Source organism: Rhinopithecus roxellana, chromosome 21 (genome assembly GCF_007565055.1).
Source record: "Rhinopithecus roxellana isolate Shanxi Qingling chromosome 21, ASM756505v1, whole genome shotgun sequence".
Classification (NCBI taxonomy): domain Eukaryota; kingdom Metazoa; phylum Chordata; class Mammalia; order Primates; family Cercopithecidae; genus Rhinopithecus; species Rhinopithecus roxellana.
In genome coordinates, this window is record NC_044569.1 from 3723350 (window position 1) to 3867528 (window position 144179).

The window sequence follows — 144179 nt, forward strand, 5'->3', positions numbered from 1 at the left end:
TTAGTTATATCCACTTTCCTCCAGCACTGGCACCATCGTCCAGTGTCAGCTTCTTCCTGGAAAACTAGTTTGCCTTAAAAACTTGCTCAGAGACTGTTTTTCACTCTGTCTCTCTCTTTCTAGAACTGACCTCTCTAACTCAGTAGTTAGACTCTCGAGTCCTTGAAATTGAGCACAGGTATGGGCTACCACAGTAACACCGATACAAATGCTAACATTTCCTGAGTGACTACAGTGGGCCAGGCACTGTGTTAACTGCTTTATGTGTATTATTTCATTTAATCCTCACCACAACCCTCTGTAGTTCCTACTATTAATGCCGTTTTATAGATGAGAAAACAGAGGCACAGAAAGACCCAGCCATTTTTCCACGGTTACACAGCTGAAATAAGGCCATAGTAGACTACAACCCATTGTCATTCCATCCCCAGGGCTTTGTGTTGTCTTTCTGAGCAAACTTGGGTGAATTCTTGTGACTATGGGTTCATAGGTATGTGCTGCGTACATATCTGATTTCCTGTCTCTGGTTGCAAAGTTCTGGTCCAGGAATCAAGTGTTCAACTTTCCATGTAGCTCCCATAGTGCAGAGCAGTTCTGAGCAGACAGCAAGTGTTTAGTGAACAGGGTTGACTTTTACTACATGAAACACTAATGTCCAGTTACCTACTTGTGAAGGCAGAGGGAAGTAGCATATTCCAAGTGTTGTGTTGATCCTCAGAGTATATTAAAAGGGAAACCAGACTTTGTCTTAGAGAAACTAAACTAACATTAAATAATGTTATGGGCTCCATTGTGTTTTCCCCCTCCCTCATATAACTATGTTGAAGTTCTAACCCCCTGCCCCCATACCTCAGAATGTGACTGTATTTGGACAGAGGGTCTTTAAGGAGGCAATTGAGGTAAAAGAAGTTCATTAGGCTGAGCCTTAATCCAATATGACGATGTCCTTGTAAGAAGAGATTAAGACACGGACAGCCACAGAGGGAAGACCGTGTAAAGACAGGGAGAAAGTGGCCATCTGCAAGCCAAGGAGGAGAGAGGCCTCATGAGAAACCCGCCTTGCCAACACCCTGGGAAATAAATATCTATTGTTTAAGCTACTTGGTCTCTGGTATTTGGTGATGGCAGCCCTGAAAAACTGATATAGACACCATTTGGGCAAAAAGATAAGAGCCTGCCTCTTTTTACTTGTGGTAAAGGGATTTGATGGGCATAGGGCTGCAGTTTGGGGCATACGCACCATGACTCTGCAGGTACTCGTTCTGCTGAGAATGGCCAGAGAGGAGGATATGAACTGGGTTGGGATCAGTAAAGGATGGAGTTTCTGTGACAGTCTCACACCAATTTTTTAGAGCACAGTTACTTGCTCACCTAATAAATACTCACTGCCCACCTATTATGTGTCCACCACAGTGCTGGACCCTGGTGATAAATTGTCCAAAATAAAATTTCCAAATATTCTTCTCCCCACAGTCTCTGTGGATTTCTTCCTGGCCGGTGCACACTGAGTCTCCTTGTTCACTTCCTCTGCGTGAAGCAGTTGTTATCAATCAGCGTATTACAGCTTTCCATTCTTTTCCTTTATCTTCTTTTTGTTCTTGGTCTTAAGAATGGATAGCAGTCTAGAGTGCTGAGATATTATTTCTGCCTTTGCCTTCAGTGCTAGTAGGAGCTTGATGGAATTATCAGTGTTTCTCATGCTTTCCTCCTAAGAAGGAAGCCAATTTTTCTTCTGAGTTTTGAGCCACTAGCCTTAGGGAGTTGTTAAGGGCTTTTGTACCAGAACCAAAAGGAGAAGCTGTACATGAAAGTGGTGTGACTTGGAGACTGAGTTGATCTCTCTGAGCCTCAAATGTTCCCATCTGGAAAATAGGAATAATTATGATGCTATCTCATAGGTTTGTTAGGAGGAAAAAAAAAGGTAGGGGAAGGTCTATGTATATGTGCATATATATATGTAATAACCATTCCTTGGGTGTTGTTTTTGGGGTCCATACTGACCATAACTTGCTTGGAAGACCAGGCCAACGATTAGGGAGAAATTGCAGGAAGCATTTAGGTGGATGGAGGAATGCTTATTAGAGTGGGGCAGATTTCTGGAGATTAAGAGACTTTTTTGGGGGTGAGGATGGGGGTAGGGGAAGGGAGGGAGTTCCACAAGTTGTGGCGAACTGTGCTCTGCTCAAAGCCATGTCCTTGCTTGGGGCAGGAGGACTACAGCCACCAAGTGATGATGGAGCCTTGAGTGGAGTCACTGGATTTGTGTGGTTCATCCTGTGGTCATACAGGGGATCATGGAAGGACAGCCTTGTGGCTTTAGTGCCAGAGCACAGCACCTCTGCATAAGCATGTCTGGGTACTAAAAGGATGATGGGAAAGATGGGAAACTATGCACTGAAGGTCTGGGTCCTTCCCAGATTTTCTATATCCTTTTTTAATTCCTGACTCCACTGAAGGACAAGAAAGCCCCAGTAATGACCATTGTTGGAGACCTTGCCTGTTCTGAGACACTGGGCTGCAGATTTCACTTGATTTAGAGAAATAAAAAGATGGTACTTTTTGCACCTAAGCATTGCATCCCAGGTTTATATTGATTACAAGTATTTATTGGTTTTCATTGTTGGTTATAAAAAATCTCAAAAAATTCAGTATGTAAAACTTGGAAAGTAGGGAAAAACAAATAAAAATAAAAATAAAAATTGTCTGTAAACTCACCACTTGGAAACAACCACCCTCACTGAATATGTTTTGGAGTTTTACTATGTGTATATGCTACTTGTATCATTACACCAGTGAGATTATACTGTGCACAGTCTATCCTATTTTCATTTAACAGTATTATAAAGACTTTCTCATATAATATAATACAGTTCTTTATGAAGACCATTTAAATGCTGAATGTCATTCAATTTTAAGGAACAAAATAGATGATTAAAAGATTATTTAACTAACTAGATTAATCCTTAGATAATTTAATCCTTTATTATTAGAAAATTGGGTTTCCAGTTTTTTGCTCTGTTAAATAATATTGTTATGATTATCCTGACATAAATTTGTGTTCCAGTCTCATTTACTGAGAAAGTTTACCTAGAAGTTGTTATCTCTCTTATTTATTGTGTGATATTTTATTAGATTTTATTTTTGAGACAGAGTCTCCCTCTGTTAGGCTAGATTGCAGTGGTGCAATCTTGGCTCATTGCAAACTCTGCCTCCTGGGTTCAAGCGATCCTCCCAGCTCAGCCTCCCTTGTAGCAGTGACTACAGGTGCACCCCACGATGCCTGGCTAATTTTTGTATTTTTTGTAGAGACAGGATTTTACCATGTTGCCCAGGCTGGTCTTGAACTCCTGAGCTCAAGCAATCTACCCACCTTAGCCTCCCAAAGTGCTGGGATTACATATGTGAGACACCACTCCTGGCCTCATTTTATTTTTAAAAACCTCTTCCTGTGTTTTCTTAAACCCACGCTAAACCCGAAACAATTTTTTCAAACAGCCTTTAGTTCTTCCTTACATTTTCTCTCCACCAATTATCCCCAAAGACTCTCATTTTGAGATTGTTGAGAATCGTTTGTACCATTGGCAAGAGTAGGACAACTTACATGCAGTCATTTAAATTAAATAATTTCCTTAGCTGCAGCCAAACTGACACTCTCAAAATTCATCCAAAATCAAAGTCATGTTGATTATTTGGTTCTGATGTTGTTTTCATATCTGGCCATTCCCTACTTTTGTTGCTATCAGTGGGTCTACTGTTTTGCTCAGAATTGTCTTCAACAATGTTATAAAGGGCCTTGGCAGAGTAGCAAGATGGGTCTTCACCATCTGTTATTTGGTTGTTGCTTTTCACTTTTTCCTGGAGGGGCAAGGATGTGTGTACAATATGTGTGTCCACGGGTAGTGTGTAATATGCATGTGTTTGTGGGCACTGCTAGAAAGGAGATTCCTGTAGTTGTTTTAGTTATCCAGACTCCCAAATCTGAGGCAGCACCAGACAATATCTCAAAGCATAATGGATCCTCACAACATAACTAGCATATGTGTATGTCCCATCTCAAAATTCTATTCTTGTCTGCCATTTTCTTCTTAGTGATAAATTTATGATTCTCCTGAGAGTCACAAATTCAATTAGCAATAACATAGAAAACACAACTCAATGGCATTATGGCCACAACAAAGCCAAGTCTCCCTTCGCTGGTTTGTGGTAGAAATGCTGTCTTGTCCAGGACAGTCTTTCATAGAAGATGGATTTATCCATCCCTGACAGGCTCAGACCACTTCAGACCAAACCTTGTTTTCCACAGTCAGAGTCAAAAGGGCATTTTCCTCGCTTCTGATGAAAAGTAACAAAGACTTTTGGTTTTAGGGACCAGAATGAGAGTGATTCTCTGTGAAGCTTTCACAAAGCTGCAAAGAATTTCACACCATTTTGAGTGCTGCAGGTGAAGAATTTAACAGCTGGTGGGAGTGCAAATTAGAGCCAATTATAATTTGATTGACCTGCCTTGACAGTAAAACTGTCTTCTCTAATTTAAAATGCCTAGCAGGATCCTCTCTGCCCTGGTAAGGTGGTGATTTCAAACGAAAAGCGCCTCAAACTAGGAAATCCTTTAACAATGCTATGACAGTAATAAAGATTTATTTATATAGTGCTTTTTTTCTCTTGGACTAAAATTGCTATATTCAAACCAAGGAATAGTACGGTGAGTATAGGAATGAAAAAGGACTGGGCTGGGTAGAAATGAGTTGTAGGGATGGTGGCCACAGAAGTAGAAAATGCTTGAAAATTTAGGAAAGTTGTGGAGGAAGGGGAAAGTGTCTCAGTTCCCAAATGTAATGCCAGTTGTCATAATATTTGTAAAGAAACCAAATGCAGAATTAAAAAGTGTATTCTCTGAAATTGTTTTAAAATGGCATAAGAAAGCACATTTTATTCCTGTGTGTGATTTTAGAAGGTAATTTATCCTGTCGCCTTATTTAACTAGGTCAAAGAAGGCATAGAACTCTAATTCAAACTCAACCTACTCATTCCCTACTTATTCACAATAGCTAGGGTTTAATTAACTATTTATACGTTATAAGGAAAAAAGTTGGTGGATCTGCATTTCCTGCATTGCCTTGAGTGAAATCTCCAAGTCTTTTCTATTGACTTCTAATTCTGATGCAGGTGATCTGCACACCCCATGCTCCAGGCTCTTGGAAGGCAGTGCTCCTGAAACCGTCCCCAAGAAAACTTTATAAAATAGATAAAGGGAAAAAATAAAATTCAGCTAGGCTTGCAGGTCAATCAGCGGTAATTATTAAGCCAGCTTTCCCTTTGTCTCACTTCCTTATAGCTGGTTACTGCTTACTACTCCAGGAAGACCTCCAGCATAATGTAGCCCTTGTCACAAGATTCTTTGTTCTATAGATAAAATCTAAGACATTATGAGATGGTAAACTTTCTGTTTGAGTTTCTCCTTTAGGTTCTGTATTCCAACAAAACTACCCATGCCATCTGGTCTGAAGGGTGCAGTAGGAAGCTGACTCATGGGAGAATGTAGTTTCCACATCCTGTTGATTTCATCCCTTTACCATGACCAATCAATGACCCCAATTTTCTAGTCCCTTGCCCTCCGTGAGACCCTTGCCCAGAACCTTTCGATGAAATGGATTTGAGGCTTGAGAATTGCTCCTGTTACCTCCTTTGGCAGCCTTGCAATGATTAAACTCTTTCTCTGCTGCAAACCTTGCTGTCTCAGTGTATTAGTCTGTTGCTGCACAGAAGGCATAACAATCTGGCAGTCCTATAATACTCCAAGGAGCCAACTGTGTCACCATCAAACAGAGATTCAAAAGATCTTCTCTCCAGTCCCACTCTGACCATTTAGGACTTACTTGATCTTGGGCATGTTGTCCTCTTTGAGTCTCAGTTCTTATCATTTGCAAAATGGAAATAATAAAATCTGCTTCATGAGGTATGGTGGTGATTGGTGAGATGCCATATGCAAAATGACTTGGCACAATATCTGGCCCAGAGGAGCTCCCGGGAAATGGTGAAATTCTGTTTCTTCCTCTGACAGGACCCCTTCACCTTCTCTCCATCGCTAAGGTTGCCTGGCCTTCTTTCTTCTCTCTTCTTTCTCTCAAGAACCTTCTGCAATGACCTGCGGGGAGATTGAAGGAGGGAAGACGGGGAGAAGAAGCACAGCTCTTGCCTCCTTGGTATGCTACTTAGAATGAATTTCACTAATTTCACTAAGTGACAATGTTCTTCCTTCTGATGAGATTTTATAATTCTAATATTTGGGTACATTGGAGATGAAACATACTTTTGCAATTGGCTTAGAAATCTAATCTTTTTATTATATGATTTGTATAAAAGTAAGTGAGGAAAGAAAGGAAAATGGCTGATAGGGCATGGTGGCTCACGCCTGGAATCCCAGCACTTTGGGAGGCCAAGGTGGGCGGATCGCGAGGTCAGAGTTCGAGACCAGCCTGGCCAATACAGAGAAATCCCATGTCTACTAAAAATACAAAAATTAGCTGGGCGTGGTGGTACATGCTTGTAGTCCCAGCTACTCACGAGGCTGAGGCAGAAGATTTGCTTTAACCTGGGAGGCGGAGGTTGCAGTGAGCCGAGATTGTGCCACTGCATTCCAGCCTGGGTGACAGAGCGAGACTATCTTAAAAAAAAAAAAAAAAAAAAATAGAAAGGAAAATGGTTGTAACAAAGGCCATGAACTTTACTTCATAGGAAAGGAGACGGACACTTTCATTTTTTGGATACACTATATCAGTATGGATATGACCAGAGTTTTACTGCCTTAAATTTTATGACAAGTAAAGTTGTCAATAGGAACAGAAGCCTGAATTCTAAACAATCAATTTAATGTACAAACTTTTGGATTTTAGCATGGAACTGTGTGTAACTGCATGTAACTGAGCTGCACGTCAATGGCTACAAATCAATGGGAAGCTTCTATGTAAGGAGGTGGAACAAAGTGATAGATTTTGTGGCAGTGCAAGCTCTCTGCTTTTCACATTCATTTTGAATGAGGTTTAGGGTTTCTGTAAGTCCATTCTTTGTATAATGAGATCTTTCCTCTATTACTATAAATGTGGCTCCTAGGATCTCTTTCTACTAAAAAAATTACTACCTATAAAGATGTATGTAGTGATGATTGTATACATCCTTGTTCACATCTGTGAAACTGAAATTTCTTGTGGGTAACACACCTGGCTTTTAAAAAATTACCTATAGGAATATTAAATGGTAAGCAAGGATCTCAGTAACCAGGTTCTGGAGTGCAGCCAACCCCCAAGCAATGAAATGATGATTTCTGCAACCAGGCTTGACTGGGCTGGACCTGGGCAGATGATGGAGGGGAGCAGGAGGTGCAGGCAGCTGCTGTCTAGTGAACCAAAACGGGGCATTCACAAGGTGGGCAGACAGATGCCATAATGACCCACTAAAGAATACCCACATGCAATACAACATAGCTGTGAAACGTGGGGAAACAATGGCAGCAGATGGACAAAAACCTGGCATGCAGCAAGCAGGGAGAAGCAGCTCATTTATAGCAAAAAGTCCTGGGTGGCTCAGGGAGAGACAAGAATCCAGACCCATACCAAGCCTGTAAATAGCAACAGGCCCTGTAAGCAGCCTTCATCCTTTTCAAATATTTATTGACTGCTTGCTACATGTCACATACTTAGCAAGGTGCTATACGAATGCAGGGATGAAGACAGGCTTATTGACTTCAAGGAGTTTAGAATCCAATGGACATGCAGCGGGTTTCTGTTTATATGAGACCATTTGGAAATTATGTTGTGGTTCCTGGCATTATAGGTGTTTAACATTCTTCAAAATGTGGTTCTTCTTTTTCTAGATCTTGGATGGCATAACTTGTTTCCAAATACAAAGGGCAATCTCCTTCTCTGTGTGTGCATATGCATACAAACACACTTCTACAAGTAAACATTCTTCTTTATTATCATACTCATCATCATCACCAGGTTGGCAACTAAAAACGAAACTACAAAACTCTCATGTTAGCAGTTGAGTAACTTTTAATAACCAGATACAAACCATTCTTCACTGTTTACAAGAGGCATTAAAAAGAAAAGGAGGTTGAACTGCAATGTGACATGTAGTTAAATATGTAGACATCTTGGATTCTAGAACAGTTTGTAATGGATTAAAGGGTTAAGCTATGAAATTGTTGCCCTCTGTGATTTTTCCACACTAGAACAGACTGACATGGTTTGAAGTAGCTGGGCTTTAACCTATAGATAGTAGGACAGAGATGATTGCCTATGAAGCAATTATTAAAGTAGCTGCATTTTGGCATGTTCTAGTTGAAAAGTTTTAGTTTCACCTATATCAGCTCATCATCACTAATTTAATCATCCTCAGAAAATGCAAAAATAATGATATACATTTGATAAGTCATATACAAAATTATGTTTCATAGCTTTGTGGTCAGAATTAAGCCATGTTCTAAAATACAAATGAATAGTCTACAACCCACTAATGCTTAACTGTAAGTGTTGAGTCTATGGAAAAATAAGAGACAACCTTGTGATCAGGAATAGCTTCTAATTATGAAAAATTTAAATAAAAATAATAGGATGTGCTTAATTTTTTTATCATATACAAAGTAGACAGAGGTGACCAAAGTGATTCATTATGGGAATCATTTCATGGGAATAAGTTTGACAATATTAAGTGCTGGAGATAGAATATCAGGTAATCTTACATACTGTTCATAGGAATGTACTACCATTTTGGAGAACAGCTGGAATTATCTAAAGAAAGCTGGAGATTTTCCTAACTTATAATTTTAAAAATTGGCACATGCCCTCAAATAACACTTGCATACCCAAGAAGACAGGTGTAAATATTTTCACAGCAGCATTATTTGTAATAGCCCAAACTGGAAATGACCTAAAATCATATGTTCTCACAAAGGAGTACTATACAACAGTGAAAGTAAATAAACTATAGCTAAATGTTATCTATCCTGAAGGCATTTATAAGAATAATGATGCTTTTACAAAGTAAATTGCAGAATGTTGGATACATTATGATACAATTCATGTAAGTTACCAAACCTGCAACACAACACATAAAATCATCCAAGGATAAGTATAAATGCAGTAAAAGTATACATAAATTTAGGATAATGATGCTTGCTGGAAGATTCTTTATACTCTTTTGCACATCTTTAATATTATTTAATAAATGAATAGACAAATAGACAAATCAGTAACACTAAAAGCAAAGCCCAAGGGTGCCAGACTCCATTCAAGAAGTGGAAGAAAACTGCTGGAGGACAGGTGGAGATTGCAAGACATAAATGGGTTTAGAATTTTTTTCCTGTATTTTCCTCTGTGACAGTAGATATTAAGTTGCTATTTTCTTTAGAAAATAAGTTCAAAAAGGGAGATGATCCCCATTCCATTTTTTTTTTCCAAGAGAGAGTCTTGTTCTGTTGCCCAGATTGGAGTGCAGTAGCGTGATCTCGGCTCACTGAAACCTCTGCTTCCTGAGTTGAAGCAATTCTCCTGTCTCAGCCTCCCGAGTAGCTGGGATTACAAGTGCCCGCCACCATACTCGGCTAATTTTTGTGTTTTTAGTAGAGACGGGGTTTCACCATGTTAGCCAGGCTGGTCTTGAACTCCTGACCTTGTGATCCGCTTGCCTCAGCCTCCCAAAGTGCTGGGATGACAGGCGTGAGTCACCTCACCCGGCCCTATTCTATTTTTTATCTGTCACTTTTTTTTTATTCTGAGAGGGCATAAAGATATGGGGTTATGAAAGCAAGTCTTTCAGAAGGCCCTCCTCTTTGAGCGACACGAATAGTTCAGTATGTCTTAACCAGATAATTTCTGAAACAGAGTTATGTTACATTGGAACCAGATATTGATCAAACTGTGGCAGTGCTTAAATGTAAGTGTGAAGAGGTGAGACTGTGTCATAGACGTTAGAGTGCTACTAATGTATGCATGCATGTGGGGAAACAGGATAAGGACAGATAGATTAATAGAAATAGGTACATACCCTTATATACAGCTATACATAAATACATACGCATATATATCTTACATCTATAATTATGTGTCTGTTATCTATCTATCATTATTTATGTCTATAATTATCACAACAACTATATATCCTCTTTAGAATACTCTGACTTATCCAGGATTGGGATGGGGGTGGGAGGCAGAGTGTTGAAGAAAAGTTATAAAAATATTAGCTGATGGGCCGGGCTCGGTGGCTCATGCCTGTAATCCCAGTACTTTGGGAGGCCGAGGCAGGCGGATCACGAGGTCAGGAGATTGAGACCAACCTGGCTAACACGGTGAAACCCCGTCTCTACTAAAAATACAAAAACAAATTAGCCAGGCATGGTGGCAAGCACCTGTAGTCCCAGCTACTTGGGAGGCTGAGGCAGGAGAATGGCGTGAACCCGGGAGGTGGAGCTTGCAGTGAGCCGAGATTGCACCACTGCACTCTAGGAAGTGAGACTCTGCCTCCAAAAAAAAAAAAAAAAAATTAGCTGGTTTCATTTGTTTTATTACAGTATGAGAATGGAAAATGTCACTTTAAAATGAAATGCCTATATTTAAGTGGTATAGCTTCAATAATTAATAGTAACTAATAGATTCTCAAAAGACCTTTAAAGATGAGAATGCCATATACTGGGTAATGAGAATGATTATTATTGATAAAAATAGTATTAACTTGTGAACACACAATTGGGAAGGGAGATATACAAAATACTTTTTCCTATGTAAAAACAGAGATTGATATTTCTAGCTGTGGAAGGTAAACTCAGAAATTAGCTCAGTATTTCACAATTCTTTTAGAGATGTGACATATACTTCTTAAAATATTTTGTAATTTTTTCCATCTTAAAAAAAGGTGTAGAATACCATATTTATTTGAGGAATTATTTTTGTTTTAATATCATAACATAAAGCCGTAACAGGTGTTTAACAAATGATTGAAATAGCACATCTCTTCTAAAAATAGCGTCCTTATATTTGATCACACTTTTTTTTATTCTTTTACCTATTTTTTCATTAACCACTTATATAGCACCTATTATGTTTTGGGTATCATGCCAAACACCCCAAAGAAAAGACATATAGGTAAAGTCTTAGGAGAGTCGCAATCTGTGGGAGAGAACAATGTAAACAGCTGAAATGTGATATGTAGATTAAGGAGCAAGCTCTGAAAGGGCCATTAGATCAGTCTAGAGCAGGGTTTTTCAATCTTCACACTACTGACATTTTGGGCCAGGTAATTCTTCAGTGGGTGGGTGTCCTGTACACTGTGGGTTTAGTGACAGTTCTGGCCCCTACCCACTAGCTGCCAGCAGCACTCCCCCGTATCAAAATGTCTCCACCAAAAATGTCTCCAGGTATTGCTGAGTATTTGGAGTGCTGGGGGTCAAAATGGCCTGTAGTTTAGAAGGACTTCTCTAGACAATCTACTTATATTTCAGAAGTGAGAAAGATTTCTATAGATTTATTTTAAAATTATCACTATTATTTCAGCCATTTTTTTTTCCATTCAACCAATATGCATTTTTTCTTTCTCTCTCTCTTTCTTTTTTTTTTTTTTCTTTTTTGAGATGGAGTCTCACTCTGTTGCCCAGGCTGGAATATAGTGGTGTAATCTTGGCTCACTGCAGCCTCTGCATCCGGGTTCAAGTGATTCTTCTGCCTCAGCCTCCCAAGTAGCTGGGACTACAGACATGCGTCACCAAGCCTGGCTAATTTTTGTATTTTTAGTAGAGACAGGGTTTCACCACGTTGGCCGGGCTGGTCTCGAATTCCTGACCTTAAGTGATCCGCCTGCTTTGGCCTCCCAAAGTGCTCAGGCAACATGCATGTATTGAGGAAGTATGGAAACTAGCATGGATGGAGAAGATAGAGTGAAAACTTTCTCCTTTTATAGGACATAAAGGATATCAGGGATTCTGCGTGAAACTTGGTTACCTGGATAGTTTCAATATTGTTATGATTAAGAAATGGGATGATCTAGAAAGAATGTGGCACAGATTACAAATTCCAAGAGGCAGGGATCAAATCTGTTTTTAAGAACTTTTATTGAGGAATGATTTAAATACCATGAAATGCACCCACACTGTAAGTGGACAGAAATTCTACAAGTGTAGGTAAATTCACACAATTACGCAGTCATTACTATGATCCAGTTTAAAACATTTCATCATCCTGAAAGTTCCTGTGTGGATTTCTGCAGTCAATATCTGTTTCTACCTAGTCTCATGCATCCATCAATCTTTTCTTCTGTTTTGTAGTTTCCCTTTTCTAGACATTTTCTATAAGTGAAATTATATAATACATAGCCATTACTCTCTGGCTTCTTTCAAGTAGCACAAGTGTTTTGAGGTCTAGCCATGTTGTTGCGTGTTATCAGTAGTTTGTTCCTTTTCATTTATTCCATTGTATGAATACCAGATTTGGTTAATCCTTTCACTAATTAATAGCAGTTTGGATGGTTTTCAGTGTCTAACTATTATGAATAATGCTAGTACAAACAATCTTCTTGTGGACATATTTTCATTTCTCTTTAGCAGATAACTCAGAGTGAAATTGCTCAGGGTGAAATTGCTGAGTCATACGGAAACATTTTGCTAAACTGCTAAACTGTTTTCTAAACAGACCATGACATTTTATTCTCACCAACAATGTGTGCAGTTTCCAGTTTCTCTACTTCCTTGTCAGCACTTGGTAGTGTCAGTCTGTTTGATTTTAGCCATTTCAATAATTTTGTAGTGATGTCTTTCATTGTGTTTTAAGTTTGCATTTCCCTAATGACTAATGATTTTGAGCATTTTAAAATGTGCTTTTCTGCCATGTGTATGTCATCTTTGGGGAAGTACCATTCAAATCTTTTGTGATTTTAAAATGTTGTCTTATTATTGAGTTGTAAGAGTGCTTTATATATTCTGAATAGAAGTCTTTTATGAAATGTATGTTTTGCAAATCTTCTCTCCCAGTCTGTGGCCTCTATTAATTTTCTAATGATGTCTTTTGAAGAGCAAAATTTTTATATTTGATGGAGTATAATTTATCAATTTTTTTTTCTAATGATGCTTTTGATTTCATTTCTAAAAAAAATTGCCTAGCCTAAGTGACAAAAATTTTATCCTAGGAGTTTTATAGTTTATCTCACTCTTATAGTTAGTTCAGGCATCCATTTGCATTAATTTTTTTCTGTGATGAGAGTTAAGGATCAAGCTTCTTAGTTTACTTTGTATATGAATGTCCAATTGTACTAGCATACTTTCTGGAAAAGCCTATTCTTTCTCTGTTGAATCGCCTTGGCACTATGTTGAAATCAGTTGACAATATATGTTTTGGTTTATTTCTGAACTCTGTTCCATTTTTTTATCTACATGACTATTCTTACAACCAGTACCACATTGTCTTGCTTACTGTTTAGCTTTACAGTAGGTTTTGAAATCAGTGAGTACAAATCCTAAGAAGTTTTTTATTCATTTGTTTTCAAAATTGTTTCAGCTATTTAAGATCCTGGTATCTCCATATTAATTTTATATCAACTTGTCATCAATTTCTAAAAAAAAAAAAAAAATGCTTCTTTTGAAGCAGGGTCTCTCTCTGTCACCCAGGCAGGAGTGTGGTGGCACAATCACGGCTCATTGCAGCCTTGGTCTCCCGGGCTGAAACTATCCTCCTGCATCATTTTTTAATTTTTTGTAGAGATAAAGTCTCACTATGTTGCCCAGGCTCACATCCTGGGCTCAAGTGATCCTCCCGCATGGACCTCCCAAAGTGCTGGGATTGCAAGTGTGAGCCACTGCACTCACACTTCCTGGGATTTTAATAAGAATTGTCTTGAATGCGAAGATCAATTTGGACAGAATTCCCATCTTAATAATATTGACTGTTTCAACACATGAATGTGGTTTATTTTTCCACTATTTTAGGTCCCCTTTAAGTTTCGTCATTCTTTCAGTAAATTTATTTCTAGGTATTTTATTATTGTTGATGCTTTTGTGAATGATTTCTTAATTGAGGTTTGGAATTGATTGGTGCTAATATATAAAAATGCCACTCATTGAATTTTGTGTATTGGCCTTATAATTGTGACATTACCAAATTTGTTTACTTTAGTAGATTTTTTGGTAGATTCCTTAAGCTTTTCTATATCAAAGATTATGTCTCTGTATAAAGATAGTTTTGCATCTTTCTTTACAATGTGCATGCCTTTTATTTATTTGTCTCATTTTGTACCACAGTGTTAAACAGAAATGGTGAGAGCATGCATTTCTCCCTTGTTCCTGATCTTAGGAGGATAACTTTCAGCCTTTAACCATGAAGAGTGATGTTAGTTGCCAAAGTTTTCTGTAGATGTTCTTTATCCAGTTGAGGAAATTCCCTTCATTCCTAATTTTGTGAGAATTTGTATAATGAATCAATTCATCAAGTAACTTTTTTCTATATCTATTAAGGTGATTAATTTGTTTCTTTTTTCTATTAGTATGGAATTTTATGTTAATTGATTTTAAGATGTTAAAACAACTTTGCAGTTCTGGGATAAACTTCATTTGACCATTGAGTATAATCTTTTTCATATGCTTTTAGATTTTATTTGTTAATATTTCTCAAGGATTTAAAAATCTGTGTCCATGAAGGATATTGGGCTATAGCTTTCTTTTATTTTAATTCCTTTGTCTAGCATTAGTATCAGGCTAATAGTGGTTTCATAGAATATAATGGAAAGTATTCTCTCCTTTTCTATTTTTTGAAACAGGTTTTGTAGAATTAGTATTATTTCTTTCTTAGATGTTTCAAAGAATTAATCAGTGATGCCATCTGTGCCTGAACAATTTCTTTACTTGGCATAAGTATATTCAAAATTTCTATTTACTCTTGAGTCAATTTTGATAATTTGTGTCTTTCTAGGAATTTGTCTATTTTATCTAAGTTAACAAATTCATTGGCATACAGTTGTTCATGATATTCTTTTATAAGCCTGTTAATTTCTATAGTGTCTGTAGTCTCGTTCCCTCTTTCGTTCCCAAATTTGGAAAAATTTTCATCTCTCTTTGTTTCTTGACTGACATCTAGCTAGCCTACTGTTTCAATTTTGTTGATGATATCAAAGAACCAACTTTTGATTTCATTGATTTTCTTCGATTGCTTTTTTCTATTTTCTAGTTCATGGCATCCTGCTCTGATTTTTATTATTTCCTTCCTAGTACTTTGTGCTTAATTTGCTTTCTTTTTCTAACTTCTCAAGATGAAGACTTACATTATTCGTGTAAGGTATTTCCCCCTTTCTAATAGAAGTGTATAAAGCTCAAATTTCTCTCTAAGCAACATTTTAGCTGTGACACATAGATTTTGATATACTGGTTCTCCTTTACATTCAGTTTATGATATTTTTGAATTTCCCTTATGATTTGTTATGTGAATCATGAGATATTCAGAAGTATGTTGTTTCATTTTGAAATATTTGGGGATTTCTAAGATTTCTGCCTGCTGTTGAAAACAATGTATATTCTGTTGTTTTTGGGTTAAATGGTCTGTATTTGTCAGTTTGATCAAGTTATTCAAGACTTGTATATCCTTACAGACTTTCTGTTATGATCTCTCAATTACTGAGAAAGGAGCATTAAAGTCTCTCTATATAATTATTAAATTATCCATTTCTCCTTTCAATCTGTTTTATGCAATTTTTTTGGCCCTGGTGATAAAGTATATGCATATTTATGATTATTGTATCTTCTGGTCATGTCAATACTTTTATCACTATGAAATGTCCCTCTTTGTCTCTAGTAATAGGTCTTTTCTTAAAGTCTGCTTTGTCCGATATTAGCATAGCCACTCTAATTCTCCTACAGTTACTATATTCATGGAATATAGTGAACATGTAAATTTAACATGTGAATATGTGAATTTAATCTGTGTGAATTTGAGGTGTTTCTCTTGTAGACTGCATATAAATTGAATCTTGTTTGTTCTTGTCTGATACTTTCTGCTTTTTGATTGGAGCACCGAGTTGATTAATATTTAATGTAATTGTTGATGTCATTGAATTATGCCTCCCATTTTGCTATTTTTTCCCTATATGGCTCGTGTCCTTTTTCTTGTTCCTCTATTCCTCTTTGGCTATTTTGTATTAAATAAGTATTTTTTAGTGTACCATTTTAAATCCTCTGTTTATTTTGTTGTTGTAGCTTTTGAAAACTTAAAAATGTGGCTGCTTTAGAGATTACAATATTCAATTTTAATTTATGACAATCTCAGGTTAATACTGGTTTAACCCGAGAAAAGTATAGTAACTAACACAACTCAATTTTCTTGTTCCTTCTACTGCTATTATTGCATATGTTAGATCAATGTCAGGTATAAATAAAAAAATATGGTGTTGTAATTAATGCCCTAAACAATCTTATGTCTATAAAAAATTAGTATAAGAAAAGAGAAAAACATATATGATCTTCAATCTTTAATATTTACCAATTTACTTGCCATTTCAAATTCTCTTTATTTCTTTCTGGAGATTCTAGTTACTCTGATATTTCCTTTCATCCTGAAGAACTTAAATTTTAGTATGTATTGTAGCAAAGTTCTGCTATAAAGGAATTTTCTCATTTTGTCCACCTGGATGTTTCTTTAATTTCTTTTTGAACAATGATTTTACTGAATATAGGATTTCAGATTGACTTTTTTTCTTTCAGTGCTTTGAATATGGTATTCCACTGCCCACTGGGTCACACTGATTCTGATGAAAGTTAGCTGCTTATCATGTTATTCTTTTGTCCAGGATTAGTCATTTTCTTTTGCTGCTTTAGAGATTTTCTCTTTGTTTTTATCTTTTGGCAGTTTGACAATGATGTATCTCTATGTGGTTCTCTTTGTGTTTATTTTATCTGATGCTTGTTGAGCTTCTTGGATCTGTAAGTTAATGATTTTCATCAAGTTTTGGGAGATTTCAGCCATTATTTCTTCAGCGAATTTTCTGGACCTTTCTCTTGTCTTCCACTGGAACTCCCGTTACACATATGTTGAAATGCTTGATGTTATCTGGCAAGTCTTTGAGAATCTGTTTATTTTTTTCCCTTTATTTCTCTCTGTTCTTCAGATTTCCATTTATCTATCTTATCTATAAACAGTTTCCATTTATCTATCTTTAAGTTTCCTTTTATTCCTTTTGCCATTTCAAGTTTGCAGTTGTTCCTAGCTAGTAAATATTTTTCTTTCAGTTATACTCTTACACTCTAGAATTTCCATTTGGTTCTTTCATTTAGCTTCTATTTCTCTGTGTGGACTTCTTACTTCTTGACCAGTTGTTAGCATATTTTTCTTTTAACCTTTGAGCATAATTTTCTCTCTTTTTTGTTTATTGTTTTAGTTTAATTATTTGAACATATCTATAACAGCTGTCAAAAGTCTTGTCTGCTAAGCCTAACATCTAGGATCACTCAGAGTCAGTTTCTAAAAATTGTTTCCTCCCAAATCCTCCAAGCATGGGTCACACTTTCCTGATTTTTTACACGTCTATTAATTTACATTGTGGAAAATCTCTCTCACACAATGCGCAACTGCTGATGCCTCGGCCCGTCTGTTTTTTCTATTTCTAATTTTTAACCTGGCTCTCTAGAGGTCACTCCTCTGTCTGTATAGTTTAATGGTCAACTAATGACGGCTCAAGTTTTGTTCAAACACCTTGAACCTATTAGACTTCCATCCTGTGCCAACTGAGTTATGTGAGGAACATATTCAAAGTTGCAGCCAGTTCTCATGTCTCCCTTGGTTTATCACATTTCCTAAGTGTCCTTTGGATCTCTCCTACACACAGGTAGTTTAGTTGTCAGCCAGGGATGTGTGGAGAGCTAATCTCAGCCCTTTCATGATGTTCTAAATTCCAAGATTGCCTTATTAAATTTCTGGTTGGTCACTCACCTTAAACTGAGAAACATGACCTAAGTCTAGAAAAGCTGCAGCTTTTTACAGTCTATTCCAAACCAAAGTTGCCATATTTAGCTGTGAATGTAATAGAAGTTTGTTCCTTCCCCTATACCCCAAGGCAAGTCTGCCTTCTTTGGCAGCAAAGTCCCTTTCTAATTACAGCCTGCCTAAGTTGGCATGGCCATATTCTTGCCAATTGAACTGAGAAAGGGGAGCATAGGAATAGCCCAGGCAAGAGACCACAGACTTCCATCATTCCTGCCCAAAAACTCTATCAGTTTTTGTATATTAGAATAAATTCTGCTTAATTTATTTTTTGGCTTTGGTAGGTTTCTGCATGCCAAAACAAATTTTTTAAAAGACAATTTTGTCCATTTTATGCTTGTTTTCTCTAAAGGAGAATCACCTGACCTCTTCATTATTTCTATTTTTGAGACAAGGTCTTGCTCCGTCACCCAGGCTGGAATGCAATGGCATGATCATAGTTAACTACAACCTCAAACTCCTGGGCTCAAGCGATCTCCCACTTCAGCCTCTTGAGTAGTTGAGACTACAGGCACACCCACACCTGGCTATTTTTTTTAATATATATTTTGTAAAGACAGGGTCTTGCTATGTTGCCCTGACTTGTCTTCAACTCCTGGCTTCAAGCGATTCTCCCTCTTTGACCTTCCAAAATATGGGGATTACAGGCATGAGCCACCATGCCTGGCCATTATTTTTATTTTTAAATTTTATAGGTACATAGTAAGTGTATATATTTATGTGGTATGTGAGATATTTTAATACACACCTGACCTCTTCATGTTGCCAATACCAAAAGGTCAAATCTGCTTCTATAATAAATTTGCTAGAAAGTAGTATTTAATAAATATGTGTTGAACATGATTTGTTGAAAGGTAGACTCTGTACTGAAAAGCTTTCAGAGCACAATAAACTATCCCAAGATGCCAAGTTATTCTAGGAACAAAAATAACTGTTTGTTGAGTGAATACATGATCTAAAGCATCAGCCAACTTTTTCTTTGCTTTTATGAGAAATTGAGGAATAATAACCTAGAAACTCTTTTGAAGCTTTTTCTTTTTGTTGTTGATGTTTTTTGTTTTGTTTTGTTTTTTGTTTTGAGACGGAGTCTTGCTCTGTCACCCAGGCTGGAGTGCAATGGCACAATCTCAGTTCACTGCAACCTCCGCCTCCTGGATTCAAGCAATTGTCCTGCCTCAGCCTCCCCAGTAGCTGGGACTACAGGCACCTGCCACCATGCCCGGCTAATTTTTTGTATTTTTAGTAGAGATGGGGTTTCACCATGTTTCAGTCTCCTGACCTCATGATCCGCCTGCCTTGGCCTCCCAAAGTGCTGGGATTACAGGCGTGAGCCACCATGCCTGGTCTGAAGCTTTGTTTTGATAATAAATGTATTGATTCATTTGAGCCATTATATTAGATTCTGCTAAGATAATAAAAATTCCATACTCTTCTACATCTTAAGAAGACTTTTGCAGAGCTTCAATATCTCTTAATTTTCATTTACATAAAAAAAGCCGAGCAACTATAATGTAGGTAACCTTTCCCTGTAAAGGTTCTTGCCCTCTTCTAGTTCAAACTTCTGCACGAGCTTGTTAGAAGTTTCGGTGATAGTCACCAAATTTGTCAATAGGATGGTGCTGTGTTTAATTAATAAATGTTTCCATTTAGGGATTAAACAAATTCTAGCTGTGAAAGAAGCCGTCTTGATAAAGCCAGGTAGTTCTGAATTAGGTTGGTAGATTGGGTTTATTATCTCACTAAAGCCTTCATTTAATCTGAAACTATACATCAGAGGTTTCAGATTGACAGCCTGGATCCAGCCCACAAACATGTTTTATTTGGCCTGTGCAGTGTTCTAACAAAATCTCTTGTTATCATTCAGAAATCAGAGATTTTGTGCAGCAATATAGATTTTCTAACTTGAAGATCTCACAATACAGCTTTGCTTCCCTGAGGCAACAGTTGGCCATCAGCCCTTTAGAAGGTCCTGGAGTTCTGCTATCCAGCTCGCCTCAGTCCTGACCTAGCCCCACCTGATTCGCTTTTTAATGAGCACCTGGCCCTGTAGACATTTGATTTCATGATTTTTTGGGACTGTGAATTTCTCTAAGGCCAGGTGGCTACTAGGGGGATAAATTGATCATCAGTGGAGGAGTAAGCTGCATGTATTTATCATAAAGGAACTTGGATCAAATAAGAAGTATTTGAGCCAGGTTAGAGAATAATATTTTGCATCCAGAGTATATATCAGTGAAATCATTTAAAACTGAATTTGGAGAGATAGGAGGAATAAGTTCTAGTGTTCTATGCCAGTGTAGATGACTATAGTTAACAATAATATATTAAATAGTTTCCAATAGCTAGAAGAAGGATACTGAATGTTCCCAGCACAAAGAAATGATAAATGTTTGAGATAATGGATATGTTAATTACCCTGATCTGATCAATATACAGTATATGTATTGAAACATCACTATGTACTCCATAAACGTGTACAATCATTACGTCAATTAAAACAATTTAAAAAAATCTAAAAAGCCAAAATGGGGGTAGGGGAAGAATAGCATTGCTGTATCTAAAATAATTAAATTGAAATAATATAAATGCAATGTATTTGTTCATTCATTGTTCATTGATTCACAAAATATTTATGGATTGAGTGTTTCTGGTTCACCATCATCTCTCCCTAGTTCCTCATGTATAATAAGCCTAATATAATAAGTGTTCTATATCTAATAAACTAACCCATATACATTCTGTGGATAAATAAATGAATGAATTGCATCCATATTATTTCATTGCTCTAGAAAATGAGATAACTTACTTCCTCAATTTTCCCCCTCCTAACAGCCCTCAAATTTCTATTTTAATTGATTTAAAATTTGTATCTAGGGTATTAGTAAAATTTTTCACACTTCATTAATGAAAAAAAGAATTAAAAAAAAACCAACCTGAAATATTAGACGTTTTACCTGTAATTAGGTCTGAACGGTCTAGTTCTCATAAAACAGAAAAAAACCCAAACTTGTGGAAGCAAGCAGCTTATGATCATGAAGAAGACTTCAACCTTCCAGTTTCTGAATGAAACTAGGGACAGTAATATTAGAAACCGGAGTGGACCCTTTGCCTGAGAAACATGTTCATCTCTTAGTAATTGGGACTAGAGAGCACGCAAAATATGCATCAATATAAAAATCAACTAACACAAATTCCAGGGTCACAAGCCCAAATAACAGTAAGATCTGTAAATATCAAGGAAAACATAGATTTAAATTTTCAGATCAGATTTATTCCTCCACTCATAGCTTATACATATTGTGGTCAGAAGCTGCAAGGAAGTCTGTGCTCTAATGAACTCTGCTCTGGGAGGCGAGGCTCTCATGAGAGAGAGGAGAGAGAGGGGGATGGGGGGTGGAGAGGATTGGGAGCACTTCAGAGAAAAGATCTGAGGGAAAATCCTGGGACTCTGCCACCCAGCTCCCTGTCCCCTGGGAGGAGCCATGGCAGATATTTGGGATGAGGCAGCATGCTGGTCCCTCAGCAGCATCCTTATCAAGTCAGCTGTGGTAAGTGATATTCTTGGTACTTGATGTTTTGCCAGAAGTTAGAATATTGCTTTTCTCTTCAATCTATACATGCTGCTTAGAAACCACTGGGTTTCTTGGCATGTCTATTTAGTATTACAGATATCCCAGTAAAAATTTTCAAACATCGTGTAACATGTATTATCAGTCCAGGCACGTGTAGGTATTTGGACTCACGGAGAAAGAGGAGTGTCATGAAAAAAGCATTGCATCAGCAATCAGGAGGCCTGGGGCCTAATTGTATCTTTGACACTAATGTGATTTTAGCAAGGGGGCTTAACTGCACGGAGGCACTGTCTTCTCTTCATGGCAGACCACCCCCCATCATTGCTGCTATCTCCATAAATCCTAAAGGAAAATAATACTCAGTCTATTCCAGAGCTGCAAGACTTACAATCTCCCGGTCAGGAATTTTAGGCTCTAATCCATATAAGAGATCCTGGTCTTTTAGCAGAAATAGAAATGTCCTCAAGTGGGGCACTCTGTTAGAGAATTTTTAAAAATAAATTGGAAAGTCATTGGTAATTTGTAGTAAGGAAAAAGACTTGTTTTACAAATCAAAATGCCAGAGTCCAAAACGAGCGAGAATTCCAGTTGCTGACTATGAATATCTGAATACAGCACTACTTTCTAATTGCTTCACTTACTACAGAGAGAAATAAAACCGTGAGACTGTGAAGTGTATAAAGGATTCTACCGCTCTCCCGGGGCTCGGAGACCCACAGATTGGAGAAAGTAAGTGAGTGCCTTTCTGACCATTGAATTCCTCACTCTCATTGCTAGTTAGAAAACTCTAAGGACTTTAATGGAACCGGTCTCTGCACGTCCTAAAAGAGTACTGAAACAGCTGGAGAGACAGCGCCACCTCGTGTCCACCTAAAAAAACTCCCTGGCAATCATCTTTGCGGAAATGGGCCCCAGTAACTTCCATGAAATAGGGCAAAGAAAATAAATCCATCAAAGCTGACTGGATAAGACAGAAATGCCAGCTGAAAGCGTTTTTGACTGTTGATGACTTCAAAAGCCAGGAAACTTAATCCTAGCCTTATGTTTCTTTCTCCGTGCCCAAAAGGCAGCCGAGCTCGTCACTAAACCAGGGGAGGTGAAGCAGGTCACTAAGTTTATAATGTAGTTCGTTACTGGCTTTCATTTTTTCTCTGCATCCTGGCAGCAGGATACAGGCAGCTTGTTATAACTTAGAGGGGCTCCTGGAAAGCCTGCTTGCTGGGTGTATTTCTGTAGGCGTGGGCTCACTGGGAATATTATGACCTCATGGAGTCACGAGTTTAATAGCATTTCTTCCACTTCATTCAGCACAGCACCAAGTTACAGTGACTCTGGCTGCAGCACATTGCAGACGCACATTGTTCCCTGCAGCATCATGTCTTCACGGTCCCATGTGGGTCCCAGCCACGCTGCCTGCTCTTGCACACATGAGCCATTCTCACACCTGCAGGCTCTCTGGCGGGGTCTTCTCCACCTCCTACATCCCTTGCTGGTTTGCACCTCTCTCTACCCGTTTTCTCTCCCCTATTCTCCTACCTCCCTCTTCCCGCGGCCTTTCCTTCTACTCTGTCATAATGACTATCATTTGCGGCACCTGCGATCTCTTTGCACATCATTTGCTACTTGAGATACTTCTGTTTCTGTCTTGCAGCTTAGGAGACTGTGGCCCCTGCAGTCGAACACAGTCAGGGGAGAGGAGTGCTCTGCTCTCCTCATGCCGCTTGCAGTCTCCTGAAGTTCCTGCCACCGAGGGAGCTTCACTAGCAGTTACACTCCTGACCACCTGATGCCCCTCCGGTTCCTCTTAGAAGAGGAGAGGAATGATTTCATCACATGGTAAGTTCCTAGAGATAACAGGGTTTGTGCAGCGCAGTCCCCAATGCCCTGCCCGCTCCAGGAGCGAGGCCACCCGCAGAGAGACTGCATCTGGTGCACCTGTTCCTATTCCTATCTGTACATTTCACAGGGCCACTCCGTCCCTGTGCTGCGGAGGAATGGGTGGGGGAGGCTGTCCAATCTGAAGACTCGGGTAGGGAAGCCCACCCCACAATTAGAAACCATGACCTCCACCATCAACCCGGTCAGTAATGAAGGTATTTTTCATCTCCCACCTCTCTTGCTGCAGACCTCTGGTGTGTTCTCTACTGGGACACCTTGAACTCTTAACACTTAGGAAAGCATTTTTTCTTCTTTTCTTTTTTTTTTTTTTTTTTTTTTTTTGAGACGGAGTCTCGCTCTGTCGCTGGGGCTGGAGTGCAGTGGCCGGATCTCAGCTCACTGCAAGCTCCGCTTCCCGGGTTTCCGCCATTCTCCTGCCTCAGCCTCCGGAGTAGCTGGGACTACAGGCGCCGGCCACCTCGCCCGGCTAGATTTTTTTTGTATTTTTTGGTAGAGACGGGGTTTCACCGTGTTAGCCCGGATGGTCTCGATCTCCTGACCTTGTGATCCGCCCGTCTCGGCCTCCCAAAGTGCTGGGATTACAGGCTTGAGCCACCGCGCCTGGCCCATTTTTTTTTTTTTTTCTAACACAGCAGAAATTCTAACTTCAGATGACTCATCCCCAAATGAGAGTTTTTTTTTCTTTTTTAGTTCAGAACCCATTTGCTGTGGTGTAGAGAATGTTCTGGCTGGCGATCAGAAGGTACGGGCTCTACATAGGGCTTGGAGCTTTCCAGCTTTGCAACTTTGAGCGAGAACCTGCTCTAGGCCTCGGTTTCCCCATCACGGCCTCTGCGATTCCAGGATCAAGAGATGGCCATTTAGAGGTACCAAGAAGAGGTAATGCTCACTTTTTAAGTCCTTCATCCAGTTGAAATGAGCTACTGCTTGTTTAACTTTTCCCTTTTTTTGGCAAAGTTAATGCTTTTTCCAGAGACAGCAAAGACATGGAGCATTTGTCTAGGACTCCCCCTTACCCTTGCCCTGCCCCCAGCCTCTATCACAGTTAAGAGCAAGACTCAGACCTTCTTTATTTGTTGTTACTCACCCTGAGCGTGGAGCTGCCATGATGTTAGATTTTTTTTTTTTTGAGTCCAAAATTGGTGATATTTGGATTAACAAGTTATTTTCCTTTTTGATTTGTAAATTTGTTCTAAAGTTACCCACTTTGAATCACATTAAGGTATGCATTTACTAATTTGGCTTTATTGAAAAGAATGACATAATGTGGATTGTGGCAAACTATGGAGCTTCAAGTCACCTAGGGGAAAGTAGAAGAGGCAGAAGGTCCATGGCCTCTGTTTTGCAGACAGGCAAGAATAGGAAATGAGAAAGGGATGCAGTTTATCCCCTCCCAACTGTAGCCTCACTCTTCACCTCAACCCCACTCTAGTTTTAAGATATTTTAGCACTATTTTAGGTATCATTTCCCTTGAAATAGTTACTTCTTCCTAAGACCTTGATACACTAAACGCTACTGATACCAGATACAATCTACATTCTGAGTGGCCACCACCGTATTTTCACCCCAAGTTCAAGTCCACCTCTTTTGCCACAGAAAAGAATGGGCTCTGTCCTGGACTTACGGGCAAGGGAAGAATTGGAGTGGAATGTGATTAATGGGATGCATGTTGGTTTTGATGCCATTCTAGAAAATTGACAGATATGGTCTCCTTTTTTCCTCCTTCTTTCTTTGGTGAATTCATTTCTCTTCTCTGGTTAATGCCATCTATATGCTGTTAATTCCAAAACTGGTATCTCCATCCTAGACATGTCTTCCAAGTTGCAAATACACACAAACACTATATATATATATATGCACACAATATATTTATAAATATATATACATATAATTATTGCCTCCATCAGGAGGAGGAAACATTTGGATGCCTGACAGGAATCTCAAAGTTAGTAAGCCCCAAACTAAGCTCCAGATATTTTCCTCCCAGGTCTGCTCTTTCCTAGCCTTCTTCATCTTTCATCTCAAAAAGCAGCTTCTTTCTGGCAGCGTGGGCCAAACCTTGGAGCCGTCTTTGACTGCTCTCTCTCATCCCATGTCTGATCTGTCACCAAATTCGGTCATCTCCACCTTCCAATTATACACAGGTTTTGATCATTTTCTTTACTTTCCCTACTGCTACATTGGTCTCAGCTGTCCACATCTCTTGCATGGACATCTACAGTAGCCCCCAGCCAGCCTCCCTTGCTCTCTCCAATCCCTCTCAGCCCAGCAGCTTACATGATCCTGTTAAAACACATCAGATCAAAGCACTCTGCTGAAAACCTTTCTGATGGCTGTCTATGTCATTCAGAGTAACATCTACTACATTGCACTCTTAGCTGCCTCTATTTCCTCTCTGCTCTCATCTTCTCATTCTGTTTCTGCTGCATTAATCTCCACTTTTCTTTATGCTAGGCATGCTCTCGCCCCGCATCTGTGCACTGACTGGGTCCTCTGCATGGAAGCTCTTTCCCTGGAGTCCATGTGGCTCACCCCCCACCTCCTGTAGCTCTTTGCTCCAATGCGTGGCCCTCCTCTAGTTGTTCTTCTAAAATCGCACCCCTCGCCACCAGTTGTGTCCTTGCCACTATCTCTGCTTTATACCCTTTGCATTTATTACTGTTTAATATACTCTGTATGCTACTTACTTATACTGTTTTATCCAGAAGAAGGCAAGCTCTGACAGGATGGGGTTGTTCCCAACTATGTTCCCAGCAAGTAGATCCAGGTGCTCAGTGAACATTTGTTCAGCAATGGCAGGTGGGCTTGTGATGGGGTTGGGGAGGAGGAAGGAGACTCACTGGAGCATCCTCCAATGGGAGTTAACTCAAAACAGGACCATGTTCAGAAATCAGAAATGATATTACTAGAGGTTTATTTTCTGCTTAGAGTTATTATTTAACTTCATTTGATTGAACAGACATTTATTGAGTAACCGCCTTGCTGGAGTGCTGGAGGCTGAGGGTACAATGGGCTCCGTTCTTGTGTAGAGTAAGACTGAGGTAATAAATTCACCTATAAATAGATCCTTCAGTGTAAAGCAGCGTGGGCAGTGCCGAAGCACTCCATCCAGGGTCAACACTTCCTCCTGGTCTCTTCAATCACTTTCTCCTTTGAATGTTTACCAGCTTGTGGAGGAGAGTATATCTGAACTGGCAGGGATGGAAGGGAGAAACCGTATGTATTTACTCAATAAGCACCTCATGGATAAGAACCCTTAGGAAAGGTAATTGAGGACAATCATTGCCATATAATACTTTGATGGCCTGATCCCCTATATTAAGAACTTATTGTTTACTTTGAATAAATTTTAGAAACTTTCAGTGCCTAGTAACTTCTCTCTGCAAAGGGAAATTAATGCATGCTTCCTTCCATGAGAGGAGCAGTTTAGGGTGTGACTGGGTGAGCCCATCTTCACCTTGATTCCCGCGGTAACCTGCAGCTCGCCCCTGCTCTGTCGCAGCATCATTTTGGGGTGTGGTTAGTAATTTGTTGATTCTGTCCTCTCTGGGAGCCTGAATTCCTTCTTTAGTGGTTGGCTGGGCACACTGTGGACAGGGAAACTTCCTGAGCAAAACCAGAAGTATTTCTGTGACTTGGGTGTTTGAAATCAAGACAGTGCTTTGTTGAGAATGAAACGTCCTCTTTGGGATTGAGTCTGCTTTTCTCAAGGGTTACTTGGAGCTCAAATGCTTAACCATCCTTCCTCCAGGTGCCAGAGATAATTTTTCCAGGAAGACTTTCCTGGCATTTCTTCCCCACCCCCCACAGTCTGGATCAAATTCTCTCCTTTGTGTGCCTCTGGCACCCCAAATTTCCTTTATTCTAGCCCATCCAGTGTCAGACCAAACTTTCAGATGGAGCACAGTCCTCAGTACAGATAGAAGTCTGCCCAAGGCTTCTGACACCAGCCATAGTTTGGGGGTCTTTGGGGGCACCCCCACTTTAGACCAGCTGGGTGCAAATTTAGGGGTCTCCATCCCTCAAGGTACCCCCAGGTTTGATGATTCACTGGAGAGACTCACAGAACTCTCTGAAAACACTGTATTTAACCAGGAAGAAGTCTGGGAGGTTTCCAAACTCGAAGCTTCCAGTGTCCTCAGGGATGTGTTACCTTCCCAGCAATCAGTGACAACGCACAGAGAGTATTGCCAAGCAGGGAAGATCTCGCAAGCTCAGCTTCCAGAGTGTTAACTGAGGCTTCATTACATACACTGATTGATTCAATCATCGGCAGGCAGCTGAACTCGGTCTCCAGGCCTCATCCTCTCCCTGAAGGTCAGGCTGATATCTTAAGACTCGGGCACCAACCTTCTAATCATACTGTTGGCCTTTTTGGCATGGCCAGCCCCAGTCTTGAGTCATCTTTTTAGTGTTAGCTGCAGGTGTGGTCTGAGGGGTGCACCATGAATAACAAACATTCCAATCACTCAGGAATCCCAAGGGTTTAGAGGTTAGCCCCCAGTATCTGAGGTCACAGTCCAGCCAGACTCTTTATTCCACACAGTCCCTCTCACACTGTATTAGCTGCATTTTTATCTGTCTCTCTAATTAACCTCTTGAGGGCAGGGAATGTGCTACCTTGTTCATCATAGTCTTTGTATTTAACACAATGTAGATACAAAAAATAGCCATATGAATGTGAAAGAAAAGCAATTATTAGACAGATTTTATTCTGGCATTTATTTTAAACCATTACCATTAGGGAATTGTTCAAATCCTAAGGCAAGTATAGTTAAGGCAACTGTCCTTGTCTGGATTTTCTTTGTGTCTTATTTGGTTCCCTTTAGCCTACTGATTTTCTCCTAGATCTTGAGGTGGTCCACTCCTCACACTGATCCAAGCCACTTCCAGTCAAAATAACTAACTGTTTTCTTATACTGATATCAATATGCAGAAAGACTGTTAGTGTGGAGATTAACAAAACCTCCATCAACTGTATTTACGTAGCTGTAGCTCTTAGCTACTGCACAGATCCTTGCAAAGGCTGGAACAATCAGTTTCCTTTCTTAAATGCTCACTCTACAAGAAACTCTTTGCTTTATTTATTTTAATTCTTTTTGCTGCTATGGTATAGCTAAAGTAGGGTGACATGTGGCAGGGAGGTTTCAACAGCTATAACTTCCACTGAAACGAAAGCTACTTCCAGGCTACATTATAGTCACTTTTCTAAGGCAAAAGCTTTTCCCCATCTTTATGAGTCAAAGTACCTTTGTTCTGTGATTACCTTTTATGCTGCATTGTTAAATGTCTCCCTGGCTACCCAAAACACCCCTTCCCACTGGCTATGGTAGTCTATAATTCTAGCTTTAACCATTTCATGCCAATGACTGTGTAGACTATACACTGAGGATAATGGTAGAAAATGGGGGCAAAGGGGAATTGGGCTATGGATAGAAAACCATCCCTCTGGCCAGGTGCAGTGGCTCACGCCTGTAATCCCAGCACTTTGGGAGGCCGAGGCAGGTGGATCACAAGGTCAGGAGATTGAGACCATCCTGGCTAACACGGTGAAAGCCCATCTCTACTAAAAATACAAAAGATTAGCCGGGCGTGGTGGCATGCACCTGTAATCCCACCTACTCAGGAGGCTGAGACAGGATAATCACTTGAACCCGGGAGGCGGAGGTTGCAGTGAGCCGAGATCGCACCACTGCCCTCCAGCCTGGGTGACAGAGTGAGACTCTGTCTCGAAAATAAAATAAAATAAAATAAAATAATAAAATCTATCCCTCTGAGGGGGCTCTAGCAAGGAAAGAAGAATAGCTGCCAGCCATGAATAGAAGGCGACTTTCCTGCTCCAGCAGGGGCTACTGGCGTGTTCCCTGATAAGAGTTCCATGATGCCAACTGTGAAGTGGCATTTGCTTGCCAGCTGCAGAGCATGCATTCTTCCTGGACTTCAGCTTGCCCCTGAGTCTAGGAGACATTTGAGGAATGGGTGGTGGGGAGAGGCAGGTGCTTTGTTGGGATAAAAGGAAAGCATTTAACTAGTGTTGACCTCATCTCAGGCTCCAATGCAAAGCAGCATCCGCGGGAAGAGTGAACACAGCTTAAGGATAGCTTAAGTATTCCATATCCTTTCCAGAAATTTTAGAAAATAAAGATAAGCAAAAGATGTTCTTATCCTTATATAACACTATAAAATATATGAAAGGGACCTGGGCTCTATCCAAGGTCATCAAATGTTCAAAGTCCAACTCCTGGAGAACCCGTGATGTGAGGGACCACGCTGATCCTTTTCTTCTTTTCACTTCTCTTTCTCTTCCCGTCCCCTTTGATACAGAACAATGCGAATATTGAGACAATGGGTCAGGCTATATGGCTTTTACAGGGCACGCGCTGCTGGCTTGTGGTGTGCCACCTGAAGGGATGACAATTCTGTGACAGGCAGGGCTGAGGGGAGCCCAGGTCCCGGGCCAGATCCAACCCCTGGTGGAAACGCGCACTTGCTATTGTGTGTGTGTGTGGAGTAACAGTGACATCCTGTGGCCAGTCTGGTTGATCTAAGTGGCTCCTTTATAGATAAAGAAGACCGTTTTGTCTGCACTGAAAGGTGTGCATGCACTGGCTCCTCCTTTAGACAATGCACAAAAGAGGCAGTGCAGAATCGCTACCGCGAGCCTTCCAGCAGCTCCTTTTCAGCAGCTGTCTCTGACTTAGGTGGGGGAGATTCTTGGGACTGAGATGATGTCTCTTTCTACGCTTGATCAGTTTAAATGTTACCATTTGAGTGTGAAGTGAGCCATAATAATAACCGGGAGGACAGTGTGAGAAAATAGTGATAGGGAAGAGAAGACATCCCTGTGGATTAATGCAGAATATAATCTGTTACTTTAAAATGCCTAAGTTGCTTGACATTTAGCATTTAATATTTATAATTTTTGGATTAAATAACTTCATTTTGACCTTATTTAAAGCAGAGGAGGGAGGGGTTGGAGAAGAAAACAACTCTGGTCTGAAGTTGTTCTACTTGCTTACATAACCTGCAAACTATGTGCTTGGCTGGGCTTCTCAGGGGCTGGGGAGTTTTGTGATTCCAAATCTCTAATGTGTAACCTCCCATAGTGTTAAATGGAGGTGAGGAGGAACCCCACTGTCGCCTGGCTTGGCCGTGATGAATGAACCCTCTCAGGCCTGTTCTCCGTGGGGACATCCAGCACCACACCCTGAATCTTCTTGTTTCTATCAAAAAGATGCCATTGCTCCCAAAACGTGCCTCAACCTGGCTCATTCCTGGGTGTTCCCAGGGCTGCTGCTTAGGGAATAAACGCAAAGGCAGCTTGGAAGTCAAGGATTCATGCTAGGGAGTTACACACACTTGGGTTCTAATTCCACCTCACTGCTTGCTAGCTCTGTGACATTGGGCAAATGCATTAACTGCTTGGAGTTTCACTTTCGGCAACTGCAGGACGGGGTCCATAATAAGTGCTTTTTTCTTGGGATGTTGTAATGCATTTTAAATACATGCAACAATGTAGGCTACCTTGCCTGGGGCCCAGCTGGAACTCACACAGCTGAGCTTCTGCTACTGCTACTGTTATGGACAGGCTGGTGTCCAGGGCTGAAGACTAAGTGGGAGGAAGCCTCTCTGTCCCCTCTTCATTGACAATCAGCAATAAGATCTCTGTAGTTGCCTGTTGAAGCAGATTTGGGTTGAGGGCATAAGAGAAGGCAGAAGTACATGTGTGTTGTGTTGTGTGTGTGTTTTGTGTGTGTGCTCTGTGTGTTGTATGTGTTTTTTGTGTGTTGTATGTATTTTTTGTGGTTTGTGTGTGTTGTGTGTGTGTGTTGTGTTTTTTGTGCATTGTGTGTGTTTGTGTCGTGTATTTGTGTGTGTGCTGTGTGTTTTGTGTTTTTTATGTTGTGTGTGTAGTATGTGTGTATTTTGTGTTGTTTGTTTTTTTGTGTTGTGGGTATGTGTGTGTTGTATGTGTGTGTGTGTTGTATGTGTGTTTTGTGTGTTGTATGTGTGTGTTTGTGTGTTTTGCGTTGTATGTTTTCTGGTTTTGTGGCTGTGTGTGTTGCATGTGTTTTTTGTGTTGTATGTGTTATTTTTTGTGTGTTGTGTTGTATGTGTGTGTGTTGTATGTGTGTGTGTTGTATGTGTTTGTGTGTGTTGTATGTATGTTTGTTGTGTTTTTGTGTGTTTGTGTGTTGTGTATGTGTGTTTGTGTGTGTTGTATGTGTTTTTTGTGTGTTGTTTGTATTGTGTATTTGTGTGTTGTGTGTGTGTTGTATGTGTGTGTGTTGTATGTGTGTGTGTGTTGTATTTGTGTGTTTTTGTGTTGTGGCTATGTGTGTGTTGCATATGTGTTTTTTGTGTGTTGTGTGTATTGTATGTGTGTGTTGTATGTGTGTTTGTGTGTGGTATGTGTGTGTGTGTTGTTTTGTGTGTGTGTTGTATGCGTGTGTTTTTGTGTGTTTGTGTGTGTGTTGTGTGTTGTATGTGTGTTTTTTGTGTGTTGTGTTTGTGTGTGTTGTCTGTGTGTGTGTGTTGTATGTGTTTTTTGTGTGTTGTGTTTGTGTTGTGTGTGTGTTTGTGTTTTTTTGTGTGTTGTGTTTGTGTGTGTGTTTTGTATGTGTGTGTGTGTGTGTGTGTTGTGTGTGTGCTGTGTGTGTACTTATTGGCCCATTCTTGCTGAAGTTCAGCATGAGCATGTTGCCTCAGGTGGGTCAGATGTAAGGGCTACCCAGAGGTGATCTATAACACTTCGGATAGGAAAGAAGACATAAAAGAGGGAAGGAGTAGGAGTAAGGTAGCCAGGAAAATGCCAATAAAGGAAGGAAATGTAGGGAATTAGTGGAAATAAGGCTTTCAGCATTGAGAATTCTCCCAAGCCATTTTAAAGTTCTCCAAAATCATGATAACTTAATTCTTGTGTCAATAAGGGTTTCACACACTTTTTGTCTAATGGCAGAAAAAAGGACAAGGCAAAAGACTCCTTCCACAGGGCATACATTTTGCGTTTTGAGTTCTTGGGTGACTTAAGTGAGAGTATTAAAGGGATGGCTTGTAGCTGACCCACTCTCCTTCTAGTTGATCAGCCAACTGTGTGGAAGAAATGTGATGATTTTTCAGTCTCCCTTAAGAGCACACAGCCTGTTTCCTAAGCTTCTCCTCCGCTCTTGTCCTCCTCTCCCTCTGTCTTTCTTAGCGGCTCCCAAATTTTGGGATGACTCTTGGCCTACACAGATGGCGTTTACTGACTTTGTCTCAAAACCTTTCTTGCCTTCCAATTCTGTCATAAGTTTCTTTATGCCTTATGGCAGACGCCCTGTTTTACAAGTTTCTACTTGTGCTTGTGGCAGATGGATTTCTCACCATCTTTTCCCTGGCTGGAAAAGATAATGAATATGTTTGAGGATAGGTTCTTTGGGGTGTCAATAATAATAATAACGGGAAAATGTCATTGTACCTATTGGAGACAGACTATGAAATTACTATACTTGGGATCCCCAGGGAAAAGAAAAAACAAGAGTTGAAATCCTCAGAAGGTATTTGAGAGGCATCTTGGCTTGAAGACTTGACTGCTGTGACTTGGGAAAGCAGAGAAATAAAGCAAACCAAGTTTTTCACTTGCTTGGCTGGAGGTTTGTTTATCCTGATCATGTGAAGCCTGAGCCAGCAATTCCAATGATTTTAACTGCCCCTCAATGCTTCTCTGCATTTGGGCAGGGAAAGTATTAGAATGGGCCAGTTAGCTCCTATGACAGGTGCAGGACACAGATTTCTCTTGGGAAACCAAAGCTTGAGGTTCCTGATAATATGAATAACAAAGCTAATTACACTTCAAATTATGTATGAAAACACATCAAACTCAGTTTTATACACTAATAGTTATACCTTTAAGTATACGGCCCAGAAGAGTAGAGCAGTTCCAGCAAGTGCTTTGTGTAATCAGTTAATGCCCATATGGAAAGCTCCAGGGCAGCCCAGGGATGATGCGGGCACATTCCAGTTGGCGTCTTTCCTCTGTATCCTGCTTTCCGCTCTCTTCTTTCCCTGCTCCTTCCCACACTACTTCTTCCCAGTTTAATAAAAAGAGAGGCGGCTGAAGAGGTGCTGATGGGCAGGTGGCTCTGAAGACATTCCATCCCCTCCATCTTGTGTCTTTGTCTCTGCAAAGATGGAGCTGACATTAAAGGTGATCAAAGTATTCCCTTCTCCTGCTGGGCCCAAGTGCGTTGTGTTCTGACTTGTCTCTTGAGTGTAAGCCGGGGTGCTTTTGGTTCCAAGGGACAGAAACCCCCATTCCCACTGGATTAAACAATAAAACACAATTTTTGGCTCCCATATTTGCATAGTCTATAAGTAGGGTGTCTTCAGGGTGTCTCCAATGCTCCAATAGCATAAACCAGGACCCAGCCTCTTTCTTTCTCTCTGTTCCACCTTTTACATTATCAGCTTCATCTTAGGACTAGATCCTTTCATAGTCACAGAATAGCTGCCAATGCCATTGGTGTGGCAATGTAACTCATTTTCCATGAAGAGACAGAGAGAGAAAACGCAAGTGAGCTTTTGTGTGTGTGTGTTGGGGGCGGGGGATTGGGGGCGGGAAGAGATGTCTCAAGACCATGAAAATAAACCCCAGGCATTTTTTTGTTGAATTAACTTAAGTTCTATATCTCAACTAATTGCTAAATTGGATGTCTAGGGAGTGTCGGGTGCTAATTGGCTTATGCCAACAAGACCTACCCCTGGAGCTGGAGGAGAAAGCAGGTGGGTAGAGGAGAGGTGACTCAAATAACATGCTGCTACTCAACATGGAAGAGATGCCCATTACTTGTTCTTATTCTTTCTAAATAAACTCTACTTCATCTTCATGATCCACGGTGATAACCCATTGATCTGTCAAGTACATAATACTAGGATAGGCAGGTATTGGCTTTATGAAATCAGTAATCTGTATTGTTGGTTATTTGAATTGTATCCACAGAGCCTCCACAACTGTCTCCATTCAGGGCAGTTGTGTGCCTGGACATCTTTGGTACTGTTTATGGGTAGGGTCTCAGTAACTTAGCAAAGGATCAAAGATAGTGCTTTTCTTTTTCACCTAACTGTGGTAACGTTTTCCTGGAACAGAACTGACACCCTAAGAGTGAAGCTTATTGGAATCTGGTAGGTTGATAAAGGTATATATGCCAAGTGTTGGAAGTTTGAGTTAGAGAAATTTATTCTGTTCTGGAGTATCTGCTTGAGATATGGACCACTGGCAGAGCAAAGCTGCCTCTTTAGATACTGTGCTTCTCTGGGTTGAGATGGATATTTTATCAATTCCTTTCTCTCTTTCCCCTTCTGGTACTTTATTTTGTACCAGGAAAGAGAAGGAAATCAATCCACTAGCACATCTGTGTTTAAATAGGTTTGGTTGTGAAACTTACAAGTGAACCAGGGACTGTATCTACTTCCTGCTGGAAAGCACAGAGGATGAGAAGAATTCTAGGACCAAAGCAAAAATAATATACAGATTCTCATTATTAAGTGCTTACACCGGTTTACTAATGAAGCAAGTGAGAAGTATCAGGTTAAATTCCCACTATCACGTGGCAGTGGTGGTAGGTTTGTCAAATGCTAATGATGTTAACTGCTTGGTTTTCTGATGGAGAGGTGAATGCCAGCTCCTACCTGCTGCTTTAAGATATTCTAGCATTCCCTAGCAGTGAAAGAGTTTGAAATGGCTATCACTGAATTATGATCATCATTTTTAATTTTCTGCACTAATGAAAATTGAGATGAGAAGCAAGACCTGAGCATGAGTTTTTCCACCTGGAGAGCAAGAAGAGACCTTGGGAGAGTAGTGGTCACCACAGCTGCAGGTTCAAGTCCTCTTCATGCAACTTCTAGGAGCTCCAGGGCTTATGCTCTAGTGCAGAGCAGGTAATTGGGGTTCCTGAGGGCCTGAGGGATGCCAGACTTGTTCACATCTTACAAGTGAAGAATAATTCATTCGCTCCTTCTCCTTAAAGAAGCAGATTAACTTGGGTCTGGGCCTCTTAGTTCTTGATGTACTAATTTGTTCTTCAAATGTTTGGATTACCCGCTCAAGTGACTTAACACTTAGAAAATTTCTCTTGCCAAACAACCTCTCTTTGTTTTACACATGGCTTCTATAGCTATATTAATATATTGACTCACTTGTGCTAACCTGATGCAAGTCTGTTTCCTTAAGGTGAGTTTGCCTATCTCTGCTCTTATATGTGCCTGATCGTTTTCATAGTCAAAATATCAGAAGGCGATCTTCTAAGATCTTTTTAGGGTGCACCTTATTTTTGACTTTCCTATCTGTCCTTAACCACTGTGCTTTTCCTTTCTGGTTTCCATTGTATCACTTCTTCTTGGCTCCCCTTGAAATCTTCTCGATCAGCCTCACCTCCACAACTCAGTTATTGAGTCAATCAACTGAATGCCTCTTCTTCAGGTGTCTGCTCCAAGCCTTCTCCGTGTCAGATAGGGCTGATGTCATTTGGGAAATTCCTCCTATAACAAGACTTCCCTGGAGAACCCTGGCAGATAAGGGAGAAGCTGAGGCCGCCAGTCTCCTGCAGGTGTTTCCTGCTTTCTCCTGCATGGCTTGGAATTCTTTTCACCTGTTCTCTCACCCCCTACAATAGTCCCTCTCCCCGACCTTGGTCATCCTTCGTGTTTACCTCTGTTTTGCAGGTTTGCTTCTCACAGACCAGCATTATGTGTGCCTGTGAGAAAACCACAAAACTTCTCCCTCAGAAGCCTCTCTCTGGGCACCAGCCTGACCATGCTGGTGGGGTTAGGGATGAATGGTACTAGAATATGTCATCTTGAAATGTGCCACTTTGGTATAAGGATTATTTTGAGTTAAAGAAAATTGAGAACCTGCAGACCCAGGAAAAGTTCTTTACCTCCACCTGTCTAAAAATAAAGATTTTCCCCCCACCCGTTTTTTAAAGGAAATTTATATTTATAAAGAAAATTTCCCATGAGTAACAATGTCTCTGTATGGGGAAGAGTGCTACTTCCAAGACCTCTCTCATCACCTGGGAGATTCTTATCTGCATGACAAGATGACTCTTACTTACCATTTCCTCCTCTCCCCTTCCCGAAACTTGTCTCCCTGCCCAGAAGCCCCAAATCCCTTTGTTTGACTTATGATGGTATGTCAGCTTCAAACATCTATAAGCTTCAATCAACTGGCCATCTCCTTTAGTCCTATTTCTTTGTGAAATTCCCACGCTCGCTTGTTCATGTACATAATTAAACTGTTTTTCCTCTTGTGAATGTCTCTTATCGGTTTGATTCTTGGAACCAAGCCATTGAACCTAGGAGACTAGAAGGAAAAAGGTTTTTTCTCCCCTACAGTGGCCATGACAATTCATTCTGAGCTGGCATTCTTGACGATGTCAATCTTATAAGTATATTATAAATATTTTGTCTCTAGTTGTCTTTCAAAAACTTTATTTCATGTGTATGTGACTGGGACTCCCAACCTTGAAACTGACCTAAGTTTGTATTAAGACTTCAAGTGTTACTGTCATCTCAAGTCTCCTTGCATGCTATCTCTACCTCAAAAGGGGGTCATAGTGAGCATCCCATTGGAGGAGCTCAAGCTTCCATAAGATTCCATCCTAGATACCACAGCCCTTAAAGGCCAGTAGCTCCCTCTCAGCCTATCAGTCACTTTCTTCTCCATTGTCAAAAAGGTAGTAACAAGACTAAGTGCATTCGCCAGGCTTTTCTCTTCTGTTTAAGTTGGTCTGTGTCTTTATTCCAGCTCGGTAAAAGGAGTGTTGGAAATGTATTAGGAGGAGATGTGAAATGTAATTCTGCTAAGGCTAGAGAAATCCTGACTGAGCTGTAGCAAGAAAACAGCTTGTTAAACACCAGCTGAGGCAGAAGGTTTCGTCTCATTGGAACTCTACTTATTCAATGCTTGAACAGCTCTTAGAACAGCAGGAACCTGGGAGTGTCTCTGTATACAAAAGGCAAGCATGGTAGATGCTAAACTGGCATTCATTTATTGGGATCCATTTTGGGTACTTTTCCTATTTCTCTCCTGGGAAGACATTGTTGGTGGCATCTTTGAGTTAGATACAGTCATATTGCAGACACTTACATCTCTTACTTGGAAGAAAGGCTGGATTTGAAAATAAAGTTGATATTCCTGTCATAGCACTAACAAAAGATATTCTCACCAAAAAAAGGAGTTTTTTGGTTTTCTTTTTAGTTTTTTAGACTGAGAAAAATGTTACATGTATTTGATCCGCATTTCAAAAGGTGGAGTGCAACCACAGGTTGCATATATCAGTCATTGGAAGACTATCGTAGTCAACAAATTAATACAGACCAAGTCTACCTCCTCTACATTTTGTTCTTCTTGTGCATGTTATTGATTGATGTACCTCAGGGAGAAGATTCTTCTGACTCAGACACTAAGCAAGTACCTAAAGAAAATATCAGCTTTAACAGGGACTCAAGGAAATAGCAGCAGCAGCGAAAAATCGCTAATCTTTCATTTATAAGAGCTACTGAACATCTGGAAAGCATGCGGCTTCTTTAACCCCCAGAGTGCAGGAACAAATGAGCACCAAAGGGCAGCCCATGCTAATGTGGTGCCATTAATTTGAATACAATAGAGGGCCTATAACAAACACCTTCAGAGCCATCTGGGTGTTCCTGTACACCTTGCACCGGTCCTTGGGGGCACTGGAGGCACAGCTTAATGGGAGAAGAAAATCTCTGGAGATTGAAGAACAGTGAAGACATCTTTCAAGAGCAGTAGTAAGTTAAAAAAAATATAATAATCAGAATGAAAAAAATCAAGCTATTCATAGGAAAAATAGGTTTTAAATGATTCATGGGGGTGTTGACTGAAATTAATATTTATGTCTCTCCCTCACCCAGCATTGAAAGCATTTTTAGCCAAATGTCAGTGTGTTTGTGAAAGTGTAGGAGAGACAACGTATCAGGAATAACTACTGTGAAGTTCATACTGGGGGGAGAATATAGGCCTGACATGTAGTTGAAATGGTGCAACTTTTTCTATCACCTTTCCATGGGGCACACCATCTGAAGAATGTTTAACTCAATTTAAAAAATACAAGCGTGGAGATTATAATATTTATTCTCTTTTGCTCCTATCCACGTTCTCATGGGAAAATGTAAACATGCTGTGGAGTTGCTTTGTATAGAAGCCTGGGACAAACGATCAATTCAAGAATTAATGTTGTCATGCAGCAGTTGGAGCAGCCACTCCAAGTTTAGAAATAGGGACATATTTCTAAACATGTCCTTTCCTACCATCCGAAAAGATTTCCCACCACCTCCTTAGAGCAGAGAGTGCACCCTGGCAGCCAGGGACCAGATCTAGCTCATGGACTAGAACTGTTGGCTCACACAAGGTTTTAAACATTTTTTGAAGGAGTTACCAACATGGACAAAAATATCCAGACTTTTGATTTCTTTTAAAAACTGGAAAAATATGGCAATGATGGTACCCACAATTTGACACAGCAAGAGACAGTTGGAGTGGAGACTGGCTGGGACCTGAGGACATGGCATGATCTCTCTTGCTGTGACACTCATTTACATTTGTTTGTAGGCATTTGAGTTTATAGGAAGCCACTGAAGATGTTTTTCTAAAACTTTGAGTAGCACACTGTATTAGTCAGGGTCCTCCAGGGAAACAGAACAAATATATATATATATATATATATATATATTTATGACATTAAACAGAACCAATATATATAACATATATACATATATACACATATAAAATACATATGCATGTATTTTGTATGTATATATATAATAAATCCTTATATATAAAAATAAATATGTATTATAAGGAATTGGTTCATGCAATTATGGAAGCTGAGAAATCTAGATCTGGAAGAGCCCATGGTATAGTTCCAACCCAAGTCTGAAGGCCTGATAGTCACAAGAGCCAATGGTCTAAATTCTGTCCAATCTGAAGGCAGAAGATTGATCTCCTAGCTCTATGACAGTTACTTAGAGAAAAAGAATTCTTTTTTTTTTTTTTGACAGTCTTGCTCTGTCACCCAGGCTGGAGTGCAGTGACATGATATTGGCTTACTGCAGCCTCCGCCTCCTGGGTTCAAGCAATTATCCTGCCTCAGACTCCTGAGTAGCTGGGACTACAGGCATGCACCACCATGTCCCATTAATTTTTTTATTTTTAGTAGAAACGGGGTTTCACCATGTTGGCCAGGATGGTCTCAATCTCTTGACCTCGTGATCTGTCTGCCTTGGCCTCCCAAAGTGCTGGGATTACAGGTGTGAGCCACCGCACCCAGCCAAAGAATTATTTCTTAGCCTTTTGTTCAACTCAAGTCTTGAACGGATTTGATGAACCCACCACATTAGAGAGGACAGTCCGTTTTACTCAGTCCACTAACTCAAACATTAATCTCATCCGGACACTCTCACAGACACACCCCCATTTAGCCAAATGTCTGGGTATCCCATGACCCAGTCTAGTTGACATAAAATTAACCATCACATTCACCTAATAACTGTTTAGCTTAAATGAGTTCAGGGAAGGCGTCCTACATGGCTTTTACCTAAAACCCTGACAAGACCACTTGGTTAGGAATGCCTCTTAAGTCACAGGCATCTGGTATGAAGCAAGAGAGCTGGAGAAAAAGTTTCAAACAATAAGGCGGATCCCAGAAAAAAGAAACAACTATTAATTTCTCTGATGGTTTGAATATGTCCCACAGAATTCATGTGTTTGAAATGTAATCCTTATTGCAACAGTGTTGGGAAGTGGCACCTTTAAGAGGTGATTAGATCATGAGGGTTCTACCCTCACAAACGGATTGATTTCATTTTTGTGGGAGTGGGTCCATTATCTCAAAAGTGGGTTTGTTATTAAAGTGAGTTGGCTCTCTCTTGCTCTCTCTCTCAAGCCCTCTTGCCATGTGCTACCTTTTGCCATGTTATGAGGGAGCAAGAAGGTCCTAACCAGATGCAGCCCCTTGAACTGGGACTTCCCAGGCTCTAGAACTGTGAGTCAAATAAACTTCTACTGTTTGTGTATTACCCAGTCTGTAGCATTCTATTAGAGCAGCACAAAACAGACTAAAACAATTTATTTCTCAAAGTTCTGTTCACTTTTGATGTCATAAATAGCTATGAAATAGGTGTGAAAATCTACCTATAACTGTGAAATTGGGATGTCCACACAGTGAGAATGGTTATTTCAGAAGCTTGTAATTCCATACTCAATGGGATCCTGGGTAATTAATTAACTGGATGTGGGAGACTTGCCCAGGATCTGGGTGCAGATTCTGAAGGTAGCACCACCCAGAAGTTTCCCACGCAAACCCCGGTGAAAGTGCAAGGCTGCCCTTTTGGGACATGTCATTATCCATATTGGCTGATGCCCCTTGGGTGTTGGTAGTTACGAAGGGGCAAAGCATACCAGCTGGTACTTAAAAACAGTGAAAATCACAGTCAGTATATTGTTCCAACATCTTAAAGATGGTGAAAACAATTTTAACTCAAAGGCAAATTTAAGGTCACAGGTAGCAGCCCCAGTCTCCACTCACTGTGAATGAGTTGGGAGCAGATGCACCGGTTAAAGTAATTACTTTTCATGGAAAGTTTTAAAAAGAGGTAGCCACATACAACATGCTGTCTACCTCATGAGACATCAGAATAATAACATATTTTAGTTTAGTTCTTTTGGTGGACTTTCGTTTAGATATAACCATTGACAGTTTCTTTTTCTTCCTTTTATAAGAAATATTTAAAATGAATGACCACTTGGTGGCTGATTTCCATCAGTGTTATTCTGTCATTTGACACATATCTTAAATCTCTGCCCCATTGGCTTTTGCTCAGTGTTCCTGCCTGCTCAGCCCCCACCTGGGCTGTGGGCGTGCCTAGCAGGGCTGAGACAGAACCAGAACAGCCTTTCCACTGTCTCTCAATAAGAACTCCCTCTCTGGGGCCCTTGCCTACCCCCTGCCCTTCAAAAGGGAAAGTGAACCTGTCCAGTGGGCGTGAGTGGTCATGAATTAAGCGGTGCCAAGTGCTCTGCTCTCCACCGGGAGCAAAGTTCTCTGCCTCGTAGCATTCCTGGCCATCTGGGCTGGGAGATGGAGACCACTCTGGCACCAGAATAACCTTGGCCAGTTCTTTTGCAGCTTCTGCTTCAGGAATTGCCATGCCCAATGCTGTGGCATGTGACACAGGGGGCACGGATGTCATGTGACCTGGAGGGGCACTGTCCTATTCTCTCATCTCTAAGGCCCCTCTTTCTCACATACTCAGTTAACATTCTCTCTCACAAGCTGATTGAAGGAGCTCTTTCTTACCACGATGCGAGCTGGGCTGAGCACGCATGTGCATACACAGACACACACACACACACACACACACACACACACACACATACATACACTGAAAATGCTTACCATCCTCACAGGAGCAAAAGGGCTCCCCACAATGGCAAGGTCAGGCTCCAACTCGCTGTGACCTGTGGGAGTAAGGGGCCGTCAGGCTGGGGAGACAGTTTGATGAAGTCTGGAAGAGGAAAGGCTCTGGGGTTTATTCTGCTGAGCCTGGAAGTTTTACTGCATGTGTCTTCAGTTATCAATTTTTGCTTTGTCTTCACAAGCAAGTTTCCTCTTTTACTGTCTTTGCTGTCACCAGTAATCACGTATAACTAGCCGTTAACCCCAAAGACTCCAAGCATCATGTAACATACTGTCTTTATTAGTGACATTGTATTTCATGATCTTTCATGATTTTCCAAGTTGACTAGATCCTTAAGGATTAATGAAACCAAAAGGGTGTGTGTAAGGGAATATATGCTTCATCTTTCCTGCTGCCCGCTAGTCCAAGCTCCTTAATTTATCCCTAGGATGTGCAATAGTCTCCTAACTTGTCTTCCTGGTCTGATTTCATCTGCTTCAATCCATTCTCACCTAGCAGCCAAAGTGATCTTTCAAAAATGCAAGTTGTATCTTTTCTTTCAAGTAATTGAAGACATATTTATTGAGCACCTACTATGTGCCAGGCACCGTTCCAGGTGCTAGGAATATTGTGGTAAATGAGAGAGATGAAGATTTACTCTGTCTCCTTATGAGACTGACATTTTAACGGCCCCCACAGGTCGTAGGATAAAGTCCCAAGCCTTAAAATGATTGAATACAAGGCTACACCTGATCTGGCCTCTGCCCTACTCCCCAGCTTCATCTGGAACCTCTATCCCCAGCTTTTTTACTTCCACCACACTGGGGTATGCCAAGATCTTCTCCCTCAGAACCTCTGCACAGGCTGTTGGCTCTTCCCTACCCTGTCACCTACTTCACTGCCACATGCCTTTCGTATCTCAGTTCACTGCCCCTTCCTCAGTGATGTCTTGTCTGGCCAGTCCACCCCTCCACCCTCAACTAATGAGGGTCCCTTCAGATATTCTTTCTCTTAGCACCCTGCTCTTTTATTTCATGACACTTATCATAAGATATGCTCCACGATCCCTATACTATATGATGATTGGTGTCCCTGCCTTCCCCACCAGCCTGCATGCTCTGGCAGGTAAGAATCTGCTGTGTTTTGTATTTTGTTACATCATTCTTAAGTAGTGTTTGGTAAAAATTGAAGAATGAATGAATTAATGAAGGAATTTCAAAAAGTGAACAGGACAAATGAACTAAAAATAGCTTTGTGGATATATCTTAGAAATATTTAGATTTTTACAGAATTCTTTAATTTTTAATGTTTTTTATTTTTGAGAGAATGCCTTGTCCAAAATCACACTCCATGACTGTCAGGAATTTTAAAAGTTCTGAGATTTTATCTATTTGCAAGCTACAAGTTAGCCTGTCACAGTTTCATGGATGCTGACAGAAGATAGGAGTTTCCCGGGTCAGAGAAAATGGATTCTAATACTCACAGAACAGCAAGCAGCATGAGCATCAGTGTATTTGCATAAGTTTCCCTTCCTCTCAAGTCCCATAGAAACGATGGTGATTGCCCCAGATGGATATGCTGCAGGAGAGCTTTCTGGAGTTTAGGGAACCCAAATCTTTTACAATGGACAATAAGCATGCCTGTCCTTTGCTCCAGAAAAAGATACTGTCTTAATCTTCTAAGACTATAAGCAAATTATCTCCTTTTTTCTGAAGGAAAACACTATCTCTATCTGTTTGCTTTATAAATGTCCTTGAAAAGATAATCCTGGAGAAAGACAATTATTGCATCATTCACAGGATGTGCAGAAACATTAGAGATGTGTCTAGAATTTTCCCCCACCAATATTCATCCCTGATTTTTACACCATCTTGGATTCTGGTGATTTTTCCATGAGTATGCCAAATCTCTGGCCACTCTAATTAATCTGATTGACAGAGACCAGGGCCAAATCTAATCAACTGATTTCATGTAACATTTAATTGTGTCCACTATCAACAGGACAACTCCAAGCAGCAGGATGAGGGCAGCTTGTGGCATTGACCTCAACCATGGCCCCTGTGTCTTGGATCCAATCAGCTGAGCAAATTCCATAAACCTAAGGGACTTAACTTTAAAAGTCAGGTGACTTTCTCCTTTTGTTTCTGTATTGACCTTTTCACTTGGCTGAGGAATTCATTCAGGTACAGCAGGATGCTTTAGTGATTGCTTAGACTTTGCTTTGACAAGAGAGGAGGAAGTCTAGGCCAGTTCTCTCATCATTAACAGCCCTGGCCAATGAACCAAGGCTGATTTCAGTGCCTTCAAGACCCAGAGTGGTGTCATTAATCTCTTCAGCTAAGACAAATTTTGTACCACTCCCTCCCTTTCTTTGTTCCTTTCTTTTCTTTCCTCTTTCCTTTCTTTTCTTTCTTTTCTCCTTTCCTTTCCTTCCTTTCCTTCCTTCCTTTATTCCTTTCTTTTTTTCTTTTTTCTCATTCTTTTTTGAGACAGGGTCTGATTCTGTTGCCCGGGCTGGAGTGCAGTGGCATGATCATGGCTCACTGCAGGCTCCAGTGATCCTCCCACCTCAGCTACTACAGTCATGCCCCATCATGCCTGGTTAATTTTTTTTTTTTTTGGTAGAGACAGAATTTTACCAGGTTGCCCAGGCTGGTCTTGAACTCCTGGGCTCAAGTGATCTGCCCACCTCAGCTTCCCAAAGGGCTGGGATTATGGGTATGAGCCACCACATCTTGCCGCTGTACTATTTCTAATTGGATGACTCCTATTGTAGAAAAAGCTGGCCTTGGAGTGGGCACAAATAACATACCCACCCTCTCTCTGGGAATCTCTCCCAAATATCCAAGGGTAGCCTCATTTTGGAGAGCTCTCCACAGTCATCTGAGAGCTACGTAATTTACTGGTGATATTTGCTTTAACATCTGACTTGAAGTTTCTTACAGCCACCCCTGAGGTGCCAGATTCCACACAATTTGTCTGAAATTTAACAGACTTCTGTGTCTGTTGTTCTCCACCAGACAGCTCTAACAAGTCCAGCAAAACAGCAGGGGATGGCCCCAGTTCCTGTACCTTCCCTGCAAAACACACTCACACCTCGGGAAGTTTTTCTCACCATGATTTCCATAGCTGTCACTATTTCCATACCTGGCTTCCATACAACAAGTGTAGTTGGAGGAGTGTTCATGGTTCCCCTAAGAAGGAATCATTGTTTTCAATAGATGCCCCTCTGCCTCCTCCTTCAGTTGGGACCTACGGGAGTTGGAGGGCCCCAGCTATCCGTGCTGTCAGCTTGGGATTCCACTTGGCTGGTGGACCTTAAGGCTCCCAGTTCAGTTCCCATGTCCTTGTTTTTCACCAGAGGATAGTCAGTCCATCCTGTCCTGTTGGTCCATGCTGCCAGACTGGAGGCGTTCATCTGCTGCATGGGATGACTGAGTGACAGCTGGAAAAGAGTGATGAGGAAAACATCTAGAGGTGCTGAAAGGGTGTTTTGCAGGGGAGGTGCAGGAACTGGGGCTCCTCCCTGCTGTTTTGTTAGAACCATCTGGTGGAGAATGACAGGCACAGAAGTCAGTTAAATTTAACGTGCCTGCGTCAGGTTGAGAGAGTGACACCTTTGGAATCAAGGGTCCAGGGAAGTTTCTGAAAGACAAGTAGCATTAGTCTCCCTCACCGCTCCATCCCTCCTGGGTTCTGAGGTGTTATCTTCTCCAGTGCCAAGGTCGTTATTCTTCTTCGATGGCCACAAAAGTAGTGTGTCCCATTCCAGGAGCTATAATATCACCTTAAAAACATCATCCTATATTCACACCCATGCCTTTCATTCAGAGAGATCAAACGTGAGAAGGACAAGGGCATTTTTATGAAACTGGCAGAGACCCACCATATCGCCTACTTTGGCACATGTGGGCCACTGTAGGGGACTCAGTGAGTCATGTACTCAACCAGGCAGTCATCATCCTTATGCCCTCTTACCATGTCAGTCCAACAAGAACACCCAGGTGGCCAAACTAAAATCAAATTTGAGTCCTGCAGGTCCCCTTCTGCCTGTGCCTCCACCCAGAGGGTGATCCAAGCAGGCTTACCTAGGGTTGTTTTGAGGGGACTGAAAAGAGTATCATGCCCAGGAATGGTCAGGAAAGATCCAGAATTTTCAAAAGTGGCTTATGTAAACCCTCACCCCTTACATCCTAATTATTATCCAGGAAGTGAAAGAGAACATAATCCCTTCCTGGGAACAGCCACATTCAGTGGCTAAATTGTCTTAGGAAGGTATATATACTAGAAGAAGGTGATTGAGGTAAAATCAAAAATATGAAAAAGCCTTTCCCAGCTCAGAATAATACCATATACCTGTGGATGGCAGGGAGTGTTGACTGTCTATTGAATACCTTGACCACTAGCCTGTAATTGGGTAGTTTTTGTGATGAAAAAGTTTACCCTTAGCAGACCACAAATGGTCCAGCAAGCCCAAAACATGATGCATCAACTTTAAGGGTTATGTGTAGCCTTCCTCACTGGGAGATAAAAGGATCAAGACAGGAGTCACAAATTGTTTTGGCAGGAGTCACAAATCTGGCATGCAGTGGGAACTTCTGCACCAGAAACATAAAGACCCTTGCTTTGTCCACAGTCCATGATGGTGGCCATGTTGCCCTGTGGGAAGATGAGAGATCATGGTGGCAATGGTGGCAATCTGGACACTGCAGACCCCATTAAAAGCCTGATTGCAGCCCATCTCATCAGAGCACAGACCCTTACTGTGGGCATCTGCAGGAGCAACCCAGATGGTTTGATTAGCAGCCATGATATGTTTCCACATTTCATGACCCCAAAGTGGGGTGTCTTTAATCTGCCAGTCTGTAGTTGTCTAAATGGCAGACTGAAGAGCTAAGCCATTGGCCACAGTCCAAGAGTTAGGAGAAATATACTATGGTTCATCAAAGGGAGTATTGGCTGGAGCTATGAGTATGGCTTTGAGTTCTGCTCACCGAGCAGAGCAACCACATCCTGGTTCTGCATAGCTGGCAGGGAGTTGAACAGCTGTTGGACACCATCAGGTTTTAGCTTAGCTGAACCATCAGTGAACCAGGCCCAGGCACTTAGTGGAAACTCTGTGAATCAAGGGCTTCACTGAGCCAGTGGCTTTACTTCAGGTGGCAGAATGGGGAATAAAGTTTTTCTCAAGGGATAGCTACTACTTTTTTGTATAAAGCCAAGATGCTGCTGGGGCCAGGCTCGCTTCATACATTTTTGACAAGAGGGGCTTGTTGGGCTCTTCTTACCTTGTTGGTCATTGAGTTCTAGTTCTCCCGTGCCAAAAAAAGAACTATCAGAGAATTACAAGGCCTCCTTGCGTCAGGTTTTCAGTTTGGACGACAGCCCTACAGTAATCTCATAGCTTCTTTCCAAAATGCATGTACCTGTTAATCATGTCAGGGAGGTGACAGGTCCAAAACCCCAAGGGGCGTCTCTGAGTAGAATCTGCCTCCCTTTGCCAGAGACTCCAATAGACAAGTTCATCAGTCACAGGGACTCATGGCTCAAAGTGACCTCATTAGGGTCGAGACCTCCCCAAAAGTACAACCAGTTTTTTACATGTGGCTCTTTCTGACTGGGAGAATCCCCTTTGGCACTTATAGGATGGGGAAGTACAAATATTTAATGTATGTATTGCTGTTAGACATTCAGAGGTAGAAGCAACCACAGCTCCTGCCCAAAGACGCCCCTCTCAGCATCACCTTAGCTACTCCCATCTACGGTGAACCTCACTCCAATCCCATCAATTGAATTTGGGGGCTCCCTTCTCCTATGGGACCATGTGTAATTGTGACCTGGGCAGCTGTACTTAACGGTGTCATAACAGTTTTATTCCTTCTCACCAAAGTTCCCCTACACACTCATATGGGTGCATATGGTCTTTGATTTTGCTTGGAGACAGAGAGACCGCAGCCTCACCCCTAATCATCTTTTTCCTTAAAGAAGCTGAGGTCAGGACAGCGAGAGAGGGAGGGATCAGGGCATGTAGGGAGAGAGTGGCTTTGAGTTAATCAACAAGGCTTTGCATTTATTTTCATCTGAGAGTGGCCATTTGCTCTGAGCTCAGCCAAACAAATTTGTATGTCTTTGATACACCTAAAATTCTATGTGCTCATTGGTGGCACCTTATGTTTCAGCTTTAGGGACTCTTGGGCTCATCAGGGACAGCCACATTGCCTTTTGGCTGGGGCCATGGGCTTGCTGGCCCATGATAACATTTTTTGTAAAATTTAGATATTTATATATATAAATTTCAATAGCTTTTGGGATACAAGTGATTTTTTGGTTATGTGGATGAATTAGGTAATGGTGAAGTCTGAGATTTTGGTACATTCACCACCCAAGTGATGTATATTGTACCCAGTATGTAGATTTTTTAATCCCCCACTCCTTTCCTACCCTGCCCTGCTTCTGTGTCACCAATATGCATTACACCACCCCCACGCCTTTGCATACCCATAACTTAGCTTCCACTTGTGAGAACATGTAGAACATATTTGGTTTTTCATTCCTGAATCCCATGGCAAAATTTCTTCCTCCTCTTTCCTGAGGGAGAGTAAGCAACAACAAATGCACCATTTGGGTGCTTGGTCAACCCTACCTATTTCTGCTCATCTTCTAAACGTTCATCAACATTCATTACTCTCCACTTGCTTACCACTTTAGTGAGTGCGTTCTGTCAAATCTCAGGGGGTCTTTACATACTCCCAAACATGCCCAGCAGGGTCCTTTTTTCCTCTCATCCCCAATACTGTCAAGAACTGAGACGAGGTCTAAGATTTTTGCCGTATTTCTCCATTTCACAAGTGAGGGACCAGAAAATAGGGCAGACATGGATATGTTAAGTTGCTTGTCAGTGTCACACAGTAATTAAGCTCTAAAGCCAGGATTTGAATCCATGCAGTTGCAAGCTGACATGGCAGCCTACCAGTTTCAAGGCAGAAGACACACACTCCTGGATCTCACGGTGTGGCAAGAAGCAAGAGCATCAGCATATTTGTGTCAGTTCCCTTTGCCCCCAAGTCTCCCAGAGATGATAGGGATGGCCCCAGATGGATGCCTGTACATACAGTAGTTTGTATTACAGGAAAAGACTCTGGGATTAAGAAGCCCAAATCTGTCATAATGAACGGTAAAAGCAGGCCTACAATTTACTCCAGAGGGAGTCCGTATCTTTTTTCTTCCAAGTCTCTTTGCTTTATAAATGCCCTTCAACAAATAACTCTGGACAAAGGACAGTCAGTGCCCCATTTGCAAGATGTGCAGCAATGCAAGAGACCCAGGGTGAATTGTATCCCAATAACAACTAATAATGGGTAATGGAAAGAGCTTGTTGAATTAATTAGTGACTGAACAATCCAGACCTGGGTTCCAATCTCAGCTCTACTGTTAACATCTTTGTAATCTTGGGAATGACTGAATTTTAGTTTCTTCATATATAAAATGATACATTATTAATAATAATAAGCTTTTTTTCTGAGAGCTTACTATATGCCAAACACTCATCTAAGTGCTTTTCACCTAGAGTATTATCTTATTTATGATAACTCAGGAAATAGAAACAAGGATTTTTTTCAATTTTATAAATGAGGAACCAGAAAATGGGGCAGACGTGGATATGTTAAGTTGCTTGTCAATGTCACTCAACTAGTAAGTCCTGAAGCCAGGATTTGAATCCACGCAGTTCACTCTAGTTTCAGTGGTTTTAAGTACTACCCTCCACTCCCTACATGAGTCCTAATAACAGTATCTGCCTCTCTGGGGTGTTGTATGAGGATTGAAAGAATTATTATGTGCTTAATAAAGGACGGTATTCTTTCTTTCTCTTTCTTCCTATGGTTGCTTATTAAAGCGAACAACCCCTGACTCAATGTCTTGGAATCTTCTTTTTTAGAAATGATGATTGTTACTTTACCAAGGAAAGGTGGAAAATATGTCTCCCCAACAAAAGGGGAGAAAGGCTGAACAGTGGGTACAGTGTGGTGATGGGAGGTTAGCATGAAGGAATTAAACCCAGCCCTCTCCAGGTTGAGGAGGAAGAGCCACCCACAATGGTGCCTGGACCCCCAGGTGTCTGTGAAATGGCTACAGAACTGCAGATGCTGGCTCTGAAATACTTCTTCCTTCATCAACTCCAGATGAACCAACCCACAGAGAGAGCAGCCTGAAAGACTGCCTGAGAAATATTCAGAGAACTAACCATGAGGCCTCTAATTCATAGCCGCCTAGAACAAGCGGCATCTCTCTGTGCTCTTGCCTGGGTGTTGTTCTTGGGGTAATCTGAGCTGCCTGCTATCATCACCATATATAACAGTCCTGGCCTGGGACTCCACTGCAGCTCCAGAAAAGAAAGAAAAAAAGTCTTGTGGTTTCAAAGGTAACTTGGCCCAAAATGTAACTTTTAAAAGCTGTGCACATGTACCCTAGAACTTAAAGTATAATAAAAATTTTTTAAAAAAGCACCTATACATGTAGTGAATGTATAACAACCGAATTTGAAACATATTTAATGGAGATATATTTATATGCCATTAATTCTCTGAGAGGGTAATTTATGCATCCCTGTGTAAGGTTGGCATTCAATAGATATTGACGTCACACTGCTTAGAATCATTTCGAACAGACACTTGGGCAAAATGAGTAAAATGACATTTGATGGATTTTATGATTCAATTATTCATTCCCAAGGTATGTATTTTCTTTATAATTACATGCTTTTTAGATAAATATGAAAGATTTTTGGTGTGGATTCAGTAACCTTAAAACTCTCATTGCATTTACTTGGCGATGGCCCCTGCTGGGACAAAGGCACTTTATTATAGATAAGTACTGTTAACTGGGCTGGAACGAAAACTAGAAAAGAAGAGGCAAGGCACGCGCGTCCCATAGCGATTTCAATTTGCAGGTCCTGAGAAATCCTAAACCCCAACTAGAGAGAATGAATAGAAGACTCTGTTGTACTTGCTACTACCTAAGAGAGCTAGAATTGGTCCAAGCCAGCAGAATTATGTTGAGATTGTGCTCAGAATAGTACTTTGTACCTACCACTGTTACAGCACCTCTTGGTGTCTTGTTTCTTTACCCGCATATAACCCCTTCCAGTCAGTGGGCTCCTTGAGGGCCGTGACCAGAGCTGTCGTCTTTGCATTCTGGCAATTGTAACAGAAGAGGCTCACAATGCATGCTTCTTCTTTTAGTTCTGGCCACCTTCTTGCTTTTGCCATTCACATTGCTTTTGCAAAAGGTCTGCACAGCTACTTACCTTGTTTTATGCCCCTGGTTCTTTGCTTATGTTCTTCTGTCTACCCGTAATGCTGCATTCCCCATAGGTAGCTCTGTAACTTTTCTACTTGTCTTTCAGAACTCAGCTCAAAAAGAAATTGTAGAGGCTGTGATCTGATACAGATGAGAGGGAGTGTTGGTGAGGCAGTCTCAAAAATATGGGTTTTTTGGTCGGGCACAGTGGCTCACGCCTGTAATCCCAGCACATCGGGAGGCCGAGGTGGGCAGATCACTTGAGGTCAGGAGTTCAAGACCAGCCTGGCCAACATGGTGAAACCCCGTCTTTACTGAAAATACAAAAATTAGCCAGGTGTGGTGGCGCGTGCCTGTAATCCCAGCTATTCAGGAGGCTGAGGCAGGAGAATCCCCTGAACTCGGGAGGCGAAGGCTGCAGTGAGCTGAGATCACACCACTGCACTCCAGCCTGGGCAACAGAAGGAGACCCTGTCTCAAAAAAAGAAAAAGAAAAGAAAAAAGGGTGTGTGGGGTGGGGGGCTGTTTTCATGTTTTCTTATCCAGGGTGTACCTATTTGAAAGGATGGTGCTGCAAACCACCTATTCTAAGAGAAACTTTTTAGGTCCCTTCAATTCCTTTCCTTCTGTCTTCATTGATATCCGTTTGCATTTGGTTGACTTAGTTTCCCATCTATTTTGATTACAAGTAGAGAAGGTAGTGGGAAGCTTTCAGTAAACATCAGGCTAATAAGTTGATAGTATGATATGTATATAAATCTAGCTTGGCTACTGTGCTTTTATACTATATGTGAATGTGTTATCTGATCTACCTATCTACCTGTCTATCTCAGGCTCTGCAAGGTTGATTAATGTGAGTGTGCCCCTGAGCCATCCATTTGTTCTCTAGGTATTAACAATGTTTCTGACAATAAAATCCTGGGGCTTGGTGAATTCTTCTGCTCTGTGGTGAATTGCTTGGGTGACCAGCTGGCTTTCTCTGTGTGCCAGCCCTTCACATTGCAGTGTGGTATGCATTTTTCCTAATGGATCTACAACAGTAATCTAATCTAATGAACAGAAAGAAACAGGTTTAACAAAATACGTAAAATAGAGTAACAGAAAATAAATCAACAAAGAAGGTGCCCTTCTGTTTTCTTTTCTTTTTTTGTGAGTACTTAAAAAATTGAATTGCTAAACGATTGCTACGTGTCACAGGTTGTTAACCTGAGTTCACAGATAATTACTAAACCAGCAATCCATTGATAATGCAAATTTCAAATCACAATGCCAAGTCCTTTTTTCCAGATTCTTGGAACTCTCACCTGGAATCTCTGAGCAGGTCTGAAATAGGAAAAAGAAGTAGGACAGTGAAAAGGAAGGGGATTTTGTGAGGCAGATTTACATGGAGCTGCTGGTGTGCTGTGCATCTTATGACTTCCCTCAAAAGGGTGGGTGAGTGCCTCTGCCTCCTGACCCTGAGAAAAGTGAGGAGACATGGCTGAGACCTAGAGAGCGTGGAACTTGCTTCCTGAAGTTGGCTAACCTAAAGGATGGAGTGCTGGGGATCAGGAGAGATGGCTGCACCTGGGAGGGCCCAGCATACAGCATTATCTTCCTGACAGCAAGTGCGAAGAGCAGGTGGTACGCTGGGATTGGCCAGCACTTCCCCAGTTTGTTGGGGCAAAGTTCCAATGTTTTCCATTAGCCTGATGTTTGCACATTTCCCAAAGCCATTGCAGAGAGAACCTATCTGGTGCTGCTTTCGTTGTTGCTGTCTATTTGCTTTGTTTTTTTTCTTTGTAAATTTTTAATTGAGGACTAATATGCATATAAACTCGTATATATTAATGTGTATTAGTCTTAGTGAATTAAATTCATATATATGAATCGAATTCGATTCATATACATATAAATATATATATATACCCGTACAATGATGCACATAGGAATTTTAAATTATTAAATATTTAACACCTACCACATACCCACAAGAATTAAAAATTAAAGTAAAAATGAAAAAAACAACAAAGTGGCATAAGTAAGGAAAGGAAAATTGAGAAAAATATTTTAATGGTCTCAAAATCTGTGAATCATTAGAATGCTAGAGGAAGTTCCCAAAATAATACTCTGAATGAAACATTTTAAAGTATCACCAAGAGTCTTAACCCAAAGAACTTTGGAGGGACTCTGTCTCTTTAGTTTTCTTCAATATGTGCCTTTGAGAGAAATATGCCAGTGCAATAAATGTTGACTAGAACATGTTGGCTTTGCAGTTATGGTTTGCTATAGAATTAAAGGTAAATTCTAATGAACTGGGCAGAAGTGTGACCTCATAGCTAGGTAGGTAATGATATGGTCAATGCCAAAACAGTTCTCAAAGAGAGCTGAAGCTTAAAGTTTGACCTTTTATTTCTTTTTTCCATGGGTTTATTTTTTGAGTTTCTTAATGACTATGAGATGAAGTAAATTAGTTTCCTTAAATATCCATTGTCTAAAAGCAATAGCCGTTGAAGCTCCACTAATGTGTTCAGTTTGCTGTGAACAATGCAAATAAAAAGCAGAATGTTCTACCCTAAAAATTATTAAACATTGAAAAATTTTAGCATATATAAAATTAACTTTTTAAAAATGTATAGCTCTATGCCTGGATATGTACATATTAATGTAGCCACCACTATAATCAGGACACAGAGCAGCTCCATCACCCCAAAAAATGTCCCTCCTGCTGCTCAAAATCCTCGTCGACTCCTGACCCCTGGCAACTACTGGTCTTTTCTGCAGCTCTATAGTTTTGTCTTTTCCAGAATGTCATATAAATGGAATCACACAGCGTGCAATCTTTTATGTTTGGCTTCTTTCTCTTAGCATAATGCTTTTGAGATTTATCCATGTTGTGTACATCAAGAATTCATTCCTTTTTATTGCTGGGTAGTGTTCCATTGTGTAGATGTACACAGTTCATTCAGCCACCTGTTGAAGGACATTTGGATTGTTTCTAGTTTTTGACAATTATTAATAGACTGTAAGAGTTTTTGTGTGAGCATAAGTTTTCATTTCTCTAGGGTAAATACCTAGGTATGGGATTGCTGGGTTATATGGCAAGTGTATTTTAACTTTATAAGAAACTGACAAATAGTTTTTCAGGGTGGCTGTATTATTTTGCATTCCTACCAGCAATGTATGAGACTCCTGGTTTCTCTATATCCTTATCAGTACTTGGTCCTCTCTTTTTGTTTGTTTTTTATTCTAGTCATTTTTAGTAGGTGTGTAATGGTGTCCTAGTGTGGTTTTACTTTGCATTTTTCTATTAACTAATGATGTGGAACACCATGTCTTTGTCATCTATATATCTTCTCTGGTGAAATGCCTATTTAAATATTTTGCCCATTTGTGTATGTGTAAGTGGTGGTGTTTCTTTTGTGGAGTTTTGAGAGTTCTTTGTATTTGCTGAATACAAGTCCTTTGTAAGGTACATGACTTGTAAATATTATCTGTAGCTTGTCTTTTCATTGTCTTAACAATGTTTTTTACAGGGCAAGCATTTTTGTATTTGATAAGGCCACGTTTGTCTCTTTTTTAAAATAGGTTGTGCTTTTGGCGTCTTATTTAATAAGTTTGCATAGCCCAAGGGTTACTAAGATTTTCTTTTTGGAAGTTCTGTAGTTTTATATTTTACACTGAGATCTATGATCTAAATTTTTGTTTAAATTGTGAGGTACAGGTCAAGGTTCATTTTCTAACATGAGGATTCCAACTGTTTCAGCATCATTTGATGAAAGCTACTATGCTTTCTTTAATGAATTGTCTTTGCACCTTTGTCTAAAGTCAATTGGCCATATTTGTGTGGACCTATTTCTAGACTTTCTATCGTTGTCCATTGATTTATGTGTCTAGCTCTTCACCAATACAACACTGTCTTAATGATTGTCACTTTAGAGTAAGTCTTAAAACAGGTTAGTGTGAGTACTCCAACTTTGATCTTCTTTTTCAAAATTATTTTAGCTATTCTAGTCACTTTGCTTTTTTATGTAAGTACATGGATCATAGGTGTACAGTTTGCTTAACTTTTGGAAAACTGAAAATCTCATGTAATTACATCCAGATCAACACTGTGTATTATCAGCCTCCCAAAAGTCTATTTCATACCCTCAGTAAGTTATTACCTCTCCACTGCTCACTACCCACCTCTGCCCATAGAAAACATTAATTCTGACTTCTACATCAAAGATTACATTTGTCTATTTTTGAAATTTATACAAATGGAATCATGCAATATATTCTCTTGGATGTCTGTGAGATCAGACAGCTCTGAAATTCGTCCTAATTATTACATGTAGCATAGTTTGTTTTTTGCATTGCTGACAATGGTATTAATTTTCAATAATACACCCTAATTTATGTATATATTCTGTTTTAATAAGAAATTTGGGTATTTTTAAGGCTGTTGGAAATATTGCTGCTAAATCAAAACCACAATAGGTATCATCTCACACCAGTCATAAAAGTTATTATTAAAAAGTCAAAAAATAACAGATGCTGGTAAGGTTGCAGAGAAAAGGGAATGCTTATACAGTATTGGCGAGAGTGTAAATTAGTTCAACCATTGTGGAAAGCAGTGTGGCGATTCCTCAAACAGCTAAAAACAGAACTACTATTCAACCCAGCAATCCCCTTACTGGGTATATACCCAAAGGAACATGAATCGTTCTACCATAAAGACACATGCACGCATATGTTCGTTGCAGCAGTATTCACAATAGCAAAGGCAAGGAATCAACCTAAATGGCCATCAGTGGAAGATTGGATAAAGAAAATGTGGTATATATGCACCATGGAATACTATGCAACCATAAAAAAGAACAAGATTGTGTCCTTTGCAGGAACATGGATGGAGATGGAGGCCGTTATCCTTAGCAAACTAACATAGGAATAGAAAACCAATACTGCATGTTCTCACTTATAAGAGAGAGCTAAATGATGAGAACACAAAGAGGGGAACAGCACACACTGGGGCCTACTTGAGGGTGGAGGGTGGAAGGAGGGAGGGATCAGAAGACAAAACTATTCAGTACTAAGCTTAGTACCTGGATAATGAAATAATCTGTACAACAAATGCCTGTGACACAAGTTTACCTATATAACAAACCTGCACATGTATCCCTGAACCTAAAATAAAAGGTAAAAAAAGAAATATTGATGCTAGAACATATTTTTATACATCTTAGTGAATATATGCATACATTTCTGTTGAGTTGCCTAGAAGAGAAATTGCTGGGTTATGGAACATGCTTATGTTTAGCATTAGTCTATATTGCCAAACAGTTCTGCAAAGTGGCAGTCATAAATGTAGTCAATAAATTTAGTCAAGTTTAGGATCATAAGTTTGTATTAACCTCTTTTTAAATATTTCCAGAATCTGCAGTGATAGCCTCTTTCTTGTTTTTAGTATTAGTAATATGTTCCTCATTCTCTTTTTTCTTTATTAGTCTTGCTAAGTATTTATTAATTTTAATAATATTTTCAAATATTTGTTGCCTTTTTTCTATTAGATGATTCCTTTCTATTTCAATAATTTTTGTTTTTATTTCTATTTTTCTCCCACCTACCTCCTTCTTTCTCTTGGGTTAATTTGCAGTTTTGCTAACGTATTGTGAATACTTGTGTTAGAGATGGTAAGTTTTCTTTTCATTTCTAGTTTATGCACTTAAGACTACAAAATTCCCTCTAGCCTGTCTTTACTTGCAATAACACGTTTTCATCTACGGTCATTTTTCTTGTGCCATTGTTGTTGTTGTTCCTGCTTGTTAAGTGCTTGTTTGAAATTGTCTGCTTAGCCTTTATTGTTGAAAGCTATTTTCCTTGTGTACACAATTCTAGGTTGGCAATAATTTTCTTTTAGCTCTTTAAAGACATTTTTGTTCACTGTTTCTATTGAAAACTCAACCATAGTTATATTGTATCTCTCTGAACATCATGTGTTTGTTTTCTGTCTGTTTATAAGATATTCTTTTTAGTGTTTGTGGGTTAGCTTTATCTGTATTTATTTTGCTCAGAATTTGTAGAGTGTCAATTTACTAATATCTTTTGCTTGTTTTGGAAAATTCTCACAGTGTTTCTTCTGTTCAATTATCTCTCTCCTTTGTAGACTACAACTACACTTATGAAAGTTATTTTCATCATGTTTCGTATGCCTCTTAAACTCTTTTTCTGTGTTGTTTATTCTTTCTATTTCTCTGAAAAGTATCAACCTGAATATTTTCTACTGATCTACATTCCAGATCACTAATTTTTTCTTCTGCTATATCTAATGTGCTTTTAAATCCAACTGAATTTCAATCCAGTTGGATTTTTAATTTCAGTGTTGTATTATTAAACTCTGAGTTTTCTGATGATATTAATGGATTTCAGTAGTTGGATGAAATTTTCCATCTTTTTGTCTATTTTGATTATGTTATTTATAGTTATTTGAAACTTTATGTCCAATAATTTGAACTTAAATATTTGCCTTTGAGTCTGTTTCTAAAGTCAGTTTTTTTTTTCAACTGTTGTTTTTGGTCATTTGATCTTGTATTCTGGCATGCTTGGTAAATGTGACCAAATGGCAGACATTATAATGTCTGCCAAAAAATTGTAGATGCTGTGGATGACATCTCCCTGTAGAGAGGATTTAATTTTCTTCTGACAGGCATATAGACCACAGGAAGATTATCTTGATCTATTGGATTTGGATTTCAGATTCAATGTTAGGGTTTGTGAGAACTGGTCTATTTTAGGTTCATCTTTATTCCTAGAGCCTATCCCTTCAAGGAGCTCAAGGGTGAGTCTAGTATGCTTATTAGAGATTCTCTTTCTTGGCAGGCTATGAACTTCAATTTTTTCCAGCACCATGAGACTACTGAAATGTCTGCTTAGATTTTTAGCTTCTTAGCAGCTGCTTTTTACTTGTTTTCTTGGCAACTTGCCTCACACGTGTGCAGCTAGAAGCTGGAAAATACCTCAAGGAAAAATTGCACATATAATACCCACTTTACATCTCTGCAGTTAGCTTTTCTTTCAGATCATGAGTTCTCAAGTTGTAGCGTCCTTGGTAGCCCTATCCACCAATTTTCAACTCCCCTGCCAATGAGACTGTTAGAAACTCTTGGCTGCTGATCTTTGTTCAGCATCTATGTTCCACAAAGCAAATTGGCAAATGCCCTGAGGGTGGCAAGTAGAAACTAGTGTAGTGTTCACTTCTGTCTGTTTTTTCTTCTTTCCAGCATTTTGGTCTTTCAAGATCGAGGGACATTTGGAAGATATAATGGAACTCCCACAGGAAAGAGTTTATGTAGAGTAGATTGCAAGAAAACCCAGGGATGATGGTGAGGATTGAGCGGCAAATAGAGGAAAAATTTCTAAAATTACAGAAGTTTCAGCTAGATGAAGCCTGGGAAGGGAGCCTCAGGTAAATTCACAAAAACGCCCATGAGAAAGAAAGAATCAGCTTTGAACATCTGCTTGGCCCAAAGAGCAAAAAACCATCTTAGGGCAGTCCTGATTTACATAAGGGAAGAGTTTTCTTATTCCTTTTTTTCCTCCCCTTTTCCCACACTCCAACCTATACCGAATTAGTAACAACAAATAGATAATGTGGACAAGAGTCGGGGAAAAAAAGAAAAGAAGGATCCAATCCTCCCTTCCCACTAAGAGGCCAGCCTGCATTGTGTTTGTGTCAAAAGTAAACACAATGTCATTGAATTACCTATATTCTAAAATAATTCCCTAGGTTTTGCCATCTCCGCTTCCAATGGGTAAACATCTGTATCACTGAAGCTCAGGTTCCAGTAGGCTCTCTGTGATGGCTGTATGGGGGTTCTTGGAATGCAATTTGAAAGATAGAATGGTTCTTAATGCTTAAAGCCCCATCCCATCTAAAGAGAAACCTTGAAGAACAGAATTGAGCCCAATATGCTGATATATTCTTTTCTGAATTCTAAACTTTTTCCATTCTGGCCTTTGTAATTCTATCTCATTTCTAAGCACAAAATAAATATAGCATTGAAAAAGGTGTTTGTGTCCCAGTGACAAATATAATCCGTGTAATTGTTAAAAGGGAAATTCCAGAATCCCCAGGTGGCCTTGCCTTGTATTAGGCAGGAAGAAGCATTCCCCCAAAGACAGACTTGACTAGAGTCTCGTGTCCCCAGAGGGCCTCACTGGAAGTTAGTCTTTGGAAGTTCTAGCATAAACATACTCCCACCCACCTGGCTCATGTACAGGCCATGAACAACTTGGCTTTTCTTCCCAGCAGAGCAGTTTCTATATGAGTCACTTCTGTCTCCTTATTTTGGACTTTCTGCCTCAAGGGACCTTGAAGATCTGTCCAATACTGTACTGAGAATGCACTCAGCAAACAATGAACAATAGAAAACCTACTAAAAAGACAGTCCCCTCCTCCATGTGGGCCTGGTACTTAGTTCAATGGAAACCAATAACCTAGGCCAAAGTAACACACAGATGCAAACACACAAGGGAATATGTTAGAAGATGAAGGTTTATCTTTCTGAACAAAGAGACTGATCAATTCGGGTCTAGAAAACACAGTGTCCCAATGCTGGGAAGTCCTGGGCAATCTTCCATAGGAGCAGTCATAATCCCTAGACCCAACCTTCGCTTCTGGAGCTGCTGTTGGAGAGCTGCCTGTTATGTACACAATGGACACACTGCATAGAGCTAACACTTGAGAAGAGAAGGCTAAGCAAAAAGATACCAGAGGGCTCACGGTGGTAGAATGGAGCACACAGGCAGTGGCCTTTCCTATATGCATCCTTGGCTTGGTCCCAATGTCCTTAGTGAAGGTTTCAAAGTTTTGTCCTGATGCACTGGCATATTACAAATTATTTGGCTCTCTGCCTATTTTCAGATCACCATCATGGAGGAACTTCACTGAACAAGAAATATGTCCCTTCACAAGCCAAGTACAGTAAATTAGTTTTTATGCTTGTGGAGTATTTTTAATATTGTGGGATAAGAAGGGCCTTTCCTTTTCTATCTTAATTTTCTGACTATGCAAACCATTATTAGTATCTTGGGGCCCCTGCAAATAGCTAAGGTCCCTATTGGTGCTTTCTTGACCACGGACTCACTAACATTTATCTGTCTGAAGTGAAAGGTATCTCTAATGATCCCAGCTGACATTTATTCAGTGCTTCTCACTCAGCGATCCCAAAGAGCTCTACAAGCTGATTTACGGGCTGTCCGCGGAGTGGAAGTGAATGGTAATGACCACAGTGATGACGGTGGTGATGGATCACCCAGGCTCTGGTATTTGATATGTCATGTTGTTTCTGGGGCGTTTCCAATTTCCTGAACTTCCCGGTGATTAGAAGCTGTAAGAGAGTGCTCCGTCCATTTCATCTTGCATTTCTCAGTGGAGATGACTCTGATTGGAGCTTTGGGAGGTCTTAATTCTCGGTCCCCCTTACACAAATTTTAGTAATGAGCAGAGGGCAGACATTCTGAAATGCTGCAGAGTTTGTCTGCATTCCTCCTCTTACAGAACGTGGAGACATCCGCTCACCTCCTCTTTTGGAGTGCCCTCAGCCACCTGAAATTCTCTGGGGCTTTTCTGCTCCACAGGGAAAAGGGAGGAGGCAGAAGCCAGGATAAACTGTCAGTTTAGAAGGTTTATGGTGACATAATCAGGCACAGTGCTTTCTTTTTTTTTTCTAAAATACTTTTTATTTATTTATTTATTTATTATTATACTTTAATATACTTTAAGTTCTAGGGTACATGTGCATAACGTGCAGGTTTGTTACATATGTATGTTTGTGCCATGTTGGTGTGCTGCACCCATCAACTCATCAGCACCCATCAATTCATCATTTATATCATGTATAACTCCCCGATGCAATCCCTCCCCCCTCCCCCCTCCCCATGATAGGCCCCAGTGTGTGATGTTCCCCTTCCCGAGTCCAAGTGATCTCATTGTTCAGTTCCCACCTATGAGTGAGAACATGCGGTGTTTGGTTTTCTCTTCTTGTGATAGTTTGCTAAGAATGATGGTTTCCAGCTGCCTCCATGTCCCTACAAAGGACGCAAACTCATCCTTTTTTATGGCTGCATCACAGTGCTTTCTAATTATTTTTTTTATTTTATTTTATTTTTTTAAGCCATGGGAAGCCCTGGTCCCTTTTCAAACAAAATCCTTTAGGGTATCAACATGTGAAGCAGATAAAACTGAGCTGTTCCACCCCAGTCCTTCATCCTCACCCCACATTATGGTGGCCCCTGGGACCTGGATGGAAAACCTCTGGCTTCCTGGGGTTCTGGGCTGTGAACTGTACACAGGAGACCTGAATTTCTTTCTAGGGCTCCTCACAGACTTCTGAGTAAATTATTGAATATCTATGTGCTCTCTTTGTCTCATCTCTAAAATAGAGACTGAACAGTCTTCATTGAATATTGCCATTGAGGCTTTTAAAGGTAGGGTGCAGGTATGCCTGAACTATAGTAATAATAGGGGCAATATGATTTCAGGCATATTTCTAAATGCTCTCCTTTATAACCTAATTTAATTCCTATACCCTCTCTATGGGGCAAGTACTATTTAATATTATTATCTCCATTTTTAAATGGTGGAAACTGAGGCACAGAGAGGTTATACACATTTCCCAAGGTCACTCATCTTGTAAGTGGTGTAGGCATGATTCAATGCCAGGCAGCCTGACCCCAAAACCCCTTGATATGAACCCCTGACATTTCCAAAACCCCTTGATATGAACCCCTGACACTTGGTTTTAAAACTTGTTTGCATATTAGAATTGCTTAAAGAATTTAAAAAATTTAAAAAATTTCAGAAGACCAGGCTGCACCCTAGACCAATTAAATTACAGTCTCTGGGTGTGGAACATTACAGCGTTTTTAAAAACTTCATTTATGGATTGAGTTGGGTCCCCCCAAAAAGATACGTTGATGCCCTAAATCTTGATACTTCTGAATGTGACCTTATTCCTAAATAGGTAATTGCAGGATGTAACTGCTTAAGTTAAATGAAGTCATATTGGAGTACAGTGTGCCCTTAATCAATAGGACTGGTGTCCTTATAAACAGATGGCCGTGTGAAGTTGGGGCCTGGTGAGTTGTGAGTGGCCTCTGATTAGAGCACAGCATAGCTAGAGAAGAGAGTGGATGCAAAAGAAAAGAAGTCCAGAATGGTAGGTGAAGGCAATTTTCTTTGGCTCCCAACTTCCCATCTTCTCCTGCTTTCTCTTGTTTTTCTAGTCTCCATCTCAATCTTCTTTGCCACATCATGCATGCCCTTGAAGCATTAGAATTCCTTAAAGCTTCATGGGAGAATGCCATGGGATGATGAAGACAGAGATTGGAGTCATGCATCTGCAAGCCAAGAAATGTACAAGATTGCTGGCAAACCACCAGAAGCTAGGAGCAGGCAAGTAAGGATCCTCCCCTAAAGGTTTCAGAGGGAGCCATGGCCTTGCTGACATTTTGATTTCAGACTTCTATCCTCCAGAATGGTAAGACACTGAATTTCTGTTGTTTTAAGCCATCCAGTTCATAGTATGCTGTTATGGAAGCCTAGAAAACTAATATAGCTTCCCAAGTGATTTCAATGTGCAGACAGGTTTGAGAACCACTGCTGTATTTTAATTTCATTTCTTAAGAACCTACTGTGTGGATGGAGAAAATCCCCTAAGTTATTAGATAACTTAGTCTTGATTAGGGCTGGTGCAAGTAATTTGTCATCCTATGCTAGTACTGGCTGTGCCAACTTCCAAGGCATGGGTCAGTGTTGACCAGGTGTATTTGAGAAGGAAGATGGTTGGCATTAGTGGGGAGTGAGAGAATCACTCCCAGTGCTGCTATTCACAGGGAAAAGTATAGTTGTGGGAGTGACTATGGGCGTAGAGTAAGAGGTGCCTGGCACACGAGAGTTGAGGATGGAAGGGTGCAGAATGAAGGTTTCCTTTACAGCCAGTACAGTATAACACCGCAAAAAAGAAAAAAAAAAAAAGTGGTCATGGGAGATAGAGTGCAGTCAACAAGGTTACCTGCAATCTAGTGATGCAAGCACAGGTGGAACAGAGCCCTATGAGAGACCACTGGGGTGTCTGGAAGAAGGGGATATTTGAATGCCTCGCAGAGAAGGTGATGTTTAGGCCCAAGGGTCAGATTTGATCGCTGATATGGATGAAGGCTGTTCCAGGCACAAGGAACACCTTGTGCTGGTGTTGTGAATGGTCTCTGGTTAGAGCACAGCATAGCTGGGGAGGAGAACTTGGATATAAGAGAAGTCTAGAAAGGTAGATGAAGGCAATTTTCTTTTGGGATTTGAATATCATGATGAACGTTTCTTCCAGCTTCACTTTGTAAGCAAAATGGAGTCAACAGAGGCTTTTGATCAGGGAAGAAACCCTGTCATTAACTTCAACGATCTTAATGACATTTCATAGGGGCCTTCTGTGTCTCAAGCGGAAGTGTCTCATTTAATTTTTCCCATGACTTTATGAGATAGGTACTATCATTATCCCAATTTAATGTGTTTAGGAACTGAAACCAAGGAAATTTCAGTTACTGCTGAAGGTCACATTGTTAGTAAATACGGAAACCTGGATTTGAAGCCTGGTTATCTGATTCCAGAGCATGTACACTTAACTGACTTATCACTGAGGGTTTCCACCATTGGTGTCAAAGCCCCACTGGCAGTGTGAGGCAGGTGGGTAGTCAATTGCAGGAGGAGAGAACAGGGATAGACCAGCTATCATAGAAAGTGACTTTAGAATCGTATGAAATATGTCAAAAGAAGGCCAGACAAAATTTAGCAACTGCTTGTATATTGAGAGATATTCCCCTGATTAAAGATAGTTTACTGGGAGAAAGATGATACCTTTTTTGAATTAGAGAATGCAGGAAGAGGTGTACCTTGGGTGGTAGAAGATAAAGAGATGTTTTTGGACATTTTAAAAAAGAAGTACTTACAGAATATCCATGTAGATGTTTGCAAAATACACGGAAATGTAATTTAGTTGTAGCTATGCTGCAAGAGATGGATCACTGGACCTGATTCTGAGAATTTACAATCAGGATTGTGGAGACAGTGTAAGTGTGGTACTTAAATCCATAAGCTCTTGAACTCAACAGTTGGGTGGAATCCGTAACCACCTGTTTATTAGCTGTGTGTCCTTATATAAGCCTCAGCTTCTTCGTCTGCAGAATGGGGATACTAACTCAGATTCATATTTCATAGTACTGTGCGGAAGATGAAATGAGAGGAGCCATGTGGAGCACTTGGCACAAGACAAATGTTTAAGAAACAGGCATTGCATTTGTTTTTGCTTCTTGTAACCCAGAAAGATGCCCCTTGGCGATGCACCTCACTCTTCGTCTCTTTTCCCTACCAAGACCTTTCTGTGTCCACATTAGAACTTAGTTTTCCTTGTTTAATCTTTCAACATAGCAGCTTCCTTTATCTTAAAGCTCAATTTCTCTACTAACCCAGCATAATCTTTTTTTTTTTTTTTTTGACAGTGTTGCTCTGTCGCCCAGGCTGGAGTGCAGTGGTGCCATCTCTGCTCACTGCAAGCTCTGCCTCCCGGGTTCACACCATTCTCTTGCCTCAGCCTCCTGAGTAGCTGGGGCTATAGGCACCCGCCAGCACGCCCGGCTAATTTTTTATATTTTTAGTAGAGACAGGGATTCACCGTGTTAGCCAGGATGGTCTCAATCTCTTGACCTCGTGATCCGCCCGCCTTGGCCTCCCAAAGTGCTGAGATTACAGGCATGAGCCACTGCGCCCGGCCAACCCAGGATAATCTTTTAGTGTTTCCTTTTTTCCTTTTTCTAAACTCAGTGTGGATGTGATTTTCTCCAGTGTAGCCACCTTACTTCATGGGGTTATGTGCCTTAGACTGAGGAGGGGACCAGGCAGCCCACGTTGCTCCATTCCTCCAGTTACCTTTAATGGTACAGCTCATTTGTTTATTTCACTAGTTACCTCTGAATATCCTTAGGAAACAATTCAGGCATTTTCTTTGTATGCCTCACAAGCAGTGTCTGGTATGTAACAGATATACATGTAGAACAGATATGAATAATAGTTGCTCTTCTTAGGCAGGATTGAGTGGAATCAGATAACAATAAGAAAAACCTAAGACTGGTTTCCTACTCTTTTAGTACTACAAGTGTCTATAACAAAGGAGAGGAGTGTGGAGGAAATGAGTTATTATCATGTCAATTATGATGCTAAGAGAAAGAAAAAGAACTTTTTACCCTGGAGAAAATAATGGACATGTTGTGTGGGTAGGGTCATCTGTCCCTGATGGTTTGGGGGCTGTCGTTAGAAACCAGTTTGAAAGAACGATTGTGTGGGCTTCTACAATAGCCTCATAAATGAGGTCCTTTTCAGGATTGCTCCTTTTTTCAGTCCATGCCAATCCCAAGCATTGCCTCAGTTTTGGCCAGGCGCAGTGGCTCATGCCTGTAATCCCAGCACTTTGGGAGGCCGAGGCGGGTGGATCACCTGAGGTCAGGAGTTCGAGACCAGCCTGGTCAACATAGTAAAACCCCGTCTCTACTAAAAATACAAAAATTAGCTGGGTGTGGTGGCAGGTGCCTCTAATCCCAGCTACTCGGGAGGCTGAGGCAGGAGAATTGCTTGAACCCGGGAGGTGGAGGTTGCAGTGAGCCAAGACTGCACCATTGCACTCCAGCCTGGGCAACAAGAGCGAAAAATACTCCGTCTAAAAAAAAAAGAAGAAGAAAGAAAAACAAAAACTCAATACTTTATCAAGTTACCCTCCAGCTAAAAATATTTGTATGACTTCCCTGTGCCTAAAGAAGTGAGTACCAAAGCTTTTCAGTAGTCATCAAAGTGCTCTGCCCTCAGCTCCATCTCATCTCTCCACCCTTCTCTTTCCCACAGCCCTTCCATCCAGTGCGTCAGAGCTTCTTGCTACTCCTCATTCCCACCTCTATGTGTGGCATTTATCTTTGTACTACACACAAATATCCTGTGGAGTCAGCATCCATTTGCTGAGTGATCAGCAGTCTTTAATTCTCTCATGCACTTTGCCTCCTAGATCAGCCCTACCCACTTGCCCTCTTGGCCTCCTTACTTTTCACAGACCCACGGCTTGCCTGCCTCCTACCCTACCTGAATACTCAAGTTAAAACTTAGATCATTTGCAAAAGATCAATAAGCAAACTAATGAAATACATGTAATTAAAAAGAGAGTGTGGTCTGCAATGTTAAACAGTGGGTTGAGGGTGAAGGCTGTAGCCTTTGGGCTTTAGCTTTTCATAGCATCTGGCTCAAGGTGGAGTAGACTCTGTGAGAGCTGCAACCTTCTAGGGGCCAAGCCTACATCACTGGTAATGTAAAGGGCTTTAGAGAGGAGGTGTGAAGAATATCCTCATGATCTGAGAGAGTAGGACTCCTTAAACATTTAATGTAGTAACAGGAAGGAGCTTGAGAGAATCTTGTTCAGTAATTATTTGTGATCCTTCTGACTGCCTATCTGAGTCATTCTATCCACCAGTCAACTGGAATTTACCAGATTTCTCTGATCCTGATTGAGTTGATTTATATGAACTATAGTGAGTTTCTTTTTGGACACAATGCTCCATGGAATTAATCAAACTTTGGGTTTGTCTACGATAATCAGTTCGATAGTTGCTTTCTGCCCAAGGATGACTCCTTGCCTTCATTAAATCTGAAGGTTTCAGGTTTTGTTAGCACATGCCATCTCAATCAATGCAGGCAAGTGCAGCTGTCTCCTAAATGAGGCTGTCAAGCCAAGGCCCCAATAACCATTGGCTACTAAATGTTTAATGATCTGCTTTGTGTGTCACAGCACCCTCATCACATTCAGTCTAGGGCCTTGAACCTTACCTTAAAAAAATACTCTTTTCTAAAATCTATCCTGTTACTTACCATTTTTATTTTCCTTTTTCAAGATGTTGTTATAATGCATCAGCACACTGCACTAGGAAATACAAAGTGGGACCCGAATGCTGGCAGAGCTGAGAACCATCAGCTCCATGGCACCTTCTGCCTCCAAGAGGGTAGCATCTCCTTCATATGCTGCCTATTAGTGCTGTTTACCAAATGTTCTCATCTTTCTTCATTCCAAGTATGTGCATGATATAATTGTATTTCCTGACTCCCTTTCTGATGGAATCATGTGACTAGGTTTGGTCAATGAGCTGAAAAGATAAGCAACATGTGTCACTTCTTTGCTGGAGCATTAAGGTCAACATGAGACTCTTCCAGGTTCAATTTTCCCTTTGCTACTGTATCAGCCTGGGTTCTTCAGAGAAACATATATATTGTAAGGAATTGGTTCACACAGTTATAGAGGCTGAGAAGTCCCAAGATCTCTGGTTGGCAAGCTGGAGACCCAGGAGAGATAATGATGTATGTTCCAGTCTGAGTCTGAAAGCCTGAGAATGAGGAAAGCCAATGGTATAAGTTGGAGTCTAAGTTGGAGTTTAAGGCCGAGGACAGATGACTGATGTCCCAGGTTAAAGACATTCAGGGGCCAGGCGCAGTGGCTCACACCTGTAATCTCAGCCCTTTGGGAGGCCGAGGTGGGTGGATCACTTAAGATAAGGAGTTTGAGACCAGCCTGGCCAACATGCTGAAAGCCCATCTCTACTAAAAATACAATAAATAAATAAATAAATAAATAAATAAATAAATAAATAAATAAATAAATAAGCAAGCTGGGCATGATGGCAGGAGCCTGTAATCCCAGCTACTCAGGAGGCTGAGGCAGGAGAATTGCTTGAACCCAGGAGGCAGAGGTTGCAGTGAGCTGAGATTGTGCCATTGTGCTCCATCCTGGACAACAAGAGCAAAACTCCGTCTCAAAAAAAAAAGAAAGGACAATCAGGCAGAGAGAGGGCAAAGACTCCCTTACTCATACTTTTGCTCTTATCTAGAGCCATCTATCTATCTAGGGCTCAGATTAGATGAGGCCCACTCACACTGGGGAGGGCAATCTGCTTTACCCAGTCTACTGGCTAAACATTAATCTCATTTAGAAACATTCTCACAGATAAACCTTGAATAATGTTTGACCACATATCTGGGCATCCCAGGCCCAGTCAAGTTGACACATACTTGGCATCCACATGAATCTTCCTAAACCATGCTTAATCTCCAAATAAAGACAATAACAAGACTATAATTCCACCCAACATGACACAACTATCCTACATACAACTGAAAACACAGTAACCTCTTCCCCAGAAAAAGAGGTAAAATCCTTGAGTGATGTTTACCCTTCTCCTTGATATCCCATACATGAAATAGTATGACGTATAATTAACAATACTTAAATGTTATGATATAAAATCAGTACAGCTTATGCTAAACAATAAGGGAATAAGAGGAAAGAAAACAAAGATTTTTACTCAGTACACACACACACATGTATATGTATATTTACAGCAAAATAAAAAGGAAATACTCAGGAAAATTACAGTCCTCATTTCTGTAACTGGTTATGTGGTCGTAGCTGCTGCTTTTAACTATCTTCTTCCACTATCCATTCTGTATGCCTTTGCCCTCTGCAAATGCCTCGGTTAGTCATCATTTTTCATCTGGTGGAGCTGTCCAAACCCTTATTCCTGAAGGATCTGGATTGTTGTGTTTTCTATTGACTTTAATCCCAGGGCGTGGTGATACTAAGAGATGCCTTCAGGGATCTTCTATATTCCAGACATACTCTTATTTACCTCCATTATATAGTAGCTGCCCAATTGACCCATGTTAGTCAGGATCAATCGCCCCAGCCACCACAGTCACTTTCTTCTTTGCTTGCTGATTCAAAGGCATGCAGAGTTCCAAGTGGCCAGTGGCAGTGTGAATTTTCAGTTCAATGGAGTCAGTGTTTTGTTTCCTTTTAGAAGCGTTCCTTCCTTTAGAACTAAGACCTCTAGGCTAGCCGAACATTTTACTAGTAGGTCACTGAGGGTAATAGTGAGTGGTGCCACTCCCATTTCTGCCCCTGCATTCCTGAACCTGTGAAGCCTGGCTTTGGGAGAAAAAGCACCATATAATAGATGCTGATTCAGAGCATGCAGCCTTCAGGAGAATCCTGCCCCGACCTGCATAGTATTGCTACCTAGCTGGTATAACTGAGTCTTTGAAAGGCTATTTTACCATTCTATTCAGGATGGTAGAGAATAAGGTAAGGCCATGAATTCTATGACCATGGGCCCTGGGCCTGAGCAGGCCCTGAAGGCACAAGTAAGTTACATGAAGATGTGGTCCTGGGCCCAGCACTGCACGTCAGCTGCTGTCAAGTGAGTTCTTCAACCAGAAGCTATGATGTACGTAATACAATGATGATAGATAAGGCACTCCATAAGCCTTTTTGGCAGAAGCATTATGTGCAGGGAAGGCAAACCCATATCCAGAGTCAGTGTCTATTCCAATAAGAACACATGTAACCTCTTCCATAATGGAAGTGATGCAGTGATATCAACTGCCCTCCAGGTAGCTGTCTGACCACATCAGGGAATGGTGCTATATTGTGGACTCAGTATTGGTCTCTGCTGTTGGCAGATTGGACACTCAGCAGTAATTGTAGCTGGATTGGCCTTAGTGAGTGAAAGTCATGTTTGCTGAGCCCAGGGATAATCTACATCCCTGCCACCATGGCCACTTTGTTGATGTCTTATTGGGTCATGAATAGGATGGCTGGGAAAATAGACTGACTAGTATCCGCAAAATGGGTCATCTTATCCACTTGACTATTAAAATCCTCCTCTGCTGAGGTCACTTTTTGATGAGCATTCACATGAGACACAAATATAGTTCCATTTTTTGTGCATTCGGAGAGGTCTATCTACATATCTCTTTCCCAGATACCATTGCCACCAACTTGCAAATCATGTACCTTTTAAGTCCCTGACCAGTCAGTAAAATCATTGGCTACAGCCCATGAATTAGTATATAATTACATGTCTTGCGATTTCTCCTTCCAAGCAAAATATGCAACCAGGTACATTGCTCAAAGTTCTGCCCACCAGGAGGATTTCTCTTCACGACTGTGCTTCAGGGATATCTTAGAAAGGGGCTATAGTGGCACAATTGTCCACTTTTAGGTGGGACCTGCATATCATGCAGAGCCATCTGTAAACCAGGCCTAAGCCGAGTCTTCTCTTTCTCCATCAGCTGATCCTAGGGAACTGCCCATGAGGGTGTAAGTGCAGGCTGGGAGAGAGAAGGCAACGTAGCAAGAGTGGGCACCATGGGAATTTGGACCACATCTTCATGTAACTTACTTGTGCCTTCAGGGCCTGCTCAGGCCTGATTGTGTATATACCATCTGTTTGATGGTGGAGTGCTGCTGTGTATGTCCAACTTTATGACTTGGTGGGTCAGATGGCATTCAGTTCATGATGGGTAGCTCAGGTTGCCTAGTAACCTGGTGGCCCATGGTTAAGCATTTAGTTTCTACTAAGGGCCAGTAGTAGGTCAAGAACCGTTTCTCAAAAGGAGAGTAGTTATCCACAGATGATGGCATGTTTTGTTCTAAAATCTTGAGGGCCTGAACTACAGTTGACCTATAGGGGCCTGTCAAATGCTCCAAACAGCATCTCCATTTACCACTGACACCTCAAACACCATTGGATCTGCTGGATCATATGGCCCAAGTGTCAGAGCAGCTTGCACAGAAGCCCGGACCTTTTGCTGAGCCTTCTCTTATTCTTAGCCTCATTCAAAATTGGTAGGTTTTGGGTCATTCAATGAATGGGGTGGAGTAAGATACTCAAATGAGGAATGTGTTGTCTCAAAACGTTAAAAGAGACCTACTTGGCAATTTGACTTTTTTTTTTTTTTTTTTTTTTTTGGTTGTAGAGGAGGGGAGGTCAACTGCAACAACTTACCCTTCACTTTAGAAGGGATGTCTTGACATGCTGCACACCATTGAACTCATACGAATTTCACTGAAGTGGAAGGTCCCTGAATTTTTGTCATAGTTTTTCGCACCCTCTGAACATGCAAATGTCTTATCAATAAGTCTAGAGTAGTTGCTACTTTTTGTTCACTAGGTCCAATCAGCATATTGTCATCAGTGTAATAAACTGGTGTGACATCTTGTAGAAAGGAAAGGCAATCATGATCCTTGTGAACTAAATTATGACATAAGGTAGAGAGTTGATATACTCCTGAGATAGGACAAGGTATATTGCTGGCCTTGTCAGCTGAAAGCAAACTGCTACTGGTGGGCCTTATAAACAGATATGGAGAAGAAGGCATTTGCCAGATCAATAGCTGCATACCAAGTACCAGGGGATGTGTTAATTTGCTCAAGCAACGACACCACATCTGGTGCAGCAGCTGCACTTGAAGTTAACACCTGGTTAAGCTTGTAGTAATCCACTATCATTCTCCAAGACACATCTGTCTTCAGCTTAGGCCAAATAGGTGAGTTGAATGGGGATGTGGTGGGAATCGCTACCTGTCTGTGTTCTCCAGAGAAACAGAGCCAATATGATATCTCTATCTATATATCTACATCTACATCTATATGTCTATATACATGTTTATTACAAGGTATCAGCTCATACAATTATGAGGGGTGACAAATCCCATAATTTGCCATCTGCACACAGGGGACCCAGAAAAGCTGATGGTGTAGTTCCTGTTGGAGTTCAAATGCCTGAAAACCAGAGAGCCAATGGTTTATATTCCAGTTCAAGTCTAAAGGCCTGAGAACTGGGAATGTCAATGGTGAAGTCCTAGTCCAAGGGCAAGAGAAGATCCAGGTCTCTGCTTAAGCAGTCACGCAGAATGAATTCTCCATTCCTCTGCCTTTTGGTCTACTCAGGACCCCAGTATTTTGGCTCATGTCCACCCACATTGGGAAGGGCAATCAACTTTATTCAATCTACCAACTCAAATGCTATTCTCTTCTGGAAACACTCTCACGGACACACCCAGAATAATGTTTAATTAAATATCTGGACACCTCACATCCCACTCAAGTTGACACATAAAATTAATGATCACATCACTTCTGATCTTTCAAGTCCTTGATGGTGGCACTAATCTCTGCAATTCTTCCAGGAATGAAGTACAAAGTTGAGTATCTCAAATCTGAAATCCAAAATGCTCCAAAATCTAAAACTTAAACTGACCTGAAGCTCCAAGGAAATGCTCATTGGAGCATTTTAAATTTTAGATTTTCAAATTTGGGATGCTGAACCAGTATGTATGATGCAAATATTCCAAAATTAAAAACAAATCCCAAATCAAAAACTCTTCTGGTCCCAACCATTTTGCATTGCAAATGCAGGGATACTGCATTTGAATTGCATTTGATTTACTATTTTTCTTTGTAGAGGCAGTTCTAGTGGCTTCCACTTGGCATTTCCCATCACAACAGCCCCCACTTTACAGGTCATGGAGTCAGTGTGGGGATTTTGCCACATGCAGAGTAGACCTACTCCAATTATGCATTCTGAAACTGAGGAAAGGCCACGGGATAGGTTTAGGGACTCACTGGATCCACTGTGGGATGGACCTGAGCTAAAATTCTCTTTATCACCTGACCTCCATAAGCTCCTGTTCGAACTAGAGAGCCACAGTGACATTTCGAATTTTCTGGAATCAGCATCAGTTCAGAGACAGTGTTCAGTAGTCCCTGAAAAGCCTGATTATTTCTTGTATTTTCCCAATGTACAGTTACCCTAGTAAAAGGCAATAGGAATGTCCCCATTCCTACTTACAGAATCCTTTGGGAAATGCTGGGAGAAAGATTAACAGTACACATTTTTGGTAGTGTACATGGTCCTTCCTTGAGGGGACTCAACCTTCCATTTATTCAAAGGGTTTTGGGTCTATAAACTGGCTCAAGTCTGGTAATTGATTGAGGGGCTATGACACTCTTATTATGATTTGAGTTAGACGTTTGTTCACTTGATCTAGAACTTTTCTGCTTATACAGATCAAGTAAGAATTTAGTGGGCACTATCTATTTCACATTTAGGAACACAGTCATTAACTAGCTAACACCATAGATCTGAGTAAGTCAGACTATTCTGATTGCTGCTTTGACCCTACTATTACAGTTACCACACCTGCTTTACCTTTGGCAATTGAATGCTGCCACTTGGCTTCTGCCACCCCATCCCATTACATTTAGATTTTCCAGTTCTGTCTGCAGTCCATATTATCAGTTCTGACCTACAGAGAAGTGATCGCAGAACTCAATGAGGATGCTGTGTTTCCCATCACAAACTTACTTCTCACAATAGTGGTGAAAGATGTCTTGTTAGAGACCCATCTAACTCCCTGAGCTGCAACATTAAATGAAGAATCTCTGCTTGGTGGACTCTTGTCAATAAATTCAGACTGATCTAATTTAATGTCCCTTCCACCATTATCCCACAACTTTAATATCCATTTCCACATATTAACCCAGATTTCTGGCTGTATAAATTAGAAAACTCAAGTAGTTCTGGAGTATAGCACATCTCCTCATGGGTCATACTTTTTACCTCACCTGCAGGGGCCTTTTGTGACTTGAGTCTAGTTATAGGTCAAGAATCAAGGAGAGGTAGTAGAGGTAGGTCCTGAGGAGAATCAGTATTGTCTTCCATGGCAACTGCCTCAGAGGAGGCCATTATAGTTTCCTTGGGCAATGAGGGATTACTCCCCTGAGATGAGATTGGAGAAGCCACTATCCCACTCCCAGTGAGGGTGCTTCTACTGGGGATGAGGAGGTCACTTCCACTGGCGGTGGGAAAGCCTCTTTCACTGCAAAAAAACTCATCACAATTTAAGGGCTCAATGTCCCCACCTTCATCAGGGTCTTCTCACATGTCTCCATTCCTGCTTACAGAACCTCATTCTTTGCTGATCAATACTCTTACTCTAACAGTAGATACCCTGTGAAGCTGGGAGTTAAATTTGTATTGTGATTCAGCCAGTCACAGGATGAGATTCTACATTGGATTTTCAGCAATCTCAGCCCTGTGGCTACAGGAGATAAGGGTCTCCTTCAGAGCACACATAGATCTCTTCAGATTAGTTATGCTTGAGCTGGAAATTCAAGTCCCTGAACTCATCTTTGTCTTTCACCACTTTGTTCAGCAATATCAGGAGCAATCAGCCAATTTAATAGTAATATTAATTAGTTTTCCAAAAATGTTCAAAAGTATCATATACACAGTCACCCAACTCGTTATTCTTATAAATGGTTAGTTAGGAGTATCCGGTGACGATATTTTGTGTCTCTATTTCCTGATCACCCTATGGCCTATCATTGCATTCTTTACTACTGGAAATAGAGTTACTAGTGTCTTTAGATCTAATTGGATTAGAGACCCAATTCCAGAAACTCTAGAACAAATTTGGAAAACTCATCCTTAAAACTCTGTTCCTGTAGAATCACTCTTGGTACCTAAATTTGTATTAGTCTGTGTTCTCCAGGGAAGCAGAAGCATCTCTCTCTCTCCCTGCCCCCCAACACACATATAATGTTTTGTATATAAAATATATATATATAACATAAAGAGGTTTATTATAAGGAATTATCTCATGAAGTTAAAGAGGCTGACAAGTCCCAAGGTCTGCTGCTGGCAAGTTGGAGGCCCAGAAAAGCTGATGGTTTAGTTCTGGTCTGAGTCTGAAGGCCTGAGAATCAGGAGAGCTGATAGTGTCAATTCCAGTCTGAGCCAGAGGCCAAAGATAGCAGAAGACTGATGTTCCAACTTAAAAATAATGAGTCAGCAAGAGCGCAAGTGTTCCTTTACTCAGACTGCTCTATTCGGGTCTTCAATGGACTTCATGACTTTACTCAGTCTGCAGATTCAAATGCTAATCTCTTCAGGAAATGCCCTCACAGACACACCCAGAATAATGCTTAACCAGATATCTGGGCATCCTGTGTCCCACTCAAGTTACATATAAGACTAACCATCTCAGCTACTATGACTGACAATTCTTTAGACTTGGCAGCTCTGTCAGCCTTGGCCATAGTGATGATAGCAGAGATTTAGAGCAGAGCCCCCAGCCAACCTACTACAGGCAGGTAGCATGAATAAGAAATGAACCTCTATTGTTTCTAGCTACTGGTGTTTTCCAGTTTTTGTTACTGTAGCATAACTTAACTTCTCTCAGTGAGATAGGCTGCAAGATAATAATTTGAAGAAACTCTTGTAAGGTGTGTAAGGAACACATTACTAATATACTCTTGCTAATCTGACGACTCCCAGATTTACATTCCTAACTCATACTTTTTATCTGGGCTCACACTTACCTGTCTAACTGCCCTCCTTGACATATCCATTTGGATGTCTCAAAAGATGCTTCAAAATCAGGCCTGGGGTGAACTTGTGAATATTTCCCAAACCTGGAGTGTTTCCAGTCTTGCGTCACCAGTAGCACCAGTCTGGTCTGTTATTTCAGTCAGTGTCATCATAAACTTGTCTCTTATTTCATGGGAAATCTAATGAGACATAATCTTTTCATCACAAAAGCTTGATGATTCTACCTGCAGAACATAGCTTGTCTCTCTCTGCCCATCTCCATCTTCACTGTCAACATTCTAGTCAATGCCACCACTACCCATCATTTAGATTACTGCAGTGGCCTCAAACATTCTCTCCATCTCTCTTCTGTCTTTTCAACAGACACTGCATAATAACCAGAAAGATCTTCAAAAAATGTGAATAAGATCTTGTTTACACCCTTATTGGCTCCACATTAAAACTTAGAATAAATATACAAATTTCTTAATGTGGCCTACAAGGTCCTGTGTGATCTGGATTCTCCTACCTCTCCAGCTTCATCTCTTACCTCTCTGGCCCTGACAACACTGACCATCTCTCAGTTGCTAGAACAAACCAAGTCTTTCAGGCATCAGGGGCTTTACTCTTGCTGTTCCCTGTGAAATTCTCTTTTGTTGGCCTACAAATTGCTTATTCCTTCCTATATCTTAGTCTCAGCTAAGCAAGATGAATAAGCTCTAGAGATCTGCTGTAGAACACTGTACCTATGGTCAATGACACTGTACTGTACACTTAAAATTTGTTAAGAGGGTAGATCTCATGTCAGTGTGTTTATTACAATAAAAAGAGTAGGTCTCATTGTTATTTTCCAATTATTCCTATTTATTTCTTTGAGAGTACTTATCACAACCTGCAAATTCGTTTAATTCACTTAATTCATTTTTTATGTGTGCATTGTTATTTTCACTAGAGTGAAATCTTCAAGGGGACAAGAATCTTGTCAATCTTGTCATCATGACAATCCTGGTATCCTGTGAAATGAAAATATATAGAATGTTTTCATAACATGTTTGAATGAATGAATGAGTAAATCCTTATTTCACAAATGAAGATAAGACTTAGGAGGCACATGACTTGCCCAAAATTACACAGTGAGTGGCAAGGCTGGGTCTCCAGTTACATTTTCGAACCCTGCAGTCTGTGCTTTGATTCCACATAACACAGACTTTCATGTTGTCACTTGAAAAGCAGAAAAAGGTAATGTTCTTGAAATCCATTTTTTACCAGAGTCCTGTGTATGCTTCCTTTTTCCCTCACCTCTAAAACGGGTGGCTTTGCAACACCAGCAGCCTGGCTAGTTTATTCATTTTTCATATTATAAAATGTTATTAAACTGCACCACACAGATAAGTGCTAGAAAAATTGCCAGGTTATTTTCCTAACATAAAATTAGCCAATTTGCCTGTGTATGGGATTGGAAAGGCTGCAAAGAATCCCATTCAAGTGATTAACCTCTTAGTTAATAAAAGCAACAATTTCATGTGTATAAATAATATAATAAAAGGAACATTCATATGAAAGTTGTGTAGCCCTCCCCTTCCTGTGTTCATCTCCTTAATTGGTAAATAATTCATCAAACTCTGAAATGAATTGTGTTCCCACCCACATTTCTTCATCCAATTATCATGAAATAGGAAAGCAGGCTCTTTCTCCCTTTGGAAGGCATGAGATAATGAAATTGTTCAGGGCTTTTCTGAGCCTGTGCTAGGCTAGATATAGAACCCAGCTGGCATGGGCCTTGTTGGGTAACTGAGCAGTGCTTCTTGAGACTCAGAAGAACTGAGCTTGTCCTTTCAGTTTGACCTCCTGCACCCAAAGTTCATGTATTTATCTTTCCACTAGAGTGGCCATAAATATTACCTGTTGTGAGTGTGACTTTCAATAGAAGAAAGAGTTGTGTGAAAGAAACCAGTGGCTGAAAATTTTAATATGACTTTTGCATCAAATGAGTTGCACAGATCCATTTTTACAATGCTGATGAGCCACAATTCCTGGACACAGAAATGTCCTTTTATGTTGTAAATTACATAAGATTATTGCTGAAAGTTTCTTGTGGGAGCTATAATTTTTTCCCCTTTGGACTTCTTCATGTGTGGAAAAAACCCTACATTAGATATAAATTAATATACTCTTGGGCTGATGACCTTTGGTTTTTTGCCTTTTACCTTTAAATTAAGATAGAATAATGCCCAACATAGTGTAATTTGCCTTTGCAAAACTCTTATATGCATGTCCCTATAATTCCCAAGGATGGTCTTGCTAATAAATCCCATTAAAAAATCCCTTTTTTGAATCGTTTTCGTTCCTCTCATGAGTTCTGTTTAGAATTTTATCACTATCATATGCAACAGCTTTAACTTTGTTGTAGATAGATCACAGAGGTTGTGTACTGAACTTACAATAGCAGTGTTTATACCTGGGGTTTCTTTATTTTCCCTCCAATGCATTAGAGTTTTATGGAAAAAGATAAAACAGTTACTGCCTCCTTTACCGCAGCTTTTTGAATAGCCTCTTCAGCTTGAAGTTTATGGATGCCGAAAAGTCATCTTAATTTGCAGATTGTGGAAGCACTGTTTTCTGGGCCTTAGTCTATAGTCAAGCAAAGGGGGAAATGGAAATGTCAGCAGCAGCATTTATGATGGACTCGGTGGGGAAACTCTTCCTTTTGAGTCAAGATGGTGCAAATTACCCAAGTGGGCTGGTGAAATGTTGTGAATGAGATTCAGCTGTGAGCTTTCATTCTTCTTCATTGCGTCAAGTGGTCAATTGCAATATTCAGCTTTACCTTTTGTACAGTTTGAAGTTGTAGAGTATACTTTTTCCTTAAAAATGATAGCTTGAAGACAAGACATTTTAATTCCTCTCCAAAAATGTTCCCTTCTCTTTTCAAATAAATAAACTATTCTTCACTCTTGCTTGAGAGACGGTATTGTGAAATTCTGGTTATTTCTGCTACTTACGGCTGTTCTACAGAGACAAAGACATTTCTGTAGAAATGAACAAAGGGAAAAGAACTATACTGAAATTGGATTGACTGGACTTGCTCAAGCAACTATGTCTTAATCTTAATTAACCAGCTTTTGACATCTGGATGCAGGAATTGCCGGCTCTGTCACATGAGGACTTTATAATCAGTGTCCTCGGGGTGGCTATCCTGAGAATTTTTCTCTGTAGAGCAAATTCTTTCTATCAGACACTGTACACAATATCCCAATCCACAGCAGTGAAACTTTGATCAAGGTCAGGACAAATGGACTTGGAGGAATTTCTAGTTGAGAAGGGCAGCTATTGTTTGTGTGTGTGACTGGCAGGAGAGCAGCTTTTCTTTATTTGGGAAGGGCATACTCTCAGAGCAAGGTGCAGATTTGGGGGTGGTCTTCCCATGGCATGCTGAGCACGAAGGGCTGCCTGTCTAGCCAGACCGGCCAGCAGAAACAGCTTTTATCTCTTCAGATCCATCTCCAATCTGATGATCAGCAGTGCTCGGCAAAGGATTTGAGAAGAGACACTCTGCTGCAAACAAGCCCTTTTCCTAAGCAAGATCATGAAACACTCAACACTTGTAACGTTGATTTTGGTGGTCCTCTCCCAGACCCCCAATCTCCCTCCTCCTGCCAGGTTTCCACCTCTCTTGGTTGCTTTTTCTCCTTTTACCTCATCTTCAAAATCTAGCTAGCCATTGTCCTGATGCTTTAAAAGTCCTGATCTCACCGCCTTGATAGTAGAAAGGGACCAGGGAACTAACATGTACCAACCTTCTATGGTAACCAGCCCTTGTTTAAGAAGATACAGCTGTCCTTGCATTTGAGCCGCGGTTACACATATGAGCTATCTCTATTTTATGGATGAGAACACTGAGTTTCCAAGTTGCCTAACAGCACAGAGCAAGTAGAGTCAGAATTGGAATGAAGTGTCTCTGACTTCAAGGGCTATGCCCAACTAACCCTTTCTACTATCATCCCTGCAAGGTTAACATAATTTCTGAAACCCAGTTAAAATTCACTTATTCACATGTAACATTTTATAGGGTAAAGTTTTCAGTCTGAGACAGGTTGACAGGGGAGAGCTTTCTGATCAGACTAACTTCAGACTCAGAAGGCAGGGGGTCCCTCAAATCCTTCCATGTGGCAGACTGTCTCCTCTGTCTTTACTCATAGGTCCAGTTTTGACAGGGACCAGGTCATGACCAAAAACAATGTGGCTGATTTTGTATAATTTGTTTCATTGGGTGACATTTTGCCCTGCTTTCTGTGACTCTGATATTTCATGTAGATTTACACCTTTGTCTTCCTAACTCAGGCCCTATTCATCCACCCCAGAAATTACCTGGACTGTCCTGTTCTGACATAGCCTGGTTCTCTACCAGTGGTCTCACCTAGTACCCTTTGGCTCTGTTGTAAGTATGTGGTTCATTTACAGTCATGTTTCCATTGTCTCACTGTTGTAATCTTCTAAAACTCTGCCCAGTCTTTTTTCACGGTTCCTTATTCCTTTTTCCGCCCATTACTTTTGTGCTATTGGCTCCATCTTCCTTCTTGCATTCTCCAATATTGACATATACTTTTTTTTTTTTTTTTTAATACCTGATGGATGCAACAGGGTGTTGAGTGGGATTTTTCTTGTGGTCTGAGAGCTAGAACCCAAACCTGACAACAGGTATGCATTAATTGTCTTCATCTTCTAAAGGGATCTGTATTAGTCTGCTCCAGCTCCATAACAAAGTACCACAGACTGGGTGGGTTATACAACAGACATTTATTTCCTCTCAGTTATGGAGGCTAGAAGTTCAAGATCAAGGTGCCAGCAGGGTTAGTTTCTTGTGTAGCCACTCTCCTTGGCTTGCAGACAGCCATGTTCTCACCGTCTTTATGCGGTCTTCCCTCTCTGTGTGTCTATGTCCTTATCACCTTTTCTTATAAGGACACCAGTCATATCGAACTAGGGTCCACTCAATGGCCTCATTTAACTTTAATTACCTCTGTAAAGGCTCAATCTCCAAATACAGTGACATTCTGAGGTACTGGGGGTTAGGACATGTGAATTTTGAGGAGACACCATTCAGTTCATAACAGGATTCAATGGCAAATGTGTCTGGATAGCTCCTTGGGGCTTCGTAAAAGGTGACCATGCTGGTGGGGCATGGTGGCTCATGCCTGTAATCCCAGCACTTAACGGAGGCCAAGGCAGGTGGATCACCTGAGGTCAGGAGCTCAAGACCAGCCTGGGCAGCATGGTGAAACCCCGTCACTACTAAAAATACAAAAATTGGCTGGGCGCAGTGGCACATGCCTGTAATCCCAGCTACTCGGGAGGCTGAGGCAGGAGAATCACTTGAGCCTGGGAGTCAAAGGTTGCAGTGAGCCGAGATTGCACCATTGCACTCCAGCCTGGGCAACAGAGTGAGACTCCGTCTCAAAAAAAAAAAAAAAAAAAAAAGAAAGAAAAAAAAAGTGACCATGCCTTTTTGTGCTACTTTCATAATCATTCCACCCCACACATATGTAGGAGAAAATCACTGGGTGAGTAAGTGAAGAGGGGACAGGGAGGTGATCAACTGGAGTGCAGTATTTGTGGTAAAGATATTTCCTCTTCCTTTCCTGTGGGGGTGCGGACCTCCTTTGCCTACAAGCCACATGAGGGAAATACCAAGAAAATTACTGGTACGAGTTGGATGTGCCTGTAAGGAGCGGTGGCTGTCATCCCAGCCCCAGCTCGGTGCTTGCAGAGTCTGCTCTGGTGCTTTCTGGTGGAGAGGAGTTGAGCATAAGAGAAAGCTCTTGAGAAGGACAGCTACTGTCTTTGAAGTTTGGAGGTCCCCATGACCTAGTGACCAGTGCCCATTTTGATTTCCCTTTAACCTTCAAAGGCACGAAGCTTGCTGGGATAAATAGCAGAAAGACACTGGAAGAAGATGGGGATACTTTTCAAATGCCAATTCCCTGAATCCCTTGGAGGGCACGGGGAATCTTCATTGGTCTCAAGAACTCAAAAGAAGAAGCATGGGGATTAAAAAGGAGGCACAGATCATAAAACATTCAGGTGATTAACAAGAGTTAGCCCTGCCCCCTTCCAGAGAGAAGCTTTGGGGGCACCAAACAGTGGCAGGGACCAAAGAAAGGTATGACTGTCCACCCTCTCTGAAGGGGTCCTTCTCAGTATTGGGAACCGCCCCAAGGAAACCATGGACACCATTTACACATTGGGGAGTGTTGCAGAGAAGATGACCCCAAACCAAGCCCGAGGAAGACACTCCCAAAAGTCAGGCAATTATATAAAATAATATTTGCTATCTCTTCCATCTTTCTTTCTGACTTCAGCACATGGGATGGGCTAGAGATCCAGATGGAAGAGGAACGTGAGGTGTCCCCAAAACAGACTAGATCCTCCACTCCAACCCTAAGGTTGGGGAGGAAGAGAATTGAGAAGATGATGTAATTGTCCTCTTGGGCTGAAGCCTTGCTGCCTCTTAGTAAGTGGAAAAATTAAATATCAATTTAGAGACAAGATCACAATGTTGGACTATACTGGGATTAGTATTTAATAGCGGAAAATGGCCGGAAAGCTGTGAATTTTGCTGGGCTATTTGAGGTTGAAAATGGAGATTTGACATCAAGGTGAAGGCAGCAACTTGAGAACAATAAAACTGTTGTATCTAAATGCAGTTCAGACCATTCAGTCATAAATTGTATTTGATTGCTGTTGAAAAGCCATAATGAATGTTATTGTTTGGCAAGAATAATTCCCTCGGTCATTCCAAGTCACTGGTTAGATTTTAGGTACAATTGGATTAAAACAGACAATTAGGAAGTGCATTTCTCATTATTTAGGATGGATTTATCTGATTCACAACTTCAGCTGCAAGAGATCAGACTGCAAAATTAGAGATTAGATTGAAATATATTAGATTGAAAATTTCATTTTTTATTTTAGTTTGCCTCCTCCCAGACAGTGTGGTGACGTGGAAGGTGTTAGGGCTCAGAAGATCTGGGATTTACTGGCTCCATCCATAACCACCTATATCAAAGCAGTCATATCTTAGGAACTTATGGTATCTTGATTTCTTTTCATTGTTACCCTAATTCAGTCGGCATTCGCAAAGTCTCTTATGAAGATAGCGGTTTTAGAATTAGACCATGTAGGTTAGAATCCAAGGGCTATAATTTACTGGCTGTGTGATCTTGGTCAAGCTACTTATCCTTTCCGAGGCACTGTTTTCTCATCTTTAAATGTGGATGTGGCAATTGAACTGGGCCACAAAGAATCAGTAGAATCTCTTCTGTAAAATGGAGCATTTGAACTATGTGATGTTTAAAACCTCTTCAATTCTAAAAGCCTATTCTATATAACCCCACAGGGAAGAGAATGGATTTCAACAGAATCATGTGGCTTCAGATTATAAAGAAGAATTTCCAGGTTAGATATCTGACATAATACTTACAGAGGTTCTGAATTTGTCCTCCTAATTAAAAAAATAAACTAGTGATTTGTCTGGTTGGATAACTTTGCTATCATTCTGCTGAAAGTTAGAGATGAAGTAAATCAGTAGTTTTCAAACATGAGTCCAAGAATGGGCAGCATTTGATTCACCTGAGGAGGTTTTTATAGTATTATCAAAATCTCTATATTTGTTGATTTCTTATCTACTTTTTCGGGAGTCAATTACTGAGTGTTAAAATCTCCAACTCTAACTGTGGATTTGTTTAACTGTCACTTCTGATAGTTTTTGCTTCAAGTATTTTGGAACTTTATTTTTAGGTGTATACACATTTAGAATTTTTTTTTCTTAAATTGAACCCTTTTGTCATTAATAAATGTCCCTGTTTATCTCTGTCTTGTCTTGAAGTGTACTTTTTCTGATACCTGTATAGCCACTCCAGCTTCCTCCTGATTAGTGTTTGTATAACACATTCTATCCTCTTACTTTTAACCAATATGTATCTTTCTGCTTAAAACTTCATCTCTTTTAAATAGTATGCATTTGGGTCTTTTCATCAGGTCTAATAATCTCTGCCTTTTAATTACAATGATTAATCCATTTAGATATAATGCAATTATTAATGTAGTTAGATTTAAATTTATCATCTTGCTATTTGTTTTCTATTTGTTCCATCTGTTGTTTGCCGTTTTTTTTCCTTCTCCTTTTCTGCCTGCTTTTGGATTATTTTCAGTATTGCATTTTATCTCTACTATTTGTTTATAAGCTATAGATATTTGTTTTATTTTTAAAATTATTGATCTGGATTACCATGTGCATCTCTAATTTATCAGAATCTACCTTGAATTCCCATTATGCCATTTCAGATACACAGAATTTGAAAATATACATTTGCTCCTATTGTAGTCATACTTTCTGTTATGTATGTTATTGATCTAGTTTGAATTTGTGTCCCCACCCAAATCTCATGTCACATTGGAGGAGGGGCCTGGTGGGAGGTGATTGGATCAAGGCAGAAGATTTCCCCCTTGCTGTTCTCGTGAGAGTGAGTGAGTTCTCACGAGTGAGATGTGATGGTTTAAAAGTGTGTGGCACTTCCCGCCTTCCTCTCTCTCTCCTACTACCATGTGAAGAGGTCTTTGGTTTTCCTTCACCTTCTTCCAGGACTGTAAGTTTCCTGAGGCCTCCCAGTCATGCTTCCTGTTAAGCCTGTGGAAATGAGTCAATTAAACCTCTTTTCTTCATAAATTACCCAGTGTCAGGTAGTTCTTTCTAGCAGTGTGAAAATGGGCTAATGCAGTTATAAATTATAAAATACATTGTTAATATTTTTACTTTAAACATCAACTATCTAACAAAGAGATTTTAAAAACAGGTTTGTTGGCCCACATATTTATTGTTTTTAGCACTTTTCACTTTTCTATGTTGAATTGAGTTCTGATATCATTTCACTTCAGCCTGAAGAAATTCCTTTAATAGTTTTTGTAGTGCAAGTCTGATGTTGATAAACTCTCTCAGCTAATGTTTATCTAAAGCTATCTTTTTCTGTCATTTTTGAAAGGTAATTTTAGCTGGATGTAGAATTCTAGGTTGATACCTATTTCTCTTTTGGCAATTAAAAGATGCTATCTCATTGTCTTTTGCCTTGCATTATTTCTGAAGAGAAATCACCTTCCATTCTTATCATTGTTGTCCTGACTGTAGTATGTCTTTTATCTCTGGATGTTTTTAAGATTTTTCTCATTATATTTAGTGTTCAGTAATATCACTACAATATGCTTAGGCGTTTCCTTTTTAACTACTCTTCTTGGGGTCTGTTGAAGCTTCTTGTATCTGTGGGTTGATATCAAATTTGAAATATATTTGGTCATTATTTCTTGTAGTACATTTTTTTTCTGCCCCAGTGTCTTTCTAATCTGCCTGAATCTCTCTCTCTCCTTTTATTCTGGTACTCCAATGACACATGTGTTAGCCCATTGGAAATTGTTTACTAGGTCACTGAGGCTCTGTTCATTTTACCTCCAGTATTTTTCTTAAGTTTGGAGAGTTTCTAATCACCTAAGTATGCTTATCATCCCTTCTGCAATCTCTAATCTGTTGTCAAGCTTATCCATTGAATTTTTATTTTCAGATATTACACTAATTCTAAAATTTCCATTTGGTTCTTTATAAACATTTTTTGTTCCTTTCCTGAAAGTCCTTATCTGTTTACTCATATATCCACCTTTTCCATTAAATTACTGAATATATTTATAATAGCTGTTGTAAAATAATTTTCTGCTAATTCCAGTAATTAACTGTGTTACCTCTGGGTCTATTTATATTGCTGGGCTTTCTCTCAGTTATGAATCACACTTTCTTGCTTTTATGCTGTCTAATAATTTTTATTATGTGTTAGACATTGTGGATATTAAATCATTGAAAATATGCCCCCCCCCCCCATTTCTATAAAGAAAACTGAATTTTGCACTGTTGGAAAGCTCTTAGTGGTAAAACAGCTTGACCTGTTGAAGTTTGGCTTCAGGCTCTGTTAGTAAGGTTTAGAGTAACCCTACAACTAAGGTCTGGCCTTTTTTTGGGGTCTTTTTTTTTTTTTTTTTATTATACTTTAAGTTCTAGGGTACATGTGCATAACGTGCAGGTTTGTTACATATGTATACTTATGCCATGTTGGTGTGCTGCACCCATCAACTCGTCAGCACCCATCAATTCATCATTTATATCATGTATAACTCCCCAATGCAATCCCTCCCTCCTCCCCCCTCCCCCCTCCCCATGATAGGTCCCAGTGTGTGATGTTCCCCTTCCCGAGTCCAAGTGATCTCATTGTTCAGTTCCCACCTATGAGTGAGAACATGCGGTGTTTGGTTTTCTCTTCTTGTGATAGTTTGCTAAGAATGATGGTTTCCAGCTGCATCCATGTCCCTACAAAGGACGCAAACTCATCCTTTTTTATGGCTGCATAGTATTCCATGGTGTATATGTGCCACATTTTCTTAATCCAGTCTGTCACAGATGGACATTTGGGTTGATTCCAAGTCTTTGCTATTGTGAATAGTGCCGCAATAAACATACGTGTGCATGTGTCTTTGTAGTAGAATAATTTATAATCCTTTGGGTATATACCCAGTAGTGGGATGGCTGGGTCATATGGTACATCTAGTTCTAGATCCTTGAGGAATTGCCATACTCTTTTCCATAATGGTTGAACTAGTTTACAATCCCACCAACAGTGTAAAAGTGTTCCTATTTCTCCACATCCTCTCCAACACCTGTTGTTTCCTGACTTCTTAATGATTGCCATTCTAACTGGTGTGAGATGGTATCTCATTGTGGTTTTGATTTGCATTTCTCTGATGGCGAGTGACGATGAGCATTTTTTCATGTGTCTGTTGGCTGTATGAATATCTTCTTTTGAGAAATGTCTGTTCATATCCTTTCCCCACTTTTTGATGGGGTTGTTTGTTTTTTTCTCGTATATTTGTTTGAGTTCTTTGTAGATTCTGGATATTAGCCCTTTGTCAGATGAGTAGGTTGCAAAAATTTTCTCCCATTCTGTAGGTTGCCTATTCACTCTGATGGTAGTTTCTTTTGCTGTGCAAAAGCTCTTTAGATTAATTAGATCCCATTTGTCAATTTTTGCTTTTGCTGCCGTTGCTTTTGGTGTTTTAGACATGAAGTCCTTGCCCATGCCTATGTCCTGAATGGTACTACCTAGATTTTCTTCTAGGGTTTTTATGGTATTAGGTCTAACATTTAAGTCTCTAATCCATCTTGAATTAATCTTCGTATAAGGGGTAAGGAAAGGATCCAGTTTCAGCTTTCTACTTATGGCTAGCCAATTTTCCCAGCACCATTTATTAAATAGGGAATCCTTTCCCCATTTCTTGTTTCTCTCAGGTTTGTCAAAGATCAGATGGCTGTAGATGTGCGGTATTATTTCTGAGGACTCTGTTCTGTTCCATTGGTCTATATCTCTGTTTTGGTACCAGTACCATGCTGTTTTGGTTACTGTAGCCCTGTAGTATAGTTTGAAGTCAGGTAGCGTGACGCCTCCAGCTTTGTCCTTTTGACTTAGGATTGTCTTGGCAATGCGGGCTCTTTTTTGGTTCCATATGAACTTTAAAGCAGTTTTTTCCAATTCTGTGAAGAAACTCATTGGTAGCTTGATGGGGATGGCATTGAATCTATAAATAACCTTGGGGAGTATGGCCATTTTCACGATATTGATTCTTCCTATCCATGAGCATGGTATGTTCTTCCATTTGTTTGTGTCCTCTTTTATTTCACTGAGCAGTGGTTTGTAGTTCTCCTTGAAGAGGTCCTTTACATCCCTTGTAAGCTGGATTCCTAGGTATTTTATTCTCTTTGAAGCAATTGTGAATGGAAGTTCATTCCTGATTTGGCTCTCTGCTTGTCTGTTACTGGTGTATAAGAATGCTTGTGATTTTTGCACATTAATTTTGTATCCTGAGACTTTGCTGAAGTTGCTTATCAGCTTAAGGAGATTTTGGGCTGAGACGATGGGGTTTTCTAAATATACAATCATGTCATCTGCAAACAGGGACAATTTGACTTCTTCTTTTCCTAACTGGATACCCTTGATTTCTTTCTCTTGCCTGATTGCCCTAGCCAGAACTTCCAACACTATGTTGAATAGGAGTGGTGAGAGAGGGCATCCCTGTCTTGTGCCAGTTTTCAAAGGGAATTTTTCCAGTTTTTGCCCATTCAGTATGATATTAGCTGTGGGTTTGTCATAAATGGCTCTTATTATTTTGAGATACGTTCCATCAATACCGAATTTATTTAGCGTTTTTAGCATGAAGGGCTGTTGAATTTTGTCAAAAGCCTTTTCTGCATCTATTGAGACAATCATGTGGTTCTTGTCTTTGGTTCTGTTTATATGCTGGATTACGTTTATTGATTTGCGAATGTTGAACCAGCCTTGCATCCCAGGGATGAAGCCCACTTGATCATGGTGGATAAGCTTTTTGATGTGCTGCTGAATCCGGTTTGCCAGTATTTTATTGAGAATTTTTGCATCAATGTTCATCAGGGATATTGGTCTAAAATTCTCTTTTTTTGTTGTGTCTCTGCCAGGCTTTGGTATCAGGATGATGTTGGCCTCATAAAATGAGTTAGGGAGGATTCCCTCTTTTTCTATTGATTGGAATAGTTTCAGAAGGAATGGTACCAGCTCCTCCTTGTACCTCTGGTAGAATTCAGCTGTGAATCCATCTGGTCCTGGACTTTTTTTGGTGGGTAGGCTATTAATTGTTGCCTCAATTTCAGAGCCTGCTATTGGTCTATTCAGGGATTCAACTTCTTCCTGGTTTAGCCTTGGGAGAGTGTAAGTGTCCAGGAAATTATCCATTTCTTCTAGATTTTCTAGTTGATTTGCGTAGAGGCGTTTATAGTATTCTCTGATGGTAGTTTGTATTTCTGTGGGGTCAGTGGTGATATCCCCTTTATCATTTTTTATTGCATCTATTTGATTCCTCTCTCTTTTCTTCTTTATTAGTCTTGCTAGCGGTCTGTCAATTTTGTTGATCTTTTCAAAAAACCAACTCCTGGATTCATTGATTTTTTGGAGGGTTTTTTGTGTCTCTATCTCCTTCAGTTCGGCTCTGATCTTAGTTATTTCTTGCCTTCTGCTAGCTTTTGAATGTGTTTGCTCTTGCCTCTCTAGTTCTTTTAATTGTGATGTTAGAGTGTCAATTTTAGATCTTTCCTGCTTTCTCTTGTGGGCATTTAGTGCTATAAATTTCCCTCTACACACTGCTTTAAATGTGTCCCAGAGATTCTGGTATGTTGTATCTTTGTTCTCATTGGTTTCAAAGAACATCTTTATTTCCGCTTTCATTTCGTCATGTACCCAGTAGTCATTCAGGAGCAGGTTGTTCAGTTTCCATGTAGTTGAGCGGTTTTGATTGATTTTCTTAGTCCTGAGTTCTAGTTTGATTGCACTGTGGTCTGAGAGACAGTTTGTTATAATTTCTGTTCTTTTACATTTGCTGAGGAGTGCTTTACTTCCAATTATGTGGTCAATTTTGGAATAAGTGCGATGTGGTGCTGAGAAGAATGTATATTCTGTTGATTTGGGGTGGAGAGTTCTATAGATGTCTATTAGGTCCGCTTGGTGCAGAGATGAGTTCAATTCCTGGATATCCTTGTTAACTTTCTGTCTCGTTGATCTGTCTAATGTTGACAGCGGAGTGTTGAAGTCTCCCATTATTATTGTATGGGAGTCTAAGTCTCTTTGTAAGTCCCTAAGGACTTGCTTTATGAATCTGGGTGCTCCTGTATTTGGTGCATATATATTTAGGAGAGTTAGCTCTTCCTGTTGAATTGATCCCTTTACCATTATGTAATGGCCTTCTTTGTCTCTTTTGATCTTTGATGGTTTAAAGTCTGTTTTATCAGAGACAAGGATTGCAACCCCTGCTTTTTTTTGTTCTCCATTTGCTTGGTAGATCTTCCTCCATCCCTTTATTTTGAGCCTATGTATGTCTCTGCATGTGAGATGGGTCTCCTGAATACAGCAGACTGATGGGTCTTGACTCTTTATCCAGTTTGCCAGTCTGTGTCTTTTATTTGGAGCATTTAGTCCATTAACATTTAAGGTTAATATTGTTATGTGTGAACTTGATCCTGCCATTATGATATTAACTGGTTATTTTGCTCGTTAGTTGATGCAGTTTCTTCCTAGCCTCGATGGTCTTTACATTTTGGCATGTTTTTGCAATGGCTGGTACCGGTTGTTCCTTTCCATGTTTAGGGCTTCCTTCAGGGTCTCTTGTAAGGCAGGCCTGGTGGTGACAAAATCTCTAAGCATTTGCTTATCTGTAAAGGATTTTATTTCTCCTTCACTTATGAAACTTAGTTTGGCTGGATATGAAATTCTGGGTTGAAAATTCTTTTCTTTAAGAACGTTGAATATTGGCCCCCACTCTCTTCTGGCTTGTAGAGTTTCTGCCGAGAGATCTGCTGTTAGTCTGATGGGCTTCCCTTTGTGGGTAACCTGACCTTTCTCTCTGGCTGCCCTTAAGATTTTTTCCTTCATTTCAACTTTGGTGAATCTGGCAATTATGTGTCTTGGAGTTGCTCTTCTGGAGGAGTATCTTTGTGGCGTTCTCTGTATTTCCTGAATTTGAATGTTGGCCTGCCCTACTAGGTTGGGGAAGTTCTCCTGGATGATTTCCTGAATAGTGTTTTCCAACTTGGTTCCATTTTCCCCCTCACTTTCAGGCACCCCAATCAGGCGTAGATTTGGTCTTTTTACGTAATCCCATACTTCTTGCAGGCTTTGCTCATTTCTTTTTCTTCTTTTTTCTTTTGGTTTCTCTTCTCGCTTCATTTCATTCATCTGATCCTCAATCGCTGATACTCTTTCTTCCAGTTGATCGAGTCGGTTACTGAAGCTTGTGCATTTGTCACGTATTTCTCGTGTCATGGTTTTCATCTCTGTCATTTCGTTTATGATCTTCTCTGCATTAATTAGTCTAGCTGTCAATTCTTCCACTCTTTTTTCAAGATTTTTAGTTTCTTTGCGCTGGGTACGTAATTCCTCCTTTAGCTCTGATAAGTTTGATGGACTGAAGCCTTCTTCTCTCCTCTCGTCCAAGTCATTCTCTGACCAGCTTTGATCCGTTGCTGGCGATGGGCTGCGCTCCTTTGCAGGGGGAGATGCGCTCTTAGTTTTTGAATTTCCAGCTTTTCTGCCCTGCTTCTTCCCCATCTTTGTGGTTTTATCTGTCTCTGGTCTTTGATGGTGGTGACGTACTGATGGGGTTTTGGTATAGGTGTCCTTCCTGTTTGATAGTTTTCCTTCTGACAGTCAGAAGGACTGTCTGTTGGTCTGTTGGAGATTGCTTGAGGTCCACTCCAGACCCTGTTTGCCTGGGTATCAGCAGCAGAGGTTGCCGAAGATAGAATATTGCTGAACAGCGAGTGTACCTGTCTGATTCTTCCTTTGGAAGTGTCCTCTCAGGGGTGTACTCCACCCTGTGAGGTGTGGGGTGTCAGACTGCCCCTAGTGGGGGATTTCTCCCAGCTAGGCTACTCAGGGGTCAGGGACACACCTGAGCAGGCAGTCTGTCCGTTCTCAGATCTCAACCTCCGCGTTGGGAGATCCACGGCTCTCCCCAAAGCTGTCAGACAGAGTCGTTCGCGTCTGCACTGGCTCCCGCTACTTCCCCTGTTGGTCTTCAGCTGTGCGCTGTCCCCAGAGGTGGAGACCACAGAGACAGGCAGGCTTCCTTGAGCTGCTGTGAGCTCCACCCAGTTCGAGCTTCCCAGAGGCTTTGTTTACCTACTTAAGCCTCAGGAATGGCGGGCGCCCCTTCCCCAGCCTCGCTGCTGCCTTGCGGATAGATCGCAGCAGACTGCTGTGTTAGCAGTGAGGGAGGCTTCGTGGGCGTGGGACCCTCCCGGCCAGGTGTGGGATATATTCTGGTGTGCCTGTATGCTTACAGCGCAGTATTGGGGTGGGAGTTACCCGATTTTCCAAGTGTTGTGTGTCTCAGTTCCCCTGGCTAGGAAAACGGATCCCCTTCCCCCTTGCGCTTCCAGGTGAGGCGATGCCTCGCCCTGCTTCAGCTCTCGCTGGTCAGGCTGCAGCAGCTGACCAGCACCGATTGTCCGGCACTCCCTAGTGAGATGACCCCAGTACCTCAGTTGAAAATGCAGAAATCACCGGTCTTCTGTGTCGCTCGCGCTGGGAGTTGGAGACTGGAGCTGTTCCTATTCGGCCATCTTGCTCCGCCGCCCTTTTTGGGGTCTTAACAGGATGCACGGAGTTTTCAGAGCATTCTTTACACTCTGGCTGGTCAGAACTTCAGCATCTCCCAGTCCTGTGTACCTTCAAAATGTCCATTCTGTTCAAAATGCTTTGGTAGCTGTTGTCTGCTAGCTCTCACAGAATCTAACTCTGTAATTGTGCAAATTAATATTTGATCAATAATCTAAGGAAACTCTTATGCAGATTTCTGAGGGTCCATCTGTTTGCGGTTATCTGCTCTCTGGTGTTCACAGCACAAATTCTAATTGTCTCTGCAACTTTAAATTCAAATTGAACTTAGAAATAAAAGGTACCTTAAATAAAAGGCAACACTGTAATTCAAAGATGAATTATATCTCTATAGTTAGAAAAATTCAGCTGTTATTTCTTTCTCCTTAATAATAGTTTTCCTGAAATCTGCAAGATGGCAATATCTTTCCTAGGAATATCATTATTTTGTAGATGAATTCTAATAATAACTACAATTAAAATCTTAGCATAAGTTAGTCACTGTGTTGACTGCTTTCTGTAGGTTATCTCACTTAGTTGATACAGCCCTTAGTAAGACCTGTGACTGGCTCGATTTTCCTATGCTAGTTTATAAAGTGTCCGCAGACAGAAAGCCAAGGTGAACATGGAACTTGGTTTTTTTTTTTTTTCGTTCTCTGTATGTTGTAAAATACATGAAAACAGTTACTTCATATATTTTGTCCAGTTTTACAGTTGACTGTAGTGGGTAGGTGTGATACTTGTTACTTTGTTATTGCTGTAATCCTGAGGAACTTTTTGAATATGTAGATTTTAACATTCTGCCAAAACTTACTGATTCAGAATCGCCAAAGTGATCCTAGAAAGTGGCTGCTGTGGTTTGGATGTTTGTCCCCTCCAAACCTCATGTTGAAATTTGATCCCCCATGTTGGAGATGGGGCCTAGTGGGAGGTGCTTGGGTCATGGGGGCAGATCTCTCATGAATAGATGAATGCCCTCCATGTGGGGTGAGTTTTCACTCTATTCAGTGCCTTCAAGAGCTGGTTGTTAAAAAAGGTTGGCACCTCCTCCCTCTCTCTCTTGCTTCCTCTCTTGCCGTGTGATCTCAGTACACACCAGCTCCCACTCCCCTTCCACTGTGGGCAGAAGTAGCCTAAACATCACATGCACATGCCCAATCTTGAACTCTCCAGCCATCAGAATCATGAGCCAAATAAATCTTTTTTCTTTATAAATTACCCAGCCTTAGGTTTTCCTTTATAGCAACACAAAATGGACCAGGACAAGTGTCCATCTTTATTCTGATGTGCAGTCAAGATTTGGACTCACTGATGCATCTGACCTTTCCAGGTAACATCAGGCCCTGATTGTTTTGGCCTTAGAGCATCCTGAAGAGCTTCATTTAAGAATTTCTACTGATATATCTTTTACCATATCCCACTGGGAGATTAATTATGCATTAGCTGGTCTTCTCCATCACAAAGAATTCCTCAATTTCCAGAGTATTTTCAATCTTTAGATTTCTTTATTTCTAATAATCTTCCTAAATTAGAATAAACAATTCCTTATATTCTTAGTGGTTACACCTTCAAAGTTTAGTAGACATTTATTATGTCCCCTGTCAGTCATCATTTAACTAGACTATACACATTTAATTATTTTAATGTACCCCCATAAATCAACCCCTTAAACTCCCCAATCATTCTGGTTGCAAGAGCTTGTCCTTTCTCTGGATGAGGAAGGCCAGAACAGGACATCTTTCTTCTGCCATGTTTTCCTGAGGAATAGGACTGATATCCCGTCTTCCTCAGTCATAGCCCTCTGATCTGAAATATTCATTCTATATATTTGCAGACTTTTCATTACTATCAGTACTATTTTAATTATATTGTAAATAATTTTCAAGTTCTTAATCTTTCTTCTTTCACTGAATAGTATTTAAAGCTTTATTCTTACTTTAAAAATTTAAAATATTTTCGCATTCCTCAAGTGGGATGAATTCATTAAAAATCCTGTGTGTGTAATTAAACAATCTTAGTGTCCCTAGATTTCTCTGTCATTTCTGGCACCTGGCATTCCTTCCTTGGAGGTTTTCAATGGTGGACTGTAATACTTTCAGAATAATGAGAATTCCAATTCCACAAATCACCCAAAGCCAAACATCAGTTTCTTTGGCCAGTAAAGCATGCCCAGTTCACTGATGGCTTTCAGAGAGGCTGACAAAAAGCCTCAGATAATGCACTGAGTATGGTACTGTTTAAGGCCATCACAGTGTGCTGTAATTATTGTGGCAGGCTCCTTCCTGTCTAGAATATCTCCCCGAACAGTCGGTAGTGTGTCTTGGGGTTGACAGGTGGCTAGATTCCCCTCTGTGTTAGTGACTACGTTAGATGTTGCCAGGAGAATTTAAAGCAACATACACAGCGTCTTAGCACTTGAATTGTTCTGATTTTCCCCTCAGCTCCGTGCAATATGCATTTCTTAGGCACATGCAAGAGAAAAGCCTCCTTTCTCCCTTTTTTTCCTGAGTCCCCTCCTCACCAAGGCATATCCTCCAATTTGCTGGCTGCCCCCAGGAGCCATCCTCACTGTGTCCCCCGACAGCCCTGTGCCCATGTTTTATGCAAAGATGCGAGCAGCTGGCCACCAAACCCCTGAGAGTCTGGGGCTTTTGTGTTCCAAAGCCTCTTCTCTGCCTCCTTTTCCCTCCCCTCCTGGCTTCCAGGCCGTGTGATCTTTCTCTCACCACTCCCCTGTGTCTGTATTCACTGGATATGGTCTGTGTGCTTTACATGCCAGGCAGCAGTGCTGAGGAATGCTGAACTTTCCTAAACGTGGTTGATAAACACAGGAAGCAGCGTCACAGAATATCTCATACTTAATAGGTCCTCTTGGCTGAGGCTTTGTTCAAACCTTTTGAAGAAGTGCCATATTACTAGGCAGAAAATCTAAAGAGCCACTCCAGCATAGTGGATGGAATACAGGGGTCGGAGGACAGTGCCTGTCATGAGGTTTAATTCAAATACTGTATGTAAAATTCTAAAATTGACTGCTTAGGTTTTAATCCCAGTTCTATCACTTACCATCTTGTGACCTTGGTCAAGGTCACTTATCCTCAGATATTTTGTCAGCAAATAGAACTACACTGTAATAATAGTTCCCACACCAGGCTTGTGATAAAGATTTAGTGAATTTATATGTATGTGTGTGTGTGTGTGTGTGTGTGTGTGTGTGTGTGTGTGTGTGTATTATTTATTTTTATTTTTATTTTTTTTGAGACAGAGTCTTGCTTTGTCGCCCGGGCTAGAGTGCAGTGGCCGGATCCCAGCTCACTGCAAGCTCCGCTTCCCGGGTTTAGGCCATTCTCTTGCCTCAGCCTCCAGAGCAGCAGGGACCGCAGGCGCCCGCCACCTCGCCCGGCTAGTTTTTTGTATTTTTAGTAGAGACGGGGTTTCACCGTGTTAGCCAGGATGGTCTTGATCTCCTGACCTCGTGATCCGCCCGTCTCAGGTCTCCCAAAGTGCTGGGATTACAGGCTTGAGCCACCGCGCCCGGCCGTATATATATATATTTTAAATGCCTAGCATGTCATAAATGCATAATAAATGCTCAAGAAAAGGTAGTTAAAATAGTAGTAATAATAAGATTATTTTTATCGTTAGGCACCTCAACATTTTACCAGCTCCTATATGTAACTTAATGACTTCAGTGGTCTAGGATAGCTCATAAATTTGTAGACATAGAAAACAAATTAAAGTTCCAGTCCACGTTCTAGGTCTCATTGTGACATAGTTCCTGGTGGGAGGGACCCTTGACTGGTAATGCCATTTGACCAAGATTGGATTATCTCACTCCCTGAAAATAATGGCATAGAATTCAAGATTCAGAGTGTGGCTAATATGAAGCATGGAGGTCTTCCTTCTCTCCTGATTATAGAGAAATTAAAGCTGGAAAATAGGCTTGCTGGTAAGTTTAAATAATCCTGAGGCATAGAGGAAAATATAGCCTCTATATCTGTGCCTAAAGTCATCCAATACCTTCCTGTTTTGAGCAAGTTCAGGAAAAATAAAAGGGCCACTCTCAAAGCCAGAAATACAGTCTTTTAAAAAAAACAAAAGCACGCCCAGATGTGTGTGTTGCCTCATACCTATAATCTTAGCACTTTGTGGGGTTCGAGGTGGGAGGATCGTCTGAGGCCCGGAGTTCAAGACCAGCCTGGGCAACATAACAAGACCCCATCTCCACAATAAATTTTAAAAAATGAGCCAGGTGTGATGGCATGCACCTATAGTCCCAGTCATTCAGGAGGCTGAGGTGGGGGGGATCTTCTGAGCCCAGGAGTTCAAGGATATAGTGAGCTATGATTGTGCCACTGCACTCCAGCCTGGGTGACAGAGCAAGACTCCATCTCAGTTAAAAATAATTCTAGTTTTTTTAAACTTAAATTAAAAAAAAACAAAGTAGGGGTTAATTACTGCTCATTCAGTAGGAAGTCAGCCTTCTAGAGGTGTTGGACAATGGTAGGAAAGCCTCCAAAATTGAAACAGGCTGTTGGAAGGGGTTAGGCGTGGAGAAATGTTTCTAGAAGCCTGTCTTCCCATACCTTGCACAGGGAAGCCGACTTGTTGTCCAAGCCCTCTTTGCCTTGTGCCCATTTAGGGAACTGTACTCTTTACTGCCGCTGGCGCTCATTGCAAGAACTGCTCTCATGAACGAGGAGGCAGGACTGGCTTCATGCAGGACTCAGGCCTCCAGGTGAGGCATCATCAAAGTTAGTGTTCCCCTTTGGAAAGAGGGGTGATGTTCATCAGAATGGAATCTGCCTCAAAGAGAAGTTTGTGTGGCTCAGTTCAAGGGCTAGCTGAGAATTGAGCTGCCTCTGATTTCATCTGACCCTGAGAGAGAAGATAGAGATGCACTCCCGTCTCCTATTTATCATTCTCAATGGGAACTGTGTGGGCAGCTTCCATTACGCCAGGCCAAATTTAGACGAATGAAAAGGTCGACTAAGTAATTATTGATTTTATATGTGTGCATAAATTAGAGCATGGAGTCCTTTAGTCACTGCTAAAAATAAGCCTTCTATGGATTGGGTTTGGGAGACAGAGGGCCCATGTAACAAGGATAAAGCAGTAGCTTTGGTGGTAAATCTGTATGTTAGATAACTATCTCCTTATGGTTGTCATGATAGTTCAGGATGTAAAAAAACATCAGCCAGTGGAGCATTTTGGATATCCGTGAGAGGATTGGACTGAGGCAAACCAGAACTCTTCTTTCTCTTTAATCATAAAAATGATATTGGCCATAATCCTTTTAGCAACAAGCTTCCCTCAAGCAGCAGAGACTTATGAATGCTATTCTGAGGAGAACTAGTCAATATATTAGTTTTCTTTTAATTATGCAGCTGCAGCAGCAAGTCATGCATGAGTTTTATGGAGCTTTGCAAATTTGCCATCGGTTCTGGGAAATAGAGAATTTATTTGTATACTGTGGAGCAATTTGCTCTGGTTAGAGGAGAGAAACCATACCCTTCCATCTTAAAAATGAAGAGCTGGTATTTGAGTGGGAAATTCCAAGAATCTAATAATCAAATCAGCCAAGGCTGTTAATTAAAATTGATGAGTATTAAGCATTTATGTAACACTCTAGAATCTTGTACTGCTAGAAAATTACCAATTGCCTGAAGTTTGCAACTGTTAACATGCTTATAAGGGGAGAACATTCTGGTGATAAAAGAAGAAAGTATTTTGTTATCAAACGTGGTACACTTGGGGTGAATATGGCTTTACAAGTTTTAGAGGTAAGTCTAGCTAAATTTTACAAGTATCTGAACTCTGTTTAGATTTCAGTGGTTCAAAGTCAATTTAGGCATTATATGTACATCTTAAATTCTAGGTTACAGTAATTCTATCTCTTCTTCTTGGTTAGTAGTTCCTGTAATGCAGAGAAGCAAAAATATCTTGTTCAAGCTCAGCTTGTTATTCCTTAGAAGTAGCCTCAAGGGGGAGTAGATTGCCACACTCTGCTGATCTAATGGGCCACAGTAGCTCCCAAATTGAAGAAATGAGGATTGGTATGTCAAGGAAGAGGGGTAGCTGAAAGGCGTTGGTGGCCTGTGAATGGAAATTATAACCTCCACACCCACATGACCCTCCAAAGTAGGTCAGCTCTGCTCTAGGCTCCAGTCCCCATCCTGATCAGACTAAGTCAGTCTTGCTACTCATCCAGGTGTGACCTTGACCGTGTACTCCAGTTTTCATAAAGGGGCTTGTCCCTTGAGCAGAATATCCGGTCTCCACTTTGTATCCTCGTCCTGGTATCTGTGTCCTTGTCCTGCCCCTTGTGGGTAATCTATCTAATGCCCTAGTCCGTTTAGAATTGTCTTCATTGCCAGTTCTTTATCCAAAATCTAAAGGTCTACAGCCTTCCCTATCTCTTAACTCCTGCTGGACTAGATATTACTAGCTTCTAGAATCTTCATGTTATCCTTTGAATGGATTGGGATACCCTCTGTTCCTGGGGGAGTTGGGATACCCAGCTCTCTGGGGTTGGCCATCTCTTCCCTCCCCCTACTTCATGCCAACTAGCAGCCTGGACAGATGTTTATTATCATACACTTTCCAAAGTGCATGTCCAATGTCTAGCAGAATGCCTAATTTATACTAGGCATTCAATAAATAAATGAATTCATTCGAATAAATAAATTCATTCTCCCGGCCAGCTAGGACTTCCTTCCAGTATTTTCTGGCAAGGTCCATCATCTCAGAGGTTTCTAGATCTCAGTTCACTCCAGTTTGCCCAGGTTGTCTTGCCCTACCATGAGCTGGGACACAGCACCAAGATATCACACATCTTAGGTAAATTGGTGCCATTGGCAAGATATGTCTTCAGTTCCTCGTTTTTCTCTCCAGGCTGTTTTTTTTTTTTTTTTTTTTTTCCTTCTCTAGTTATATCTTCTCCATTTCCTCCTAGTTCTCCCTCAGAAACTCCGGGGGAAATTTTATTTGATGAAATCAATTCATACCAAAGTGCTGATAACTAACAATTTTGGGCAGTTAAGCCAGTAAACTTCAGGGTATAGCCCTGGGTGGTAGTTAGTGAGCCAAGAGGAAGCTCAATCTTGGAATTATAGGAATGGTTTTAGAAACGGGATATTTGACCTAGAGAAGAAGCATTGTAGGAAGGTCACAGCAGCTATTTTCAAATATATATATCTTTCCAATGTATGAGAGGCAGAATACATCTATATTGTGCAAACAAGAATGGATGATGATCTGTCCTGAGGGGAGTGAGCACACTGTTCCTGGAAGTTGAGCCTAGTGCACCTTCAGACCCAGCTGAGAAAGTCTGGTCCTGGGTGACAGTGTGGGATAGCAATGTGGTGGATGCCTCATTATTGATCCTTCTCACCTCATGTAGGAGTATAAACCCAGGCTGAATGGCACCAAAAGCATTTTCCCAGCTGGGTCTTATCCTCATAATTCTGCAGCTAGTTCCCATTTCTCCTGTCCAAGTGGTGTTCCTACATGCTTGCTTTGATGACAGATGGAATGTCATGAACACTGTGGTTGCCTGTCTTGTCTAGTTATAATAATCCCATTTTCCTGGTCAAAAATTGGTTTAAAATATTATGTGGCATAATCCTGGCCAATGCATTTGAGGGAAATCTTTTAGGGTAGGGATAGTGGTCCTGGGAAGGGTTTCCTTTCTTCCAAGAAAGGAAGACAGGGTCTACCTCATTCCCCCTAGAAGTGGTTGTAATGCCTGAACTTCAGCAACAATCTTTCCCTGGCCTGATGTAGAAGCTAGAGTTATGGATTCTTCATGATGAGGTTCTGGAAGCTTCTTTAACTCCTTTGAAAATCATGAAAGAAAACCTGTGAGAAGAATCAAGTACAACTTCTGATTACATTGGTTCAAACCATACTGTGTCTGGTCTTGTGTTTTCTGGAAAGATGGTTATCATTTTCTTTGTTCTTCCCTGTGGGGGAAATCAGGAAAATATTATCCCTTTCATGTTGAAGTTAGTGTACCATAGTTGTAATATGTATCTTCAGTAGCTTTATTTTAATCAGTACTTAGATTAAAACAAAACTGAGTCAAGTTCATCACCAAAAGTAAATAAAGCAGCCCATCATGAAGACATGGCCACACAGAGTGTGCCACACACAGTGGCCATGGCCAGCTGATTTTTCTGCATGACAGAGATGAAGCTTAAGATAGTTATCCTTTGAATGGATTGGTATACTCTATGTTTCCTGGGTTGGCCATCTCTTCCCCTAACCCTTGCTTCATGCCAAGTAGTAACCTGGGCAGACATTTACTATCACGCATTTTCCATGGTGCATATCCAACATTCTCTTCACTCCCAAATCCTGGGGACAGGAAGAAACTATTGAACATTTCACTGGACCAAATGTGACAAAATCTCTGCTAAGGTTTGGCTTCTAAGAATGTAGAATGTGAATTAGATGATGGATTTGAAAGTACCTTGCAAACTACAATGTGCTGGACACACAGAAGGCATCATTGTTGGGAGTGTTGCTTCCTGGAATAGTAAAAGCAGCCCCGATTTAAGGAAGGCATCTAGTGAATTAGTATAGGGCTACCGGGAAGGTAGGTGGCTTGGCTCTCACATCAGGAGTGGGTTGAAGCTATTGGCTGCTGCTACATCTTTATACACAGCTCACAATCCCATTGCATCATGTCACATCTGATATGGGATAATGCAATGTGACTAATGTAATCAGATGTGAAGTGCACTACAGCAACATGTCAAGTTGGAAAATTTGAAAAGAGAAATAGACTTCTCTCTAAATCATGGTTGGGTTCTTTTTCTCAGCTGGAGGGCTCTGTTTTCAGAGAGGAGAGTTTTCTGTGGTGACCTTCTGGCCAAGGTCACATGTCAGGAGGGCTAGCCTTTCCCGAAGGTGGTGACCCTGGGCACATGAACAGGAGCATCATGGATTGGCCCCCACCTGCCTTTCAAACCAATGTTCCTCACCTCTTTCCACAACAAGGCGTTCACTCCAGAGGTGTATGCTGCAAAGCTCTGATTGTTCAGAAAATGAAAGGTAGTCTATCAATTTCACAAAGATTTAGGAAAGGCATGCCTGGAAACTAATCAGGCTTCAAAGGAGGAATTTTAAGGACCTGAAGTGGTTGAATAAAGGCAATGTCATTCAAGTATGTGTACAGTTTTCCAAAATAATAAGTAATGTGGATGCATAATTTTTGGTATATTTGTTAAATGATCTGTCAACTTTCTGTATAAGCTTCCTGTACATAGTGGGGTGGGTGATCTTTATGACCCCGTCTCATTAACAAGTATGAGTTATGGGAAAGGACGCTCTGTGGCTTGTTTTAGTGGAGACGTCCAGTCTCTTCTTCCCCACATGAGGCATAGTGCTTGTGCTCTCTCTCTGTCTCTCTCTCTCTCTGTCTCTCTCTCTCTCCCCCTCCCTCTCTCTCCCCCTCCCTCCCTCCCTCCTCATTCCCACCCCTCTCCCTCTTTGAAGCCACATTTACATTTCTAAGATGTATATAAGGGTTAAAGAGCCAAAGAGAAGCTCAGAGGCAATGGCTCAGTCAATTCTAACAAATGCAATGTCTTCGTCAGTGGTGTAAAATGGAGCTCCTCTGTGTGAGGCAGGTGCAGGGACAGTGCCAGGCCCCACCTACCACCCTACCAATCCCAGCTTGCAAACTAATGCCCTAGAGCATAGGATCAGAGGCTGCAGAAGTTTCATGGTGAAAGTTCATTTCACTCTCTCATGGCACAGTTGGAAAATGAGCCCAGAGAAGGCTGAGAGTGTGCTAAGCTCACCAGGCTTTGCTGGGAATAGAACTTGGCCGTGCCATCCTCCCAGACCAGCGCTATTTTCACTGTGCTGTGGATACTTCAGCTCTCTCTCACCATCTCTTTTTGCGCAGATCTGCTTTTATAGTGGGCCCAGGAGGCAGCAGGACAAAGCCAGTCCCTTCCATGGACTCGTCCCTCTCTCCACTCCCTCCCTTATATTTGCATCCTGTCCATCAGAGGGCACAGTTGCCCTGATGAAGGCACAATCAAGATGGGAAACAAGAGAATTTTGTCAGTCACTTCCATGGACCTCCTATTTTTGCCGCACGTTTCCTCTTTCATGCCTCCTACCTCCCTGTGCTCTCTCCATCTGACTCTGCCTGCCTTCCTCAAGTCCTTTCTTCCATAGAGCTGTACTCTACTCCCTTTGCAGTCCTTCCATATCTTAGCCCCTGCCTGCCCTTACCTTGGCCTCCCCTACCCCTCCATTAAATCCTACCTCTCCCGTGTACCATTTTATTGGAGCCTGCCCTTTACTCAGTGATAGCTGGCTAATATGAGAAACTAATCTGTTTTAATGTTTTAATGTGTTACCACTCGCTAGCCTCTGCTAGCAACTTAATGAGATTTTGAGTTTTACTTGTCTCATCACAGGTCCTCTATTCAATTATAAACTCGGTGAGGGGGAAGTGCCATTTGCTATTTCTTCCTTAACTCCCATAGCAGCCACAGAGTGCTGGACTAGGAGTACTCTACATTGATGTTGTTGAATGAATTAAAGGAAGAGGGAAGTAGGTGGCTAGACCTGAGTAGAGAGAAGGTAAACAAATACTATGACACAGTTGTTTTTCAGGCAATGCCAGTAAAATAGACTGGCAAGAGAAACTGGCAAGTCCTTCCTAAAAAGAAGGTTAAAAATAACCACAGAGCATGCATGAACTCAACCCAATCTTCAATAGTTTGCTTTAACTAAACAGCAGCAACAAAACCAATAATACTATACATTAGCTATTTGGCTAAAAACTGGTCCTGAAATCAAAGGTTTCTTGTTTGTGTGTGTCCCACCTTTAAGAGTCCAAAGCAAGAATGCAGACAAAATATATGTGTCATTAAGCCCCATGAGTACTGCAGAAATGCATTACCTGCAGGCTTGGTGAATGTAATTTTTTGCAAGTTGAAATACAGGAAATGAAGAATCTAGCACGGCACTGCCCAGTAGAACTCTCTGTGCTGGAAATGTTTCTGTCCCTGCCCTGTTCACGACAGTAGTCACTAGCCACATGTGGCCACTGGGCACTTGAAATGTAGCTAGCAGGACTGAAAATTTAAATGTTTTCACTTTCATTTAATTTTGCTTTACAAAGTTAAAAAAAAAAACTTCATATTTAAATAGCCTTATGTCATTTAAATAACCTTCTTACTTGAAGTATGCTCCAAAGATTCTGGGAATTCTGGGATAATAATAATTATGTGATTTTTAGATAATAATAATTATATTATTTTAAATAATTTTATTATTATATGTCAGAGTAATATCTACTATTAGAGATGTGGAATCTCAAGATCCATCCATGACCTACTGAGTCTTCAGTTTAAGAAGGTTCCAGGTGATTCCCATACACCTTAGAGTTCGACATGTCCTTCTCCAGATCAATGGATCTCAACCCCATTCAAATCACCTGGAGGACTGGCATCACCTGGATGGTTTTAAAACAGTTCTGATGCCTGGACTCCACCATGGGCCAATTGAATCAGAAATCAGCCTGGCCACCCACGAGTCTGAGGAAGGAATTCTCCTTAGAATTTGTTTAAGAAATTTAAAAAGGTTAGAGTATATATGCAATAAAGAAAAGGATTGAATGACACTTAAAAATGTAGACAATTTTACATCAAAGGGTCACAAGTATGCATGTTAGTCTCAAATAGCATACTCAGAAAAGAGGAATACAGCTGTTGCATTGAAAATATTCTCTTTACCTGTCAAAATCAGAAACACTCTTAAGGCATGAGAAGTGGTTAGTTTCTCTTAGCCTAGGAGGCCTGGTCTTGGTTTGGGGAGTGTTGGGTTGGAGCTTACGTGATGTTAGTGCCCAGGCAGCCAAGGAATGTTACTAGTTTTAAGAGTCCAGGACTGTTCAGTTGGGGTGAAGTTGAGCATATTGAGCCTAAGAAAAAAGTAAAACAAGATGACAGATGATTCCAGGGCCCTTGGAGAAATTCATGTGACTCCAGGAGAAATGAATTTCCATAGGAACCATATGCTAGGATATGTAACCTAAAGTGAAGGATCGATTTTTCAGACGCCAAACACACTCACAAACAAGTCCTAGCTTTAGGCAGAGAGGAGCAGGAGAGTCCTCATTCATGTCGGTCAGAAGATTTCAGTGGGAAATGCTGTCCGCAGGCTGTACCTTTTTACTGAGAGGACTTAGATTTGGGAACATCCTCACTGCTTTCCATACATCACGACCCAAGCTCAGTGAGCCTCAGAACACCATTCAAGGAATGTTCTGGGCCCTTCTCTTGGGCTGTATTTGGGAAGGTAGGAAGTTACTATGGTGGTTGAAAATAATCCTCTTTCTGATCTCTTCCTTTTCTGATAAGGAACACATTTCATTATGATTTGTGCTGTAATTACCTTTTTGTGCTGAAGTCAAATTTTTCAAAACAGTATTGTATAAATGAAGGTTGACAATGTAAGTTTCATAATGGACCAGGAACAGGCCTGCAGACCATGGGAAGGGGCTGAATATGTCATGCTGGAAGGGTACCATAGAATAAACCACTTACTTACGTAAGGAAGGTCAAAAGGAGCATTCATCCTGATGGCGACTAAATTCAACAACAAGTTTTTATTAAATAGTTGCAAGGTGCACACACTGTTCAGGTACTGGAGATACAGTGGTTAACAAAGCAGAAAGTCTTATGACCTCTCATTACTTACCAACTAGTCAGTGGCCCCAGATGTAAAACATACAGATAAATAAATATATATTATAATGAACACTCACAAATTGAGATAAGGCCTCTAAAAGAGAATTACAAAAAATAGAATACAGGAGGCTGGTAATTTAAATTTTAGCAGAAAGGATTAGAAAATAGGATGGTGGGTTTTACTTAACAATTAGAAAGCCTCATACAGATTTGGACCCATCAGAAATAATGACAAACCTAACTATGAATGGTCAATTAAAGATGAAGATTAAAAATGTATGCACTAGTTAAGGAAGGGTTGAGAATAAATGCAGTGTCAAACTGAGGGGCCTAACCCACTACGAGCAGAATTCAATGCTCTTGGTCAAGGATGACAGAGAAGGTAGGAGCTGAGAAAACTTTTCTAAGGTGGGGAGTGAAAGGATTTGTTGGTCAACAGTGAAGCTCAAGTGCAAGCAAAAGTCACAGGAGCAGATGCAAACACAATGCACCATTGAGGCAAACCTATCTCTTACATTCTTCTTGCTATGGCTTGGCTAGTCAGCAGCTGGGAGGTTCAAAGTCTGCTGGACAACACCCTTTCCCAAGCCCTGGAGGAATCTGCCAGAGAACAAAACTCTAGAGTCATAAAATTTTGGTGACACAGGGACTACAGTGTGCATCTATTTCAACACTCCATCTGATTTCACCATGGACCTCAGGATTTCTTCCTTGGTCACCAGATAAACCCACACTGACTGACTGGGCTCTGATTGGAGGTCTCAACTGCTCTGGTCCTTAAAATTCCAGCCCTTAGCCTTGACCTACTTATCTCTGACTTATTCTGTTAACTTGAAGCCCTACTCACAGGTATGTGTGAAGGCTGGGTCCACCCACAGGTTTTAGGATAGTGCCAGGGCCTACCCTTATAGTGACCATATGCCCTCTACATCCCTCCCAAGGTTTATTTCAGCTACAAAATCCTCTGTTTTAGGCAAACAAACCTACTCATAGCTCAGTGGGCACCTCATGAACATCCTTGGCTCTTCACTTTTGTAACAGGGCCTTTTTGGCATCTCTACATCCTTTCAATCCTTTAAGACTCAGCTTAAATTCCAGCTCCTATAAGAAGTATTCCTGACCACCTCCATTTTCTGTATGTTCGTGTGTAATACAGTGTATCATTGTAAGCACTGTTGGGTATCAGAAACTAGTGTAATTGGCACATTGAATAAGGAAGGCTCATGGAGTATAATAAAAAAGTCACTTACTTTTGCCTCTCACAGACCTTGCCAATTTGTTTACTCCTCTACCCATTTATTTATTAATTCATTCACTAAATAGATGTTTGTTGAATGTTTACAATGTGCAGGCATTATTTGAAAATCTAGAGATACAGTACTAAACAAAATACACATAACTTGCACTTGTGGAGCTTACAATCCCGTGGAGGAAAAGAACAACAAAACAAGATATAAAAGTACAACACTGGCCAGGTGCGGTGGTTCACGCCTGTAATTCCAGCACTTTGGGAGGGCCAAGGAGAGTAGATCACCTGAGGTCAGGAGTTCAAGACCAGCCCAGCCAACATGGTGAAACACGGTCTCTACTAAAACTACAATAATTAGCTTGGCGTGGTGGCACATGCCTGTAATCCCAGCTACTCAGGAGGCTGAGGCAGGAGAATTACTGGAACCCAGGAGGGGGAGGATGCAGTGAACCGAGATTTTGCCACTGCATTCCAGCCTGGGCAGCAGAGTGAGACTCTGTCTCAAAAAAAATAAAAAAAATTAAAAAAAGTACAACACTTCATATGTTAGATAAACATGCTAAGGGTGAAAATAATACAGGACCAGGAGACACACAATGTCAGCATTTTTAGGACAAAAAAAGCCTCCTCTCCCTGAGAGGCTGTCTTTTGATTACAGACCTGAAACAATGAGCATGGTAGCTAACAGATGCCTGGTGGAGAGTCACCCAGGCAGAAGGGACTGCAAGTGAAGAGGCTTTGAGGTGGGACTTCAGCTACTCCAAGGTGACATAAGCAATCCCCAGGTTTGGTAGTGTTTCAAGCTGGCCTTTCTCTTGCAGGGCATTTTTGAATGCTTTTAAGAGTTTCCCCCAGTTCCCTTAATATGGGGAACACATCTCTTCTAGGCTTCTTATGGCTCTTTCCTTAAGCCCCAGGAATCCCACATCTCACTCTCTCGCTGGCATCACTGCCACCTTCCCGGCAGCCCTCTTGGGCCGTCTCTAATGATCTCATGCTGACAGCACACTAGCCTGCCATTCTCTGGCCTTAGATTTTCCAGCCAGCAGTTAGATATCATCCCAATGGATCCCCCCACTCTTTGGATGGACATATTAAGTTTCTGCAGGGGTGTTGGGATCCTATTAAACAGTAGGAAGAAAAAGTAAAAGGAAGCACATCCTCCTTTTGGTGAGAAGGAAAAACATTCGACATTCTTTTAATCATCAAAGTTTTTTTTTTTTTTTCAGTCTCTTCAACTTGTTTTTCTCAGCTGAAGTGGGCAATCATCAAAGAGTCATAAAATGGTTTTAAACTTTCTCTTACAAGTCTTGCTTGGTGATTTCCAACCTCATTTTGTCATGGCATATACATTTGATGGGGAAGATAGCTAGCTAGTGTTCTAGTACTTCAGGCTCACTAATCACATCCTTGGTGAATACCCAGTACTTCTAGCACATAGTAGGTGCTTGGTAACTACTTGATGAGGAAGATGATGTGCTTTCTGGGTATATATGTGGTGGAGAAGCTCAGCTACAAATGATGTAACATTTAGGAGTATGTTTGAAAGTCTGCAAATGGGAGGTGCTGATGAGTACCCAGCTGACTGCTATACACAGCTTCTCTGATCTGCGGCAATTACTGCCTCCACCACTCAATTGGTACTTAACATGTACGGCTCTGAGTTGTTATTTTAATTAATACCTAATTACAAAGCAATACCTGAATAGACAATCCATATAAGTGTTTAAAACATTACATTTTTGGGACTCAGAAAACAGTGCCCCCAAATGAAGACCTGAGAAGCAACCTCAGAAGCAAAAGTTTCTCTGCGACCCTCTCCTGACCTCCTGACTCTCAGTCCCATTCTCCCCTAAACCTAGCCATAGAAACCCCAAGGTGGATCATGGAAACCAGAACGCCTTTTTCCCAAAGCCGGCCATAAAACCTAAAAATATTACGCTAACTTTCCTTCCACCTGTCTGTGTAAAAACTAGCCATAAAGAAATGATCTGGCCTACCTTGTTTGATGGTAGATCATAAAATCCCCATTCCAGAGGGAGTCTTGCCCAACACCCAGAAGGAAGGAACGCTTGTTCAGAGAGGCCAAGGAGAATCCAGACAGGCCTTGCTGGGTCTCCCCACTCAGTCTAGTAATTTAGATCAAACCCTTTTTGTTCAATCATATTTCTATATGGCTGTCCATACTTTGTTGAACCCAAGCATAAAAATGGACAATTTCCCCTATATCTTTGGGTCTTCATTTTGAAGGCTTCCATGTATACATTAAATAAATGTATATGCCTTTTCTCCAATTAATCTTTGTGAGTTTATTTTTCAGCAAATCTTCAGAGGGTTAAGGGAAAGCTTTCCACAGGCCCCAACAAACATAGAGTTGAATCCCTTTCCACCCTTTAGCAATATATGAAAATTCATTATATTTATGTATACTTTGTTATTTAATCTTGTAATTCATCTGTAGCTAGTGTTTCAGTCCCTCAGGCTCACCAATCACATCCTTTATGAATACCCAATAATTCTAGTATATAGTAGGTGCTTGATGACTGCTTGATGAGGAGGGTGATGTGCTTTCTGGGTATAAAATCTTATGACTAAGTAGATTTGGAGTTGAAATCATACCTTAACACAATCATATTCTCTTACATGTGAAGGTATAACTTTATACAAAAATGTATACCACATTTGTTATTACTGTATGTCATGTTGACCCTGTAGTTACTTGCTTCTTAGATAGTTTTCTGCAATTAATTGACGTTGATACTTCAGTCCTAGTCTGTAGCCTTCGAAGAAAAGTTCAACTTTGAGACTGATTCGAGGGTACATTTTTCTATTTTTGTTTATCTGCTTATATATCTATTCATTACAACATTTTGTTATTTAAACAAATCAGTACAAATTTATTTAACATGTACATGGAAGCTTTCAGAATGAAGAACCAAAGATATAGGGCAAATTGTCCTTTTTTATGCTTAGGTTCAGCAAAGTATGAACAACACAGCTGTGTAGAAATATGATTGAACAAAAGGTATGATCTAACATTATTCTACTGAGTGGGGAAATCCAGCAAGACCTGTCTGTCTTAAGTTCTGATGTGTAAAGAACTTGGATGTTATCACTTCCATCCTTACAAGAAAACACTGTACAAATGGAAAACCAATAATGTTTCTTGTACTCATCAGAGAACTGAGTGTGCAGGGTACACCTCAACCCTGAAATCTGGAGAGACAGGCATATCCAGAGAGACACACCTGAGATCTGCTTACCTGGAGTAAAGCTGCTGGAGCTGTAAGCTGTCAGAACACTCAAATGCTCATTTTGATGAATTCCTGGAGGCTGAGTGTGGACTGGCTGGAGAGGGAGAAATTCCTGGGGATTGCAATCTTGAGGGAAGCTCTCACTTTCATGGGCTTTATCTCCAGGGACCCTACCAGGTTCTCATAGCTAAGATCTGGGAAAGATTCCCTCATGGTTCTGGACAAAATACAAGAAGAATAATTATTGTGAAATACACAAAGAGGCAATACAGGGAGATACCATCTCTACAAAAAAATTAAAAATTAGCCAGGCATGATGGTGTGCACCTGTGGTTCCAGCTACTTAGGAGGCTGAGGTAAGAGGATCACTTGGGGCTGGGAGATCGAAGCTTTAGTAAGCTGTGATCACACCACTGCACTCCAGCCTGGGTGACAGAGTGAGACCATGTCTCAAAAGAAAGAGAGACAGAGAGAAAAAAAAGAGAAGAGAAGAGAAGACAAAACGAAGGAAGACACAAAGAGACTTCTCTAGAACAAAGGCCTACTCCTTCGAAAAAAAGACTTTACTAGATAGAGCCTTATCCCAGTTGAAGAGGGGCATTTATCCCATTCCAGCACCCTCTAGCCTCCCTGTCTCACCTAAGGAGCTGTGGGGACGATAAAGAACATGGTCAACAGAGGTCATGTTTTCAAGGAAATAGACTGTGAACACTGCATCCAGAGAAAGGAATAGAGATCAGACAAGAAAAAAAGCGATACCATGGGAGAAACACTTATGAAGGTCACAGCCCCCAAATACAAACCACTAAAAGATTGAGATTTAATTGGGAGATTATAGAACACTTCCTTTTGGATACTTTACCACCATATCAACAGGGCTCCAGCATAGTAACAGTGGATGACAGCTGAAAGAGCTGCAGGACACAGGGTCTCTCTGAGGGGGAGTACTTAGGGAAGCCCAAGGTCAAGAGGAAAGACAAAAATGACACTACAGGAATTTGAATCTCTGGAGCTAATGGCTACTGAGAACATTAAATGTAGCCCAACTCCCAGACAGATTAACACAAATCCTCAACACTAAAGGCCTATTTATCTGGGTTCATTTTACCCAATGCAACATGTCCTGCTTTTAACAAGAACCTACAAAGCATGCCAAAAAGCAAATGAAAACACAGTTTGAAAAGACAAAGTAATCATCAAAACTAGATTCAGACATGACACAGATGTTAGAATTATCAAGCAAGGAATTTAAATAACTGTGTTAGGGGCTTTAATGGAAAAAGTAAACAATATGTAAGAAAAGATGGGTAATATAAGAAAAGAGATAGACAGTCTTAGAAAAAAATCAAAAGAACATTTTAGAAATAAAAAACTGTAAGAAAATTAAATGCCTTCAATGAGATCACCAGTAGACTCAGCACAGAGTTGATACAGAATCAGTGGGCTTGAAGATAATGAAATGCAAACAGAAAAGGGAATGAAAAAACCAAAAGAGACCATCCAAGAACTGTGGGACAAGTTTAAAAGGTGTAACACACAAAGGGGAAGAAGGAGAGAACAGAGTAGAAAAAAATGCTTGAAGTAATAATGGCTGATAACTTTCCTAAGTTATGATAGACATCAAACCATGGATCCAGGAAGCTCAGAGAACACTATCCAGGATTTTAAAAAAAATTCCACACCAAGACCTATCATATTCAAACTGCAGAAAACAAAAGACAAAGAGAAAATCTTAAAAGAAGTAAGAAGTGGGGAAAAACACTTTATCTATAGAAGAAGAAAGATAAGAAATACAATAAACTTCTCATTAGAAACCATGAATGCAAGAAGAGTGAGGAATGGAATATTTAATGTGTTGAAAGAACAGACCACCAACCTAGAATTGTATATCCAGCAAAATTATCCTTCAAAAGTGAAGGAGAAATAAAGACCTCAAATAAAACCTGAGAGAATTTATCACCAACAGACCTGCCCTGCAGGACATATTTTAAAAAATGTTATTCAGCAGACAGAAAATAGTATAGGTCAGAAGCATGGGTCTATCTGGAGAAGAATTTTAGAGTAGGAATAAATAAACCACCTGTCCCCAAGTGAATAGAATCACATCTGTCTCAGCATAAGTACATATCTACATCTGTGAATGATGACTCTGTGTTTTAAGGAAAGAGTGTATACTCTTGCACTCTTGCAGTGTGGTTTAAAAAATGTTATACAATAGTTTTGATTTTTTTTTTTTTCCAGTTCTTGCCAGCAGGAAGTCAAGTTTTTGTTTCTTAGAGGCTTGTAAATAGTGAATAGAAAGTTTAGAACTGGGGGAAAAACAATGAATTTACAATTTATAAAAGCTATGAATCTTACCTACATCAGCATATGCAAATTGTACATGTGAATGTATTCTAGTGACAAGATATGGGATAAGTAAAGTGTTTACATAGTGGAAGGTACAATTTAGAAAAGAAAATGCTTTAGTAAATTCCTCAATTAAAAAAAAAGCTTTGTTAAATGATATTGCCAAATATTATAGTTAAGTCTTTACATAGGAAGTATGTAAAGAAAATAAAATCTCAGCTAAACATTGGTATACTTTTAATACACAGTTTTTGAGATTCTTCTATGTGTTAGGTGACAGAGATACCAATATGATTAAGCCCTGATGAAGATGAGAAGCTAATTGTATAGCGGTGCCATTTGGTACCTTACACAATAACTGTTAGTATTTCAGTTACAGCTTAATGTGCTCCCTGTTGAACTGCAAGAGCATATTAAATTAGAGGCTGCTTGATGACAGGGACAGACCATGTGTCTAGATAGCTCCACCCTTGGCACAATGCCTAACACACAATAGGTGCACAACAAATGCTTGTTAAATGGAAGTTTACAGGGTTGGCAAACTACCACCTGCAGGACAAATCTAGCGTCTGGGATAAATCCAACCTGTGTTCTGCTTTCGTAAGGCTCTCAGTCTGAGAATGTTTTATGCATTTTTAAGGGACTGTATACACACATACACACACACACAAGATTAATGTGACAGACCTTATGTGGCCACAAACCCTAAAATATTTATTTTGCCCTTTACAGAAAACATTTGCTGACCTCTGCTTGATTGAGGTATTCCTTTGAACTCTTCCTGAACTTTGTCTTGGAGTAAGGTTTCTCCTTGTATAATTATATGACCCCTTGGCACAGGCTTGCCAAAGTGGTCTTCCTTAGCTGCCAGTGGTTTTGCTACATCCCAGGAATAAATGGTTGGCACACCCAGCTTGGGCTGTAGTCCACTTCACATGACCCTCTGAACTTGCCTGCTTAATCAGCAAACAGTTTGTGCCATTCTCTTTGGTTTCCTGGTAACCCTTTACTATACTATCAAAGGAAAAAAGACCACTTGTGACACCAATGTCCCACATGAGAGCTCTGCCCATTTAGAAGAGTTCCCAGGTTGCTTTTTCATCTTATCAGTTTTTGTTTATATTTTGTTGTTTCCTTCTTAACAGTGCACATGCCTATCCCCTTCCATCAAGTATTCAGTCTTTAGCAACATTTATAGCTCCCTGACCATGGATACAAACTATTTCAACTAGACACTCACCAACTTGTCAGAAAAAGCCTGTAGTTCCTACAATACAGTAGAATTAAAATTTGTTTAAAGAGTTTTATGAAAAGTAAACAAAAACAAAACCAACACAGAAGATTATAGTACGTAATTTGATATGTGTGTATTTGAACTAAACTATGTGACCTTCCAGGGCAGAGATTTTTTTTTTTCTCTGTTCCCCATTGCTAATTTCAACACATGCTCAATAAAGACTGATTAAATGAGGTGTGTCTGAGGCTCTGTGAGGGCAACCTATTTGTCAGTCCAAAACACAAACCATTTAATAAAGATATGCGGTCATTGTGCATCCTCAAACCAGAATTCTGGAACAAAGCGCCTGAATATACAAGTGATGAATATTCAGATCTGAACTTTTCACTGTAGCCAGTGGAGGGAAAATCCTTTGCACAGTGGGGTGTAATACTGAATTTTTATGGGTCTCCAGAGCATTGTCGATTCAGGGGATATGCAAGTAACCTCTAACTCTTTTCAGAACTTGCCATTTAGTTCACTTTTATTATTTGTTTTTCTGGGAACCAAAGGTCAAACTTGTTATATTTGCACCGTACCACCTATATGGGAACGGCTGAGATCAACGGAGCCCTGGATCGTCATCTTTCCGGCACTTCGCCAAAGCAGCGGGGATGCCAGACCTTCCCTTCCTCGTGGGGACTTTGGAACTTTTGTTGGGTCTCTGTGAGTCTGAGTACACCGCTAGCTCTGTTTTTTGCCCAGAGCTCTTATTTTTAAGGCCATCTATTAATTTTTGCTCAGACTCTTCCCCACATGCTCTCTTGCTCCACTGCACAAGGTCTTACCGAAGATAAAAGACGTCGATGTGTGAAGAAAAGAGGGATCTTGTTTTTTTCCCCCCTCTCTCCAGGCCTTATTTATGGGTTTCAGATGCTGGCAGGGATGTTTATATGAACCTTACCCAAACCGCCTGAACCTCCTGAGCCTGCAAATATCAGGCTGCAAATTTCATGAGAGTAGAACTTTTTTCCAGGATGGGGGAGGGGTGGCTAAGATGTCCTGTACTTCCTGTTTTAGAGCTGCTGGAATTGAGACAAAAACTGTATTTCAGGATTTCAGTACCTGGTCCCAGCTGGAATCTGGACATACAGATGTGCACAAAAAAGAGACACATGTGCAAACACATTCACACCCACACAAATACCTATAAAGGGGCATGGTATGTGTAGGTACTCACAAAAATTTACTTAAAACATGCAGATGGCACTTTCCACTTTGAATAAAATGGAGTCAAATTCCAAAACATTTTCATCAAGTGTTTTCAAAGTTTCAAAACCAAACCAAACAACAATCTGATTTGGGGGAAACGGGTGAGTTCATTACAATTTCATCCAGATTCGCATGATTGTGCTAGAGAAAAAAAATGGAGAGAAACAAACAAACCCAAATCCAACAACATGTGGATGTAACCTATGAAAGCCAGGAGCAGTGATGACCTGATACTCCAACAACTGCGGAGCTTTGTCCACCTCCTCTTCCTCACCTGATGAAATAAATGGTTCTTTTTTTTTTTTTTTTTGAGATGGAGTCTCGCTGTGTCGCCCAGGCTGGAGTGCAGTGGCCGGATCTCAGCTCACTGCAAGCTCCGCCCCCCGGGTTCACGCTATTCTCCTGCCTCAGCCTCCCAAGTAGCTGGGACTACAGGCGCCTGCCACCTCGCCCGGCTAGTTTTTTGTATTTTTTAGTAGAGACGGGGTTTCACCGTATTAGCCAGGATGGTCTCGATCTCCTGACCTCGTGATCCGCCCGTCTCGGCCTCCCAAAGTGGTGGGATTACAGGCTTGAGCCACCGCGCCCGGCCATAAATGGTTCTTAAATGAATGAATTTGGGGCGTCCTTTCTGCTATGTGGCAGATACTTCTCACCTGGGCTGAGATGAATCCAGGCAGCAGGATTCTCCTCAGAGGACATGGACATTGCTCTGCTAAATTCCATATACATACATTAGGGGGGAAGGAGAAGGTTAAAAAAGAATCAGGTTGGAGGCAGACGCAAAACCACAAATTAGGTGATGTATCGGATTAGCCTTCGAGTCCCTGCCTGGCTGTCAAAGGCAGACTGTAAAGATGTGACGTTGATACCAAGCAGGTTATTGCTTGCAGAGCAGCACCCCCAAACATGTGCATCCTCAAAAGGACTGGCCTTTGTGCAGATGTTGAGCCAGCAGGTTATTAACGTGCAGTGCAAACAGGACCGGTCCATGGAACACAGGGAAGGCGTGCCTGAAAGGGAGAGTCAAAGTTTCCAGTAACCACTTTCAGTTGGCAGAACTCTGATTGGAACCATGTGACAATTTTAGGCGATGTACCATAGGCAGCCAATTTATTACATATGGCAATATGATTAATGGTATCAAATGCGTTTTTTTGGTAACATCCAAGAACACTCCGCCAGCCAACTGCTTGGAGTCCAAGGCAGTGAAAATCTGTTCCATGAATTTAAAGTCAGGCAGATGAGGTTAAATGAGAGAGGGCCAGACGCCAAGGCAATGATTACAAAGTAAGTTGTTTCAAAAAAGAGCAGAATGTTTTAAATCTGGTCTTGAACAAATCCCATCCAGTCCCCACCTACCCTGGCCTATTTTTCTCTTTGCCCTTCTCCCCTTGCTTCTTGATGTGAAAACCCTCATAGCTACATTCTTGAGTACATTTCTAAACCAGGTTGTCTTCTACTTGCCCAGAGCCTTTTCCAGGCCCAGGCGAATCTGCACGTGACCACCATCTGGATCTTTCTTTGGAATCCTATGTTGGGGGTAGCAGCAGAGACCTACAGATGGGGTGGGGCTCGTACTGTGCTGTGTGTCCTAGGGGAGGGCCTCCCAGTTGCTCTCGTTGGTGGTTAGGAGGCCCTCTCTGCCCTCTTCTCTCTGTGAGTTGGGTTTCCTTGAACTTCCAACATCATCACAAATGACTAGGAAGAAACTGTGGCACCCGTGGGGAGACGTACAGAGGTAGGGAACTGTGAGGAAGGTTGCTTACCATTTGGGAGTTGAAGAATGAGCATACATAGGAGGGAACAGGCAGAGAGAGTCTCAGGATGTGACTTGGTCTCCAAAGCACCACACACCATGCAATAGGTGCTTCCTATGTATTTGTTAAATAAATGTTTACTATCACCACATTCTTTGGCGTTTTCTGGTGGACATCTGCCTGTTTTGTCAAAGTTGTGAGTCATTGCCTTCTGAAAAGAATTTTATAAAAAGACAAACACATTTTGATTGAGGGCCCACTAGGTGCTAGTAGGTGGGATAATTTATTGTTAATTTTATTTCAGACTGTTTGTATGTATTTACTAGATAATGTATAATTGATACAATTTATTTTTATTCTTATGGGCTGCAGATTGGTAGTGTGTGGTTGTACGTAACAGGGCAAACTGATCACTTACCCTGTGTTTCATGGATTAATTTTTTTCCTTTTTTGTAAAAACTGAATCTGGTCTATTATTTGGGGGTTCATTCTATTACTTGGGGCTCAGTTTTCAAGTCCTCAATTTGTATGCTCTTTAGACCCTGCCTAAAAGTCCTAGATTACGTCTTTGGCAAAGCTTTTTTTTCCCCTATAAAAGCAGAATTTAATATGAAAATCATGAGTAGTCATGAAATGTATGGAAGTCAGATGACTCCAATTCAGGCAGGAGAGTAAAGATGTGTTCAAAGTGAAACAAAAGAGTCTTGAAAGTGAGATTGAGCCATAACATGGGGCAACTGGGCAATTGCACCGTGACTGCCACCCCTGGGGATGGAGGCATAGCCTTAAATCAAGATGATGTTCCTTAGCTTGCTCTGTTGGAGGTTTTCAGCCCATTCTGAACTACTGTGTATGCAAAGGCTGCGTGACAGATAGGGGTTGACTGCATTCTGGTAACTTCCTCTTTTGAACATCACTGTTTATTCATTGAAAATGATATAAAAACCAAGCTTTAATACTGACCCTCCTCCAATTCCCTTCCTCTACCATCTGTAAAATGAAACCCAGACACTTTCTTCCTCCGAAACATAATTATTTCTGCTGAGTGAATCACACTCGCTTTTAAATAAAAATTCACTTTTGCTATGTATTCTTTGAAGGTCAAAATGGAGCAGTCTACAGAACTGCTAGAATAAACAAATCAGCCTGTTGGTTATAATGGGCCAAGAGTTGATTTTCTTTTTAGTTCTATCCTGTAGCGACACGACATTGTCCCCTTGGATTAGTTTCCTGTTGCTGCTATAACAAATTGCCACAAACGTGGTGGCTCCAAACAACACAAATTTTTTATCTTCCAGTTCTGAAAGTCAAAGTTCTTCAATGGGTTTCATTGGGCTAAGACTGATATGTTGGTAGGGCTGTGCTCCTTTCTGAAGATTCTAATGGGGAATCTATTTCCTTCTCCCTTTTAAAAACATTTCCCCCCCTTGTTTAAAAGCTCTTTGCAGCTTCTAGAAGTTGCCACACCTTTTGGTTCATGGTCCCTTCCTCCACCTTCAAAGCCAGCAGCATAGCATCTTCAAATTGCTAACTCTGCCTCTGTTGCCACGTCTCCTCTGACTCCCATCCTCACGTTTCTCTATTATAAGGACCTTGTGATTTCATCAGTATGTCCCGATAATCCAGGAGAATCTCCTGTCTCAAAACTGGTAATTTAATTCCATCTTCAAAGTCCTTTCTGCCGCATCAGGTAACATACTGACAGGTTCTGGGTATTAGGATAGAGCTACCTTTGGAGGGCCGTTATTCTGCCTACCATTATGATACAGGAAACAAGAGGAAAAACCCTCAGAAAATCATATGACAAAGTTGTGATGAAAAACAAAGAGGCAGCCAGCAAATCTCCGCTTAGCATTTCTACCAGGAAGCTGTCTCAACCCCCTTGCTTTGTTGCTTTCCTGGCTCGCTCTGTGTACTTCATTCATAACTTAACTGAAAGCAGGACTTCGTGGAGATAGAATAATAGTGCTAATTGAGTGCTTATTCTGCGCCAAGCCGTTACTTAGTTCATTCTCACAAGGGGTAGGTGCTATTATTCTCTTAGCTTTACTGATAACAAAATGGAAGCCTAGAGGAGTTAAGTAACTTGCCCAATGAAGCACAGTTGGTAAATAACAGAATAAAACAAGATTTGGATCTGTGTCTATAGGATTCCACAACCCCCATACTTGACCGCTGCATTTTTCTGCCTTAAGTTTAACAAAGGAAAGGAAAGTAGATGGGAGAGGTTGTTGGGGAATTTGCATTTTTTTCTTTCTCTATCTTAAGTCAGCCCTTTACAAGTACATAACCTATCTCATATTCTTGTGTTTGTTGTTAACAACTGTTACACTATGTCTTTGATTCCCAGTACTATTCACTAACCGGGTCTCTAGTCTAGGCCTAAATGGGTCTCAGGGATCTACTCTATGTGTCTTCTTAAGCCTAATTGTTATCCCCCAGGGTCTTAGAAACTGGGGATAATCTACCTGTCCAGTGGCTAATAACTGTATACCACCACTGCCTAATTTTTCTTTCTTTTTTTTAAATATTGAACCCCAGTGACAGAGCGAGACTCTGTCTCAAAAAATATATGTGTATATTGAATTTCAAACATCAACAGGATTTCCAGGATTGCCAAATTAATAAAAGCCTAGCCGTATATGAATTTATATTTTCAGGATGTTGTGTTTGGATCCTAATTATGCTAATGCAGTTGTAATACTAAATTTGAAATCAAAAGAAATTCTAAAATATAAAAGAGAAGTTAAGCTAAATCAGTCCTGCAACAGACTACAATCACCAGTTAAAAAAAAGTTTTCAGTTAACATCGAGATAGAGAGAAGAATGACTTTTATGCACGTTGTTCTGCAATCCAGAGAAATTCTAATCTTTAAAGGATTTTAAATCCAAGAAATATAACTATGCAGTCATGGGACCTATTCCACTAGCCAAAATTCACCTCTCTAAAGCAGTCACAGCTTATACAGTGTAATAGGATTGACAGATGTCAGACCCTGGTGAGGGAGTATAATCATTGCCACACCTTCCTGGAAGGAACTTTGCTGCGAGTGTTGGAGACAAGTAATTCAAGATGTAAAATCTGCAGATAGCCCCAAAGTGGCATTGTCTGCCTCAGGCTCCATAGCACTTTCTGGGGGAAAAAAAAAAAAAAAGTATTACTTTTGACTAATTATTAAGGTAAATATTCATTTATTTTATTAAGAATAATACTAATGCAACCTCTGAAACAAAAGACTCTTACAGTCAGAAAACATTGCAAACAAAATCATGGCCTAGAGCAAATTTCTGGTTCTTTAGGTTGCAAATCTTTTTCTGTAGAACCTACAAATTTTCCAGGAACACATATGAAAAATAAAATTTTACATTTGAGGTCCTGATTGGCAAAGTCGATCCATTTATAAAACCCATCTTTTGTGCAGATAAACCCTACAAAAGGATTATAACCTTAGCGTGTACTTTTATAAAAATTGCAATTTCCCCCATGTTTCTCATTGCTATTGGCTGGAACATTTGGGATAAAAAGATTTGCATTTTCCCTAGGTTTTTCACTTTTATCTGTCCACAATCCCAGCAGAGGTATGGTGAAGTCTTCTGTTCACCATTTTGAACAGAATGGCTTCCTGTCTTTCTGATTTATCCAAAGATGCTCCTCTTCTATTGGAGCTGTGATTCCGTGATCCTTTTCTCTGGGACTGAGGGGGCCGAAGTGAAGTTTTAACGTTCTCTGAAACTTGCTTTTGAATAAGCTCAGAGGAAGAGAAGACTGTGGCTCATTTCATTTTCATGCTTGTATCATTTTCACTATACATCAACTAGATGTTGAAGCCACTTTTGTAAACATCAACCCAATGAATATAAATATAAATATAGTTACAAATAAGTCTATGTAAATATAGATATATATAAAAATATAGATATTTAATATAAATAAATAATAGGCATATAGATAAATATAGGTATAGATATAAAATTGCCAAGATTTTGGTTTTTTTAAGAGATAAGGTCTCACTTTCTCACCTGGGCTGCAGTGCAGTGGTGCAATCATAGCTCACTGTAGCCTCAACCTCCTGGGCTCAAGTGATCCTCCTGCTTCAGCCTCCCAAAGTGCTGAGATGACAGGTACATGAGTCACTGTATCTGGCATCTAACAATTTTAAAAGCGGAGATTTGAGCGAGTGAATTTTATGGGCAACATTTGCCTCCCATATTTTCCTTGTACCAATGATTCTCAAACTTGAACATACCTCAGAAGGACTTGACAGGCTTTTAAAAATGCAGGTGGACAAGCCCCACCCTCTGATTCAGGGGGTCTGGGGCAGGACTGGAGAATTTGCTCTTCCAAGTTTCTCCAGGAAGGTGCTGATGCTGCTAGTCTGAAGATCTCACTTGAGAACCACAGCTCCATATCATCAACAGGAATGGAGAGGCTTATTTTAAGAATATTTACTTAGAGATTTTATTATAAAATGGGGAGAAAGACATGTGCAGTGAAGAAATTTTCAAGTATGTATTAAGGGTTAGGAACTGTTTTGTGCACTTTATATACATTACCTCATTCAATTGTCAGTGACCCTTGGGGGTAGGTATTTTTATTACCTCCATTGTATGGATGGAGAAAGTGAGGCTGGGCAGGTTAAAGGACTTGCCTGAGGTAACCCAGCTGGAGGTGGATGGGGATGCAGAGCCTGTTTCTCAGACTCCCAGCTGGTATCCTTAACCTCCTCTCAATATTGCTGCCCAGGTGCTTGTTTAAAAATCTGATGATATGTTTCTGTAGAAATATAACTCTCATCCCAAATCAGACTCCTCGCTGCAGTTGCAGGGCCTAGAAGCCTTGCAAACGGGCAGGGGCAGAAAGGGTGTGTTGTGGCTGGTGCCTGGTTTCCCAGAGTGGGCTCACCATGGAGAAACATTTCCATAACAAAGGCAAGTTCTCCTCCCCGAGAAGAGCAGGCAGGGAGTTGCAAGTGTCTGCCTATGATGTGATCCACATTTAATGCTTGTCTGGGTGAGAGGGAATTTGATTAGAGCAAATACAAAGCCCAATTCAGAGAACAAAACCACTAATTCAAAGGTGGTTTTCCTATGGATGTAAAATACTTCAAGCCTGTTAGAAGGACTGAAGAGAATTCCACCGAGGAGTGCCTTATATTGTGTCTGATTTCTCAGATCCAAGCACCACCAGGCTGTGTGGGTGTCTGCGGGGCATGGGGAGCTGGCATGGCTGGGCCACTAACAGCATTGGCAGGCACTGTCTAGCCTGAAGGGGACACAGGTTCAGGCATGGGGGCGAGGGAGGCCGTTTGTCCTACAGACCCCTTTTCCACCCCTAACCCACCCCCTCTGATGAAGCCTCTGTTTGCATCTGGTGGCTTCTAGAAGCATTTGAGCACTGCCGTGCCCTGATATGTTTGTTTTCCTCTCGGGTAATTTTATCAAGGTCTGGGGTCATTATTAGCCAGATCACAAAAGTAAGAGCTCATTAATATGTATCAGTGCCAAACCCTATGATTTCATCTGTTAATTTGATCTTGTTTTTCCTTGTTTATGGCAATTAAATCAGACCTTGATAAATCTGAAAATGAAAAAAAGAAGCCACCAGCAAGCGCAGCTATTATGATCACTCATTAGAAAGCCAAGCAGACTCTCTGATAAATCGTGCCAGGGTTTTTAAGGACTAGATGATTACCTGCTTAAACAGCATGGAAGCTACCAGTAAAATGTAGCAAAATGATTAAAGAAAAAAAGAACACCCCCATTACATCCAAGTGTAACAGATGGACGGTTGTACTTTGGGGAATGTTCACGGAGCCTGTCTCCTCCCCTTCAAGCTAGGGAGGGCAGAAGCCACGGGCCCTCCTGGGCACAGAGGAGAAACAGCTTCCCTTCCTCGCTCTCTCCCTGGCCTTCCCCCATATCCTCCTGGCGACTGAGGGAAAATTGCTCAGCTGCCACTAAGGCCTCACTCCAAACTGTGTGATGGTTAAGAAAAGCTCTAAGTACCGGGGAGGTGGATAGCTGGGAGGAGGTGGGCAGAGCTGGGATATGTCGGTAAATGACAAGATGGATGTGACCTTTCCTGTCACAAATGAGGCCGGGTGTCACTACGGTGGAATGCTTGTCATTCTTTTTGGCCCCTCTGTGTCTGAAAGCCTGTCCTCTGTTCAGGGAGCCACCACCATATAGATTCTCATGGGATGCGGAACTGCCTTCTACAATTGAAGTTGAAAATGCCAACAGCTTGCCTTCCCAGTTTCCCTGCTAGGACATGGGCACTGTCCATTCCAGCATCAGGGTCCTCAAAGAACCCCTTATTCTGGTTGCAGGACGTTAGGATTCCTGGCACCACCGTGACTAGCAGCTTTAGGGTCCTGGTGGTACCGTCTGCAGTATCAGGGCTTGTTAGCTGCAGGGATTTCCTCTCTGCAAGAGTTCTGTGTTGGGATTTGGGACATAATCCCCCAAATGTGGTTCTCTAGGCATCCTAGTGTGTCTGTGAACTAATCAATATTTTAAGAACCAAACTTTGTGCTTAACTTGATCGGCGTTGGTTTCTGTTGCTTACAGTTAAGAACCCTGACATTCAGAAAGGAAGTGAGCAGCTTGTGCCCAAGGGGTGAGCTGGTACTTGTGCCAGTGCAGACAGCCAGTGCAGGGGCCGGCTCCTCATCTCCAGAGCGGCACATCCTACCCGATTTCCAAGGGGCTGGGGCAGGTGGGAATGGGGTTCAGACCCCCTTCTCATGTGGCCTCAGGCTCAGTCACATTTGAAAGGGGCTCAGCTGAGTGTTTCCAGGGAAACGTTTTATTTCTAGGAAAGTTTTCTTTTAAATCAGTCTCCCTTGTCTCTATATAATCATGCTATTTCTTTAAGCTCCTCCATAGCAATCTGGCCCTATTTGCCTCTGAGGTCTCTGCAGGGATCCGTGCGCAGCCAACTTGGCATCTTGCTGTCTTCTGGTCCCTTCTCACCTTAGTATGGCTTGTCCCAGTGCCTGCAGGTCTGTTTGCTTGAAGAGCGTCCAGCTCCTCCGATCCCTTTGTCTTTCAGCCTTTCTTCCCATTTTTGGTCCTCCTGCTAGGCCTACGAGCTTGTTAAAAATGAATCTCCTAAAGATCATTGCTGTATTTGCTGACTTCTCTCCTTTCCTTAAATTCAGGGGTCTGACCTTTCTTATATTTGCTTCTGCAGTCTCTCTCTCTCTCTCTCTCTCTCTCTCTCTCTCTCTCTCTCTCTCTCTCTCTCTCTCTCCCCCTCTCCCTCTCCCTCTCCCTCTCCCTCTCCCTCTCCCTCTCCCTCTCCCTCTCCCTCTCTCTCCCTCCCTCTCCCTCCCTCTCCCTCCCTCTCCCTCTCCCTCTCCCTCTCCCTCCCTCCCCCCTTCCCTCCCTCCCTCTCTTTCTCTCCCTCAATTTTTAGATTCTTGTCTGGTTTCTGGTCATTTGGCTTTTTCTGACTTCCATAGTAGAAAATTTACTGATACCCTCCAAACCCTGATTTGAGAATTTTGGCCTGCCGACTTGTCTTTTCAGTGGGGTATCTGGATAGCCAAAATCCCATCACTGCACAATTCTGACCCAAAGAAGCTTTGTGAGGCCATCAGTGAACTTATCATCCACAATCTTAATTTCCAATTACCTGCATTTTTCAGACATTTTCCTTACTTACCATTGAGGGTTACTCAATACCTCACAAAAATCCCCTCAAATTATATTTGGGAGCCCTGAGGAAGTTTCAAGGTTTCACTCCACATGAATTGTGACTATCTACCAGGTGGTCTCCATCAATTATTTTTCTTATCTGCTCTGGCTCCCTTCACTGATATCTGCTGTCGGGACTTCTGCTTCCTATGAAGGAGCACGGACCTGCCTTGTTGATGACTTCAGTAGCAGAGTGGCCCCAACATGGCCCTGTGGTCGTGGGGCTGTGCTGTGGCTGCTAGGCACTGCCCCACAGGCCCTCTCCATGCCATAGTGTGCTGTAGCCTCTCCCACTTTAGAAGGTGGGACACCTCTTTCCCTTTTTGTACAGTGCTTTGCCAGGGTCTTGATGGAGAGGTGTTTTGGTAAAAATACAAATCAATATTTTAGTTTTTGTTTGCATTTCTTTCTTTCCTCTAAGTTCTCACCTTTCTCTTCCAATGCTGGAAGATTTACTATCAGAAAGAATAAAAAAAAAAAATCTGTCTGACTCTCTCTTCCATGAAGAAGTCTTTGCAGAAGGCTAGTGGCCTGGTTTCTCAGGCCAGTAAATTTCTGGAGAACTGCCCTGCCAGCCAATCCAACATGACTGATCCTGACCAAGTAGAGATGGATAGAGCTCAGTTCAAACAAGAGTTTCCTACATTCGTTAGGAGGTCTAGACTTTGGCCATGATACTGCTAGAATTCTTTTTTTGGATTTGGGAAACTCTAGTAACTAACTGATAGGGCTTGGGCTTTGGACTATGTAAGTGCATGTTTTTCTACATGTACATATCCTGGAGCAATAAGACTACCTCAAGCCTTAGCCCCTCCTGCCTCTTTCTAGCCTCTCTGAAAATCTACGGGCATTCCAGGATAGAAGTCAACCAAGCATCCCATTCTGCCACCTCCCTGACTTCTGTGTCTTGGGACTACCCTCCTACTTTTCATGTCTCATTCTGCATTTCTTCTTATTGCTTTTGTCATACTTGTAACCTAAAAAGGTGACTGTGTGATTCATTATTTAATGCCCATCTTCCTTGGGAGGGCAAGGAGGGGAGGGCTGTGCCTGCTTATTTACTGCTGTATTTTCAGTGTGTAAAGCTTTGCCTGGCATTTGACACTTAATAGGAGCTCAATAAATATTTGCTGAATAATTTCATGAATATCTCCAATTCCGTAATTATAATTGTTATGCTGAACTAAAAACTCTTGTTTTGGGGAAAACAGAGTGAACTTGATTCTTTTCCTTTCAGTGGTTCCTTGGGGGTAGAGAGAAGAGATGAGTCTATGGGGATAGTTTCTCCATTACATAAAGTCATCTCAGGCCTACTGTACCTGTCTCTACCCAGGATTATCACCCCCTAAAGAGTTGTAGCGGTTGGTGAGAATAATAACTATAAGGCTATAATCAGGGCTATTCCCAGACAAAATTATGAAGTTAGGGATGTTTATTTTTGAGATGTAAAGCCTCCCAGCAATATTAAACAAGCTCTTAGTATTATCTTCAAAAATTCAGAATCCACAGCAGCCATAGCTCTGGAAAATGGTTTTGTAAACACTACCATTACCAGCTACTGGCACATCACAACCAGAGTTATATATTATATGAACACATGGAAGCATGCTCATGAACACGTTTACAAGTAGCAAGGATTTCTCAACCATATTTCTCCAAATCCTTGAAGACTTACTGTCCACCACCACTGCGCCCTTTCCAGAGTGGAATCGGCCACATCTGTTTTTAGATCATGGTGGGTGGGGGAGAGAGGCATTTATTGCTTACCAGATACGCTTCTGCTCTTCTACATTTCCCAGCCCCCTACAATCAAGTGTGGCTGGAAACATGACTTTAAGTGGCCAATGGACTATGCAAAGAAATGATATGCATCACTTCCTGGCCCAAGCACTGAGGAAGCCTCATGCTGAGATGGTGGGGCATCCATCAGCCTTAGACTCTGAGCAGAGCTGCCTGCTAACCCACGATGGACATACAGCACAGATGAGAGATCAATGTTTGTTTCAATGTGTGTCCACTGGATTTCTATTCAGATGGTTCAACTGAAGAGACGTTAGTGTAGGTTTTACTGAAAGGTGCGAGCAGGTTGAGAAACTCAACAAGAGGTTTTGAGATACCCAGAGATGAGAGATGGAGAAGCCCTGACCACCTCTAGGTCTGAAGGAACAAGGAGGAGATAACTGTGTGATTGGAGCCCCAGGGGCAGCTTGAGCCATGGAGTTGAAACCTGGAGAAGAAATACTTATTCTGCTGGAATTGCAGTGTCGAAGGAAGGAGTCAACAGGGAATAAACACCCAGAGGTGCTTAGCAGCGTGCCTCCCTTAGGAACCCAACCAGGAGCCATGGGGCACTTGGCCTGGGTAATAGGGTTTATAAGTCTCTATTTCAAGGGCCACAGTAAAGGGCAGAGAATAGAGCAGGGCAGATAAGGCCAATGGAGGGTGTCTGACACAAAGAGGATAAAGCAGCCCAGTCTGACTCAGATCTGACCCTCTCACTGTGTCTTTGGGCTCTTGGTGCTTCTATTGTGCTGCGTCACCCCCTTGAGCTGTACATTGCCTCCCACTATGGATTGTCAGCTGCTTGAAAGCCGACGTAGTGCTGCATTCTTTTCATATCCCTAGTATCCTGCCCTGCATCTGCAATATCATCTTGTTACATTTCAACTTAGAAATATGCCAGATTTAACCATCATTCTTAGCAAACTATCACAAGAAGAGAAAACCAAACACTGCATGTTCTCACTCATAGGTGGGAACTGAACAATGAGATCACTTGGACTCGGGAAGGGGAACATCACACACTGGGGCCTATCATGGGGGAGGGGGGAGGGGGGAGGGATTGCATCGGGGAGTTATACATGATATAAATGATGAATTGATGGGTGCTGATGAGTTGATGGGTGCAGCACACCAACATGGCACAAATATACATATGTAACAAACCTGCATGTTATGCACATGTACCCTAGAACTTAAAGTATAATAAAAATAAATAAATAAATAAATAAATAAATAAATAAATAAATAAAAGAAATATGCCAGATTTCCAATGTTGAAGTGCACGGCTAACTTCCTTCTATGAGATGCCATATATATATATATATATATATATATACATATACATACACACACACACATATACACACATACACATACACACATATATTGGAGACAGGGTCTTGCTCTGTTGCCCAGGCTGGAGTGCAATGGTGCAATCACAGCTCACTATAACCTCGACCTCCTAGGCTCAAGGGACTCCCACCTAAGCCTCCCAAGCATCTGGGACTACAGGTACACACCATCATGCCTGGCTTATTTTTTGATTTTTTTGTAGAGATGGAGTCTTAATATGTTGCCCAGGCTGATCTCAGTCTCCTAAGCTCAAGCGAATCACCCACCTCAGCCTCCTAAAGTGCTGGGATTACAGGTGTGAGTCATGGCATCTGGCCCTCAAGATGCTATATTAACACCAGGCTGTTGTTTCCATTTGCAAATTATAAAGTTCCCAATTTGGTGAATTAACAGAATCATTTTGAGATTTGTACCTTAAGTGATTCTGTTGATTCACCAAGTATTTTAGTTATACAGGCAGCAGAGAATAAAAGCTATTAATTAGGGCATACATTTGCACTTCCTGATTATGGTTTGATACCGAGGAATAATAGGAAGGTAGAGCCCCAGGACTTGGAAATAACATTGCCCTCTGAGAATTAAAGCAAAACTTTAACATATAACAGATTAAAGAAGAAATGGACAAAATTATCTGAAAGAGATAGTGTCTCCCAGGCCAAGGTGGAACAGGGTCTGCTGAAATTCTTATGTAACTATTTGTGACTCCAGTATTAGCTGGGGTCATCTGGGTTTTTGAGATTTAGCTAAAATTGCCATAAATGCCCTTTCCCAGTTCTTTGGGGGATTGCAATGCTTTCCCCAAGATTTCTGTGAATTCCCAGGAGCTTGAGTTCTCGTGGTCACTCTGCCTCCGAGTCCCTGCCCTTCTAGAGTTCTTGATTCTACTTGTGTCTCCAGACTGGGGCTTCTCTCTTCCCCCCCGCTTCCCAGGATTTTAAGAACATCTACATAGGGCCTTTGTGAGTGGCAGATTTTACCCAAGTTTTGAGGTGAAGGAGAAGGTTTTATATCATAGACTTAGAAACATTTAAAGTTGGATTTTATATATTCACGTTCTCAAAGAGACCACAGCTACTCTACGGCTGGCGATTCCTCTCCACTCACGTTCTTTCAAAGACTCCATTCTTCACTGGCCCCTACTTCCTGTTCTTCTTGAACTCTTCCTCCATTTTATCTTTGCTCTCCTCTGTGCTTCATTTTTGTTTTGTTCTGTTTATTTTTTAAAATTAACTTTTCCAAATGACACACTGCATGAACACAATTCATTTAAAAATACAGAGGTACGTAGATATAAAATACCACTCTTTCCAGCATTAGTTATTGCTCATATTTTTAAATTTTGCCAATCTTATTAGTAAAACATGATATCACCTTGTTGCTTTAATTTGCATTTTCCAGATTACTAGTGAGAGTAATTTTTCCTATATTCTTTATTGGCCCTTTGACTTTCTTCTGTGAATCATGACTTTATATTGTTTGCCTTCGAGGCTAATCACTTCTGCCTCCACCAGCAAATCCCTGGAGGTGATCACATCAAAGTACTGTCGTCCTGTGGGACCTGCCTGGTGACTCACTAGACTTCTCTAAGAGACTTTCTCGCCATCTCCTGTCTACCACCTTCAATAACAATCACATCTTTCTGTTAAGGGTCCTTAATTTTGATTGTTGCAAAATAGGATAAAGTTTTTAAACCTATCAGTCTTAGGGAGCAGTATGGCCAACGTAAACCTCGTCAATATGGAGGCAGTTACATGAAGCTCCAGAACTGACTCAAATTTTGAGTAGAATGAGTGTTCAGTTGGTTCGCAATAGTACTTGATTGTTGTATAGGAAGACCACACAATTGGGGTTGCCTAGAATAGTGCTGGTTTAAGCGTGCTCCCCTGGGGTCCCGTCCAGATGGAACCTACTTTCATTCTCTTTTGCAAGTGAAAAGGTCACCTTATCCTTTGTGTGGCCTTCATCCTGTTATCACACAAATGCTTAATATGTGTGATATTAATCATAGTGCCATATGCTGTGGCACTATTTTAAAAATGACTGGTCCATGAGTTTTAGAAAAGTTGACAATATGGCAGTCTGTAACTAAGGGTTTGTGTTAAACACAGACTTACAGAACTAGAGAATTTTTGAGCTGACATTAAACATAACTTAATTCAGTGTTTTGTTGTGGTCGCTGAGTCTTTGAAAAGCTCATGGAAATTGTGGACCTTCTTGTAGGAAGATGCACAGTCATACCTACACTAAGGTTTCCTACATTTCAGGGTGTCCACAAAGGCTCTGAAACTCATTTAGGGGACCCAGATTAATTAATTACTCAAATTTGTCATATAAATGAATACATTGAGATTCAGAGAGGCTAAATGATGTGTCAAAAGAAGAAAGGATTAGAAGGAGAAATAGGCATAGGGTCCCATGGTTTCCATTTTGTGCTTCTTCTTCCTGGTCTCCCTCCTATTGTGGGAATGTCAGTGAGAGGTTAAAGCTATAGAAGAGCTTTCTGCATGGGATATTATGAAGAATCTGAAATATTCTTTCTGAAAGCAAAGCATAAGTCGACTCTGTTCTCAGTGACTACTTCTCAGATCACTTACAGAGTTCTCATTAATATTTATGATGCAATACCTACTGGTTAGTAGGTTTTGCTGAATGGACGCTTCAAAAACTCAGGTCTCAACGTGCTTGCTGCCCCAATCTCACATACATCTATTACCCCAGTCACCAGAAATGAGAGAAACAAGGAGCCCCTCTGAAAGGGTGTGGGTCTCCAAGCATGGAAATAAAGGAAAATCTTGAGTTCCTTCAGGGGAAATTCCAGGCACCTAGCTAGCTCTGAGAAGTAAATAAGCAACTTGATAAGCAAGAAGGTAATAGTAGCCCACAACGGTAGTCAAGGAAGTTAGAATCAGGAGATGTTTGGCTCCCTTACAGAAACTGAAGAGAACATCTTCACATATGTCCCTAAGTTGTTTCTCAGAAACCCAGACCCCCACCAAATGGATCTGTAGACTTCAGATAAGGGGAAACTGAGGCCTGAACTCTGACCGCCATTCTTTGTTCTAAATTTCTTCCTGAGGATTCTGCAGGGAGTGACAGCCATGAGACAGAGCTAACATTCTTTCCTAACTACCCCAAATTTTTATCTTTTTTGAGACACAGTCTTGTTCTTCGCCCAGGCTGGAGTGCAGTGGCACAATCTCAGTTCACTGCAACTCCGCCTTCTGGATTCAAGCAATGCTCCTGCCTCAGCCTCCCGAGTAGCTGGGATTATAGGCATGTACCACCACAGCTGGCTAATTTTTGTATTTTTAGTAGAGACGGGGTTTTGCCATGTTGGCCAGGCCAGTCTCAAACTCCTCACCTTATGTGATCCACCCACCTTGGCCTCCCAAAGTGCTGGGATTACAGGTGTGAGCCACTGTGCCTTGCCCCAAAGCTTCTCTTCCTTAACCAATGGCAAATCAGAAAATATTTGAATCTACCTATGACTCGTAAGCCCCACTTCAAGATATCCCACCCTTGTAACCTCCATGCATTGATTTATGATTTTGCCTCTAATGTCTGCTTTCCTGAAATTTCCCCCTGCCTTTAAAAATCCTTACTTGCAAGTAATCGGAGAGGTTGGGACTTTAGCATTAGCTGCCCAATCTTCTTGCTTGGTGCCTCCAAATAAATGTCTTTCTTTCTCCCACTGCAAACCCTGATGTCGATGTTTTGGCTTTACTCTGCCAGGACAGCCAACCCCAGTTTGGTTGATAACGGAAACACTTGCTGTTCCTGTCAATGGTGTGTCCTTTCACTCCTGTTTTTGCACGTTTTCATTTCCTTTGCCTAACAATCCCTACTCATTCATGAAGATGTTTTTAATGGTGAATTCACTTTCTCTTGAGAGTCTTCCTAACACTCCTAGCAGGGGTGGTAGCTTTTTCCAGAATAATGTCTAATTTAGGTGAGGTTTGCCTACCAGCAACTAGGCCAGTGCTTAGCATGCAGAATGTCCAACAAATATTTGTCAAATAATATAAGTGAACAAATCCTTGTAGGTTTTTTCTTTTTTTCTTTCTTTTTTTTTTTTTTGCATCTCAATTTATCAGACAAAATCTAAGTAAGGAGTTGGTATGCTTCTCTTGCTTTTGTAGAGCTTACTTCTTATTGCTTGAGCTTTCTTCATTTTATAGGTCAGTGCAGCATTTTACAGATCCAACAGTCCTTTTTCTTTTTTTTTTTTTTAGGATTAAGTCAGAAAAACTTCACTCATTTGCTTGACCTGCAGTGCCTACAGTCACAATTTTGGAGTGAGTTAAAAAATATTGGTGGATAAATTGCTGTGCTTCCCGGAGGGGAGGAGAAGCGTATGAACTCCTTGCCAGGTTTCTATGGCCTGGGGCACCACAAAAGACCTTTTCTTTTTTTCTTTTCCCAGGTATCTATGTCAAAAAGAATTTGCCAAGGAGCCAAAATCTTCATCTGTTTATGGCTTCACAGTCGATGAAAAATGCAGGATCATTAGAAGCTAATTACTGGTTTCATGGCAATATTTATCACAAAAGCTAATTTGATCTTCCAGAACCCACTTTGGGGGCTAGCAGAGCCCATTACTAAGAAGTATTATAACTTTTTTTTTTTTTTTTTTTTTAAGTTATACAACAACTTCACTAACAAACCAAGTGGGGGAGACAACAGACTGGCATGGCCTGACATCTCAATGGTTTCCATCTGGCCCAAGTAATTTCTAAAATAGTTTGTTTCAAAAGCATTCCTTTCCACTTAGAGGAAGATGTTTCGAAGATTCATATATGGAAAATTCAATTGAGTATGCCTTTTTGTGTATCCTGAAGAATTGATTAAATGCAGTTAAATAGCTTACGTAAGAGACATAAAGATACATTGAAAGAGGATCCCGAGTCCTAAACTTCCAGCTCTCCGAACTATTTGCTGATCTCTATGTTTTCCCGCTATTGCTTTTGCCTTCTTTGCATATATTGTTGCCTTCTGAATGTGAAGCTATTTGTATTTGTACTTTATTTACTTGTTCATTCAACAAATAGATGTTGGGGAGACAAAAGAATGTATTTCATGACTTATACTTTAGTTTCGGAGATATGAGGCATGAGAAAAATGATAAATAAAAACGTGGAAGATATCACGGGACTAGCATGTAAGTTCAGAGAGGGAGAGATCAGTGTTGCATAAGGAAAAAAGCATGGGATTTAATGGCAGAAAGCCTGGGTTTGAGGTTTGACCCCACCTTTACACTGACCCTCAATGTCTTCATCTGTAAAATGGGAGAATTAAATCTACTCTAGTGATCTCAGGCTGTTCACTCTCATGAATTCTCAGGCTGTGAGGATTTTAAGGGATCTGAGAGAAATTTGTAAAGCAGAAAACTTACTTCATTATCATAATCTTCTCCTTATCCTCTTATCACCTCTTAAACTCACTGGTATGGTCTAGAAGAAGTCAGGGAAGGCTTCTTGAAGGAGATGAAAGTGATTGACAGAGAGAAAGGTGGCAAACTAAAGGCCAGACAGTGTTAGGACCTTACAGATGTTATCAGGAAAAAGCGCATTATAGCATTTCATCTATTTCTGGAAGACAAATCTGTGGCTACTAGTTGTAATTATTCACCTTGTCATTGGTTTTGGCAATAATTCAGTTTTACAGGATCTCATACTTCCTATCTTTGCAGGACAATTTCCTTTTTACATATCTATGAGTGCAATTGATGAAATTGGCAAAGATACGTCCTTGGTGAGCCTGCCGCAAATCTATTTTCCTGAAGAAAGGCTCAGCTGGGCATGCCTAGATTTTCCTCATGTAATCCCTTATGATGGTCCTGGGTCCCTGTCTGTCTTTCAACTTTGCTTTGCTCCTGGGTCTCTGTCTGTCTTTCAACTTTGCTTTTGTTTTGTTGCATCTGCTGATACCGGAGATGGGCTACACAGAAAGCACTAGATAAGACCAGAACCTAGGTCCTCATTCTGGATCAGCCACTAACCACCCATCTGTTCTTGGTCCTCATTCTGGATCAACCACTCACTAACCACCTGTGTGTTCTTGGGCAGATCATCTAAACTCTCTGAGGTCTGCTCTTAATAAATGGGCGTGAGATTATCAAACTTCTAAGCTCCCTTCTAGGTCCAAACTCTATGAGTTTTTGTTAAGAATCATTATTTGGGTTAAAAGACATCCTGGGAGAGTTTATTTTAACAAAAAATATTGAGGTTGCTATACCTTTCCTCAGACATTAAGGGGCTTTGGATGTTCACAGGTAAAACCTTAGAGGTCAGGATCTGTGTCTTACTATCTTAGACCTCCCGTCGTGCCCAGCAAGGTGCCCTGCACTTAGCAAACATTGTGTCTATTGATGGCTGGATGAAAGAACAACTTTCCCTCCAAAAGGAGGTACCTTTTCTACAAAGAGAAACGTTTATATCTCACTTTGGAGAGGCTGGTCATTGGGGCCAGCTCTCATATTAGAAAGCAGCTTTAAATACAATGTGTAGTGACTGTAACCCAGCCTGGGACATTAAATTCCTTGACAGCAGGGACCACACTTTATTCATTTTGACATACCCCACAGTGCCTAGCATGGGGCTTTGTAAATGGTAGGTTCTCAATTAATCTCTATTCAATTGACTTCAGTAGACTCGATAAAAGCCATTTGTTTTCATCCAATCACTCTCTCCATTTATTCAGTCAGTCTTGAAAATGTGGAAAAAACAAAAAAAGTTCTCAATTTCTGTTTCTCTTGTTAAAGTACGTTGGTAGCATTTAGATTTCCAATAATAGTTAAATCTTGTACAGACACTCTGTCCTTTTTAAAACCATTTCTCTTTCTGTACTCACCTGATCACAGGGGATAAGAGGGGCCAAGAAAATCCTCCCTCTAAACCATCCCCTGAGAGCCACTGCAAGTTCAGATTGTCATGAAAATGAGCGAGACTGGAACACAGAGGAGGAGGGAGGGGGATTTCTGTTCCATTTGTTCTCTTATTCCTGTTGTAACGGTGGGGACCAAACCCTCTACACTGATTAGTTCTAGGATCTAAGTCCCCTTATTGCCTGGTGAGGGTGGTCCTCTTGATGAAATCCAAAGAGGCCTCCCATGAAATGTGCGGTTCTCACAGTGCCTCAAACACCTGTGTTTTGACTGTTTGCTTCAAAACACAGTGGCATGCCAAAGATGGGTAGAAAGAAATTGACAGAGATGAACAAAAACTCAGTATCTTTCCCCTCAAAAAAATCACATACTCATGTCCCTCCTCCTCCACCCCAATCTGGTTCCTTCCTGTAAACCTCATATTGGTGAAGTGCCACACCATTTGCCACGTCATCAATGCCAGAAGGCTAGAAGCTATCCCCAACTCCTCCTTGTCAAACCCCATATGCAATCAGTTCTTGAATACAGGAGACTCCGTCTCAGAAATACCGCCCAAAGCTCTTCCTGCTTTCCCAAGGCTTTTGCTTTGGGAAAAGTAGTCTTCCTTCCCAACAACTGGTTCTTGAGCTGTGGGTTTGCAGCCATGCCTTTTCATGACTTTTGCCTTTGGGCACATTCTCTTTCTGCAAGGCGTTCTTGCCTTGAGGAGCTCATCGTATTGTTTTCTCAAGACTCACTTCTAGTGTGAAGTTTTTCCAGCCTGTCTCATCCTACAGCCTCCAAGCCCCCTTCACACCCCCAGTGCATCATCGTTCTGTCACAGTGCTCATCACGTTGCAATACAACTATTTGTGAATGGCTCTCTGTTTCCTACCTACATGGAAGCTCCTAGATACGGAGTCTATGGCTCCACATCTCTATCCTCAAGGACTCAACAGGGGTTTGGTACATAGAAGATAATCAATAAATCAATCAATGCTTGGTAAGTAAATGATTTGGGGATAAGTGAGAGTGGGGGATAGGAATGAACAGAAATTAAAGTAGAGAAACTATGGCTGCAGCAGCGAAGGTGTTGTTTCCTCTTCAACGAACTGTATATCATTTTTTAAAGTAAAAAAAAAAGGTAATGTTTGCCTAGGATTAGCATAGAAAATGAAAAAGGAGTTAGAAGTGCAATATTTTTCAGAGAAGGCATGCGCTCCAGACCTGCTCACAAAGTACCTAATGCTGGGAAAGAACAGAGAGGCAAAACTTCTTTCTTATTTCCCTTGCAAATGCTTGTTTTTCTTTCTTTTTCCATAATCCTTTACCATTTGGAGGACACTCGTTAATCTGCAAAGCAAGCCCCCTTTCCAGGCCATTAGTGCCAGGACGATGTGAAATAGAAGCCAGCCTGGGCCATTAGTGCCATGGTCATTTAAAACACCAACCCGTTCAGGTTATTAGCGAGCCAGGGCAATTTGAGTGAACAACCTGTCCAGGCAATTAATGCCAAGGTAATTTAAAGTGCTACACCATTCTCAGTCCTGTCAATTAGCAAGGAGTCTTCCATTTTACAAATGGGGCTTGCGGCTCCTTGGGTACATCCGGGGGCTTTCTCAGGGGCGGGGAAAAACTTGACCACTGAACAGCTCTCACACACTGTCCGTGTGGTCGGTCCTCTTGCCTTCAGACAGGTTTCCGGACCTCAGACCTATGGGTGGATGTTAAACCACAAATCTTAGAGGCTGGCTTCTGTGCCCAGTGGCATCCTGTACAAAGTGTTGGGCCACCGTGAGTTCCTTCCCCACAGCATCGGAGCACATATTGTAATGCAGATTGTACGCCCTCTCGAGAGTCGAGCGCCATTCACCAGCTTCTGCGGTGACCCCAGAGAGCGCCAGTGTGTGCCAGCTGCCTGAGTATCACATAGACCAGCCACACTCTTGGCACGCTGGAGGGGGTTGGGTGCCATCTCCCATATTCAGCAAAGTCCAGCCTAGAAGCACAGATGAGCTCTGTGTTCCAGGGTGTTCCTGAAGAGATTAGTGTTGTTGTCTGTCACACACACATCATGATTGAATCTGGGGAAGTTTGGGGAAGGCGCAGGGGAGGGCCAGCTGGCTCCAGTGGACCCCTTCTGCCTGTCTGCTTGCTCTGCCTCCGGGGGAGATTTTCAGGTGGCTTATCAGAGCTGGCTCACAGAAACACAGCCCTTCCAGGTCGGCTGCGGAATGTGGGGTCAGGAACCATAAACTGCAGTGTGAGATGAGGGCTGTCGGCTTAGCGGAAGGCAGAAAGCATCAATCATTTTTATGAGGTGCATTGACCTTGCAGGATAGCCAAAACAACTTCGCAGCCCCTAAAACATTCTTAAGTGACTTATGATTATTCCAATAATTATTCAGCATGTACAAAGCTCTTTTGCTGAAATTCATCCTGTATTGTCTCTTATTAGATACTGTGATTAATCATTCCCATTCAGCAGTGGAGTTTAATCCATGCATTTAAAAACCTTTGTTAAACACATGTTCAGGCAACGCACTAGGAACTCTGCAATAGAGTTAAATAGGAAAGGCCTCTGCCTCCAGGAGTTGATAATCTTATTAGATTTCTCTATCAAATCCTTTGTGGTACTAGTCATAAGTACAGATAAATTCCACAGATTTCAGAAGAAAGGTGTCCAGAAGAGACATCAGAATTCAGGGAAAGAATGACAAGAATTTAAGTCAGGGGATTAAAATAAAGAAGGGCTACAAAACAATTCTGTGATGGCTTGAAATATGATCTAAAGCAAATTGAATTTTTTCTGGATCTATTGAACACCCAGATCTTGGAGTCTGATCTGCGGCTGCAGCTACTCCAGGGTGGCAGGGAGGAGGCAAGCTGAATTCCCAGCACAGAGAACTTTCAATGGAGAAACTGAAAAATACCAGCAATATGTTTGGTTTTAACTGACGTTTTCTATCTGTTAGAGAGACACTTACTAAGTGTTCACATGTAGATAAATCCTTCGGACTATTTGCCCATAAACAATAAGGATTTTGTTCAACTAGTTCATTATGAAGACAAATGAGGCCATGATAACTTTGTTTTCTCAATGTCCTTCCTACCTACTCTTGTCTCTTTGCTAAAATCCTTCAAGGTCAAGATCAAATGCTGTCCCCTCCTTGAAAGTTTCTTAAATCTTCTTCTGGGAACTCACATTACTTTGTAATTTTATTATGGCAGAGATATTTTTTCATTTTTGTTTTTTGAGATGGACTTTTGCTCTTGCCCAGGTTGGAGTGCAATGGAGTGATCTCGGCTCACTGCAACCTCCACCTCCTGCGTTCAAGCAATCCTCCTGCCTCAGCCTCCGGAGTAGCTGGGATTACAGGTGCCTGCCACCATGCCTGGCTAATTTTTTGTATATTTAGTAGAGATGGGGTTTCACCATGTTGGTCAGGCTGGTCTCAAATTCCTGACCTCTGGTGATCCACCCATATGGCAGTGATTTCTTTTTGATTGGTGGAAACCAAACAGATGAAAATGTTTCTTACTGTTTTATCCAAAAATTCTAACATTTTCAGGCATCCACATTTCCAGACTGCCTCTTTCAGCCAAAAATATAACAAAACCTTATCAAAATGTGTCTTATTTTTTATTTAGAGTCTGTGATCTGTGATTGTACTTGTTTACAAATATGTTTCCACTTTGAATAATAACTTCCATATGGACCATGATAGGTATTTCTCATCCTTTATTGTCTGAAAGTATGCCTAGCACTGTGCTTCACACATACCAGTTATTAACAAAGTTTCTGTAATATTGAATTGAATCTGCTTTCTCTACCTTGTATATTAAATGCACGAAATTCAATAGGATACAAACAAGAAATGGCTTTATTTTTCCTCAACTATCACTTCTATCTTTGGGCAAATGTCCTTTCTCTGCACCTTTGTAATGTCTTCAAAGTCACTTTCACTTATACAAAAACTCCCACTTTGATAGTTAAGATTCACATTCAGTTATTAAAAAGTCCAGTATCGTCATATTTAAAATTTCCATCTCACATCCAATTAAAAATTTCTCCCTTCTCCTTTGCTCAAGCCTAATGCATGGTTGGGGGACCTGCAATGGGTCTTTGGGATTTTAGTCTAAATTCTGTGAAAATCCATAATCCAAATGGAGAGAAAAGAGATACCTTGGGCACATAAGGTAATGTGCTTGGGTCGACTTGCTTTATGTGAACAAAACTCAAGATTAAGGTCTAGTTTAAGCTATCTTTAACTGTTGAATTTTTCATGGGCTTATAATGTGCTGACGACTACAGCAACCTTTACAACTTTAACCACCCAGGCACCAAATCCAAATATTATTGCAGCACGGAGTAGAAGTATCCTTTGCAGGGAAGAGGCTAATAAAACTTTTACTTTGCATTCTGAATATAGAATTAGCATCTGACAATCCCCTTGGAATTATAACTCTTGCATTGTTACACACTAAATAGCTACACTTGTCTTGTTAATAAAATCATAGTAATTGAGTAGCATTTTCATTAAGACAGGAGTGTGGTTCATTTTGAAGACAGATGAAAAAACAACCTGGAGATTCCGTCGAAACTGCTATTTCATTCAGGTTGCACAGAACCCATATTAATGGGAAATTGTTTTGAACAAACATACCAGAAAGTCATCTGCTATTGCCCCCTCTGGGGTCAGCACTGTATGAATCCCTGTCTTGGGGGGTTATCAGGTGTTCTTCAGTTTCTGGCTGCCTCATTAGCTGGCAAAGTAGCTGTACATATGTATTTTAGAGACCCACTTAGCATCCCTTGAGTACACAGAACTGCCCCAGATCTGACAGTATCCTAGAGCAGAAGTGGACACAGACAGAGCTTCACTGAAGATGTTCTCCCAGCCACACTGAATAATTTAAGAAACTCCACACATGCACACCGAACAAATCACAGTTAATAACAGATCCCCCGTGATCTCATAAAGCCTGATGTAGAATCCAGAGTCAAGGTTTGGTATGGATTCTTCCCCTCCAAGGAGGAGCAGGATGAGCTAACTTTTTAGATACAGCCATAGATAGGTGTGCTCCAAGGACCCCCTCACAGATTGCTTGACCTCTGTGTGCATTCTCGGCAGACCTGCAGCTAGTAACAAGAGCAGTCTTGTTACTAGGTTATGTGGTTGTGTGGCAGGCTTTGGATGGAGATGATGGAGCATCTTGGCAAGTTTTACACATCTGAACAACAGGTGCTCCCTGACCCTGAAGTGTGGAGAAGGCTGAGGGATAAGTAGCATCTTAAAGTCCAAGTAATAGACTTTATATATATTTGCACAGCCACTCACCTTCAAATAAAACTAGGCAAATATAAAAGGAAATTAGGTTGCTAGCCAGTTTGTATCTCAACAAAGACTGACATATCATTCCAGGACTCTAAGCCTATGCTTCCTTGAGCCATAGATATCATTAGGGTATGTGGCAGCATTGATGGAGCTAGATACCCAGCCCAGCACAAAGCTGCAGTGGAAACTTCACACAGATGCAAGTTATAGTTCCTGTTCCCTAGAACCTCAAAATGTGTTCATTCTTTTGCTATTTCCTTGGCACTAGGTGCTGAAGAGACGAAGAAAGATTAATTGACTAATGTGGTTTTCATAGTGTGATGGAAAGAGCTTTGGTGTCAGTGAGCCGTGCATTTGAATTGTGATGCTGCACTCACCATCTCTGTGGTCTTTGGTAAGTTAGTCACCCTTTCTGAGTGTCAGCAGCCTCAGCTATACTAAAAGGGTGAGGTCCACCTTTTGAATTTGGTGAGGGTTAGATGAGCCCCTGCCTATGAAATACCTAGCTTGGTGCCTGGCACATAGTAGGTGTGTTGTAGGTCCTATTCCCCAGGAAACAGACTCTCAGATTCTGAGACTGGTACGCAGATAAGTGCTGGGGAGTGCTTTCAGAGGGAGTCCTTGGAGGGAGCCGGGACTGGGCTGAAGAAGGAGCTGACTTGCAACAGAGAGGTGAGCCTTTTCCTTGGCAGCTGCAGAGCTGAGCAACTGGCCCTTTAGAGATATCCTGAGGCAAGGGGACCTTTGTCCTTTGTCCCCTTGCACTGACTTCCTGTCTTCCCAAAGGCAGGAGATCTTGGCAGAGCATCACAGTACTCAAAGTACTCAAAGTACTCAATGACTGTGAGCTCCCTTCTCTTTTCTGCAAAATTCCAGATGGTTAGAGCTCAGTGGAGCAGATGAGGCATGAGCATGAACACTGCTGAGTATCAAGTGTGTATGTCTTAGAGCAAGCACAGACACAATGTTATGAAGTTCAGAGAGGGCTTTTAGCTGGGGTCACTCAGAGAAGGCTTGAGAGATACGCCCTTGAATCATGAAAAACAGCATAAGTAAGAAAGTATTTCATTGTGTGGTACATAGACAAGAGTGCTGAGCAACGTCAGGGGAAAGGGAGCCCAGGAAGGGCTGGAGAAGTTGGGGAAAGTTTTGTAGCAGTGTCTCTGTGTTGGTTGATCAGTATCCTTGCCTGTGCTTATTAACAACTAAGGTCTTGGGATTCACTAGGAACTGCTGGGTCTGAATTGGGCATATGCACTTTATAACCCACCTAGTCAATTCTGATGCATGCTGAAAGTTTGGGAAGCCCTGAATAGCAGCTTTAACCCATCTTAGTCCTACTCATTCTTTAGAACTCAGGCCAAGTGCTGTCTCATTAACTTGTGGAGCACTTGTGACAGTCAAGCTGCTGTACCCAGCCACAGCGAACTACCAGATTCTCTGTCATAGGGGCTTATGATTTAATGAGAGGGCAGGAATGTAAACAAATCATGTGAGATAAAGATGGGCAAGTACTATTCTGTGGGAGGATGACTTTGGAGCTATGCAGATCTGAGTAGTAATTCACGAGTTTCCTAGTTGTGTGGTTTGGATAAAATCCAGAACAAAAGTGGGGGATTAACTTTGGATAATACAAGAACCTCCAATTCCTCTTGACTGGAGTGAAAGAAATATTTCTCAATCCTCTTAGCCTCAACTTTAAGTACTAAAACATAAAGACATGCAAACTTTTTTGTTGTTATTGTTTGTTTGTTTGAGACAGAGTCTTGCTCTGTCGCCCAGACTGGAGTGCAGTGGCGCAATCTCGGCTCACTGCAACCTCTGCCTCCTAGGTTCAAGCGATTCTCCTGCCTCAGCCTCCTGAGTAGCTGGGATTACAGGCAACTGCCACTGCACCCGGCTAATGTTTTTGTGTTTTTAGTAGAGACGGGTTTCACGATGTTGGCTGGGCTGGTCTCGAACTCCTGACCTCGTGATCCACCTGCCTCGGCCTCCCAAAGTGTTGGGATTACAGGTGTGAGCCACTGCGCCCGGCCAAGACATGCAAACTTTTTAAGATTAAATTGCATTGCCAAGAGCCCCTTCCTTTTACCCAAGAAGGCACTTAGCCCCTAATTTCTTCCAATTATTCTGTAGTACCAACAGTCTACATGGTGCTCATCATGTTCTTCCTGTTCTGCTCCCCTTGAGGAGGTCCAGGCCTTGTGAGGCCACTCAAGTAAGGCTCACCACTACCACTGTGGTCATCCCAGGTGCTTCTAGAGCTGCAGACCTCAGCTTGCCAAGCCAGGCAGGCCCATGGAGAGGAAGAGAGAAGGTGGCCTGCTCCTACTCTTAGGTCACACTATGTCCCATGGGCCCAAGTCAATTCTCATGTCCAGAGTCTTCCAGTCTCCTGTAGACAGTTTCTGGTATTTAGTTTTTGCCTCAAATTTGAAAGACTCTCAAGATTATCAAGATCTGTCAGTTTCCAGCTCTCATATATCTAAAGTATGGGGGCATAAACTCAGTCCAAAAGGCAGGTAGGGAATAGAGATGGGATAATTCCTCATTGTCCTCTTCTCCCCCTAGCTGAAATGCATTTCCAGAAGCAACCGTCTACCTTGATGTCATGATTTTCCCTGTTCCCCTGTTCCTTGCAGCAACAGTGTCTTGGGACATCTGTTTCTTTTAGCAGAATCTTTTTGCCTTACTTTTGCACTGCTAAAATGTCCATCAAAGCACTTGTCCATAAACCATAGGGGTTGTCTGCAGAATCACAGAAGTAGGGGCCACTGATTCCAACTTGGGGCAATCAAGGAGGCTTCAGGGAGGCAGTGCCCTCGATCTGGGAATAGCAGGCCAGGCAGTGAGGAGGTGGTGAGGCAGCTCAAGATAGGCTCTGGAGTCTGAGAGCCCTGAGTTCAAATCCTGTGCTGCCTCTTTTTCAGCCACATGAACTTGGGCCAGTTTCATGGTCATCTCTTTCCAGTTGGAGTCCATGGCTCCACCTTCAGTGAACCAGAAAGCTACTCAAACTTTAAAAAATGCTCTGGTTTCTAGCATCTATATACTTATTTATGGTATTCTCGGGCCAATTTTGATCTCGAGGTTCCTGTCCTTCCCCTCCCTCTAGCTGTCGAGGGAGAAACTCCTCCTTATGGTCTAGCAAGTTGGAGTGAAGTGCCAAGATCATGGCCATAGGGGAAGGTGTAGTCTCACCCACCATGGGTAGCTTTGAGGATCACAACTTTTTAATTTGCTACAGAAGTAAGAGTAGGGGTAGATGAAGAAAAGTTTGTAAGGTTATAGAGAAATTTATACCCCATCCCCATAATATAATCATCATAAAAGCTAATATTTGCTGAGTACTTATTATGAGAAAGGTATGGTCTTAAATGTGGATTAAATGAAATAATGGATTACCTTACTAACCCTACATCAATATTAAGAGATATGTATTATCCTATTAATTTCCCCCAATGAAATGTAAATACCATGAATGCAGGGACCTTGTTTAGCTTGTCTCCCGTTGAATTCCTAGGACTAAGATGAGTACTTGGCACATAAATACCTACTATGGTCTAAATGTTTGTGTCTCCCCAAATTCATATGATGAAATCCTATGAGTACAAAAATTTAGTTAGAATGAATAAGATCTAGTATTTGATAGCACAACAGGGTAACTACAGTCAGCAATAATTTATTGTACATTTACAAATAACTAAATGAATATAATTGGAATGTTCATAACACAAAGAAATGATCAATGCTTGAGGTGATGGATACACCATTTATTTTGATGTGGTAAAAATCTCATGTATACCATAAATATATATACCTACTATGTACCTACAAAAATTAAAAATTAAAAAAAAGAAAGAACTCCTAACCTCCAAAGTGGTAGTATTAGGAGGTGGGGCCTTGAGTAGTGATTAGGTCAGGAAGGTGGAGCCCTCGTTAATGAAATTAATGCACTTATAAAATATGTCCCAGGGAGCTCATTTGCTCCTCCTACCATGTGAGGACACAGCAAGTAGGTGCCATCTGTGAACCAGAAAGCAGGCCCTCACCAGACACCAACTTTGCTAGCATCTTGATCTTGGATTTCCTAACGTCTAGAGCTGTGGGAAATACATTTCAGTTGTTTGCAAGCCACCCAGTCCATGGTGTTTTGTTATAGCAACCCAAATAGACTATGACAATGCTCAAATGTTATTTGCTAACCGAATAAATGATCACCTTTTTCCTATAGATGAGGACCCTAATGTTAGAGAACTTAGGTGACTTGACCCTAAGCAGCCTGGCTCAGAGTCTGCTGCTCTGAGCCACTCACTAGACCACTCCACATGTTGGTGAGCTTCAAGGGGGAATAGAAGGCTGCAAAGTCTGTGGTAAAGTTTCAGAATAGCTGGTACGAAGAGTACAAGAAGAGGGTGGCCTGAGAGAAACAAAAAGATCGCCTCGCATTTGAAAGCCCAGCAGACGTCAACATTTCTGTCAATTCGCAGTTGTGAAAGAGACAGCAGTTCATTCCTAATTCTGCTGGTTAACCCTTAGGAGAGGAAGCCATGTGTATGTGTGTGTGTATGTGTGTGCCTATGTGTGTATGTATGTAGGTGTATGTGTGTATGTGTATATCTGTGTGTGTCTGTGTGTATTTGCGTGTGTATGCATGTACACATGTGTATGTGTCTGTGTGTATATGTCTATGTATATATGTGTGTGTATGTGTGTACGCATGTCTGTATGTGTATATGTGTCTGTGTCCATGTATCTCTATGTTGTATATGCGTGTATGTGTGTGTGTGTGTGTATGTGCATACGCGTGTGTGTGTGTTTGTGTGTGTCTATGTGGGTGTGTGTGTGTGTGTGTTTGGGATGAGGTCGGGGGAGGTGAAGGAAAAGCAGTGGACAGAGGCATTGCATTGATTGTTAGGTTAACAGAGCACCAGGCAACAAGCTTCCTAACAGACCACTCTGTAAACAAAAATACAAAGTTGGTTATGTGCGGTCTAAGCTCACATAGCTAATCAATGGCAGAGCCAGGATTAAATATGCATCCAAGCACCCCCAGCCAGGGAGGAGATAGCTTTCTTCTTATCATTTACTCAAGCAGACATTCCATTACGCAGTCAGACTTGACCACAGATTGCTTTTTACAGGGAGTACCTCCTAGGACCAGTATTCCAAATGGTAAAATATACCCAATGAATGGCGAGGTGTGTAGCAAGGATACCCTCTCCCTTCACAGGCAGATAGCTTTGTATCTACACTCAGCATCAGCAGGCTTCCCTCCACCCTGCCAAGCTTGCTGAGGGCAGGATGGGTTTCATTGCTCTTCGTTCTCCCTCCAAACCAGATAATTCCTGGTGCTCTATAGGTGCTCAGGAAAGCACACATTTCTTTAACATGAATTAGTCCCTGAAGCCAGCTGTGCAGAATCCATATCTAGGGGAGCCCTGTGGCTGGGCACCCCATCTCTTTGGTCCCCTCCTCCCTGTGCATGGGCCTGGGTAACAGCCACAGCATTGCAGAGACATGAGGCATGGCCCTGTCCGAGAACTCCAACACTGCCTAGCACAATCCCTAGTCAAACG

General features: G+C 41.1%; 1 long non-coding RNA gene across 1 annotated transcript; it reads left to right on the forward strand.

Moving 5' to 3' along the window:
* Positions 1 to 21327: 21327 nt before the first annotated feature.
* Positions 21328 to 62642, forward strand: LOC115895469. The gene is made up of 3 exons (XR_004055646.1): positions 21328 to 21550; positions 22221 to 22303; positions 62478 to 62642. It is a non-coding gene; the product is annotated as an uncharacterized LOC115895469 (long non-coding RNA).
* Positions 62643 to 144179: the final 81537 nt, after the last annotated feature.